General features: G+C 38.5%; 2 protein-coding genes across 3 annotated transcripts; one reads left to right on the top strand and one right to left on the bottom strand.

Moving 5' to 3' along the window:
- Positions 1 to 14,853: 14,853 nt before the first annotated feature.
- ENPP3 (ectonucleotide pyrophosphatase/phosphodiesterase 3) lies at positions 14,854 to 57,974 on the bottom strand. The gene is made up of 25 exons (XM_009964327.3): positions 57,824 to 57,974; positions 54,258 to 54,336; positions 51,032 to 51,154; positions 49,870 to 49,995; positions 48,399 to 48,459; positions 45,944 to 46,041; positions 43,239 to 43,318; positions 42,545 to 42,664; positions 40,970 to 41,079; positions 39,640 to 39,705; positions 38,677 to 38,749; positions 37,288 to 37,396; positions 36,996 to 37,124; positions 35,599 to 35,630; positions 32,524 to 32,651; positions 30,673 to 30,739; positions 28,899 to 28,986; positions 27,955 to 28,124; positions 27,798 to 27,849; positions 26,889 to 27,043; positions 22,294 to 22,429; positions 21,709 to 21,786; positions 20,128 to 20,260; positions 18,312 to 18,468; positions 14,854 to 16,758 (listed from the first exon to the last, which is right to left on the bottom strand). The coding sequence occupies exons 1-25, from the start codon at positions 57,938 to 57,940 to the stop codon at positions 16,585 to 16,587; spliced, it is 2,661 nt and encodes an 886-aa protein (XP_009962629.3). The 5' UTR covers positions 57,941 to 57,974; the 3' UTR covers positions 14,854 to 16,584.
- Positions 57,975 to 64,613: 6,639 nt separating this feature from the next.
- Positions 64,614 to 103,958, top strand: MED23 (mediator complex subunit 23). Of its 2 annotated transcripts, XM_042795874.1 has the most exons (30): positions 64,614 to 64,754; positions 68,515 to 68,546; positions 68,656 to 68,743; positions 69,499 to 69,623; positions 69,759 to 69,870; positions 70,653 to 70,751; positions 71,307 to 71,408; positions 72,357 to 72,426; positions 74,044 to 74,156; positions 75,340 to 75,435; positions 76,021 to 76,038; positions 82,623 to 82,823; positions 84,138 to 84,281; positions 85,532 to 85,677; positions 86,261 to 86,506; positions 86,690 to 86,832; positions 87,395 to 87,569; positions 88,631 to 88,794; positions 89,910 to 90,034; positions 90,521 to 90,726; positions 91,806 to 91,986; positions 92,933 to 93,103; positions 94,347 to 94,563; positions 95,394 to 95,630; positions 97,028 to 97,193; positions 98,160 to 98,232; positions 99,319 to 99,533; positions 100,391 to 100,511; positions 102,000 to 102,131; positions 102,839 to 103,958. In XM_042795874.1, exons 1-30 carry the CDS (start codon positions 64,695 to 64,697, stop codon positions 103,010 to 103,012), a joined length of 4,152 nt encoding a protein of 1,383 aa, XP_042651808.1. In that variant the 5' UTR covers positions 64,614 to 64,694; the 3' UTR covers positions 103,013 to 103,958. The 2 variants fall into 2 exon arrangements, with proteins under 2 accessions (XP_042651808.1, XP_042651809.1); XM_042795875.1 differs by lacking the exon at positions 76,021 to 76,038.
- The last annotated feature ends 40,221 nt before the right edge of the window (positions 103,959 to 144,179 follow it).

Genomic DNA, 144,179 nt, shown 5'->3' on the forward strand with positions numbered 1-144,179 from the left:
TGCTGCTTCTTCCCACAGGACCACAGCTGTCTTTGGGTACAACCACCTGAGTTGTCCATGCGAAGCCCCTCACAGGCCATAAATCAGTGTCTGCTCCACCGTAGATCTTCATGGGTGGCAGGGGGTTCTGCCCTTCCGTCTCACCACAGGATACAGGGGGGTCTCTGCACCAGCACACCTCCCCCCTCCTTTCTTCCTCCATTCCTCCACTGACCTTGGTGTTCACGCAGCTGCCACAACTCCTCAGAAGTCCAACTCCTCCTCCCAGGTCCCTTCTTAAATACATTATTGCAGAGGTGCAGCTGATTGGCTCAGTTTTGGTGCAGAGGTGGAGCTGACTTGGAGCCAGGGCAGCTTCAAGAAGCTTCTCACAGGAGACCACGGCTCTAGCCCCCTCCCCTGCTACCAAAAACCCCACCACTCACTCAAACCCAGGACAAACTAAGTTTGGCATATATTATTGCAGCTTTAATAACTGATAATCTAACAGTTGTTAGGTTGCAGGCAACAATACAAGCACGCTTAAAAGCCTTTATTTTAGCAACAGAAAATACTTGCTTGACAGTGATTGCCTATCTCTCTAAGCTATATAGAAGTGCCTTTATTTGATTTCAGAAAAATATAAAATCCTGATATGATGACAATGTACTGGCAATATTTGGTGGGAAGTACACTGTAAAATATTTTAATACTTTAATGCTACCCAGTCAGACATTCATTAAGCTGTTATCAGTGTAATTTCTCTGGAAAAGTTTTAATACCTAATCTGACAACCATATCTAAGTGGTCTTCACAAGCAAGACTATTACCATGAAGAACAGTTTGTACCTACGGTGGAAAAATTGTAGGATGTTCACCAGCAAGAAGGAAAAAAAAGGAAAAATACTGTATTAGAGTAACTAGTCCTGTGGGTTCCTGAAGACCTGAAGGGTTAATACAGTGCTGCTTCCAGTGAGATTAAAAGCAGTCTTTATAAATCTGAGAGGAATCCAGAACAAAGCAATAGTGTGGGCACTGTAACATCCACTGCAGCTAGCTAGTGATTTAAAGAAGATAAAACATTATTTCGCAAGTTAAATGTTGTATTACAATTTAAGCTACATAAATAAATAGAAGGCATACTTGTGTTGTCATCCATGTTGGTCTCTGCATGATATAGGCATGCTACAATTAACTCTTCTTTCAGTTCCTGCCTTAAAACCCATTTCTTCTAAGACATCTATAACAACTTGATGATCCAAAAGGTAATGTATAGAAAGGCTGCTGTGAAATTACATAGACTAACTCCTCTTAATCTGTTAGAAGTATTCCTAAGGCCCAGCCTCACCACTTCAAATCATGTTGAGAAATCTCCTTACATCTCACTGATTTTTGACAACTCGAAGTGAAAAAGATGCAATACAAACAAGGATGAGGAAAAAAAAAAAAAAAAAGGGCTTTCAAAATAAATGGTCAGCTGGGGGCAGAGATTTGAAAAAATGCCCAAGGAATTTAAGAATGCACATCCTCCATCTCCAGACAGATTTATATTCCTAAATCATATAAACAGTTTTGAAATCCACCTTTATTTCATGCCTAAGAGTACAACAAGTGCTGTATTAAATCAGGTTAAACAGTGGTCAAAGATCTGCAGCTGAGAAGATTTTTGAGCCAGAGGGAAGGTCTCCTGTTAAATACTGTTTGAGATAAGTTTTCATCACGTCTAACCACCTTTTGAAAACATGCACTTTTATCGTCTACCCCATCCTGCAGTAGCAGGTTTGCAGTTTAATTCTTGATGCCTGACGAAATACCTCTTTAAATTTTAACATATATTGTCATCATGTAAAATATGTAGGTCAGTGTATTTTGAGAAAGTCCTATGCCCTTTATAGTAGCATTATCATTCAGATGCTTCATGTCTCCTTTTAAAAAGCTGCAGACACTGGCATTCACTACTTTTTTACTGGAAGCAAGTTCATGGAATGCCAAGTTTGTATTTCACTGCTGGAACAACATCTATTTCGTATGAACATTCTAAAATGTCATCAAAACAAGATTCTGGAAAATACCTTTATTTTTCAAAAGTATCCAGAATGAGGCTGCCTGCATTGAATTATCATGAAAAAAAAAAAGAAAAAAAGTTTGTGATTTTCATAATGCAAGTTGTTTCTTCAGTGTTTTAACAGACCACAAATGATCCAGGAACTTGTTGCACTTTTAAGGAAACATCTGGTATTGTAAAATATGCTATTACTCAATAAAATCCACACAAAATTAAAATAGTATTTTCAGGGATAATGAGAGCAGTACCATTTGTTATTCCTTTCAGAAAAAAAAATAATGAAGGCATAAGTTAGGAGTTTAAGCATTATTAACATTAATATTAACATTATTAACATTAACATTATACTTGACAAGTATAATGTTAAGGCCAACTAGAAAACTCAAGACAAAAAGCTCAAAGATCTCCAGAAGGGAGGGAGAGATGCACCTGGGAGGAAAGAGAGGGAAGCTGTATCTTTGTTTTTTAATGATGTAGATGCTGTTACTCATTTATCTGAATTTCAGTGCTGTATATGCTAGAATTGTAAGTTTAGGAGATGATCAGATTCAACAGAACAAAACACTTAATGAAAACATTTTGTTGTTTGGATCAAATTTCCCCTCTGAAAAAGGACATCCATAAAGCCTCCAAGTAATTTGAATAGCTGTGGTATTTCTGTGCTTCAGAGTAACGATAACAACAAATACTACATGTTTCTGGAGTCCTGACCATCATGGCCTTCACTGGACATCTGGTTTTGCAATCCTGACGGGTCTGTGTACAAACACTTTTGAAAGTTTAAACACTGTTTAAGAAAAACATCTGTATATAAATTTTAATCAACCATGAATCATATAGCTCTTTAATAATCTCTGAGTAAGATGACTAGAATCATGTTTCCTCAGAGAGACTATAACTCTTTTCTGTTGGAAACAACTATCTAATGTTAGGGTCTAACATGTTTCTACTGTCACGAACAAATGCCTGACCTTGCACGGCCACGTCAGCCTATTCCGAAGTTCCTCACTGGTGCACATCTCCTGCTCACCCGTTCTGGTTCTGTGCTGCTTCTGGCTTGATGCGAGCATGCTACACATGGAAAAATTCATCAAGCAGGGAAACTCTGTCTCCTGGTAGGAAATACTACACTCTTGCCTCCAAACCGTGTGAGTGGATGTGACCAACATTTGAGTTCACCTCAATCCTCCTTCAACTCTAGGGTCTTCAACTCTGCCCTGTCACTGAGCTAACCCGTGATGTTTCCTCTTAGCCTCCCACAACAAAAATCTACCCAGGGAAATTCCTGGAGAATAATTTAGTATTATTCTTCTGGTCACTATAGTTCGCCTCCTCTGCATTTATGAAAACAGATCTTTAGAAATATAAAAATACAAGAGGATGCACAACATTGCTTCTGGTAAAACTGCTTCAGACTGATAAAATTAAACCAGTTTCTGGGACATGGCCCAGTCAAGAAGCCCGCCAGAAAAGGGAAACAATGCATGTTTAAATTATTGTTAAAAAAAAAAAGCCTTCAGGATGCCATCTCAAGGATGCAGCAGGTGTTCTGCAGTAAGCAGGGCACTGCACCTACCCCTTTTTTTGAGAACCAGCATGAAGTCTCTAGCAGGGTGCCTACCACAGAATCCCTGATACTTTACGGCCTGGGCATATTGTGCCTGACCTGGGCATCATCAAAAGACTGTCCAGAGATTCACCAAAGCTAGCTGTCAGGAACAATAGCTAATTCAGGCTTCAGTGAATGCCAGGAAGCATATTCTTCCAAGTTTGATTCAAGGTCTATACAGTGTGGTCTAGGCATGATCTTCAGGAGCCCAGAAGATCACAAGGGATATTTTCATCCAAACTCAACCCATTGCCCTACTTTCAGAGCAGAGTTTGAGTATGTTGATACGAGTCATCATTTTGTTGGTGGACAAAGAGAACTGGTGTCTGCTGGTGTGGCTGATAGACTGGGGAACATGTGCTAAACCAGCCTTAAAGGGACACACAACAAATTAGTCAACACTGGCTCCACAATCAGGATAAAGGAATAGTAAAAACATTAGTCTTCCGGTCTCTACTATTCTCCTTTCATACCTTCTTGTAGCCCATAAGAAGAGTGGAAGGCAGTACTCCTGAATCTATTAATGAAGTAGAATAACAAAAATCAGGCCTTTTACAAACAGAGCAGCCACTTCTGGGCTGACTCCAAGATTCCACTGAGTATTTCAGGCAGCAGACTCTCACCCCGTTCACTACTCAATCCACTCTTTGTTCCAGCTTAATTTGAAAATGAATCTTCTGAGGAGTAGAGTTAAGTATACTTTATAAAACTCCCAAATCATTTATGTCATTTGTTAAGAAAATATTTTTTTGCAGATGTCTACATTAAATTAATTCAACAATTCCCTTGTACGGACATGGCACAACCACATTATCTTCAGATGCCAGAGACAGATTTGCTCATTCCATATTTGTTTCCTTTGCCTAAACTTGTTTGTCCTCAGTTTCTCAGTAGTCCATCACTTATGAGAAAGTCTGTATTACTCAGCACATCTTGGCTAAGCATCACTCGCTGTAGGTAGGATATGTAATACAGAGACTGTGCAAGTGTTGTTGTCTTGTATGAGCTCTTCCTGCCAGGACAAATCTAGAAAAAGGGAAAATATCTCAGAAGACAGGTGTATTAAATTTACCTGACAAAGAACTCCTCCAGAGAAAAGCTCATTTTAATAGCTCATTTTTTCTATTAATTTTTCTATACATTTGTCTTTTTGTAAGAAATAGGAAATAAAAACCCCCTGCTTTTATTGTCATCTCTTGTAAGGATGTTTCTTTAGACTGTCACCATTAAAAAACTAATATGTTCAACCAAACCCAACTATGTATTTTAAGGGACGTTGAATTGACTCAGCCAGGATGTTAGTGGTATCTAAAAGTCATTTTACCCTCACCCCAGAAAGAAACATGGTGTATTTTAGGGAATGTTTATTTTTGTCTGGGGTTCCTTTTTCATGGAAAGTTCCAAGACCTCTGTGTACCAGATACCTCAGCCACATAGTGGCCACATAGTTTACAAATTATTGGTAGATCACTTTGTCTCAGACTAGCCATTTTGGCTTCTGAAAAATTGCTTGTCTTTGGAAGGGACCTTCCTGTAACACTTTCAGGATGTCAACTCACCACAGGATCATTGCGCTTAGTCATTCTGGTACTTACCCTCATCTCCTGAACTGCAGCATAATTCACAGAGAAAGCATCTGAACAGTAGCAATAGCTGATGTTTTAAACACGGCAAAGCATTTGAGCTAAGGTGCTTCTTTGTTAGCTACCCTTTTAGACTTGTTAAGTGTCAATAATTGTGATAGCATTCACTGACAGCAAGTTGGGACATAGTGATGCTCTGTGACACATGGTTAGAACTGTTAATCAAACAGCTAGACAAGATTTTACATTTTTAATCTCAGATCATGTTTTTAATCTAGCCTATTTAGAAAAAGGTCCAGAGTTTACTTTTAATTACTCTCCACGGAGGAGAGGGGTTGGGTAAGCAATTCATTAAGATGAAGTAATTATGTGATTTAACTGACAGCCAGAAATCATTGCCCATGTTCTTCTCGTTTAGCAGTCCACCCTGCCCCATGGGCTTTTGGAGCATGTACAAAAAATTATGAAACAAGGAAAAATTTGGGAATAGCTCCATGTTCTTGTCATTCTTAGAGAGCAATGTGAGTGTCTGAAAGGATTCTGTAAATGCAGAATAGCTTTTCCACAGAAACAATACAAACTATTTCCCGATGTAGACAAGCAATAGTTTCTGCGACTGATGCCTCACAGACACATTTCGTCTGGCTTTTGCCACAACCCTCTTTACTAGCACAATATATAGTATAGGAATGCCAAGCCTGTCTCTTTTCATGTCTCGCATCTCTCTAACAAGAGGAAATCCAATTCAACAACTCTGAGATCAATGAGGAAACCCAACCTGACAAGGAGGTCTACTTACACAGGATCAACACCAGGGGCCCCCATCATGACCCAGTCTTATACCACCAGTCTCAGAAATGAATTAGTCAGCTGGCACCAGGTAATAAAGTGGGATGAACCCCAAGCCCTGATGGCCAGTCCCAGCAGTGCCATTGCCGTTGGACTTCATTTAGTGTGTACTTTGTTTACAAACAGAAGCCTACATGTTAGCAGATATTATTATTGTTTAGCTTCTCCACTAATTATTGGAAGATAGATATTACTGGAATGCATTCTGAGGATGCAAGGAAAATATTACTATACTCCTTTCCATGTGTGAGCTTAAAGTCTCAAAGTACCTGCCAAACTTCTATCTCTTTAGAAGTTTTATATGAAGAGCAGAGGTAAGTAAGCATTAGTTGTACTCTATAAACTGTGTAAATACTGAATCCTTGCAAGGCTTGCATGATAAGTATTTGAAATAACCTTTTTATAAAAGCTACAAGGCAGTAAAACTGCTCATTCTTCCCCTTAATGGTATAAAAATCCAAAGCTCCAGCATATGAGTTTTAGCTCATGCATCAGCTCAAGCATATAAACAAATTTCCCTCTGATCTTCTTTCTGAGGTTATTTCTCAGTCATTGGTGTTTATTGTATATATTGTGTGTCCCCTAAATAATTGAAAGGTGGACAGAAAGATAGTTTTTTTTTTTTCCAACTAATTTGGAAGACTGCAAATAACAAAACAGGCAGGTCTTTCCATTGTCCACCATCCTAGAATAACATCTGAGTAGTCTTCTGTCACTAACAAAATAATGATACTGATGAATAGTGCTCAACAGCTGCACCCTGTATCCAAAACAATAAAGAGGCAGGGACTCAGCTATTAGGACAGTCATGTAATAGTAACTCAGTCAATCAACTCTCATATCTAGCTAATGTAATACATTTAATTGCCTTTGACCTCCTATGTTTCTTCTCCATCTTCTGACTGACTGCTCTAGTGGTTATAAATGGGAATGACCTGCAAGGCAGTTTCTCTGCAATGAAATCTTCTGAGCAGATCCAGTAACTACCCCATCCTCCATCACATGTCTGGGCTCTTTTCAGCCAGGCTGCCTTGCCAGTCTCTGTATATAGTCCAACTAAAATTCATGTATATTTTTCTTATGAGGATTTGGAATAGAATTTTAGCAAAGAAAGCAAGGACAACAGCTTGAGTTTTGGATGTGCTGAAGAGGAGAGTCATGGCAGAAATGCTGAGCTGGAAAAAATTTCCTGTCCTCGGAGAATTTTTAGGACTTCAGAACCTCTCACATTCTGCACCAGGACAGAGCCATCTCTCAGATGAGGAGAGCAGTCAGACAGAAAAGCAACAAAACAAGTAGCAGGTTGGTTGTTAAGACATTCACTCAAGTTGTACAAAATACAGCTTCAAGCTTGTGTCTGCAAGCTGCTCCAGCTGCAGATTTTGTCAGCTCAGCCGGCCATAGAGCAATAAGGCTGTCAGCCAGGGCTCAATGAGTTCAGGTTGTTTGTCAGCTCAGAAGAAGCCTGAAAAAAAAGTCATGGAGATGATATGCTGGCATCTAACCTTGTTCTGAAAATTGTTTAGCTGACAAAGTTGTGTTGGGACACCACTGAAAGAAAATTGACTCTGCAAAATTATTTCACTTCAGTGAGCTGACTAATTAATGCCAAAAACAAAAAACAAAAAACAAAAAACCAACAACAACATCAAAAAAGCAAAACCAAAACAAACCCCAACTAAATTTTATTAATTTCTTTCTGGCCAACTCTATGCATTCGCTTTTTTCCCTAACAAGTCACAGGCACTTTATACTTTCTGGCTGAGCATGACAACTCCTGTCGTTACATTTCAGAGACATTCTCTCACACATGGTCTTGCAGATGCTGTGCAAGACAGTCGATAAAATCAGTACAGGAAGGAGTTATTGATGAGTTGCATTACAACTCCACCCTTGGAATAAAGGACCCCTCACCTCCCATCGCGTTTTCCTTCAGTCATCCACAAACATACTTCCCAACCTCATAAACATGACTGGAAGTAAGGCAAGTAGGAAAGAGTTTTCCTATCCAAGTGGAAGATGATTCACAAGCAGTGAAAGCAGAGTGGGAGCTAGGACTGCTGAAATGGCAGCATGAGCAGTGCTCATACAAATTCTGGCACCACAGATAGTTTTCATTTAAATTGTAATACAAAGTGAGTCAGGACTGGTTTTCTCTGCAGTTGCTCTGCATTAATCACAGTATAGAAACATATCATAGAAAATAAAAAATCAATTCATATGAAGAAATACAGTCTTTCTTACAGTGGGTTTCATAAAGTTCCTGAGATATTCCAGCAATCAGTTAGAAAACTTCCTTTTTGACTTTATATCATTCATCAGTTGTGTTTTACCAGGACCCATCTTTTACAGCAGTCAATCAACAAATTTGTCAAGCAACATAACAGCAATCTGTCCATGGTTGTATTAGGTTGATCATGACTGGAAAAGAAGGAGCTTTCTATAACTGCACTAACAGCAGGTATCAATTTCTGCCTGCTTCTTCAAAATATACACTGCATGTCATTGTGCAAGATAAAAAAAAAAATCTTCTCTTTTTATTTCTATTTCTATAAAGCTTTCACATTGCTTTTATGCATGTCTTTTAACATTATGTAGCTTTTAGTAACTAGAATGTTTGGTAGTACCACTGACATTTCCACTGTGTTATTTCTCTTAATCACTTTGTATGTGAGGAAGATATTGAAAGAAAGACTATATATGTTTCTGTAACCCATGCAGTTTTACAGCATTTCTCATACAATGGTGTTTATTAGAAGTTCAGACCCACAAATCATTCAGATCAACAGAAACTTTCTATGTGGGGTTCTTTACATCAGTACATTAAATGAAATCAGTACCTCAGAAAACAATTGTTATGACATACGTGTTATCATAAAATGTTAAAACCTTTTATTATTGAAAATGCTTATTTCTGGACTTCTCATAGCTCATCCTATTCCTTTGGCAGAAGCCATGTATTTTGAATGACTAAATTCGTCACTTTTACACTAAGCTTTCTGAAAGTCCTGAGTTACAGAAGCATCATGATTTCTGGTCTGAGAAAGCACAGGTGGCAGTGATCAGTCCCAAAGACCAAGCAGGGAGCTAGTTTACATACTGTTTTTATTCCAAATTATATGTTTAGGGAGTACAGTTGGCACATGAACAGTTGGGCCAAATGCTAAGGGCCAAGTTGGAGAAAGGAATGGGGACTCCTTTCATTGCAAGTGTCAACAGCTGGAGAAGCCAAAGATTGCATTGAGCCATGGGTGCTAGGGAGGAACATGAGTGGGGCTGGGAAGAGAAAAAGACACACATTGGAGTAAGAGAAATGGTAAGTAGAAACCATGGGAAAAGGAAGATGCTGGACAGCAGATACAGCCAGTGACACAGTGCACAAAAAAAGGAATCTGATGTGGTTGCTTCTTATACCCAATGCTGTGGGTCAGCTACAAAGAGGGGTCACTGGCCAGTCTTTGTGCCCTGCACAGCCCACAGTCTCCTAGGGAAATGTTGCCAGTCTTTTTTGAAACATGCTTCATTACTATCTCCTTCTCTTTTCTTATTCCTCTGTTTTCCCACCAGATAGAGTCCTGTTTGCTGTCACTCCATCTGACTGTGCCTTTAGGAGCCAGGGTTATAAGGAATTATTTGCTGTCATATCACCAGAAACGTGTTTGATACACCGAACAGAGCCTGAGAGTTGTTGGAAATGTTCATAAATAAAAATTTACTAAAATAAATATGAGATAATATCATGTGCATTTCCTAAGCCTATGCAGCTAAACTGTTTCCAAAACTATGTACTATTCATAAGATTAAGTTGCATACCACATAAAATGTGATCTAACTCATAACTGAGGAAAGGAAATGAGGCAAGATTTCTCATTCTGTGGAAAGAATTAGAGTAAGCAACAGTTTGAACTCACCTTTCCCATGGGTCTGCAGTTAAGCTTTTAAAAATGCCAAGGAACAAAAACTTCGATATTTATTTTCTGCATTCAGACAGTGCTTTTTTTCTGCCCTTCTTCTTCATTGTAACTGAAGACTGATCTGAAATGTTTAACAGTGCTAGGGAGATATCCAGCATCTGTAACCTGAAAAAAAAATTAGAAGAATATAAACTGGTGACATGAAAAGATGTGGACAATGCCCCTTAGGGAAGACTGGAAAGGAGGGCTGCAAAGTAATCTCTTTGGAATCTGCTGCTGTGCTCTCAGATACAGAAAAGGCATCCATTTGCCTAAAATGGAGGAGAAATTCAGAAGGAGAAATTAAAACCAACTATCATTTCTGAGGCATGTTTTGCATTCTTGACTGATGGGAATATCCTTCAAGTGTTCTAGAGATGATAGAAATGGTATTCACAGCTGTAGTTTTGGTAGCTAGACACAAATCTATCAGCTTTTCTCCTGAAAACAAATATCAAGGGAAAAAAAAAAATCCAACCAGATGGAAATTACATTCACTAGTTTATTTGCAAAGCAAAAGCTACATTCCTTTCCAAAATGCTTTTTCTCAGCCATTCCCCATCAGTCCTCTTTCTTCCCCTGAAGACCTGGTTACTCTTGAGATTTGAGAAAGAATTCTGTGACATATCCTGCATACAATAATAAGAGAAGGACAAAAAGATTGTTACTTCCCATAGTTATTATGAAAATTTTTTTGGTTGATCGAATTGAGTGTTTTATATTTACAGCTGACTGATACAGCTTCCATCTGTGCTGATGAGTGTTAAACTCCTCATATAAAAAAGTCTGGCATATCTGAAATGCAGGACTTTAAGAAAACTCTTTTATCCTACCTACAGGATAACAGGTTTGTATTCGGCCACTAAGAAAATGTCATAACAATAAATAAAACCACTGGCTTCAAAAAGCATTCCAGAAAAAGCACAATGATTAGCCTTGCAACCTTTGAGACATTCCCATTTTTGAGTAGTCACTAGCAGTCTATACTGGTTCCCATTGTGTTCAACATCTTTATCAATCATCTGGATGATGAGGGAGAGTGTACCCTCAGCAGGTTTGATGGTGAAACCAAACTGGAAAGCATGGCTGATACACCTGAGGGTCGTGGTGCCATTCAGAGGGACCTCAAGGGCTGGAGAAATGGGCTGACAGGAACCTCATGATGTTCCACAAGGGGAAGTACAAAATTCTGCACCTGAGTAGGACCAAGCCCAAGCACCACCATATGCTGGGGGCCACCCAGCTGGAAAGCAGCTTGGCAGAAAAGGACCTCAGAGTCCTGGTGGACACCAAGTTGGCCAGGAGCCATCAAAGTGCCTTTGTGACAAAGAAGGCCAATGGTATCCTGGGTTGCATTAGGAGAAGTGTTGTCAGCAGGTCAAGGAAGGTGATCCTTCCCCTCTACACAGCACTTGTGAGGCCACACCTGGAGTTCTGGGTCCAGTTCTAGGTTCCTCAGTACAGGAAAGATATGGACATACTGGAGAAATTCCAGAGAAGTGCTACTGTAGTGATTAAGGGACTGGAGCATCTCTTCTACAAGGAAAGGCAGAGAGACCCAAGACTGTTCAGCCTGATGAAAAGAGGTCTCAGGGGGATCTTATCAATATGTACTAAAAGCTGAAGGGAGGGTACAAAGAGGACTGATCTAGGCTCTTTTCAGTGGTGTCCAGTTACAGGACAAGATGCAGTGAGCACAAACTGAAACACAGGAAAATCAGTTTAAACATAAGAAAAATATTCTTTAGTATACTATGTTTGCAATGTTCTAGAAAATGCATCTAGACTAACCTTCAAGTTACAGATCCTTTCAGGTTCTTCCTCCATCTCACCATATAAGTGGTCCTTATAGGCACTCAGAGATCCTCCTGAATTACTGTGGATATCCTGCCTGGAGCCTGCTTAGAAGAACACGTGTTGCTAACGGGCAGAATTATGGAAAAAAATCTGGGAGTTTTATTTTTAAGGAAATGAAAGAACTTAACTTTGGCTTATTATGCCCCCATCAAAGTGAGGAGCCTAACCAATAGCTCATTTCTCTTTCAGCTACACAGCACTACAGGCAGTTATGCAAATGATTAAAAAGCACACTGTTGCCTTTTTTGTATGCCTTGCAAGCTCAGCTGGAGTTTGTAGGTTGGCATATCTGTGAGCTGTTGATCTTGGTGAAGTCACAATGTGGTCAATATTCACTTATTCAGCTCTCCTAGGAGAGTGGTTTCTAGGTCATGTCCTGCTGTCATTGTAACGGAGAAAAACATCTGTTACTGAGGTACAACCAGCCAGAAAAATTACTTCCTTACTGCAAAATAGCAGATTAGTTGAGCCTCTTCTTTGGTAGGAAGGAAAGACTGTGCCCTCCATTGAGACCACCCTGCCTCTTAGCTTGTAACATCACCCTCTGCAGTCCCTAATCTTGTGCAAAACCACACATGCCTTTGGTGAGTTGTTCTGTCCGTTAGGCAGCAATCTGATTCAGTGGTAAGAGTCAAGCCAGACAGCAAATGAAACTCTGCAAGTTTGCTTTTCCTCAGAGAGCCTCTGGAAAACTGGAGTCGTCCCCAGTCATGTTTCTCTCACATGGAGTAAGACCTGGGGATCTGCACTTCCTTGCAACTAGTCTTGGGAAGCACTTGCTCTTCTTCCGACTTCCAACCATTACAGGTAAAGCAGGCTGTGGCTGAGCTTCCTGGACAGTGGGCAGTTTGGTTTATGTGCCACATCACTTTCCAGGTCTCCTTAATATACTTTCATATGTAGTTTGGGTCCTTGACAAAAGACTCCTCCCACTTCATGTCTGGTTGATCTCAAACACAAAACTGTCCTAAGCCCTGACCCTGGCTGATACCAAATCATGTTCCACGCACCACTTTTCGTCCTTCTGAGGACACTCCTGTTCTTTGGTTCCTGCTCCAGGGACTGAGAAGGATTCAAATTTTCTGCTACTTCAAAACTATGGGAAGGAAAGTCATTGCAGTAGTTTTCACTTCCCTCTTCTCAGGGTAAATGTGATGGGGCAAGAAAGTGCTGCTTGATGAAGAGGACACTTCTGAACCTCCACATTCGCCAAGACATTAGGTCCAGAAGCATGACAGATTTGGCTGCCCACTTATTGACATCTCTTCACCCAGAGGCAGGAACTCCCTTCACTGCATAGGAACTGCACAGTTAGGGTAGAAAAATTCTGTGCTTATAAATACAGTTGCACATTTTCATATGAAAAATCCCCTCATCCTATGTACAGACATTGCAAGACAAGTGTGAGAGGTAACTTGAAAAAACAGCCCTTTCTATATACACTAATAATATTTTCCTCAGGAATATCCAAGGTAGGAGTCAAGGGTATTCTGTGCCATTTAAATGTCTGCACTCAGCTTTGAAGGTAGCCTTCAGTGAGGTACAGACAAAAAGCCAGTGGTTTCCATAATAAATATTAAGGAAAAAAAAAATTTGTTTTATATGGTGACAGTCTCACAGAATCAGGGTGTGGTGTTAGAGAAGCAGTAGCACCTGCTGAAAAAAAAAAAAAAAATCTGTTAAGCTTTTCCTTGCTCTGCCTGTAGGATTTTCTGGAGCAAGGTAGGCTGCTTCCCTTGCCTGCCCCCTTACATTATTTCTCTCCCTTGCTACAGAGACAAGACTAGCTATAGGTATTGCCAAATTTCTATATTTGCTTACAGGTTTGGTTCTAATACTCTAAAACTCAAAAAAAACCCCAAGTGTAAGAGAGGGAAGCAGCCAGACCCTCCTCAGTTCAGATTTTCAATGGTTACAGGAGTACTCCATTTCTCAGCTTGAATAGTGGTCTATGGAAAATCACGTTTTACAGAATTTACATTTTTAATTCTCACACATAAGGTGGCTATGAGAGCTGGGACTTGGTAATGTCTGCTTTTACAGTCAGCAGATTGATTTATGCCTATTCCACTCCAGCTTCATACTTAGTGGTCTCAAAACTGGCTAAAAGCTGTAGAAACAAAGGGCTTGCCATTTTGGGGAAATTATACCCAGATCCCCTAGGAAACATGAGAAGTCTGAAACTTTCAGAAACAGCATTATTTCCTAGTTCCCTGGACAAAGCAGAGTGGTTATCAAAGGAGAAGTATGTTTTTAAATTAAATATTTGCCACATGCTGGTTTTACTATGTGTTGTTGTCTATTTGTTGTTACTTTTACTGTTTCTTTATTTTAACTTCTGAATTTCTCAGAACTTCTGAGTAAAAAAATTGTATACATTGTTAATTGTTCTTTTGTCCTGCTTTTCTATAGTAAGGAATGTGCATCAAGTGGACTTCTTACAACATCACATGCAGTTTCACTACCTTTGAACTGTAGGATAGAACTTACTTCCCTCCTACTGTCCTCTACATACCAGAACTTTTGTATATTTGATAACTTTAATGAAGAATAAGTATTGTTTTCTTTTGAAATGCAAACCAGGATCAACTGAGATTCTTGAAACGTAAGAGGCTGAAATGTTCCAGGTCAATGTTATTTGAATAAAATAATTTTTTCAGGTTCTCAGAATGACTACATTGTAATTTGTAGTTTTGGTGGCATGTGAATTCTATTTGAGACAGCTGTTAATTTCCATCTCCTTGCAAATTGCAGAAGTTATTCTATTTCAAAAAGGAAAAGATCCATAGGAACCATAGGAGTCTTAGGGAACTGCAAAAGTTTCAGGCAATATCTCTACTGGTAATGTAACCATATGTATGCAGTATTGACTGTTTTCTTATGAACTGGCGAGACAAACGTCTGGACAAACCTCAAAGATATTATTTCATCATGCAGGTACTCACAGATATACATAATTCAAACATGAGTATAACTGTTCACAAAGGCATATCTAAACTAGAAATTTGTTTTCACAGTTGAACTAGAGTATTGGTCTGAAGCTTGTATTGTTGTTATGGTTGGTGATACAGGGCTAATTCAAATTTAAATATATCAAGTCACAACAATGTCACATCAGTCAAGCTAGTTCTACTTTAAATTGCTAATGTAGACATACCAAAGATTCTACTCTGAAGAAACTGTTTGCTACTTCTTATCACTGAAATTAATTTTATTATTTTAGACTAGTTAATTTACATGTCTAAATTAGTAAGTGTTGTGTATTATGTAGATTCATTGACTAATGTTAGGGTATGGTTTACTATGCAGTGAAAAATCAGTTGTATTCTTAGTTGAGGCAGTTCAGCAGTAGTTTTGGATTTAGATGGACAGACTTAGATGCCACAATGTTGCAGGGTGAAATACAATTCCACGTTCAAGGAGATGGTGTAATGTTTTGACCAAAGATACAAATCTTGACATTCAGTTTGGTCCCACATCTTGATGTAGGATAAATATTGCTAAGCTACATTTGGAGTGTATGTCCATACACTGATCCTCTAAGTTGTGGGGAAAAAAATGTCCTTCAGTCCACATTTAGTTACAGATAGAAACACTCTTTGACATGTTTCTTTAGAACTCTCCCACTGTGCCTATAAATCAGACAAATGGTCAATTGTGCACTGATATTCATACCCGCGCTTAGCAGCATTTTCAGTGGAGAAAATCAGCACAACACTCAATTAACACGTGACATTTCTGTAATAGCAGGATTTGGGAATTTCCACTGCCTTGGCCCACTTAACCTGCTCTCAGCAGTAAGTTGTGTACAGCACAGTGTGAGTTTGAGAGTCTCTGTGTATAAAGTCACTACGAAAAGAAACACTGACTATTTTTTGGATGTCGCCACTAATTTTGTGCTCTAATCTCAGGTTTAACTATTTAAAAATAGACACAAACATTTAGGTATTGCCAGGCATTTGGAAGTCATTGCAAATACAGGTAAATACCCAGACAAAATTTGTCTAGCTAGAGCATTTCTTTTACGTCTTCATATTCAGAATGCTTTAAGATTTCTGAAGGGTACAGAATATAGCTCATTTACTCTAACTTCATTTCACTTGTTACTAGCATAACGAATTAACCCAAGTAGAAAACACAGGGGATGATCATAGAAGAGTCCTCCAGTATATACAAACTTTTTGCGAGTCTGAATATGTTTTTAAATGCATAGCAGTTTCCATGTGAATTAATAGGTAAGAAAGAAATTCAGAACATTGCAAGACATACTGGTATTAGATAACCAAAATCTCTCTGATAAACACAAGGAAAAAATCACTCCTCTCAAACTGTTTCACTTTCCAACTCCATTATAGAAATATTTTCTATACAGTTTACAGTTCTGGGGTCTATGAAACTATGAAACATGTTCCTTTTGGAGGTTTTTTTCAAACCATTACTCATAAAATGTTATCTGTTTTGAAAGCCTGGCTCAGCAAAGATGATTTAATTTACTTTAGGTAATTTTTATTCAGTTGGCACAAAACACTTGACTGAAGAACACAAATTTGAAAAACGAAATTAGCTCCTCTAAGTGTGTTTTCCTGTAGAAGAGCTGTAGTCATGTTTCCTACATACTTTGTAGGAAAAAAAGGTTAAATCATTTAAATTTGCTTTCTTCCAAGCACTGACACTTTTTTTAACAGATACTCAGTTAATTTCAGTCTCAAATATTGGCAAAAATGTCTTTAACTGTAAGATCTCAGAGATGGGTTCCTCTCTTTCTTGGTAAAAGTCAAGCCCAGTTAGCAGCTCCACATCCCGAACACGTGCAGAATGAGCCTGAACTCTTTCTTCAACCCATTCGGAAAGTGTCTTATTTTCCTGCCAAAACAAACAAGAACAATGCTCAGACACATAAAAGGCACTTTGTTGTTTGGTGGTGGTGTTAGACAGTAACTGGTGTTTGAACTGGTTTTGACATACTGAAGGCCTCCACTTGGGAAAACTTCTTTCAGGTTTTCCTAGACATCTTTACAGCCCTGCATTTAAGGATCTCATTCAGACAGAATCAAATGGATGTCCCTGCTCCCCACCTCCAAAGTAACAGAGAAACAACATTATGCTGAAATGGCAAGTATAACTTTTAACTACAAAGTGCAGTTGAGTCATGTTTTAAACACACGAGTAAGGATATTTTTAGTTACAGTATAAATTGGCTGCAGTGCTCAGGCGAGACAAACAGGTGCCTGACAACCTGAACAAAGTCTTTACAGCAGCTCAGTCTTGATTGTTGGATGGCCATAATAACTGTTACATAGACAGGGAAAACAATTGAAATGTAAGCACTAATCAATCAAAAATGTTGTTCTTCGATTCTTTTACTACAAAGGTTTTTTTGCATACTGATGGCAATTTGCTTTTCTGTTAACAATATCTGCTTCTGACACAAATGGTTCACTGAATTTACGTCACTGCAAGACACAATGAATATGAACTGAAACGTTACTTGAGGTTTGCTGCTAAGCTTCAGAAATAACAGATGTTAATTTCTGAAGTATAAAGACTAACTCTTTTTTTTTTTTTTTTTTTTTTTTTTTTTGTATATTTAGTCAGCTCTCAAATATCAAAAAGATCACTGGGCAGTTGTGGATTAGACACACCACAAATGAGAAGACACCCAGGTTGCTTCTAAGCAGCACAAGCTTGCACCTGTCTGGAGTTATGAGTTCAAAGTTATAAATAAGCTAAATAAATATCACTGCATTGCTTGAGGGCCAGTTCAAGTCTGTGCAGCTGTATTTGTGTGTTGGGAGACTGTAATACACACACTTAGCTAAGGAACCTTCAGCATGCCACAGTTTATGGAATAGAAACTCAGCTGACTCAACAATACATACTACACTCAGCTAAATTATTTCATTTGCTACAAGACATGAGATTTACACTGTTAGTGGTAGGTATAGATTTGATTTAATTCAAGTATGAATTCAACTGCGGAACCATCCATCTAAATTCCTACTGTATAATTTCTGATAAAGGTGGAACAAAGAATTGAAAGAATTCTTCTAATTACACTGAAGGGAGTAACACTCAAAGTTTTCTGATACCTCTGGTGTAAGTTTATCCTTCACCCATCCATAAAGATCTCATCACCCTGTTGGCTGTGCTTCTGTTCTCAGACCTTCTCAGGTGACAGCATTACCAAGTCCTCTTATCAAACCCTCCTTTCTTCTTCCTTGCTTTCTATCAGCTCATAAGGTTCCAGCTACCTCTTCTGGAGCTTCTTGCTCTCATATTCATTGCTTCAGCTCTCAACTCATGGGGAATGAATTAGTTAAACACTTAGACTTGTGAAGATTCTCCAGATGACTGGATCCCACTGGGAATCAGTTCACAAAGCTCATTGACACACAGGAGCATAGAACTATACTTACAGTACAGCTTTCAGTGTTGTCAGGTCGATGAGGAATGATAAAAGACAAAGCATCCAAGGAGCCTGAACAGTTCAGTGGAGTATAGGACTTGTTCTTGCAGCTAGTCAGAACCACAAAGTAATGGGTAGGGACAGGGATTTCTGTATTGTTTACATGCCTACAAAACAAACATTAATTAGGGGATTTATCTAGATCTCAAGTATTTAAACTACTGATGCCATTAGTATTTTATAGAATTTAGCTCAGCATAGGTCTTTCACTACTATATGGTTTTTATTTATTTTATAATTGAAGCAAATACCTGATAGGATAGAGAGCCTCACTTTCTATTTCATGAACAGCCAAACACACATGGATTAGTCCTTTTGCTACAGGCAGTCCCACTGAAACCAACAGGATTGCTTATATGGTCAACACTCTATTTTGCTAGAGATCTCTACATCTGGAAGAGGCAGGATAGAACACCATATTTGCCCTTCATTACATTAAGAATTTCAGCCACATGAGACTGAATTGGAGAATAGTGATGAGAAAATTATCTTCTGGTTCCTTGCCAGCAAGAAATGCCAGAATGATGACTTGTGTTATAGAAACCAGTTTAGGATACCTGATTGAAAATTACTTTTTGTCCATTTTCTGGGTATTCCATGAACATGGTCACCTTTGTGCATAAATTCATGAGGAGCTGAATGCTTTTCAAATTTGCTGTACATCTTCAGTATTCAGCAAAACACCATTACTGTAATCATTATACTGCTTTGTATGACTGACGAACGATGCTGAATAAAACATGCTTATTCCAAACTGTAGACAACATTATGTGGTCAACTGGGCATTACAGCATTCTGCTTGGAAGGAAGTTCTAGTCTCTCCTCCCTTCCACCCTCCTACTTCGTGGCAGAGCTGGTTTTCCCATTCTCAGGCCATTTTTGACAGATGTGGTAATAAGTCTAGCCTTGAATAAAACATCTCCAGTGACAGATTCAGCTGTGCAGATTTCCCAGCACTTTTCTACTACGTAAGTGTTCTTACTGTCAGAAGTCATTTTTCCTATATTTGGAACAATCTAAGTTGTTTATTCTTATTCTGTTTTTTCCTCCATCTGTCTTCATTCACTGACATAAATATTTGGTCTTTATCTTTTATATTTCTCTTTTATAGTTTTTTCTTTCTTATGTAAGTCTATTCTTACTGCTGTTTCTACACACAGACAAATTTTTAAATGTTTTGTTATGCTACCAGAGCTCACTAAATTGTACCTAGAAATTGTCTGACCTTCAAGTGACCTGTGTAAGCCATAGGTATGCAAAGGTACCAATCAGGAACATTACATTTTACATTCTCAGTTACATGATTTGGTAAAGGCAAACACAGAAATCTGATCTTTGATAAAACACATCTGTTTGAGACAACAGGGAGAAATAACAAACAGGTGAGTGAGCACAACATGAAAGTGAGAAAATTATGCTTAAGCACATCTTCTGCATATTTAGATGTCATATATTCTCCGAGTATTTCTGTTGCAGAAGCCCAAAAATCTATGCATATGCTTGGGAAACAAACTATCTGTATATGTGCATGTGTACATATGTACACACATAACTGCAAAGCTTTTTTTCTACTGGAACTTCAACTTCTACAGTATCGTATCTGTTTTCAAGAGTACTTGCTGTTGTATGCGTAACGGTGGATATAAAGGGAATAAATACTCCATTCTCCTTGATATTTGCTGCTTGCTCTTGTTGAATAGAAGTTTGTGTACAAATACAGTGGGAAATAATCTAGAGTTTGACTTCTGGCTTTTCCATGTACTTACTGCTTAATTTCATGAAGAGTATCAAAATGGCCATCATAATTGTAATCAAACGCTGGTCCACTGATGACATTTACTCCATTCCTTTCTCTAGCATACTCCTGAAGAAGCACATTATGGAAATAGTCCCATATGTCTGTCATTAAAAGAAAATATAAGCATATTTAACAAATCAGAAGTAATTTCACCATTAAAGAAAAAGAACATGCTTCCTTTTTTGCTATAGATGAATAATAAAAAGTTCCTAACTAAACTGCCTCTGAAATCAACTCTTTGTTACACAAAATTTGGATTTCATGAGAAGGTAGATGCTCTCACTCACCATTGAAAGAGGCATGGTAAATGCTATTATAGCTCTGCAAGGCCCATTGCACTACTGGAGATAATGCATTTGATCTGAACACAAAGCTACAATTCTAGAGCTGAGAGGTCATTCATTTCAGGCCTATCTGCTAGCGCCTGCGACTGTGCCAATTAGTAGGAACTGAGATAATGGCTTTGTGAAAGGAATATTTACCATCTGAGAGTTAGTCTAACTCTACAGAACTCATCTCAAATATCACTAAACAATTTGGCTTAGTTCACGTATGTTATTTGAGAAAATACAATCTGTAAAATATAAGCTAGTGAGACTATTCAAATATTTACAGCTATCATGGGTGAAAAAAAACAACAGATGAGATTTGAGGTGTTGAGGGCAGCCCCTATTGATTTACCTCTTGTTTATGGTCTTCTTTTAAGTTTAAATCTCTTGTAGAGTTTTCCTTGAAAAATTGGATTTTTCATAATGTCTTTGATTTACTTGGAAGATTGAAGTCACTTAGGTTTTCTGCATCTCTGTTTTTTATGACATGAGTGAATGTACAAATGAGGTTTGAATGTATTAGAAAGGTAGCCACATTGCTGCTTTTCCTTCAGCTTTTTCCTTACACAATTCCTCTTTCTATCCTTTGCCTAAGAAAATGACCCTAGGCCCAAGAGCAAAACAGGATGATATGCAGTTGTAGAAAATTTCTTATTGGTGATTACAAACAAATGTGAGTCAGGCTGGATGGAAATAGTTAATGTAGCTTACTGCACTTGTATAATAGAAGCATTTTTCTAAAATAAATATTCCAAGATTAATATTGTCCGGTTTGAGTTTCTGCTTGATGAAACAGGTACTCTATCAGGGCATTGTTTACAAACTTTGTCCTGTCTTCTCTTGAGACCATGTAAAAGGAAAGAAAAAGTGCCATTTTGATTCACCTTGAACATTTCCCCAAGGGGATATTTTCATGTGAGTTTGATAGCTAGCATTTCATGTCTGGACAGCACACAAGAGATGAAGAGAACATTCAAAAGTGAACAGGTACAGCTAAGCAGAGTGTAGACAGGACTATACACAGAAAAAAAAAAATTACTTAAATAAGTGTGCTATAAAATTTAAACTATCTGCTTTTAAAAAGTTTTTAAAACATTTGCACAAGATCTGGATAGACTGCAAGTCATGCATTAATGGTTTTAACCTTGTCATAACTTTATCAAATGAAGAACCATAATTACAGAAAATCAGTCAAAATTAATCAAAACTTTGCAACCTACCTCTGAAAGCTCTATACATGGGAACAATATTGCTGATGAGTAAGGCATCATACTGTTCAAGAGCAGATGAATTGAAGTCTATATAAAAGAACAAAGCATAAATTAGTGAAATACTATACAAAGACAACTTTACTTCATATGTCACTATAAATTGCAGGTACATGTAATTTAACTACATTTTATATTTGAGCATGAGTGATCCTACTGCAAACATATCTCCAAATTTGTTTGTACAATCTATTCAATAAAGTAATAATAAAATTTGACAATAGGAAATTAATATTTATATAGAGGAAGAGGGACAGCCCTTCACTCCAACCCTTTACATCTTTCAAACCAGTTTTCACCACATTCAAGTTGTTCCATTTTTAAAAGAAAAACTTAAATGTTCTAAACTGAAAATATTTAGATACAAGTAGCAGTTGCCCTGCTTTTGGTCAGTTTGCAAACACTGGAATCCTTTTTCTGGCCAACATGCTGATCTGAATAAGTTTGTTTTGGTGTTTGGGTATATGTTTAAACATAAACCCACATCCAGCTGATTAAGACTTTCTAAGCTCTAGCTATAAAAAGAACCATGCTCACTGGGAGGATAGAGGAAACTGCGGATGAAGGTCAGCCCTTCTGGGTAGTTGGAACAATTTTGGCTCCAAGCAGCAGGGATTCTAACATCAGCCCGCAGACAGTCTGAAACAGTGGGAGGAAGAGGAGATGTGTCTTCCTGTGAAAAGAAGGGGAAAAAAAAAGTATTACACCCACGGCTGTGGCTAACCTGATGCTTTGTATGGTTTTAACTTTCTAGAATGGACTTCATTGAATCTTCTCCTATTTTCATAGTGAATCAGGTCAAAGCAAGTAATGGACATTGATGTTTTCTCCCTAGTGTTTTTCCTCTACTTCTGTTTTTAGATAATTCAGGGAAATCCTTATGCAGCATGTAAAATTGTTGCAGCAAATAAGGTTATACCTTAGGCAAAAAGTGGTGACAAGTTTGGCTCATTCGTCACTTTTACATATTTCTGGAAACACAAACTTGATGTCACATCCTCCTGGAAAGCAGCTGGTATATAAAGATGATGCTACCTCCACAATAATGTCTGTGCTGATGAAGTATTAAAGCTAAATAAATTCATAGTAAATTCAGTACATTTTAATGGTTAGGTTCAGTAACTTCACTCAGACATGTTAACTTGCACACTAGCTAAGATCTGGCCAAAAGTGATTCTGATGAGTATAATTGTTTCTACAACCTTTACTTTTTTTTTTTTTTTTTTTTTTTTAATATAAACTTTTCTATAATCTTTGTCAAAATTTTACATTAGCATTAACTAAAACATCAGAATATGATTTTCTGTGCTTAACTGTGTTTTCTTTTTCATACTCATTTACATGTAATTTATTTTAATTTGTAAAAATGGAACATATTTATTTGCTTTATACTCCTATAAATGGTAGTTAAACATCTGAATTGATTTTCAGTACATTATTTTGATCGGTTAAAACCACGCAGAAATAAAAAAGTGGAATGTTCTTCTTGTGCCTCTTTGTACCCCTTGATTTAATTTCTTTACTTTTATGAGAATTCCTTTGGATGCCTATATTATGGTCAGGTTGTATATTAATGGAAAATATATATACCACATGGAATTAAATATAAAAGACAGAAGACTGCCTTTGCCACCTGAGCAGATAAACTGTCATTGTCAAGCAAATGTAAATCCCAATACAAAACTGACATCCAGTTTGAGTAATTTGTCCTCTCTAGTGTCCAAATCAATAAGGCAGGGTTAATGGATCAGGGTCACTGAAGAAACCAATATTTTAAATTTAATAATTGAGCTGTGAAATTCTACAATGGCTTCAACTTCCTTATGGTCTCTGAAGCGAAACCTGAATCAAAGTAATAAATGTCTGGCTAAACATGCCAAGGACTGTTATGAAGACAGCTTCATTCTTCTTACTAAATATAGTGGTCACCCCTAGTGTTATCCAAATACAGCAGGAAAGCTACTTTTGACCTATAACATGAATCTGGGTTCAGATTCTAGCATTCATGTTTTCTCCAACTTTAAGTAATGAGGATACCACTCAACTCTCTTCTCATTATTTCATATTTCTTGAAGCTAACTATATGAGCTATGAGCTTTAATCCAAGTGACAAGATAGGAGGACGGTGGTTTAGAGATGTCTTCTGTCACATACGTAATACATCATATGACCTGTATAACACCCATACATTTAGGAAAGGAAGGCTTCTCATGACTATTTCCACTGGATATCACAGGAGAAAATTCTCCAACTGAAGAAATGAGAATTCATAATGAACTTACATACTCTCAAAATACTAAAAAAGCAACTACTCAAGAATATTTCAGCTTGTTTTTTCAAGGATCTACAAGTCAGCAAGTAAACAATATCAAAAGCTGTTGAGAGATGTGAATGGTTATGCCCGTGTCACCTTTTAGTACAATGAGATCAACAGTTCATCCAACCCCAGGTTGCAAGTCATAGTGCTAATGCTCTGTGAACTAATATACTCACCCTGATACAATCTCTCTTCAGATTTTTTCCTCAAAATAGAGGAATAAGCTGTTTTAAACAGGTTGTCTAACAATAAGCCATTGAAAGTGCTCATTTATTAAGAAATGGGATCTTGGCAGTGATAGCCACCACCTCAAAACTTCAGAATCAGAAAAAAATATTAATCAACAATTCAACAGCTTTAGTCCTTTGGATCCTTGTCTTTCAGGTCAAAGGACTATAATGTCTTCTGAAGAAAACAGTTACAACTAAAAAATTGCTTTGTCTATCACATCATGCATTACCTTTTCTGATGTAGTTCATTGTCTTTTGATGAGCTAGTAATTAATGTCAAGAAGTATGAGTTATTTGCTTTACATGACACACTTTAAACATCAGCTGTGGTCTGACATTTCAACTTCAGCCACCTCCAGGAAACTTCTTTTCAGTAGTCAAGGAGAAAAAATACTAAACCACAAAAACCAAAACTCCCATAATCACTGAGCTTTAGTTCCAAAAGTCCCAGTGATTTATACAAGTCTCATTGCTGTTTTCATCCCATTGCAGGATAGATTAGATTGTTATATACTTTAATATATTTTTATAGTAAACATCAGTGATTCTACATAGCAAAGCTATTTCAATTCCTTAGCTGTCTGCAGGCAGGTGGAGGGACTATCTTTTAGGAAATCTGCTTTCTTCCCCAGCAGATGAGTAAGAAATCTCAAGAAAATAAATGTCCTCCAGTATTAAATTTGCCTTTGACTGAGAATACTAAGTAACCAAAACTCTATCTGGCATCATTTATTTAAGATCTGTAACTACATACTATTTGTAATATCCCTGATTCTGATATCACATGCAGGGGCAATAATACTGTGCAGGATTGATCATCCAACCCAGTTTCCAAACTTCCAAATCACACAAAACCAGCAAGACTCCAGTGTGCATCATCTATTTTACTGTTTAATCCCTTCTTTATATCTACCTAATGTCAAAAAATGTCCCATGTTACAAATTGTGTAAATCACTGCAGAGGCTTTATCCACAACATAAATAACCTAGGATGTAATAAAAATTCTGTAGAAATTGCAGTTTTCTTTCGTTCTCAAGTATTGTAGCCAAAGCTTAAAGTCAAAGGCATAGCTCTATCCCTCTGTCCTTCCACTGCTGTTACCGTTTATAAAGCTTTTTATCTTAATTAGTACTAGTTGTAATCAAAAATCATGATGTCAGCCTACTGTGTAAGGTAAGTATTGATTTATCTTACACAGTGAGTGAGCTCTTACACCTACAGCCTTTCACTGTTGTGTCTCTGAGAGTATTACCGAGGAAATCTATTCTTTCCTGTTCTTTCTACAGAAAACATACATCATTGTATTACAGTCTGCTATGAACTATATCCTCCAATACTTCAGTCTCAGTCATTCACTGCTTCCCGCAGTGTTGCATCAACCACTATAAGAAACTCCCACAAATATGTATTTCTGTTGATCTGGATGTTATATCGGGCAAAAGCTTTCTTTGTATACTTCTCTTCCAACTGAGAATTTGGTTTTCAACACAAGAAAATGTTAAAAAAGTTATTTGAGGGGGTTTTTTTGAGCTTTTTGCTGCTGGTGCTGAAATATTAAAAAGACTCCAGTTCCAGTGGGACTTTTTAACATTTTTAAACCAAAATCAGAAAAAAATCTGCCCACAATTAACTGATTTTCACTAGGGTAATGCACTTTCATAGTAAGATGTAAGAGCAGATCTTCAAATATGATGAGGTAAACCCAGACTTTGTTAAAATGGACATTTGTTTCACTAGACTTTAAGCCATCTTAGAGTTGGATTTGTGATTCTTCAGCCAGATTGTGAAAAATCAGTAGAAAGTATGGAGCAAAACTTTCTGAATTACTATAATTCTAGCAGTATCTATGTGATTAAAATAATTTTCCTGTATTTTTACTGATAAATTAAGAAATCAAGTAGACATCAATAACAGTTCTCTTCAGGCAGAAAAATCAGTGTAAAAGTTATTTCCTCAGGGTAACTTAGAAAAAGGGTCAAATTATAGGGGAAATTAAGCCCATGAATGTCCTCCAGTTTACTGACCCTGAAAACTCAATTTATTCCAGAGCCACATACCATTGAACTCTCAGAGGTCCATTCAACAACAATTATATTTTTCAGTAATTATATAATGTAATAGAGAGCAAATAAACGGAACATTCAGAAATATGCATTAGTACAAACTGTCTTGCAGAGTTGTACAAAGGTTTGTTAATAGGAGAAAGATCATGATATTCATAGGAAAGCTTAAAAGATTTTTGGAAATCACAGCTTGCTTTTCCTCAGGCACTGACAGCAAGTTGGAGCAATGCCTTGACAGCTTACCTCTTTTACAGGACAGGCTTAATGGAACCAGCTTACCAACAGCTCTATTCCCCTATATCTTATGTGTACCCAACAGATGGCCATTCCCACTTTTAAACAATATTTTAAGATAGTTGACATTTAAAAGACATTAAAGACACTTTTACTTTTTCTTTTTCAGGCATAAGGGCCTTAGTTCCATGATATCCATCAGTCAGCCAGGATTCCTGGTGAACAAACTACATTTTCAAACCATTATATTACATATTTAAGAATAGTATGGATATTTGGTAACCTACAGGCTTATTCACAGTGTATGCAGTCCACAGTGGCATCCAGATATCATAGCTGTATCCACTCACGTACTGATGATGGGAAAGGAGGCAGTAGACATTTTTCTTCTGAAGAACTTTGGGTCTCCCGTATGGTAAATGATATGAGTTTGCCTTCTTTACTAGAATTTAAACAATAATTATTGATTCATTCTTCCATAACATTTTAGATGGCACAACAGTTTCCGAGAGCAGAGAAAAAATGTAAATTAATATATTAATAAATACAGATAAAAACATTAAACATGGGCATGTGCTTATTTAAGCTCTTACCTTATGAGAGGAATAAAAAATGTAGAAAATAGGAATAAAAAATGTAGAAAATGTTTAACATACAAAAGTCAATGTAATATATCAGACTTGAAAATTCTTATTTCTTTGCAGCTTCATACCAACATAAATCTTTTGAACTTACCTTGCCAGTGGAGTAAAATTTACACTGTTTTTGGCTAGGAAGCATTAAAATGCTTCCTAAAATTTCCAGAAACCCCATAGGAAAGGCACATAGAAATATCTATGGAATTTTTTGATCAAAGAAAGGCAAAGTTATGGTTACAAGGTAGGGAACAAGAGTTATGGCATATAGTCTGGAAGTGCTCAGGCTTTCTCCAAAGACCACTGAAGCCTGTATGTATTTTCCAAGATTTTAATAGGATTTAGATCTGATTCCTATGCATAAATGTTTCTATAACAGTATCAATCAGCACTTTTTAAAGAAATGCAAAGAAAAAATTTAAAAAGTTATGTTTCTGACTTGGTTTTCCAACTTCACTTTAAATTGCAATTAAAATTGCAAAAATTCTGGCTAAAGCCAATAATATAAAATCAGGCATAGATTTAAAAATATTGCTGTCTTTTTAATTTCTTGCTACTTACTTTCTTCTGTAGTGAGATTTAACCTCTCATTTAGTGCTGAAACATTTGATACCTGTAAAATATAGGAGAATCATTCAGAATGAATCCATAGTTTAAAAAAAAAAAAAAGAACACACTTGACAAAGATGATTGAAAGAGGCCAGAAGCCCCTACTTACATGTATGCATGTGCATCCCAGTTCATCTGTGGGTGTCAGGTGGGAAACTGGACATGAAGAAGGAGACGAGTCTTCTTTTGCATGTGAAGGATTGTAAAAAGGTTTTTTTAAGAGGTGATTCAAGCTGCCATGTGTTCCATTGTTTGGTGCTGGTGTGATACGCAGCAAATCTGTTGAAACATTTGAAATTTGTAAACATACTTTAAGACTAAAATGTCATTTTAAAAAGTCATTATCTTTCCAATTCTATGCATTTCCTATGCATTACAAATATAAAAGAAATAACTTATTCCGTTATCTAAACTATTATGGTAACTACTACCATCAACTTGCAGTTTTCTAGGTATGAAGGTTCATTTCTATCTTCCACTGCATCAAGATTTGGAAATTATATATTTGAGTACTAGTTGATACAGTTTTATACATTGCCATAACATTCATAAGATTAGATGATTTAATGCAGAGCAAAAAAGTGAATGCAAATATATCACATTATGAAGTGTACTAGCCTATTGCATTTTTGTGCAGTGCTTTAATCCATATTTTCTGAGGTACATACTTCCTAATTGCTCACTGCCAGAACTCCAATTGTCCATCTTAAATTATGAGCAAGAGCAGTAACTCTCTACAAGATTCTTATCCCACAATTATTCCACAAGCATCATTTCAACAGTAGGCCCACATGGCAGGAGTGCTTGTCTCTGATTCTTTAGTGGAATCCTTCTGTAATCAGAAATAACCTTCAAAGCAGAACAATTTTGGGCAGTTAATCTTTTAGCACTATACAGAAAGCAAAAGAAAATGGCTTCAGTGTTTTGTGTGAAAAAACTAACTTCTGAATGAATTAATTCAATTTTTAGTTATTCTTTTTTCAGCTCTTACAACACTGGTATTTGAAAACACTGTTGGTTTATCATTTAAAGTACTGGATTGTTTCTACTTACCACACATAAGGTTGTAAACCTCAATGTTTTCAAAAGCGTCCACTTCTGTTTTCTCTTTAAAGCTTGGGCCATATGCTAAGAATATAGCCTAGATAGTAATAAAACAAAATATATTATCTAAAAGAATCCAAATTCAAAAACAATTCAGTTGCATTTTATGGAAACAGGGACACTGGAACAAAATACAGTCTTTTCACAGTCATAAAAGTTAAAATACAGGATTGTTCTGGTAAAGAAGGAAAATTTTGCCTATTGCATATTGAAGAAATTTGAAGAAAAATTCAAAACATAAATTCATTTCTCAGGATGCTTTGAACTATATAATGAATTGGTGGTGAGGAAGGAGGGAGGGGGGCTGTTCTTTAATATTTTGATGCATACTTACAAAAATCTTTGCTACGTTTCAAACTCACACCTTTTTATGTTTTCATCACAACAGCCAGTAACAATGCCATTTCAACAAATGCAGTTATGACACTCACTGATGCTATCTAAAGGCTAATATTGATCCAGAAACAAAAGCGTTGGGGGTGGTGGGGGTGGGGTGTTTTTGACTGTTTGTTTGTTTGTTTGTTTGTTTGTTTTAATGCATGCTGCATTCTCAGAAGTGTCTGGGTCGCTTAGGAGCCTATAGTCACGGCTAAAGCAAGGAGCAGTGAACTGCCGAGCCCCATCCCAAGCTCAGCAGAGATCTGCATCCATGCCACCAATGGTACAATGTAGAGCTGGACAGCCCTTTTTGGGGTCTGCAAGTATGGTAGAACACTGATACTACTTTACATTAGTCTCACATTAGTTTCTACTACTTTATAAAACTCCTGAGCTGCCTGCCATAAGATACAGGAAACATGACTAAACAGGACAATGATCTGTTCAAATATAATATTCATATGTTCCCATAATATGAAAGAAAATTTTAATTTATTTTAAAAAGACAACATAAAGACACTTTGCTCCTTTATAAAGCAAAAAAAATATTCTTCAGTCACCAAGCCACCAGCATCAGGTTATCTATGATTAAGGCTTCCATGGTAACCAGAATTTACCTTTTCTTTCTATACAAATATTTAGCACCATTCTGATCGATATATTGATATATGGTTTTAACATACTTGTGAAGATCTGGAAGAATATGATTCTTAGGCACAGAATATGGAACTAGTAGTGGCATGCTTGACCTTACTTCAAGGTTCACATCACAGAAAGTACATGAAAAAGCAAAAGCATGAGACCTCAAAATATTTTTGCTGTAACCAGAAGAAAATTAGATGAAACTGCAATACAGGCTATATTAACATACCGGTTATACCAATGACCTCTTTGCTCTGATGATATAAGTCTTGTAAGATAAGCAGAGACAATGAGATTTAGTTTATTTGAGCACACAGGCTTTCACATGCTCAGATGAACTCCCAGAGCCTATGGAGACTTCTCGGTCATTGCTTCAGTAAAAGAATGAAAAAACTAAATAATTCAGTGTCCCATAGCTAAACATGGTATGCTTGGTTTGCTGTAGCCTATCTGACTCCATGGAGTTAAGGTGAGCCCATACAAGTTTTACTAGAGGATCCCAAGGAAGTAGGCCTCACACACATTGATGAAAGGCAATATGAATATGTAGACCCAGTACGTGTTCACAGTTTACATGTCTGGGTAACACTGAAGAAAAAGCACACTGCAAAAACTAACATATATTCTATATTCTGGTGGTTCACCTAGCACATTATGATTTTCTACATAAGGAGGTGCAAAACTTGAATAGAAATCATCTTACCTGCATACTTTTAAATTTGTTATTATAGCCATGGTTACCCCTATCACAATATGTGTAGCTTCCATCCCTAAGGAGAAACCATCATATAGTGTAAATAAAAGTGGCACAAATAGAAACAGTCATCCTGACTCACTGGACTCTGGGATCATGTCTTAAGAATTGACTCTGGCACTGTATTGTAGTACTTTTTGCTCATCCAGTGTTCACTTTCATGAAGATCTCTTTCTCCTTTTACAGATTCCTATGGGCAGAAATAAATTATCCTATGTAGCTACTGAGTGTACAGTAAATGAATGTTTTCAAAATAAATTTTAAAAATGGCTATTTTTGAACTGAGGCCTTCACCTAGCTACAAGTCTCAGACCAAGTGTAATCTGCTTAGAAAGAATTTCTCAGTTACATTCTGGGCTATCTGCATTTTAATAGAAAATTTATAATGCAAGAACTTTGCTGGTAGCCTCTGTTGAACAATATAAATAAGACTGCAAGGGATTTTGCCTCACAAGACAGTGCATCTTCACCATGGATTCTAAAGGCTGGAAGAGAGATGTGGATGTGTGTGGGAGTGTTATAGAATTAATAACATGTCAGAATAGTCTGACTTATAATGAATAACACTTGTTTTAATTTACCCGTTGCTGAGATACACGGAAAGGTAAAGAGGTAGTCATCCCATACTGATTCAATGCATACTTGTCAAGCACATGCATCCTGTTTTCAGAGGTACAAGAACATTTAGGAACAGTTTAAAAAAGGGTGAATATAAGATTTTTCAGTAAGCATTTTTATATGTCCAGGGCAATTATTTGGTTGCATCAAAACAAAGAATTGAGCATTCTCTACTATTTGAAGAGTCTTGAAATTCCAAGTCTGCTCATGCTTCTCCTACTGCAACACTGTAGCTCAGTAAATACAGTATTGCTACTAACAACACAGGCTTTGTATTGAGTTTTCAAAGCCTCAGGACTAAGGATTGTCTGAACTGCTCTTGACTTGTTCAGAGCTATTTTTTTATTGTTTAGCTCTTACAGTTTTTTGAAATGACAAGATGGCCATGTCTAATTTGTTATGAGCTTATCTTTGCATGACAAAGACATCGTTTTTATACAGATAGCAGTAGCAATTAGCTATTATGTGTAGAATGGAGACCCCAAGAATAGAAACAACTCACTGCTAGTCAATTAAGGAAATGCAGATCTGGAACTGTGCAAAACCAGACTTAGAGGTAAGAAAGAGAATAACAAACAAATATCTAACACTTGTAGAATACACCATACCTAGTGAACTGAGATGTGATGTTAACTTGCAGGCCAGTGAAGAATGAGCAAGCTGTAGCATTAGCATACATATAGGAAGGACCCCATTCGTATCACAGAATGGGGAAGAAGAAACATCAACATCGTATTCCTCCTGATGAAGGACTCATAATACTGATTACTAGCTGTATCCACATATGCACCATACTGAAGTCATCAACCTTTGGACCCAGAAGGCAGTGGAGCAGTGACTGTGATGCCAAGAAAAGGGCTAGATACTAGGAAGGCTTTATATAACGCTTTAAATTGCATTATTTTTGAGACTTTTTCTGTGTAGTAGTATTAATTTTTTTTTTTTTTCCTCTAAAAATTTGACCTGGTGTACTGATTCTTCTATTAGACTGTTAAGTTTTGAATCATATAAATAATACCTTCTTAGCTTTATTAGAAGGTGCTATTCCTTTTTACACAATGTAACAAACACATAAATGTAACAAGTCTAAAGAAAAACAGGAAATGAGACATCTGTGAAGGCAGTTAAAAATTTGAGAATGGGATGAAAAAAACAAAGCAACAATCACACAGATTATGTTACCTCACAGCCAGCCACTGTCGATCCACCAAAAGATGAACTTTATCAATACGGATGTTGTTAGCATAGTGGAATCGTTTTGGCAAGTCAGGCGTCAGATAAGGCTTGAAGTGCTGAGGGAATCTTTTGCACTGCACAAGAGGAAAGAGCCCAGACCTGAGTTTGGCTCAGTATCAAAAATAAACCCACCATCCAAAATTATCACAAATATCTTAGTGACAGGACTGTAAGCACAAAGCACATTATTCACAGATAGCTTCTTGGATAACCTGCAGATCTCATTTTTGGCCCAAGAAGCAATGGAAGGAAAAGCAGCTTTTTCTGGAACTGTTTGAAAATATACTGCTATAATATGTGTAACAAGTTCACAAACACTGTGGTAAAAGTACTCCTAAGGCTGAAATACTTTTAGTAGTAATGTTTAGTCTATATGTCCACACTAATGTCACTGGCATCTAGTAAAATTACAAGAGAAAGCTCCCTGGCAGTTTATTTCTGCCACCTTCTATTACTTTACTATCAACAAATAACAAAGAAAACCAAGTATACATAATGTAGCACAGTCTAGGGTTTTAGTTGCAAGACTGAACATGTACTCTTATGCCATGTAAATGTCCAGTGCTCAGCTGTTAGCTAAAGGCCTTAGCTTTTACATCCACATTTGATGTGTTAATATAACTGTTGTGCTAGCAGGCATGCCATGAATGAGTTTGGCATTAAGAGCCAAAGGACAACCATATGACATACTGCAAAGATTTAACTACATGTGGCCATCAGGAGCCACTCCAGCTGGCTGCAAGCATCATGGCAATGTTTCAGAAGTGTTGCTCCTGATCAGGAATCCAGCACCGGGACAACACAGAACATCTAAAAGGATGAGGAAGCTGGGTAAGCCAGAGAAGTGGACCTGTTTTTCTACACAGGCAGTACAAACTATAGCATGCTTGGAGTCTGATCTCACATCTTCACCTAGAACTGTATACTCTGCACAAAATGATATTAATGTATGAAATGAGAGTAAGTGTGCCTGGATAGTCATCAAAGCAGCATAGTGGAATGCAGGAATATGAAAAATAAGGATTCAGTGGGTTTGTTAGCTCAGGAAAGGAGGTCATTCTAGAGAGGATAGTCTAATTAAAAGGACAAATAGAAGAAATCAACATATAATATGACTTTATGTCTATTGATTAGCAATTAATATACAACACACAACTTCCTTATCTGCCCAAACCTCTCATTCTAAAAACTTGAAAAGGACAAAATGCACTGACTATTTATGAGCAGAAAATGAAAGAGGAAGTGTCCTGATACCAGACTGTTCCTGTAAGGCAGAGGTGTCACATGCCTGTAACTATTAGCAGTTACAGTTTCAACTGGGGTTGAGAACATGCAAATTGTGCTATTCCCCTCACACTAATGCTCTTTGATATAACAGGCTCCACATCATACAATGGGGTAGGGGATGTAGCATTGATAAAGCTCCTGCTATTCCCAACCATTGATATCCTATTCCCACATCTGCTTTGGGTGCCAGGGAATGAAGGATGTGGCTTTAGGTATTCAGAATAAAAAAAGAAAAAACAAAACAAAACAAACAAAAAACAACAAAAAACTCAAACAAACAAACAAAACAAAACAAAACAACAAAACAAAACAGGAACTTTCACTGCCCTTTGGACTTCAGTGGCAGGTAAAAGCTGCGTGCAAGATTGCAGAACTGTGTTCTTCAACAGGTTAAAGGAAGACCTCTAGTGGTGATTTATCAGAAAAATACTCAGCCAAGACACCCCAGAATTTTTTCTAGCTGAGAGCATTTGTTGTAAAAGTGTCAGCACATCTATCTACTGCTTGGACTAGGACTAGTCACAGAATAGAAAACAAACTGGTAATGATGGAAAGAAGGGAAAATTCTGACAATACATAGAGAGCAAACAGTTTAAATATTTAACTCACTGTAAATTATAAATGCCAAGAAATACAAAAAGTCAACTTTCCTACAAGCATTTTAGTTTGTATTAATGTACATCTTGAACACTAAAAAAAAAAAAAAAAAGGAACTACTTAAGGAAAAACACGCACCGTCACACCTTATCACCTATCAGTGAAAGAAATAGTTTTGGTCTTCCTTTGGTTTGCACTCTGTTCTTTGTTTGTACCCTTCAGAGCTCAGCTGTCATAGAGTGTACCCACAAGGAGCACTGGGCTACATGGGGCACAGAGACAAGCTTGGGCCTGACCTTAAGTGCTACATCCACACGGTATGGCAGAGACCCAAGCAGAACTATGAGTATGGAGTCCAGTGGCAGTGCAGCATAGCTAAAAGAACTGCAAGTACCTAAGTGATACGTCATAAAAGATCCTAAAAGAGCCATACTGCCTCATGCCAAAGGTCCATCTTGCCTAGTACTTTCTTTCCAATCAGATCTCCAGAACTTCCAGAATCAGAGATTTAGAGAAAGTTTGTAAGAACAAGTCAAGAATTGAATGAACCTTCTTTCTTGTACCCACTCAGTTTCCTCTAGGCCTCAGGGATTTCTTAAGTCAAAAGTTGCTTGTGGATCATGTTTAATAGACCTTGCAGGCCTGTCTTCCATTAATTTGTCTAAAATCCCTCCTTCCTACTTTTATTTCCAGCCTCTACAACACCCTGTGGCAATGTGCTCTGCAATGTCATCATCTGTTGTGTGGAAAAGTCGCTTTAACTTAGCCTGGGTGTAGCACTTTTGGTCCAGAACTAACAGATGCCCACTATCTAAAGCATCTCTGTGTTACATTCTGTTCTATAATAAAGATACTAGTGTAAGATAATAAAAATACTCTACTTTCTATACATGAAGTCAGACACTTCTTGTATTTTAACATGAAGTACAGAAAACTCTTTTCCTCCGAATAGAGATCCCCCATGGCAAACCTTTGTGCACCATCTTGAACAACTTCCAGAACTGCCTCCTATGGTACACTGGAGTCAGTACACTATTTAAACTGGCACTGTAGTCTCAGTTTTTCATAAGCTCCTTTTTTTGACCAGATTGCTATTAGGAGGAATTATGCAGAAAAATTATGAAAATAGTTACTCACTGTGAGGTTTTTAACAATTCCTTCTGAGTCAACTGTTAAAAAGAAAAGATGAATTAATATACATTCAAACAGCTGAAGGTCAAAAGCCTCATGAGAAAAATTTCAACATACTTCTTCTGTGTAAAATTGAATTTCTTTATTAGTCCATAAAGATTATAGTAACCATAATCTTCCAAGGGTAGGAATGTTATGTTTTCAAGGGTAGCTGCCTAAGTGCGGTAGCCTGTGGAAGTACCTAGCACTTTGGGTACATCAAGACAGACTAGAAAACTGCCATGGTGATGACTTCCTACAGTTAAAGCTGACACATCATCAGAACCAAATTTTCTTCTCTCACCTAACCTCTGAAGTATAAACTTTTTTACATTGACTTGGACCTGCAGCACTTGTATTCCACTTCCAGTGTCAGTCACAGAGAAAAATCCAGTCTGTCTTAATACTTTCATCTTCTACATTTTCAAAGAGTGACTTTAACCTTTCGACATGATCTTTCTAAAAAACAAATCTGAGCACTTTGCAGAAGGAAAATTCCTTCAGAAAAAGGAAGACCATTAGAGGAAATAAATCAACAATTATATTGAGATTAAGACACATACAAAATATCATTATTCTCTCCTCTGCTTATTACTTTTCTCCTATCACTTAGACTGTCTTCTTAAACCAAGCAAGATCTGCTTTATGTTGCATAAATATTGTGCCTACAAATATAAATACAATTAGAAAAGATAAATAAGAAGTACAATGGGATCCCAGCTTTTATCTGAGATCTGCAAGAATTATGCCTTTTAGAATACTTCATGAATTCTATAAACTCACTAAATAGAGCGCTTCTACAGTTTTACCTCTCTCCAGTCTTTTCCCTGATACAGGAGTTTTGGGATTTTTTTTTTTTTCAGTCTGGTAGCATGGTATCCCAAGTCAGAGTCAGCTCACATGGTTTCAATTTTGTGTTCTTTTGTGATACTAGCTAAAGTGCTCAACAAAAACTTAGTTCCCACTGTGCTAAGATTCAGATTCCATAACTTCATACACAGTTCAAAATAGTCACTGCTTCAAAAAGACTGACTCTGCCAATGTTGCACAAGAAATCTGAGGAGAGGAATGCACTTACGAAAAGTCTGAAGTTCCAGTTCAAAACAATAAAACTATCTTTACTTCATCTTTCCATATGCCAAGAGAATGCAAATCAGAGCCTTCAACAAGCTTTTCTAACCTTCAATTTCATCTAAGGGGGCTGTTCTTGCAAAAAACCCCAAACAACTTCTGTGGATGCTTAAGCCAGGTTACATGAAACAGAAAGCTGTTCACTCTGCTGACTACTACTGATTATTAATTTTCCTTATTTATTTATTTACGATTATATTGATTGTGCAATCCCAGGATTGGTCCACACTTACAGGTAAAATAGTCTTTTGGAACATTTCTTGCTCGAATGCGAGCTGCAGGCCCAGCATATATGTAGAAATCAATCTGTTTGAAGTAATTAGTCATATATTCTAACTGTCTGCAGTAGGTCATCTCCATCCCTAAAGAACAATATAGAAACAAGGGGTTTTTATATACAATATATGGCAAGGAAGATAAAGCGAATTACAAAACAGATAAAAACTAGTAAGCACACATATTGCACAGAGGAAGAGAACAATGACTCAGTAAAATTTAGCTTAAGAAAATAACTCTATACATTACCATGATCAGCTAAAACAATGAGGTTTACACATTTGTGCAGGTTTCTTTGTTTAAGTCCATCCATTAGCATTCCCAGTGCTTGATCTGCTAGCTGCAAGGCTTTGATTACCTGTGAGATAAACCAGTTTCATTAGAATTTTTCTTTGTTTTCAAGTTCTCACTTAAGTATAATCATCAAAGTTTGAAAAAAGTGAGTTTTTCTGTCAGTTTTCAGGTTCTTAATATCGCTGCTTCATTTCTTTTCATACATCACCACTAGATTGTATGTGTGCAGAATCTGCTGCTTAAAAAACCTCGTAATTAATTTTTTTATATTACCTTAGAAAAAAATGAGCTTTAAAATATGTTTATTGAAAGAAAAATATTAACACATTCAGATCAAATTTGTTCCTCACTCCCAAATCTATATAAAATACCAGATTTATAACATTAAATACACTTTTTGTTGTAGTATGAAAATGTCATTGTATTAATGACAAGCAATGTTTCAAAAATATTTACACACATGTATTATCTATCAGACCGGTGTAGAACCCAAGACAGCATGGCACCCTCCTCTCGTATATACAGTCCCTTTAATCTTCCACAGAAAAACACTGACCACCATGGAAGTAATATGGGAGAGATTCAGCACGATCCACCCTGCAGCCATTCACAAAGGCTGGCGCTTCCGTAGCTGGTGCAGCTGACTTACAGCCTTCCTGTAAGTCCTACAGTAAGGACAACGCCTGATGGAATCTGAGGACTCCACATCTGAGCCCTGGCACACTTCTTGCTCCCCTAACTCTGCTGCACTCTCTTGAATGTCTTGTGTGCATGAACAACATACATATATGCAATTACACATACAGTGATGGGGGTTTAAGCTCTTTATGTACAAAGAAAAAAATTATATTTTCAAAGATATTAAACAAGACCGTGCCAGGAAGGAGCTGATATGATAAGTCCTAAGCTCCTTAAAGACTGAACTTCTTGTCTGCATGCAAATAAAAATGTGATATTTTTGGGTTACAAATTAATAAACATTGAAGTACACTGTTAGGAATAAATAAAATAAAGTTTTGAGGATTTGCCGGGCCACGTGCTTCCAAATACCACTGGGCAATAAAATTAAAGTTCAGTCTAAATACAACCATTAATATTATTTCAAATAGTATGACCTGAAGTTATTTTCTGCCAGTCTGTTTGGTTTACAGCTCTTTTGATTCACACACAGTGTTGGAATTAAAACAATGGATTTATCCGCAAGCAGGAGTTCTTAATGAGAACTCATAAAACAGTCACGGTAATTTTTGATCTACTATCCTTTCCAAGTTTACAAGTTGGTTAAGGTCAACAGAACCATTTTTAGTGCCATTTAGTCTAAGAAAAAACATGAAAACTACTTACACCACCACTAACTGGTCCAAATGAATGTCCAGAAGAATCTGGTTCTTCAATATATAAAGTGTAGAAATCAGGCCTTGAGTTAGAAATAAATAAGAATGGAATATTATGAGAATTTGGAGATAACATTTCAAAAGAAAACTTAAAATAAAACCAAACAAACAAACAAAAAAATCAACTTAAACCAGAATTATAAATAACTTCTTTAAACTTTAATAAAAGTTCATGTAGCAAATGTAATCATTCAACTTCTTCTGAGTTTTGTAATTAATCAACATGGACTATTTGAAGCGACAATTTCAGATACAGTATCCAGTGTCTGTAATTGGTATCCAGAAATCACTCTGAAAAATTTCAATATCTCAGACAGCAAAGCGAGCTGTTCCTTTCTGAGATGTAAGTGGAACTGCCACCTAAATGATCTCTTCCTGATTAAGCAGTCAGGCTCTAGAGAACATCTCCTAACTGCAGATATATTAGGAATCTGTTAACAAATTATCATATAAAAGATATCACTTGTTTGCATGTCACAAAGTTGAGCACCACAATCAGTACTGACCTCTACCTTTCATCCTGAATTACTGCCTGCAATTACATTCAGGTATTTAACCTTTCTTGTGCAGTATGTTTCATATAAAATTTTTCATCCATACACTTAGACTAGAAACTGAATGTTCCATGTTTCTTCTAGGCCATGCACCAAGAAAAAAGACACAGTAATAAAACAAAATTTATACAACAGTACACCCCATTCAGCTATGTGTTCACTTTTTCATCTTTTATATCTACAATCTTATCCTGAAAATTATTAGCTATACCTATAGAACAGGATTAAGTTCAACAAATTATCATTTGAGCTGGTTAGGAAGATTCCATATTTCACAAACACCAATAGAAATTTCAATTGCTAAGCACTAAAACTTTTCTAAGATATAGTCTCAAAAAACAGCTAGATATTACTGTTACCTCTCAGATTTGGTATAATCAAGCCATTTCAATATTCCTGAAATTCTCTGTTCATATGTAACTGAACTGAAAAAACAAACAAACAAAGAAACAATCAAAAGATATGATGTTAACAAGGCTTTTCTGATAAGTCCTTCTAATTCCAAGATACAGAGAAATTGTCCACCCTCCAGTCATGTAGTAAAGACAGATTTGGATTTTGAGAATGGCGCATCTTAACAAGGTACCAGCAGTCAGTTTTATTATTCTCATCTTTGATTGATTGTAACTGACTTTTAGTGGTAAATTAGACAGATCCTGATTTTGCAAACACAAACATGACGTTGATGGGAGTAGTAATATATTTATAAATAAACATATGCATGTGATGTTGGTGGGAGTACTCATATATTTATAACTAAATACATGCAAAAAAGAGATTTCAAGTTCAGAACATAGACCTGCAGTACAAGTCAGAATAATTTTGATTCTTTCCAGAACATATAAACATTTGACTTTCATATTTTAAGACCAAGTAATATCCCCAGCAAAGTCTTTGTGAGGTCATGCTTTCGCTCTTATGAAGGAATTCATCCATTAATAGCTTTGCTTTCCCCTAAAGCCATGCACAAGCTTTATTTTAGGTACCTACAGTACTCGGGCGTTTTCTGAGTATCAATCCTACACATCACTGCAAAACCTTTTTTATCTATATAGATTTACAGTTACATGTTTGTTTTAGATTATCTTTGTAAATGTGAAGAATCACGGGAGATTTACTGAAATCATAATGAAAATTTAGAAATAATTTACTAATATCAATATCTTCCGTAAGAAAAAAAAATACTATGAAGGTAGTTGCTATAATTTCACATGTGTAACCTGTAAATTAACTAGACAAAACATACAGAACTATGATTCAGCAGCAGTGTGCACATTATCACACACAAGTATTCTCACATACAAGTATTTTTAAAGGGCTATATAGTATGTGTAGATTTTGTGTGTGAAAACATGGTAATCATTGGTTTAGCTTAGCAGTGTGTACTAACCAGTCATAGGATGCTTTCCCAGTGGGAGATCAGTGGTTTGCAGTTGGCTGAAACTTTCAAAACTATCTAGGAGAGCAGAATATACAGTACCCTTTGACTTTCTCATTGTGAATCCCCTAAATTGTTTTAAAAATTTCAACAACTACTGGTAGTTCCATGGCAAAACCAGGATGATGTGACACAGCACTTATCTTAGACTGTTTAAAAATCTTTTATTTCATTTCCTTCAACTGTCATATGGCAATTTGGATTTTTGCAGTAATTTACAGAAACTTACTACAAGCCCTAAAAAAACTTACCTGTTGAATACATTGTACAATGTGGGGTATGTTCCATTAATTGCAACATCAGAGCCTGGCCAAAAGAATGTGCCTGCTTTCAAATTTTGATACATTGCTGTCAGCCAGACCTATGAGTAAAGATACAAACAAATGATTTTACAGCATTTATACCACTGGAGGACCTCAGATGACCAAAGTAAAAACTGATAATTGGATCAGAAATATTGACCACAAGCATGCATTTCTCTTCCTTCTTTCACACATCACGCAGTTGCCTAAAAACCATATCAGATTTAAAGCTTGTCTTCTACATACACATTCTGAAGAAAAATTAGTAGCATGGAAGCCAGGATGTTGCCATTTCTTAGGTATTTTCAGCATAGAAAAAAATCATATAGGTATTTCCATAATTGGCAACAGGTAGTGATCTTTTTTCCTATGGCAAATGCCTGTCAAATGGATCAGGAAGGTGGGAGAATGGTTCAAAGATGTGTCAGGGGAGGTTCCAATCAGAAACATTTCTTTACACAGAGGGTGGTCAGACAGTGGAATAGGCTTCCTAGAGAGGTGGCCAATGCCCCAGGCCTGTCAGTGCTTGAGAGGTATTTGGACAATGCCCTTAATAACATGCTTATGTTTGGTCAGTCTTGAATTGGTCAGGCAGTTGGACTAGATGATCATTGTAGGTCCCTTCCAACTGAAACAGTTCTATTCTATTCTATTCTATTCTATTCTATTCTATTCTATTCTATTCTATTCTATTCTATTCTAGTATATGGATTTTAGTTATATGACTTTATTATAAGAGGGCATATTTCTATTCATCTTAAAAAGTGCAGCTGTGGTTCTGTTACAAACCTGAAAAAAATCCTTCATGAAACAATAGCACCAAAATCTGAGTACTTGAGTATACTATAAGCATGACTACACAGACATGTAAATAAATATAGAAATGTATATTAAGTATATATACTATATACTACATGTGTATAATTTTTTTTACTGTTATTACAGCTTGATATTTCTAGTAAATTAATACTATTAATCATAACCAGAGGTACAATCAGGGTGAGGTTTTTTTATGAAATGTGTCATACGTTATATGTAAGTGTTCATTTTGCTGGAAATTAAGCTCTTTGCTATTCTCTTACTTCCTTTATATGCCTGGTCTTTGTAAGTGTTTTTGTAAATGGATATAATTAGGAAGTAGATTTTCAGATTTCATTTTGCAGCTGGCTGTCAAAAGACAAACAAAAAAATACCCCACAATAAAACCATAAACAAAATTTACTGTGGCTTCCTGTGGCAAGAGATCCATTCCAATACTAGCAAAATTATTTAAGTCTTTTTTAATAACTGCCACATGAAGTGAAGTTTTTAAGTCTCAGAATTGACATTTTAAGAGTCCTTTTACTTTCATAAAAAGCAAACTGTTTTGTAGACAGCCTATAATAAGAAGCCTACAGGAAAATTAGCAGGTACTGAAAATACATTACACAACTTTGCATTTTATTCTCTTTTTGTTTTGTTTTATAATATGGCACATAAGCCACTCTAGACATAAAGGAATACCATGATGAGAAATAAACATACTGGTTGCCCCTTCCACCATGAAGGTTTGAATTTTTCCGTCCCCGAAAGTGAGAAATGTTCGTTCAACTGTACGTCATACATGCTATTATCAATAATACCATGAGATTCAGGATACAATCCCTGCAAAATGAAAAGAAACAAAAAAAACTCGTTGCATCTTGAAATCAAATGGAGCCTAAACTATGTTGCAATCCACATTGTTTCAGTGTTGTAATTATTTTTAGGGCTGTTTTATCGTAGAAACAGAATGGGCTTTCCGAACTCACACAGATGATCAGATTACTGACAATGAATTCAGCATGCCTGTCAAGTTCCCTTGAATTTCCCTATTTTCTCCACAGCCCAGGTAAAACCTGATGTTCTATAGATTAAGTACCAGGTATGTCAGGTGGCTGTATATCAGCTGCCAAACCCATCCTAATACATACTCTTATCAAATGGCTGTGTCCTCACCCATACCCACCCATATACCATTAGACTGACAAAGATCAGGAATAACTGGTTCACAGGCCAGAATCAGATAGCACACACATACATCCACATAGATCCTGTCTGCACGTACTATCTCAGCATCTCTCTCTCTCTTCAACTCCTATAGCTTGAGTTCCCATGTACCATAAAGAGATTGGCACCACAAAAGAATTTCTATGCCTTCCAGATAATGAAAAGGTAAAAATAGCAAACTCTCACTTACTGTGACAATAGTGTAGTGGTTTGGAAAGGTTTTTGTGGGGTAAACAGCTCTCATGTATTTTGAATGTGTACCACATGTTCCTGTAACAGATCATGGAATTAATATAAATTTGCTTATAATTCTTTTTAGTTGAAAACTAACAGTCTTAAAAAAAAAAAAAAAAACAAAAAAAAAAACAGAAAAAATCACCACAGTCAGTTGCTGTGGTATTAGAGGGGAAATGTGATTCCAAATTAAGACGCATACATTCTGGTGTCTCCTCCTGAGCTAGGCCTACCATTCCCTTGCAGTCAATGGACCCTGGACACTCAATTCAGCTGCCTAGGGCCATTTAAGACATCTTTAATGATCGTGCCTGGCCTTCAAATGCTGCTCCTATATCCTGGCTGCCAACCCAAGTGACTGGCTCAGATACTTCTTAGATCCAAAAGGGCACTAGGCATACATGTTTATGCAATGAGACTGAAGCCTCAGGTCAGCCCAGGCAAGATATTCTGCAGCACTGGAAGCATATTAAGCATTGGAGTCCAGTGCCATTTGAGATACCCTCAGGTATCCACATCTGCATGAAAGTTGGCAGTTTTGATGCCAGATCATGGGGAGATGTATATCCTCCTGGCACAGCTGCTGAAGGCCACCTAGGATATGCCACAGCACACTAAAGAATACTAGAAATATAGCTTACAGCAATAATTTGTCCTGTGGCACCCTCTGTCTGTTGGCTGAGCTGACTTGCTCTCTGGGCTCTTGCACAGCACTGTACAGACTGTATTAACCATAAACGCACTGACTACAATAAGCGTGTAGACATCTCACATGCAGACACCTCCAAGAACATACCTAAATATAGGTGTCCTGCTCTGGAGTGAATCCCACCCATACCTTTATCTCCAAACATTGCAACAGCTTTCAGCAATCAAGGCACTTACCACTCCTGAACATCTATAATATCCAAATCCACTGTAGTATCCAACTTGTTTTCCCACAAAATAAACATGTGAAGACTGTAAGATGCCTTAATGCCATTTTTAAATCTAAATCATGTGTGGAAACAGTTCTGTATTAAGCTGTATTCAGATGATTATTTGATTCACACTCAAACACACTTTATTCTTTCGTGTACGGAGTTTGTCAAAGAACAGAAACTGACTTTAACTAAACAACATCAACTAAACAATGAAAGCCTGAAATTATTCTACAAAACTGTTCCAGTGTGGTACAGGAAAAAAGGTTTAAAGAGTATTTAAAGAAGGGCTGAGTAATTGACAAATAATTGAGAAAATCAGCATAAATTTTTATGGATTTCTCTTGAACAGAAAAGGCACTATATTCATAGTGTATATATTCTATAACAACTAGCTTGAATAGCTCCACTGAAAATCCTAGGTTAACAAAGTTAATAGAAAGGAAATATTTTATGCTACAAATCAGCATTACATTTTTTCTTTGCAAAGAAAGAATTTCCCTTTCCTTTCCATTGTAAATTTCTGGGAAGTATAAGCCTGAATGTTCATAAGCAATTGTTAAAACTGACCACAAATAAGAGCAACGCTGAGTTAGGTCTGTTCTTGTTTGAAAGGGATTCTTGGAAACATATACGTAGCATGGTTTTCATGCCTTTTGTCAATTTGGCATTCATTTTCCCGTGTTGCAAAAGACTGGAAGAGAACACTGACTTATGCATGCATGATTTCTTCACTGATTCAAGTTCCTTTCAAAGTCAGAATGACATCAAAGAATAAAATATTTGCACAACAAGTCAGGTTTGAACACTGCTTCAAGTTCAGGATTCCAGATACACTCATCATCTACAAACAAGATTGTTAACTATTCAGTAAAATATAGTATTTTGTAACATTCTTGTGAGGTTTTCAGATGACCACAATAGAAACATATAATATATTAATCACAGATACAGATATAAAAACTGTCAATTTAGACTACTACTGTTGAGAAGAAAGTAATAAATAAGCAGACATTTCATCCAGGTTCAAAGTATCTTGAGAGCTGTGCTCTAAAATAATCAAGAAATTTTAACTAAGTATGCACAAATGGGTCTCACATTTTAGAGCCCTCTACAGCACAAGTGAAAGATCTTCAATTTACTCTTTCTCCCAATATTCAGAAATACTGGGAAACAGTTACTCGAACCTTACTTTTATTGTATTAATATATTACATTATACCAATTTGTAAATTACATTGCATTTAAGTCTAATACTAAAATTCACTGACATACTTTTAAATATGCAGCTTCTCTTTAATATCTTAAAATACTGACTTGCAAAAATGCATCTTTGAGGAAAATTTCCCAATAATCTAATGCACTTTCTCTTTGTATTATATTTTAATGATGATCTCCTTATCAGGTAACATTTTTCAATGGAGTACAGAGAATGTAGGAAATCCTTCTCTGGAACTTTTTTTCAGTCTTAAACTGTATTTGAATGGATATTTCAAATTATTTCTTTCATAAAAAGCTACTGACCAGTATTAGAGGACTTGTTAAAAGAAATTATGTTTGCTGTGCACTCAAATACAAGAATTAATGTAGAACATATAATAATGAAAATATACAACTGATGAGGGACCTGATTTGTGATTTTGTTACTGATGAGCAACACATGCATGACAGCAGCAAAAGGGACTGGAGAGGTTGCATGCAGACTTTTAAAGAAAATAGTCAAAGCATTCTTGGTAACTTACTGAGTTTTTCAATATTTGGCAGCAAAGAATTCCAAGTTTGCAAGTATTCTGCTCTAAACCCATCCATTGAAAAAAGGATAAGTGGTGGCAGATCGAACCTACAAGAAAATATGAGTTTGCAATTTTAAAGAAGTTTGGAGAGTTGGTGACTTGTTAAGATCTTTAACAATATAAATTATACTTTTAAAAGCAGGATCCAGAATTTCCATTTAATTTCCAGAATTAATATCACAGTGTGAAATAATAGTTCAATTCTGAGAGCAAATACACAATTCTCCTAAAAAAAAAAAAAAAAAAAAAACAACAGTGGAAGAATAAAATACAAGCTACTCAGCATATTTAGAACCTAGGAAATAAACCTGAATTTTGTTAATATCTTAATTACCAATATTTAATTACAAATGCAAATAAATACAAACGTTGCAGACTAGCATCCAAATATAAACCCAGAGTATAGAACAGCCAAAGTACCTTCGTACATAGTAATGGGTTGAATTTTCTCTTGTCTCTTAATGCATCTTCAAAAATCTTTCAGGGCAGCTGCACAAGGACTGTCAAAGTACAGCAATCACCCAGCAAGCAGTTAGGGTCAACGGGCCTCAGTGCTGAGAGACGTACTATCTTTGCACTGCCAGGTTTGTGCTAACCCCCTTACCTTACAACATTTCTTCTGTGAAGACATCACTAAACAGACCATGTTCTTTGTGGATAACATCTTTCAAGTTTCCCAGCTGTCACGGAGCTGGAGGACACTTTTTGCCTCAAGGCCCCTGACAAACTGAACTCACTGCTACAAAAGGAATGCAGCATCTGCTAATGTGCTTAGGGTAAGACTTTATGTAAAGAAACAAGGATAAAAGTCTCAGATCTGAGTTCAGACAGTAGGTATGATAAAGTGGGCACAACTGCAGCTGATCTCTCTAACAGTGTTTAAATTTGTGTCATAAAAATTCTATCTAGGAGGTGACAGCTGTGAAAATAAACTTCTAAGTTAATAAACATGCTTTCTCTTAACAACGTAAAAGGACTCCTAAAGAAAAATACATTAGCAGTTTTAAAGTGCTGGTGCTATGGTACTTTTTTTCATAAGTCCAATTGACAAAATCAGTAGGATCAAGTCATCTAGTTTTGCAGATTCAGTCTTTTTGTTAACCATCACTATACATTCCACAGTCTCCTTAGAAACATATAAAGAAACATAAAAATTGTAAACATACAATTGAATTAGAAATGTAGTTTGAAGTAGACTTCACTACATGTAGTATCTAAAAAAACCCAACTATTTATAATTTATAGGAATGGTTCCCTGTATAAGCCTGGAAAATATTGGGGGAGAAAATAATTGATAAATGCAGTTTCTGATAACTGACTCCAAGCCATTTTTTGGAGTAATACTTTGAGTGATAACTGTTTAAAAAAGTTACATATTCACATCAGGCAGTAATCACTATCCCAGTTTGTTCCTCATTCACAATGGTCTTTCCAAAACACAAAAGTACACTGACATCAACAGTTTATATAAAAATAGTTTGTATAAAACAGCTTCCTGATTTGAATCTGAAATTAAATGGAGCTTCATACAGCAACGCTATTTACAGAACTTAAAGAAGCCCTCCTCCACTAGTTTCCAAGCTTTAGCCTATGAAACTATGTTAACTCAGCAAGTTATTTGTTAAGCTAAAAAGTATGTTTTCACACCTGTATTGGGAGGTGCAGGCAGGAACTCATGAAGAGGCTACAGTACTAAAGATATTATTGTTATAATTAAACTAATTGGGATTAAAATAGAATAATAAATAATATCACAAATACCATAACTGAAGCAGAAAATAATCCATTTTTCTTTGAAAACAACTTTTTAAACTGTGCTTCTGCCTAACCTCTACCTATGATTCTGCAATACTGCACAAGTAGCAAAATACAGGTGGACATCAGGATTACCATGTATCAGTGTTTGTAGGTAACAGCTACTTTCATAGCTTCCTTTTTAACACACTTTTCTTCCCACAGATAACTCAAGTAAAACAAAAACTGTTACTTAGCTAAAGAAATGCTGTCACAGATTCTAACAGTTACTACAGCTTGCATAAAGTGATTTATCTGAATCACAGATACAACATAGTAACATAAAATGGACTATGAACAATTAATGACACATGTACCTTGAGATAACTCTAACAATTTTTTCAAGTCTTAGCAATCTTTCAGTACAGATTTAAGCTCCTGTTCTCTGCTCTAAACTGTAAATGATGAATGAATGTACAACAAAATGCTAAAGCTTTTAGAAAGAAAAAACTTTTCTAGCCACAAACTGCTTCTATAGAATATTCCTCAGGGCAGGAACCTTATCTTCAGTAAATATAAAACCTCATGAAGACCTGCTTCAGGCTACTGGAGTATTTCTGACCATCACAATGATTTTATTTGCTAAGAAGACAAAATTATTTTATCCTACCCAGCTGGACACTGAGGAGTTTCAAGTGATATACATGGTTCTTCTACCCAAGGTATTTCACCTAAAAGGAGAAAAGAAAATACTGAATCAGCATTAAAAAACCCCACACAAATAACAAAGAATTTTCCTGGTTGATCTTTTTAGAGCTCTTCTTGGTACTTTTTCTGCTTCAGTACAGAATTACAGAAATGTAGGGGTAAAGATACTTGCAGAAATAATTTATTGCAACCTATTAAACCCTGAGAGGGCTTACAATTCTAAGTTAAAAACAAAACACATATAGTACACAGCGAAGCAAACAAACAAAATGAAGAAGAAATCACTATGAAAGATTAGACTAAGTTTTATCTGCTTTTATATAGAACACATTTAAACTGTATCGTGTCCACACTGGATTACTGCCTTCTTTGTTTGCAGATATCACTTACACATTTAGAGATGATTGGCAGGGTTTCCTTTAGCCTTTTTTTTTTTTATGTAAAGAGCCCAAACTCCTTCAATCTTCCCTTGTTAATCATGGTTTCCAAATTTCAAGTAATTCTTGTTCTTCTGCTTTAAATATTCTCCCCCTGCTTCACAGCTATACTCATTTACAATGTTTGCCCATCTCTTTGGGAGAAATAAGGGAGACCAATAAGAGAAGAAAGAAGGAAAGCATCCAAAAAGGAAAAAATATAAAGAAAAGAGAAGAAGCAGTCACTGTTGAAGTTCTCAGATCACCACAGAAAGTTTCTTTCCCAGCAAGCAGCCAAAGGCAGGTATGTACAGTGACCTTAGCTACAACAGCTCAATAAATTTAGCACCTAGTCAAACTCCTGACTGCTTTTAGTTTTAATTTACATTTAGGTGACAAATATAATTTTGCAGAAATTGCCTTAAATCTCTGTCATCTCACAATATAAAGGAATGCTGATAACAGATACCATGGTTTATGCTGCTGGTATACTCCTTAGGTATCATTCCTGTAATCTGATTTTACCAATACTATTCTTTATGTGTTTAGCCAGAGTCTGTTTGAAACAATCAGCCATGACCAAAGATATTCAGAAATACATAAAAGATAAGGAACCAAATCTGAAAATGAATTTCTAATGAAAAGGATGGGAAATTTTAAATTAGTGATTATTACTACAGTATATACTTTGGAATGCATGAAGTTTGAAGGAGAAAACACGTCTCCATCTATTTTTGAAAAAAAAAAAAAAAGAAACAAGCCAACCCCCCTACATTTGGTATACTGCTGCAATATCCAAAACATTCTGTCTTTCTTATGAATGGCACACATTCACATTGTTCTCCAGAAACTGTCTTTTCCCCAGTCAAAAATACCAAAAGCTTCACCTCAAAACATCTTCATTTTTCAAAATGTCACTGCAAGACTCTAATCTTGAGGAACATATTTGCCATGTTTGCCCACCTTTTTTTTTTTCACAGGATCACTTTATATAAATCTTTTTGACTTCTGATTTACCTTTGCAAACACTGTTGTAGTTTACACAACAGTCTTTTTTCTGCAAGCAGTCATCAGAACAAGAACAGTAACTTCCAGGTATCCGTGTCTCACCACAACGGAAATTAGTGCACTTCCAAGATCGGGCTGAAAATTGGAAGAAAAAAAATGTGATTCAGTCCACAGAACCTTATGTGTCAAAATACCCCAAACAGAAAAAAATAAAATAAAATTAAAAAGTAAAGGAAAAAAAAAAAAAGTTTTTGTTAAGCTATAGTTTACATGTCCTGCTGGAGTTGCTTTACAACCTTTACCTGAAAGGAAAATTCATGATTTCGTTTAACACACAAAGCCTATTTCTGCAGTTATTGAACGGTAACACAGAGTCATAGAATAGTTTATTTCACAAGGGTGTCCCCAAAGTCACCATGTTCAATGCCTTCCATTCTTCCAGAAAGATCTAAAAAAAAATAATCAAACCCAAATTTCTCCTACAGAAGAGAAAGAGGAGGAAACGGATCTTTTTCCTGCTTTTGTACGTGATTCCCAGCAGAGAGCAAAAAAAAGACGTGTAAGGGCTGAAACAGGCAGAAAAAGCGATAAGGATGAAGAAATATCCAAGCAGCTGCAAGGAGAGCAGAGAGAGTAGTTGGAAAGGAGTCTGGCCTTGATGCAGAGCCAGGCTGGTCCCCTGGAAGATGAGTGCACTCCCCCAACGCCAGGCCCTACAAAGCACTGCATGAGGCTGGAGAGTGCACCTGGCCAGGAAACACCCTTTCATTTTCGAAAGTCAAGAGGTGCTGACTCAGCAGCTTTGTTTCAGGGCCCCTGCTGAAGATAAACTATGATTTCCGCTCACACTCACCCACAGCTTTATCTGGGCCAGGAAATATGCACTGCAAATGACTTGGTTACCCATGGGGGATAAAAATACAGGGATCTAGTTTGAGAAAGACACTGGAAGATTTTGTGTCCTGCCAGGTCACCAAGTTACGGCTCTCTAACCATCTGAGTGTAGAAGCAACTAGACACCACCATGTCCTTCCCTCCCCAAGGGAGTGTGACCTAATTTTCAGATATCTGTGTAAATACAAGAATTTCTCATTTTCCTATTACTATCACATGAAAAAACAAACCCAAAATAAAATGGAAACCAATGAGCAGTGCTTATGGGGGAACATACTCGGCTCCACGCAGGTGTCCTCGTAGTCCCAGCAGCAGTCCCGGCGCTCCCTGCAGCCGCTGTCACACTGGCAGCCAGGCACCTCTTTCCTCCGCAGCTCGTTGCACTTGTGTCTGCAGCTGACTGTAAGGAGAAAGCAACGAATCTGAGAGCACGGATAACCCTGCCCCAGACGGGTCAGTTAAATGGATCGTGGGCACAGGCTGCAGGAAGAAATGTGCTGAATAATTTCCCAAATCTGTTTCCTGAGTACCTTTCCAATGCGGTCACTAGCACATGGGTCAGCAAGGCGAAATGAAAGCTGTAGGAAGTCCTCTGGACGTTTGAAGGTCCTGGTGGCTGTTTGGGCCGTGCTTGCCCAGAGCCTGTGGCAGGGCTGTTTCTGCAGCAGGTCTTTCCAGGATGGGTGCCATGGGCGGCAACACCCGGGTGTCCCACCCTCCCCGCATGAGGAGAGGGAAACTGGCATCTCCCCTGCTCATTCCTTGGCGCGGGATGCCCAGCCAGGAGCGGGGCAGCCGGGGGGGGCATCAGGGAAGCCCCACTCCAGGCACTGGGCACCTCCCTGGGGACAGGGACAGACCAAGGCCAGGCTGTTGGCCTGTGAGTGGCCCTGGCTGTGTGGGACCCATGGCTGGGCAGGGCAGGGCTGTGGGGACTCGGCCCCACAAAAAATAATTTTATTTTATTTTTTTCTGTTTGGGGTATTTCGACACATAAGACCGGCCCTGCTGCAGCACTGCTGGGGCAGGGGCTGATGGCCCCGAGGGGGCTGAAATGGGGTCCCGGGCTGTGGGCAGGGTGGGAGCAGCCCTGGGGGACTGGGCAGGGCCCATCATGCTTATTAGTGCACTCGGGACTCAGACCATACCTCTCCCACTTAATCGTTAGAACGTCCCTTAAAAATGTGCAAGTTTGCTTGTTTTGATTGAAAGAAAGAAAAGAGTCCAAATGAGGGGCCTCGTGTTGGAAACGGAAATATGTATTTCCTCACCACAGCTCTAACATCTTTGTGCAGGGTGAAGGGAGAGCTCTGGCTCTTCTGAGGACACCTGAGAACAACCCCGAATCGTCAGACATCACCCACAGCTCCACACTAGCCTCCACAAGGACAAGCCTTGTGTCCGCGTTCTCTGTACTGCAGAAATACTGTTTGAACCACTCTGAGTACCTGCACTTCCAGCTTGCTTGTCTACTCACACCATTAGACAGAGATAGGTATAACTACTCAGATTTGTTGGTGCAATTCTATTATAGTCGCCAAAAGGTTCATGCTTTTTCAGGGTGCACTGCCTACAAAATTAGGGCTTTAATATCCACTGCATAGAAACAGCCTAGAGCTAAAATTATTTTTTTTCAATCTAGACAGCTTGTTTCACATAGGAGGTTCTTATGCTATCCCTTGTGCTTTAAGTGCTCACAGCAACAACTATTGTTCAATGCAAGAAAGCTTTTCAAATAATTAGAATAACAAATAATATATGTAATGAGCATAAATGGATCTGTCAAAAGTAGAGATGGAAAGAAGTAATTGAGAGTTAAGTGTTTTATGACTGCAGTCTGTTCTGTCAAGAAAGAGCTATGATTTTTCACAAATGTACATAAACAAATGCAAATAGTTTTTCTGTGCTTTTTTTTGGCTGAAGTTCAGAGTAATTATTTTAATGGCTTTTGAAGAACTCAAAGCTGTTCAGATGGTCTACCTGATCTAAAATGATATAGAATGGTGAGTCTAAGCCAGAAAAAATATAAAAATGTAAACCTTTTCCTCTGTCTGTACTGGAACTGTTCATACCCCTTACAATTTGCAACTCGTTCTTCTGATTTCTTTACAATATTTACATAACTGTTCAAGGTCAGGAATTTAGTATTTCATTAACTTTTATTTGGAGTAGTCAGTACAATTACAGGAGCTATAAGGAAATTTATCTTGAGTATATAAACAGAATCAATTGTACTATCACCAAATGCAAACTCTGTGCTAATTTTTAAACATACAGAATGCCAGGTCCTCCCAACTCCTTTCCAGGACTGTTTTCCCAAGATCACAAGCCCCCAGCACTCATTCTGACCATGACTCCTTTTGCTCCTGCACAGCAACAATCTTTTCCACTGCCCTCATAGCAAATGCAACTGCACAAAGGCGCACGCCACTCAGGGCTGAGGCTTCACCTCCCACTCTGCAGTGTAATACCATGTTTCCCAAGTAGGTCTGGCTATGCAAGGAGCAAATAAGGTTAGTCAGTCCCTATTTAGGGTTGCTCCATAACACCTGCAGTCAGAGGCACCAAAATGCTAACGTGCTGATTTGGTGATGTCTTTCAGATACTACAACTATGACCAAGTTCCTCATGTAAAGTTCAGTGAAGACTCAGGCTGTGGGTATCTACATATTTTACATAGAAAGTTGTAATACAACATACGCATCATCAGAAAGTGTTTCACCTCATCCTATTTGCTAGGCTCATAGTATTAAAAGATTTCAGGAGCTAAGACTTGATGAATAAGCAGGTTAACAAGGTCAATATGTGTTGATTAGTAATGATAAAGAGACTGTGCTTCCTTGAATTCCTCCAGTACGAGATTACAATTGTTTTGATTCTAAAGGAAGTGCTTTATTTAATTCACCGTGCGGTGTCTTTGTCTGTTCTCATCCAGCTTGATCCCCTGACATCAAAATCCTACTTTGTTTTTCTAACTAAAAACCAGTATTCTACCAAATCAAAGCATTATCCTCTTTTTACTATAGCTTTACAGAAACTAAAGTTTTCAGAGAAAATTCTTAATCAGTTTTAACGTTAGCCACCTGAACTATGCCAAATGTACCCAAAGCATGGGTCCTGAAGATGGTCCAATGGTATCTCTTCTATAAAACATATTGCTTAAATAATTGCAAGGTATTTTTATATGTAATAAGGTAACTCTTATCTCAAATTTCCTAAAAGTATTATTAGGATAAAATTTCCATAAAATTTCCTGTTGTGAACTAGGTTTAACACTTCTGGAAAGAGAAGCAAGGTACTCAGTGTTTTAGGATCATTTTTTCAAGTACAGATTGTGAGTGTCCAGTTTTTATACTGTCCAACTTGAAAAATGCAAGAACTTTATTTTCATATGTTGTAAGTTTTCACAGAGCATTTACATTATGCTATAAAAGAGCCTCTGACGAAGGCCTTTACCAGCTCTAGCATCATTGGTAATTATGTTGAAAGTATCATAAACATACCTTGCTCCTGGTCTCCACGGTTCAGTCCTAGTCCTAAACCTAGTCCCAGGGATACAACCACCAAAGCACATAGCAGAACCTGTCACACAGACACAGGAAAATTAAAGTTCACAACTGTGATAAACTATTATGTTTATTATAAAGTAACTGGGTGATTTTCATTTCTATGAGTATATGATTTCTGATGAACTAACCATTTCTCTGAACTTGTTCATAAAAAATTGGAGACATTCTGAGCTTCTGACATTGCGAACTGCTTACAAGCCAACACCTTAATGCCGCACTTTTAACCTATGGCCAGTCACATGCTGTAATCAGGAAAGTCTTTGCTGTGGAAAAGATAGCAGGAAGTAATCAATATATTTACCTGTTTTGCAAAGTCTAAACCTTCATAAAGAGAAGGAAATTGCATCTATTTAGCTTCTGTGTTTTCCTGAAGTGCTCACAGGGATTTTTTAAGAGACTCACATTATTGATTGAGGCTCCAAGTGTCAAATTTTCATCCACATGCCAGTTTCTCATAACAAATCATCCTGTTATTGAGGTTAGAAGAAACTGGAAAGAGACAAACAGCCCAAGAAAACCCTACCACAGAAAGAAGCATAACATTTGGGAGACTGGGGAAGAGTTGAAGAGGCCTCTATCAGTTTAACAGGCACTTAAGATGAATGGTGATGTATACTGGCTGAAAGGCAGAGTGAAAAGTGACAACCTTCTCAGTATTTCAGTGTCTGTACTTTCCTCTTCACTAAAGCAACGAGGAAAGAAAATGCATATCACAGAAAAGCACCATAGATCAGCCCAGTTTACTTTCTATTTTTGCCTCAGAGCCTTCTTTTGTCTCCTGCCATTTCCAGGAACCATCAGGCACTAGCAAATACTAAGATTCAAAATAGAGTAGAAATAAGGGCAGCTTACCCTCATACTTGGTTGTACTGTAATGGAGCCTCTTAACTGAGTCTACAGCAATTATAAGGAGCTGAGAAAAAACAAGTATGGGTAGGATATAACGAAGTGCACATACACCATCCTATTACTTTTTGCCCATCTTTGATCACAAAAACACCCTATGCTCTTTGTTACTGCCTGTCCTGCCTTGCAGGTGCCAGGCAGAAGCATGACAGCAGGAAAGGCTGTGCAATTCTCAGGTGTGGGTGTACAGTTTGGCCATGGAGCAGCCCCACACCGGGACAGTCTAAGAGCACATTACTCTTTCCCATAGACCAGGAAAATCCAGGCACACCATCCAGAAAGTCAGAAGTGTGGCACACTCCCAACTAGCCTTCTCACAGGGACAACCTGGAGACCTAACTGTGGGTCTGGCACGGCACATACCTCTTCCTCTGGACAGGTACATTTGGAGGGGCTCCTTCCAGAACCCACACTTTCCCCTCCCACTGCTATGCTCCCTGAGAACGTGCTCAAGGATTTCCTGTTTCTCCCTTGCTGCCCACACTCTCTAGCCTCATGTCACTGATTTTTTCCCAAGCAACAACAAACACCAGCAAAACGAAAGTTACTTCCTTCACACCTTCTCTCTCCCACCTTTACTTTCTTCCTGCTGCTCACTCCCTGTTTTTTGTACAGGAGAAATACTCCAAAAGTAGGAATGGAAATGGAATTGGTGAGAGAACTGGGTAAGACAGACAGATAGGATAATCATGTTTGGAAAGAGTGCCCAAAGTGGCAGAAATGCTGAAGTCCCTCGAAGAGAGACCCCAGGTGCAAAGGTAGCAGTTTAATCCTACATCTAGTCAGCAAGGACTGAGAATCAGGGGAACATTTGCACTAGAACAGCAGCCACTCTTTCTGGGCAGGAATGATAACACTGCCAGGGAAACCTGACACGTCTTGTTTCACAGAATACAGATAAGCCCAATCACCAGGGCATGCACTCTTCACCTTAAGGTTCACTACGGTTTTACCCTCCATTTTCATTAAAACTTACGTTTTTCATTGAAATAAAAAGATTATACTAAATTGAAAGTACAGCTGTTACAGCAGCAAACATTCCCACTGATGCAAGCAATGAGAGAGCTGAAGTGAAAAAAAAAAAAACTAATAGCAGATATGCAGATGAGATGCTGCATTCACTACAGCATTTACACAAAAGCCCATGATTTTGGGACATTCATCCTTCAGGTGAAATAACATCAGTAGCACCTATTCAAATCCTCAAACTTTCCACAGCTAACTTCTATGTCTAAATTCAGGACTACAGCTACTTATTCATAAAAAAGTTGTTCTTAATGCATATGCTTTGTTACCTGGAGGACTTACTGGACAGTGTGTGACTACTGTTTGTGAGTACACAATTCTTTGCCTAAGCTTTCAGGAAGAAGTTGCCAAGGAAGTACTTCATGCATAAAGTTTATCAAAAATATATATAAATGGTGTAGAATATTAACAGTTTACACCTTCAATATTTAGATTTTGGGTTTTTTTTCATATAGTCAGGCATTTGAAAACTAATGCATCTGAAATAATTAATTTGTTTTAGGATACTTAAATTTCTCACTTTACTCTTCCAAGTACCTCTTGAAAGTATAATTTACTTTCCTTCACAGTTAGGCATTTTCCCCACATCGTTTCTCATGATTCATCTGTTTGTACTAAACACTTAAGGAAAAAAAGTCTGCTACTTTATCTTATATTTTTTCCTCAATTTTCAACATTCACCTCATATTTTATGCAGTCCTTGCACAATGCAGCATTAAATAGTGAGTTGTACTATGTGAAATTGTTTTGATGACACAGAGCTGAAGAGTTTCATAACTTGACTCTCTTCTTCATAGGGCTGTATTCAAAATTAAATTTTGAGTCTTTCTAAAATCAGTGCCTCTTATTTTTTCCAAATTCTAATTTACAGATGAAAGAGCTTGTGCAAACATATACACATACATATATATATGTTATTAATGTTTTTTTCTTTTGTGGTCACAAACAGAAGCTTACAACTGTGTATTGGCTACAACAAAAGATTTTTAAAACATAACAAAAAACCCTACACATTATTATTTACAAGGCAGCTTCATGACTCTTAAAGCCCTGGGGTAGAGGGAAAGAGTTGACACGATGTTTGATATGTGAGACTGACAATACTGTACGAAATGGTTCATTAGTCTTTTCCCATGCCTTGCTTCCTGAGTGTTTTTCACCGACGCCTTGCCTACATGTTCTGTTTTGTTAATAACAAATCCAAAGATAAAAAAGTAAGCAAAAAGGAACCGTGGCTGCTTTGGGCACAAACACAACTGTTATAAACAAATGTATAAAATAAATTATTGAAGCAATGTCTTTGCTGTGCAAAAGAACTGTCAGGTTATTGTAGCAAAACAAAAAGTACAGTTAACTGCAAGAAAAAAAAAAAAAAAACAAATTTGTTTCATAAGTACTATAACAACTTTAGAAACCTGCCCATGAAATTAGTGAATTCATGCAGTAAAACTTTAAGCACTGATTACCGAGCTACCCTAAATGATTATATTAATACAATGAAACTCCTAAAAATTCTGCAGATTTGAGAAAGGTTAAACTAGCAGCCCTCAAGAACAGCACCTACTTACAGCACAGATGGCTTTGTATTTCAGGAGGGTTTTTTTCTTCACGTACTGTGTTGGTGTTATAGACACCTCATCCAAATATCTGCTTTGATTCTTGGTGATATCATCCCGAAGCTCCATTTTGTTGCGATCTGCCTCTCAGCTGCATGTATGCTGTGTTCCTCAGCCTCCCAGCTGGGTGAGCTGCAACTATGATACTACTTCTGCTTCAAGTATATACGTACTTTGTTCGTAGTTTTTTTATGAGATCATAGCTTTTGCATCAGTGGTAAGTTTGCAGGAAGCCAAAGTAAGCAGGAAAATGACTTAGAAAGGTCAAAGGCTGAAAAGCATTATCTGTGTACAGAGAACCTGTCTGTCACATTTCAAGATAAGGACAGCATTAGGTAAACTCTTAACTGGAGATTAGGAGTAATAAATTGCTAAGCAATAAAATGCAAAAATTACACAAACTCAAGTACTCAACTATTTGGTTAAAAGCTTGTCATCCATAGTATTTGTTATCTTCAAAGAAAGTGTTAAGTACATCAAACAAAACCAATATGAAAGTAGACAGTTTCTTAACTCCTGATCGGTGTCACACCTACGTTTTCAGGTCCCTTCCCTTATTTATCACCAGAGGATTCCTCCTGTTTAATTTCAATCCATCTTTGTCACATACTTCTTTCAGCTTGTTACATTTTTTTCAGTAATGATAGATGTACTCATTAAAAATCAGTGGTATACAGCCAAATCAAATTCAACAAAAAAAAAAAAAAGGTTTTCTTTAAGTAAAATTTGAAATCTATTTTTTTTTCCAATTTGGTGGTTAATGGAAGGATTGTTTGTTATGAAAATGTACGTTCATAGTCTAGTAGGGCTCTGCAACTGCAGTTTTTCAAATGTTGATCTGATTCTAAAGCTGAGCACCACATGAACTGTAATGTATAATATATAAATTTATAATGTTTATAATTACAAAACCAAATCCAAAACATAGTACTATACAAGCTGGTATGAAGAAAATTAATTCCATCCCAGCCCAAACCAGTACCATCTCTAGTCCTTATTCTACAGAATTTATGTCATGCTCAGGTCCCACATTATCCAATACATCCCCATTAATCACCCCCCTTCACCCTGCCCATCCTTTGATATATAGACAGATATCATTCTCTTAGTCTATGGGTCACTCCTGTAAAATGTCCATAAAATGTCCATTCTTTTCCTCCAGGACCTGGGTTCCATCTGTTATGGTGGTTGCTCAGGACAGGAGAAGCACTGTGTTGTGTGGTTACTGGCTGCCAAAGCCTATTCAGGCTGGGTGACCCTTTCAGGGCTTCCTGTGATGCTTTTCCTCTCTTCAGGTGGTTTGTGCTGTAGTACTTCCTATAACATGCAACTCAAACAAGGGGTTACAGCAATTTAAAGCTATAGCCATTACAATCTCCATGCCTGGTCCCTTTGAACCAGGCTATAAGGCTTAATATTACAATTAACTCCTCCCCTTGCCCATGCTCCAGGGGCTGCAGTCCCTTCCCTTGCCTGGAAAGCTGCCTGGCGGAAAAGAATCTGGGGGTGTTGTTGACAGCCGGCTGAATATGAGCCGGCAGTGTGCCCAGGTGGCCAAGGTGGCCAAGAATATCCTGGCTTGTATGAGAAATAGTGTGGCCAGCAGGACCAGGGAAGTGATCGTCCCCCTGTACTCAGGACTGGTGAGGCTGCACCTCGAATACCATGTTCATTTTGGGCCCCTCACTACAGGAAAGACATTGAGGTGATGAGGCGTGTCCAAAGAAGGGCAATGAAACTAGTGAAGTATCTGAAGAACAAGCCTTAGGAAGAGTGGCTGAGGGAACTGGGGTTGTTTAGTCTGGAGACAAGGAGGCTCGGAGGAGACCCCATTGCTCTCTACAAATACCTGAAAGGAGGCTGTAGCAAGGTGGGTGCTGGCCTCTTCTCTCAAGTAACAAGAGATAGAACAAGAGGAAATGGCTTCAAATTGCACAAGGGGAAGTTTAGATTGGATAGCAGGAAAAATTTCTTCACCAAAAGGGTTATGAAGCATTGGAGCAGGCTGCCAAGGGAAGTGGTTGAGCCACCATGTCTGGAGGTATTTAAAAGATGTGTAGAAGTGGTGCTTAGGGACATGGTTTAGTGGTGGACTTGGCAGTGTTAGGTTTAGGCTTGGACTCAATGATCTTGAAGGACTTTTCCAATCTAAACAATTCAATGACTATGATTCAGGAGTGTACCTGCTCCACTGTGGACCAATCCACAGCCACAGATGCTTTGGGGTGTATCTACTCCAGCATGGAGTTACTCACAGGTCACAGTCCCTTCAACTAGAGTTCAGATGGTAGTTACAATATGCCTACTACAACATGACAGGAACAGCAGCGATGCCCTGGCCATATGCCAGACCGGGCACGTGGCCAGTTATCAAAATGTTCCCAGGCGCAGCAAAGTAAGATGATAAGCACTACAGCAAATAGCAGCCACCAACAATCACTAGACTGTAATATACAGCAAAGCAAGCAAGTCCCGTGGCAAGCGTAGGAGCCTGTCATTTAATAGCTAAACAGCTGTACCAGCTATAAATACAGTCTAGCACATTCCGATCAAATTGATTATTATCTTGAACCCCTCTGGCCCTGCACTGGGTACCAAAAAGCACTCTGTGGGTTAACCCCAGCAGGCAGCTCAGTCCCACCCAGCCTCTCTCTCACTCCCCCGCAGTGGGAAGGGGGGGAGAATCAGAAGGGTAAAAGTCAAAAAACTTCTGAGTTGAGATAAAAATAGTTTTATACGTAAAGCAAAGCTGCGCACACAAGCAAAGCAAAATCAGGAATTCATCACCACTCCCCATGGGCAGGCAGGTGCTGAGCCATCTCCAGGAAAGCAGGGCTCCACCATGCATAATGGTTACTTGGGAAGATAAACTCCGTAACTCAGACTGTCCCTCTGTCTCCTCCTTTTTTTCCCAAAGGTTTTAATGCTGAGCAAGGTGTGACATGGTGTGGGGTATCCCTTTGGTCAGCTGGGGTCAGCTGTCACAGCTGTTCCCCTCCCAACCTCTTGTGCACTCCCAGCCTACTCGCAGAGAAGGCCTTAAGGCTGTGTAAGCACTGCTCAGAATTAGTTAAAACATGGAGAGTTATTAACACAGATTTCATCACAAATCCAAAACATAGCACCATACAAGCTATTATGAAGAAAACTAACTCCATCTCAGCCAAAACCAATACATAAATTTACAGATGTAGCAAATTTGACCTTTGAGAGTGTGAATCATCAGTGTAGGCACCCAGGGTGAATTTCTATTCCTACTGATATAAAAGAAAACAATTTAGCAAATGGAACAGGATGAGATCTCATTGTACTGGGTTTGAATGGCAAAGTTTTGGTGGCGGGGGGGCTACAGGGATGGATTCTGTGAGAAGCTGTTTGAAGCTTCTTATGTCCAACAGAGCCAATGCAGCTGGCTCCAAGATGGACCTGCTGCTGGCCAAGGCCAAGCCCATCAGTGACGGTGGTAGTGCATCTGTGATAATGTATTTAAGAGGGGCAAAAAGAAAATTGCACAACTGCAGCCAGAGAGACATGAAAATACGTGAGAGAAACAGCTCTGCAGACACCAAGGTCAGTGAAGAAGGGGGGGGAGGAGGTGCTCCAGGCACCGGAGCAGAGATTCCCCTGCAGTCCGTGATGAAGACCATGGTGAGGCAGGCTGTGCCCCTGCAGCCCATGGAGGCCCACGGTGGAGCAGGTGGATGTGCCTGAAGGAGGCTGTGACCCTGTGGGGAGCCCACGCTGGAGCAGGCTCCTCTCAGGACCTGTGGACCCGTGGAGGGAGAAGCCCACGCTGGAGCAGGTTTGCTGTCAGGACTTGTGACCCCGTGGGGGGCCCACCCTGGAGCACTCTGTTCCTGAAGGACTGCACCCCGTGGGAGGGACCCATGTTGGAGCAGTTTGTGAAGAACGGCAGCCTGTGGGAAGGACTCACATTGGAGAAGTTTGTGGAGGACTGTCTCCCGTGGGAGGGACCCCATGCTGGTGCAGGGGAAGAGTGTGAGGAGTCCTCCTCCTGGGGAGGAAGGAGCAGCAGAGACAACGTGTGATGAACTGACAGCAACTCCCATTCCCAGTCCCCCTGCGCTGCTGGGGTGGGGCGATAGAGAAATCAGGAGTAAAGTCAAGACTGGGAAGAAGGGAGGGGTGGGGAGAAAGTGTTTTAAGATTTGTTTTATTTCTCATTACCCTACTCTTACTATTTGATGGACACTGAATTAAGTTACTTTTCCCAAGCTGAGTCTCTTTTGCCTGTGACGGTAACTGGAGATCTCTCCCTGTCCTCATCTCCACCCAAGCCTGTTGTTATATTCTCTCTCCCCTAACCAGTTGAGGAAGAAGAGTGACAGAGCAGCTTTGGTGGTTACCTGGCATCCAGCCAAGGTCAACCCACCATACTCATATATTTGCTTTTCTTTCTCATGCAAATGCTGCTTTTCTTCCTTGTTTGGTGAGGCTTGTGGTTCTGTGTTACGTAATACATAGAGTCTGACAGGGCTTCATGCCTTGGCAGAGGCACCTGGGTGCAATCCCTGCACATAAATTCTGTACTGTTTCTCCTCTTGGACATTCAGTTCCCTTAGGCAAAGCAGGATGAAGATGTCTTAAGCCTGACCTGCTGTGGCACCCCTGGCCCTCAGCTCCACCCCAATAACCAGATTCTCTGCCAAAGGTGGGATCATAGGTAGTTTAGTTTTGTTAAAATGAGATCTGCTTAGGCAAGGGGTTAATTTGGGAGGTAAATCACTGTTGGGACCTCTTAGGGTGTCGAAGGATATCATGCAGTCCAGTTTTAAAACTCAAAATCAGGTATAGTATTTGGGCCAAGTTGTATGCCATGACTCTACTTAAGGTTAGATTAAGCCCATCTAATAAAGGTAAACAGTTAGATTTGGGCTGGCATGGTAAGTACAGCTTAGAATGAATGCTGGTTAATAACTTAAAATCAAGATAAAGCTGCATTAGGCACAAAGCTGTGGATAGATTGTGGCTTGGTCCATATTAAGGTTGGATCAAGATGTGGAGCCCAAGGCATGGTTAGGAAAGGTTGTTAGCCTGTGACTGAGCAGGAAGGCAGATAAAAGTAGGAATAGTAGACTGGTCATCAAATTAAGGATAAGGCAATGATGAGTAAAACCACCTCTTTCAGGCTCCATTTCCAGTTCCATTTTGAGTCACTATGGGAATGGATTAGGAGCTTGTCATAGAATTAGAGTAGACACCTATCATAGCGTTGCCATTTTCATAAAATACAAGCCGGTCTGTGCAGCATGGGCAAGCACTGACACTAGGTGTTGACGGAACATCCAAGGGCATGTCAGATTGTACTGCAATACGCTTTAAATAAGCACACAGTGAAAAGTATCATGAACATTTCTTACAGAATAAATAGTTTCGTGTTAAGACTGAGGGCAACCCAAATATAAAGGCAACACAAGCAAGTAGAAACAGCACTTCAATCGGTAATCATTCATTACATGCATATGGAGGTAAATAATACACAGGTAAGAATTGTTTGTTTCCTGACCAGGTATTTCCCATTACTGACAGGAATGCACCAACTTCCATCATGCGCATGACTGCCTGGTGGCTGCAGCACGTATCTCCACCAGCTGCACAAGTGCTGGTACCCCACCTACCACAACTTCCTGGGGTATTTTTAAAATTTATTTATAACATTTCTCACTGCTTATGTTATGTATTCTTCTAGGCCTCTTTACACAAAAGCTGTTTACATTTACAATAAATAATCTTCTATCCAATTCCACATGTGCTTTTCCCCTGTGGGGGAATAATATCCTCTTATTTTCCACTCAGCTCCAAGCCTGGAAATGTTTATTTCTTGCTGCTCTGAGGTCTTCATCTGTCAGCCAGAATTTGGGATAATTAGCCTTTTCTGTAGTAGACTTAAGTTTCTGTTGAGTTACCAGCACTAGATGAACTTGGGTTCATGGCTGAACAGCCACAGACAGCTCAGAAAATACAGTTTCAGTGTCAACGACGCACAAAATTTTAAATCTGACTTGATTTGGCATTTTGCACTTATTTTTAATCTAAAACCCACTGCACATGTATAACGCATCCTCAGCTATTTTCAGATAAATGCATTTTCAGTTTATTCTATCTTTATGACTTTTTATGGGAATAAAGAATTTTAATTTTAGAGTAATATATTAATAACATAAGGAAACGTTACTTTAAGAACCAGAGTATGTACTTTGTTAAATCATTCTAAGAACAGCTTATTCAAAAAAGAAAGCAGCCTAATTAAGTACTTTTGTAAAAAAAAAAAAAAAAAAATCCCACAAAAACAAAACCACACAAAAAAGCCTAACACAGAAAAAAACAAAACAAAACAACAAACAAAAAAAAAAAAACCAAACAAACAAAAAAACAAAACCAAACCAAAACAAAACAAACAAAAAAAAAAAAAAAACAAAAACAAAAAAAACAACAACAACAAAAAAAAAAAACAACAAAACGAAACGGAAAAAAACTCTGAAATTTTATAAGGCTGTTGCTTTCCCCAGTTCGTCTTCGGTTCCCGCTTTCCCCCCCCGTAGGAAGCGCTCCCGGGCCGTCAGGGGTGGGGGCCGGGGCCGGGGCCGGGGCCGGGGCCGCCGAGCCCCGCAGCCGCAGGCAGAGGCGGGCGGCACCAGCCGGCCCGCGGCGGCCCCCGGAACGTCCGGGCCGAGCAGTCGGTTCCTGGGGGGGGCGGGATCCGGAACGGAGCTTCCGGCGGGGGAGGCGCGGCGCCGCCGTCTCCGGCTGAGCCAGGGCCCGGCGGGGGCCACCGCTCGGCCGCGGGGCCCGGCCTGGCGCCATGGCGATCCCCATGGTGCCTATGGAGACGCAGCTGCAGAGCATATTCGAGGAGGTGGTGGTGAGTCGGGACCCGGAGCGCCGCCGCGGGGGAGCGTTGTGGGCGGGCCGGCCTGGGCCCGGTGTCCGGGGCCCAGCGGCCCGCTGAGCTCCCCCTGCGGGGTCGGGGGGCATCCCGGAGGAGGTAAAGGGCAGGGGAGAAGGGTTTGTGATGCTCCCGTGCGCTGAAACCCCGGGGGTGTGGAACACCACCGGCCTCCTGGGCGGCAGCGGGCGCGGCGGTTTCCCAGAGCTGGGATCCTCTCTCTGCTGAGGCTTTATAGGGGCGCTGACACGGAGTAGGACTGGGCATGCAACGGGGGGAGTCATATTGCTTACCCAAAATCAAGTTACAGTGTGCTGAGTTTTCTGTAGAATAAGCAGTGGAAGGAGATTTCGAAGTAGACTGTGAATGTCTTGAGGAGACGTTTTTCTCTCCAGTAAACATAATGGCGTGAGTGAATTGTGCAAATATGCTCGCACGATGGTACCTGCAAAACGAAGCATAGTTCAGTACATCATTAGACTATAATAGACTATTTCAGTTGGATGGGATCTACAACAACAATCTGGTCCAACTGCCCGACCACTTCAGGGCTGACCAAATTAAAGCATATTGTTAAGGGCACTGTCCAAATGCCTCTTAAGCACTGACAGGGTTGGGGCATCGACCACCCCTCTAGGAAGCTTGTTCCAGTGTTTGACCACCCTCTCAGGAAAGAAATGCTTCCCAGTGAACACTCCAAACCTCCCCTGGTGCAGCTCTGAACCATTCCCACGCATCCCATCACTGGGTCCCAGGGAGAAGAGATCAGCACCTCCCTCTCCTCATCCCCTCCTCAGGAAGCTGCAGAGAGCAATGAGGTCGCCCCTCAGCCTCCTCCTCTCCAAACTAGAGAAGCCCAAAGTCCTCAGCTGCTCCTCACAGGACATGCCTTCCAGCCCCCTCACCAGCTTTACTGTCCTCCTGGAGGCATTCAAGGACCATCACATCCTTCTTAAATTGTGAGGCCCAGAACTGCTCACAGTACTCAAGCTGAGACTGCACCAACACTGAATACAGTGGGGTAATCACCTCTTGTGACCGGCTGGTTATGCTGTGTTTGAGGCAGCCCAGGATTTGGTTTGCTTTCTGGGCTGCCAGGGCTCACTGCTGACTCCCACTGCCAACCAGGACCCCCAGATCCCTTTCTGCAGGGCTGCTCTCTAGCCAACTCCTCTCCCAATTTATACTTGTGCCCGGCCTTACTCCATCCCAGGTGCAGGGTGCAGCACTTACTAATTTCATCCCATTAATTGTAGCCCAGTGCTCCAGTCTATCTACATCCCTCTGCCAGGCCTCTTGTCCTTCAAGAGAGAAAACAGCACCTCCCAGTTTCATATCATCAGCAAACTTGCTAATGGTGGATTCAAATCCTGCATCCAGATTGTTGATAAATACATTGAACAGAACTGGCCCTAGAACTGAGCCCTGAGGAACACCTCTGGTGACCAGTTGCAAGCCAGATGAAGCCCCGTTCTCACTACAGCCCTTTGAGCTCAGCCCTTCAGCCAGTTCTTCACCCAGCACACCATGAACCCACTCCTCGCACAGCTGGACAGCTTGCCCAGAAGGATGCTGTGAGGGACAATATCAAAAGCCTTACTAAAATCCAGACAAACTACATCCACTGCCTTCCCTTCGTCTACTAGGCAGGTGACTTTATCGTAGAAGGATATAAAATTTGTTAAACCGGACTTTCCCTTTATGAACCCAAGTCATTGGGTCATAGTTTTGTAGAGCATAAATGAACGAGCTTCTTGGTAGATGTGAGCACTTAATGGTCGGAGACACTGGGATGAGAGTAGCTGGTAAGGTCCTGAACAGGTGCCCGACTCGTGTTTTGGACAGAAGAGGCTGGACAAATTGTCTGAACTAGAAAGAATATGTAGATCTCATAAAGAAGTTTAATTGAAAATTATGTCTATCTGATGAATTTCAGTAGGAAGGTTGGGTTTTCTTTGCTTTAATTTTACATTATAAAATGCACAATGTACTTTTATTTGAATGGTGTTCAGCTGCTTGTAGCGTATTAATTGCTCATACACGAATGGTTTCTTATTTTGGCACTGTCATTCAGATTATGTTTTCAAATGTTTTACATTGTGCTTTGACTGTGTTGTCACATTGCCTGTTTTTAAGCAATGTTAATTGCCTAAAATTTTTAGGGAACAAAAAAAAAGGCCCTTACAACATTTCATTGCATTTTTGAAGTTGTAACTGAGAAAATAGCAAGTTGTTACTCTCACTGCTGCTGTTACTGACTTGGTGGACAGCAGTGACACTTACCTAAGTTTCTGTGTAGAACAGATGAGTATGGATGTCTCTTTTGCTTCTTGAGAAAGCCATGGTGTTATGGTTTAAACCCATCTGGCAGCCAAGTACCATGCAGCTGCTTGCTCACCCTCGCCCACCCAGGGGCTGGGGGAGAGAATTGGAGGGGTAAAGGTGAGGAGACTTATAGGTTGAGTTAAAAACAGTTTAACAACTGAAGTAAAATAGACTAATAATAATAGAAAATACAAAGGGGTAATGCACAATATGATTGCTTGTCACCTGCCTACTGATGCCCAGCCTGGTCCCAGCTACTGATCCCAGAGAAGAGAAGATCCCAAAAACCGCAATTCTGGAAGCAAGAGCTCCACTTTCTGGCCAACTCCCATCTATATAAGCATGACATTATATGATATGGAATATTTCATTGGCCAGTTTGGGTCTGTTGCTCTGGCCGTGCTCCTTCCTAGCCACAACTGTACACCTGCACTCTAGCAGGATGTGGGAAGTTGAAAAGTACTTGATTTCTTAGCAACAGCTAAAAACACTGGTGTATTATTATCATTCTTCTCATACCAAATCCCATACTGAATCCAAAATACAGCACTATTCTAGCTACTAAGAAGCAAAATTAGCACTATCTCAGCTGAAACCAGGGCATATGAGTAGCAGTGACAGGAAGTTCTAGGCTGTATGATTTAAAAGGATCACCAGAAAGATTATTTTGTTACATGCTTTTATTTCTGCAATATAAGAATGAAAATACATAGTGGTCAGTTACAGATCACATCTGAGTATAATATGAAATTCTTGCAGAAAAAGTTGTAGTATAGTATTTTCCAGAAACAATTTGCTGATGCATTAGAAAAATGATGTAGAAGCCTTTGAGCAAAATTGAGTTAAAAAAAAAAAAAAAAAAAAAAAAAAAAAGGAAGGAAAAAAGAAAAAAAGAGGAATATTTTAGGGGAGATAAATTGGATATTCATATATAGTCTTTCACCTAGTACAAGACCATATAATAATTCAATGGAATATAAAAGGCAATGCATCTAAACTCAGATGAGAAAGTAATTGTATATAATTGATTTGAGTAACTTAATGTCACGGAACATAAGTGGGACAGAAACTTGCTGAGATTCAAAACTATTAATTTTTTCAATGTATGAAAAAAGAGCCACAATAACAGAATCAATTTCTCCAGCTTTGGGAAGTAAATTAATCTCTAGGTGTTTAGAAGAAAAACAAAACCAAAGAGCCTTAATCAGGATCCACAAGGTATGTCGTTTATATATTTATATGAAAACAGAGCAGTCTGGACTTCGAAAGAGTCTAGTGCAGCAGAATAAATTAGTCTTTCTCTGATACAGTCCCATAACAATACAACTTATTCTTTTGTGCTTCATCCTGGTGGCATGATACTCATAGAAAACCTCTTGACAGTAACTCACTTGGGGTTTTTCTCTTACAGAAAACAGAAGTAATTGAAGAAGCTTTTCCTGGGTGAGTGTAATGCTAGTTTGTTTGTGCAAAACTTTCTGTATAAATGTATTTTTCTACTTGTGCTCTTTCATTGGGTACTGCTAGTAACTAATGTTTTTGTTTGCATTAGTATGTTTATGGACACTCCTGAAGATGAGAGAACCAAACTGATCAGCTGCCTGGGTGCTTTTAGACAGTTCTGGAGCAGTCTTTCCCAGGTTAACATTTACTTTGTTGCTTACATGTAGTTTATATACTTTTTAAAATATAGTGATGCTCTGTCTAGTAGACAGACACTTACGCTATAAGGTCTGTGTCCAGTCATTCAGAATCTGGTTTCAGATATGACACAGTAAAGAACATGGGAAAACTTAGCAAGAAAAGAGATTAATTTTGACATTAATAAGATTATATAGTTGGTCAGCAGAGGTTGGTGTGCAGTGCCAATAAAGATAAGCAAATAGAAATATAACAGTAGAGAAATAAACAAAAAAAGGTAGTTTGTTACAGGATTTCTGGTAGAAGTGAATAGGGAAAGAGATGTTTACGTTCACAAATTACCTTCCAAAAATTAGATACCTCTAGACTCTCTTCTGTAATTGGAGACCTGGTCATTTTTGTTTTAACTGAATTTGATTATAACTGTGAAAAGGAAAGAATAATATAGAACAGTTCTATTTTATTATATTCTGTGCTAACTTATATGTGAAAACCAAAGTTGACTATAGAAATCAATGTTTAGGTTAGGAGGTGTTTCCACAACTGAACAACTTCTGATGGATGACTGGACTTCTTCAAAATAGATCGGAAATCTTGTAGGAAAAACTGTATGTTGGACAACTAGACAACTTCTACCATTTATAATCTTGTTCTTCTGTTAGTTTAATTTCTTTGTGGGAGGATACTATATGAATTTTACAGTTTGTTTCACTACCTATAAATACATTCTTTCTCCTCTCTACTGCTTTTTCAGGAATCTCATGAACAGTGTGTCCAGTGGATTGTAAGATTCATTCATAGCCAGCATAGTCCTAAAAGAATTTCTTTTCTTTATGACTGTTTAGCAATGGCAGTGGAAACTGGACTTTTACCACCCAGGTAAGCTATGTCGGAATGAATCAATAAGTAGGATACATGGAAGTTGTAATATTGGAGGGTATTTTATGATGATGACATAAAATTATTGCTTGAGAACATGTGCTTATTCATTCTTGCATTGTCTCCTTTGGCTAGGATGGTTTGTGAATCTCTGATAAACTCTGATACGCTTGAATGGGAAAGGACACAGTTGTGGGCATTAACATTTAAATTGGTCCGGAAAATTATTGGAGGTGTAGACTACAAGGTACTTTCCATCCATTCCTTTCTTTGTGCTAAGAGACGTTACTTTCTGGCTTTGGTTTTATGTCAGAGACATTCAGTGTTTCAAAGTCTGCTTTCATTATGAAAGAGAAAAAAAATTCAGTGAGATTACTTTTAATGTTTTTCATAGTTGAGCTTTGAATAGATAATTCTGTATGGACAATGTAACTCTTCCTACTCTTTTCTCTACTGCACAGTCATCTTTCATTCCTCTTTCAGTTACAAGCTAAATAATCATAATGCAGTTGTAGAAGTGGTACACATGGGAAAGTAACACTCTCATTGGCTGATGATCTCATAAGGCTGATGTTCTGTCATCTGCTCTGACCCCTGTTGCTATGTAGGGAAAAGGTCCTGAAAGCTGAGTCTTCAGCCAGGTACAGCTCTAACAGAAGGGATAGGAAACCATGCATCTCTTGCAGAGAATCACCTCACCAGTGTTGCTTAGGGTTTTAGAGCAAAAACCACAAAATACGACACTGTACTTTGGTCAGCCTGCACAAGCCATTGTAGGTTGGATGTCTCTGGATGCACATCAAAATTCCAACAGTTACTTTCTCGTCTGGGATATCCTAAGATTGAGAAGTTCCGTAAGGAGTTTTGTGTCATTAACATTCACATTCTCAGTTGCAGTCTGTCTTCTCACACTTAGCAACACATAACTAATTTGTCTGTCAAAATATTGTCTGATCGTATTGATTGTCTAATCTTTCTGCCAGAAATAAAGAATATCTGGGAATGTTAATTTTGCATACTTTCTTTTAGGGTGTGCGCGATCTATTGAAAGTGATCCTAGAGAAAATCTTAACAATTCCAAATACTGTGAGCTCAGCTGTTGTACAGCAGCTTTTAGCAGCAAGAGAGGTAACTAACTGAGTTTTATATGTTATCGCTATAAAGGAAGATACACCTCATTCTTTCGTTGTTACTGAGTTTCTAATAGCTGGGATGGCTCTCTTTGAGAATTGGTACAGTTCAACAGCAAAGAGTTACTCTTCGTGTTCTTTTCTGTAATTGTATTTTATACAGTAAACAGCTTTTGAGGGATATTGTAGATAAGCACTAAAATCCCTAACGGGAGAGTCAAGCCCAGTGTTTAACTTGCCTAGGGTAAGATGTATGAGATATACTGAGATTAATTTCTTTATTTTTTTCTTAGCGAATAAAAATAGTAATTGTTTTCAATACTTTGTAAGCAGACACAGAGGCACAGTTTTCCTTAGGCTTAAACAGTCTACCTTAGGCTTGTACAACTAAAACCAGGTTTTAAGCTAATATAATACTGTTAGAATACAACTTAAGAAGAAGTATTTTAATTCTTATATCTGTTTTCGTGGGCTATCTGAGATTAGTAGACAGACTACACCTTTGTTTTCCTTATCCAAAGTCTTTTACATCGATGTATTTTTTTAATTATAGGTGGTAGCCTACATTTTGGAAAGAAATGCATGTTTGTTACCTGCCTACTTTGCAGTCACAGAAATCAGAAAACTGTATCCTGAAGGAAAACTTCCCCACTGGGTAATGATATGATATCAAATTGTGTAATCTGGAGGTTTGTTCCACACAAAAGAAAATTACTTTTATTTTTCTAAAATGGAGTTTTTAAATGAAGATTTGAAAACTTCTATTCTAAGCTCTGTGTTTAGGCATGTAAATTAATATACAGGTTTGATGTGATTGCAGCAGCAGCTCCCTGAGCTCTTGCATGAAATTGATGACGTAGTTTTGACCAGTGGTCTGATGTTCGAAACCCTTGAAGCAATGAGCAGGTTTTGTTGAATACATTTGGAAATGCAGGTCATACTTAACCTACCAGTTTGTGCTTTCTCTATGGCTTCAAGATAAGAAAAATCACTTTAACTAGTGTTTTCCTTTTGTTTAAATTCAGTTATACAAAAATATTTGGGGCTCTGGTGCAATGAAAATGGTCATTGCTTCCAGAAAGAATGTAATGCTGATCCAGTTTTTAATTTTGTATTCTGTTAAAATAACTACGTGTCGGGACAAGAATAAAATCCCAACTCCCTTGAATTAATGGGAAAGCTGTTACTGAATCTTTTGAGCCCAGATTTAATCCAGAGTGTACTAATCTAGGTCCTTTGTCTTTGTAGAATTGTTATTCAAAGGCAAACAGAGATTTGTTATGAAACAAAATTCTAAAGCTTGTCTTAAATCATCTGTTACTAAATAGCGTACATTGAAATGATACAGTATGCACAGGAGAAACAGTTATTTGAGTGTAAACTGAGAAGAGTGCTTCCTGCCCCTTCTTTATAAGATCACATTTTTCCTTTTGTGGTTTTAGGTTCCAGATGATTTTTCCAACTTGTTGAAATGTGTAGTAAGCTGGTTATTTTAGTAGACTACTGTATATTTTATTGAAGTGTATTTTTAATTCTCAAATATTCCTTACCAGTATCTGGAACTTAAACCCTTAATTTATTTTCTTCTCCTCTTCTCACCCAGTTACTAGGTAATTTAGTGTCGGATTTTGTGGATACCTTCAGACCTACAGCAAGAATAAATTCCATTTGTGGTAAGAGAATGACTTCATGAATGACTTCAAAATAAATTAATTTATTTCGAACTATTTTGTTTCTTATAACCTTTTGGGACATTTATTCATCTAAGCAAAATGATTTGCAGCTAATGTTTCATGTTTACTCTTGTCAATTTGTTCTCAGACTTGCTTCTTTTCAGTTTTTGCTTTGAAGGGGAAAATTTGTATTGATGACATCAAAATATTTTTTTGCTACAGGCTGATGGTGGAAGTATACTACTTGTTACATGGCCATATAGTTTCTAACTACAGTAGACGTTAAGAAAATTGTAGGTTTTCTGTGCTCAAGGATTTTGAGTTAATACAGACCCACTGGTATGTTAGTCACAGAGTTTTCTGACTTCAATTTCCATTGGAGCTTTTGTAGCAGCTCAGCCTTATCCTTGTTGTTGCAGGCTTTTGTGTGAACATTTTCTAGCTCAAATGAGTACTAACTCTTTTCTGTGAAAGAAAAACTCACCTTCATTTATCGCTAGAAATCTGAAGAGTTAAATTTGGCTGTTTTAATTGTGATGCCTGTTGCATTTTTCTTCAGAGGTACAGATGTCTTTGGATTGCTTTGAGAATTAAGTAGCTTAATAACAGCTGCATTATTTCTTAGGTCTGAGCAAGGTTTATTGGAACTGAGCTTCTTCACTGAAGAGATTAAGAATGTAACTTTATAATACTCTAAAGCATTTTGTGTTTCAGAAACATGCAGTTATTTTTCTATTGAAAGGGTGGCATAACTTTAGTGCATATGACTGACACGGTTAACAGACAAATTTTTACAAGTCTTGTATGTATAAATGACCGGTATAGTTATGATTGAAGGGAAGAAATAAATATTTATTTACTACTTGTTTTATCTGATAGTCAGATGGCTAGTCTGGACAATAGAACTCATGGAATTTGAATTGACAGTGAGATTTAGGCCATAGTTGAGGTACCTAAATTTAGATGCTGATATACAGGTGCACTAGGGGCTTAATTCAGATGCCCATGTTTAAGCAACTGAAATAAATCCCAGGCGTCTAACCTACACTGACTAACAAGTCTTAAATTTACACTACAAAAAACCCTTCATGTGTGATCAGATGAATCACTATACTGACTGAATTGACTAGATGTCCATCAACTGTAATTGGAGTACAGATGCTTGTATTTGACTAATTTACTGAACAGAATCCTGCCCACTGTTTGTCTTACGGGGTGAATGAAGGAAAACTGAAAGACAGATTATATGCTTCAATTAGTAATACCATTTTCTTTGTGGAAAGAGTCAGTGTACCAAAATTAAATCCCTAGGTCAAGCAATGTCAATGTTTCTGGTCTTCTGGTAACCTATAAGGGTACTTTTAAATTAATATTTGTAAATATTTTTATATATGGGGTACCCAATCTGAATAAATGGGGATTTTACTACTTAGATGTTTTATTAGTTGAAAATTAATTAGAAAAAATGAGATCAGCCTGAAGCAATCCTATGGTAAAAAGCTTTAAACAGTGGAAGTTTAAGGAGAGCGTAAAAGTGGCCAAGGCCAGATTTGCCTCAGAATGATTAAACAATAGTCCAGTTTCACCGTTTTAGAATTTATGTTTTGTTGCACATAGGTCGCTGTAGTCTTCTTCCTGTGGTAAATAACTCGGGTGCCATGTGTAATTCATGGAAGCTGGATCCAACAACCCTTCGTTTTCCTTTGAAAGGTCTCTTACCATATGATAAGGTATGTCTTATTAAGCTTCTTAAACATGTTATATTCAATAAATATGAATCTTTTATATCATTAAGGGGGAAAAAATAATTTCAACTGTGAATATCCGATTGTTCCAGCTAGGCTAACATTGAAGACGTAGATGTTTTCACTGTGATATTTCAGTGATTTCAAGGTATGTGTGGAGAACCTTTAAAGTAGTGTGTGGTATAACTGCTGCCCAGGATGCTGAAGAACATGAGATATCTAATGTGCTTTGTGGGTGTATGCATGTGAGAGAGCAAGTGAGAGCAGAGTATTGATTGTAAAATTAGTTTAGCAGTGGGGAGATGAAAGAGAGTAGGAAGGTAGTATCTTCTTTTCTTTGCCCTTTGTTATTCCATAGGAAAGATAACTTAAATATAAGTTATATACAGTGGTGTACTGAAATAATTTGAAAACTGTAAAGGATCAGGAAAAAAATCATGTTGTCCAGCATCCTATTCCCCATATCCTAGGTGTCTAAGGAAGGATATAAAGATACTATAGCTAATGACATATATAGTGTTCACACTCTACAGCCATTATCATTTTGGGTGCTTTCTGAGTCAGACTGGGTTTCTGTATATTTTATAAGCCTTCCTCCAGCAAATATTTGTTCAGTCTCCTCTTGAGCCCATGTTAGCTTTGAAGCATCCTCAACATTCCTTTGACAAGGAGTTCCACATTTCAGCTTCATCTTGTGTGAGGAATCAGCTCCTGCTGTTTGTTTTGAACCTAGCTTCAGATAACATTTTTCTTTAAAGTGATTCAGCTATTGGAAGATGCAGAGAGGAGGTGTGCATGTCTGCTTTCTTTACCCTACTCATTATTTTTATGCATCTTGGTCATGTGTTTCCTCAGTTGTCTTACCTGGCTTCCTTTGAGTTCTGGACAGTCTTCCAGTATTTCAAGGCTGTTTCAAAAAATGTGCCATCCTTTTGTTGAATGAAGAATGTTCTTCTACTTGGTCCCCCATAAAATCTGTCACTTCTTAAGGACTGTAATTATTTTCTCCTTTCTTTTGGTTATCAGCAGCAAGATTTGCCATATAATAAATATATACATAAATGAACCATTCTTGCATAGTTTAACTAAGTATTAAATATAATCTTGAGATGATATATGTTTGTATGTGATTGCTTTTTCTTTTGTTTTTTTTTTTTTGTCTTTCAAGGATCTGTTTGAGCCACAGACTGCTTTGTTGAGATACGTGCTGGAACAACCGTATTCCAGGGATATGGTCTGCAATATGCTAGGTCTGAATAAGCAGGTACTGTACGATGCTGTAACATGTGATTTAATTCTGCATAGAATCTGCACTATTCTTTTTCTCTTTTCTTTGCTATAGCTAACTAAGCAAAACAGTTTAGGTCCAGAGAGTGAATTTTTTATTTTTATTATTTTTATTTTTATTTTTTTATGAGATCATATTAGGTTAATTGGACACTGTTGTTCCTATCATTTGTATATTGCTTTACGAATGTTAAATTGAAAAGTAGAGATTTAAAATATGATTTTTTTTTTGCATTGCTTTTTTTTCCTATAAGGCCAGCCTCAAGTACACCTGTGACAGACAGTAGGAGACTGCTAGCTCAAACAATAAAAATGATTGTTGTTCATTAGTTTTTAAAGCACTGTTGTACTGTGTTATATTGGCATGTTATAGTACTAGAATAGTGAAAAGCTGTGGTTTGTTTTGTTACACTTTTTTCTTTTTGTACCTTAGAATGGGAGGGCTTAGTCTGACTTGGGGATCCTTGAGGCTGGCCTCATAGTCACTGTTTTGTCTTTTCTTTTTTTCTTCCTTTATTTTTGTTCTGTCCTGTCTTGTCCTGCCCATCCTCCAATGCTCTAGACCTTGAACATTGCTCAGGTATGTTCACAACCTTACTGTTGTATTGTGACTAACGATACGCTGGCCGCTTTGTAGCCACTGATTCCAGTTAGAGAATACATGTACAGTCAGGGCTTGAAATTGGCAGGACCATTAGTCAAGGGCAAATTCTTACTACAGATCTCTAGAGATATGAGAGATGTAGCATAAAGCTGGCAGTCAGTGGTCCTTTGGTCATAAAATTTTAGTTGGAATGGACTGCTCCCATTTCCCTTACTAGTCATAAGAACTTTGCTGGAATTTTCAGACGAGGAAATAATATTAGTTCAAAATTTCTTTCCTCGTGCAGGTGGAAAAACATCCACTGAACTTGATTGTAAAATTACAAAGCTGTAAATACATCATTTTTTACAAAAATAAATAATTTTAAAAAAAGCTTCCTAGTGGAATTTTCTTATCATTAGTAAGCCTCTGTAACAAACTTCCCAACAGGCAATTGTAATATTCTCCAAGCTAGGTGAAAGAAAGGTAGTACAGAATACCACGTGAAAAGTAGTTCCTTAAAATTTGACTACTTGTTTACATAAACAAATAATCGTCTAAGCAAATCAACCAAGTGGACTTCTGTTGGAAATTTGAAATTATGGGTATTATATTTAAAGTTGATCCCTTGTTACAATAATCAATTCCACACCTACTTTAAAAGACGTTGTTTAAGATTTATAAAATAGCGTTGCTGTTTGCAATACTATAGTGAAGGTTGTGTCAGTGTTTCCATTTAAGAAACTTTTTTCGGATTTGTGACTTGACTATAAAATTTACATGATCCTGAAACCTTGTGTATATTTCCCATTGTAAGTAAAATACACCAGTGCTCTTTCTGGATTGGGACAATGTTTTTGAATGCGCAGATTCCTACCTCTTGACAAACAGTACTCTGTGTTGTATATGACAATATTTTGTATTTGAGACTTAAAGCAGCTGAAATGTTAAACCCTGGAAATGAGCTGCTAGGTTTAGTGTTGAAACGAGTAGTATTTGTATTCTGTGTCTATTTCTGTGTCTATATTTAGTTAATAAATTAAACTATTCCTCTATGCATCTTGTAGCTGGTAAATAATACAAGATCTAGACAAAAAAATATATTGAACCCATTTTATTCTTCTAACTATGGATGGTCTGTGCCTTCAGGTCAAAAAAACATAGATGTTGAAAATGCTGGGTTTTTTAACTCCTACTTTACTGTCCTCTAAAAGTAATTGAAGAAAATTTAAATGAAGTAATGAAATATATTGAACTATACTTCTTAAAATTTCTTTACTAGTATAGGAATTCCTACACAAAGTTTCAACCTGGCGTGAATTTTTATGGCCAAGAAACAAACTTGAAGAACGTAGCTTATAAAGGAAATGCTGACAGAACATGAACTATAGCTGTGCTACTGCAATTACACCAGCATAAAGATGCTTGGACCGTTGAAAAATTGTGAGTTAGAAACATAAATATAGAGTAGGGTGATTTAGTGGTACAGAACAGGAAATAATGTTCCATTTAAACATTAATATACTCTGTTTAAAACTGTGGAAAATACTAAAATTTTACATACTTTTAGGTACAAATTAACTTCATTATATAGTTCAATTTGTTAATGTAGCCACCTGACAAAAAATAGTAGCATGCTTTTCAGAAGTTGTGTAATTATATCAGTGCTTTCAGTAAAATGCCTGATAATTTTGTATTTTTATTATTAGAACTGAACTAACTTGCACAAATGAATTAACAGTATAATAGAAGACACTTAAAAATGCAAATAGTGCCAAGTTTGTTTAAAAATAAATACAGAAACACCCCAAAGCAATGATCATTATTTATTTATGATCATTAATTGCTTTTGTGAAGCTGCTTGTATACCCTGTCAACTATTTACACAGATCCAGTTGCAGGATTGGAGCCTTCATTTGAATCTTTTGGCATCACAAACTAGGTATGATTCAGCCAAATTTGTCCTAGCTCTCAAATATTCTTGAAGATGAACAATGACATTTTCTGGTTCAATCTTAACTAAGTAGATCTATGTTAGAAAACTGTTCACTCAAGACATCTCTGATTTGTGCTGAAAAAGTACAAATCCAGCTGTCCTGTTAGTCTCTCAGAGAAAAAAAATGAAGGTGAAGTCTGATACATTTATAGAGTCAAATGTTCCTTCCAGGATTCTAAATTTTTCTGTGGGATTTTGTTGTGGAATGAGGTTTTCTAATACCTTTATCAAGTATATGGGTTTAAGTCCAGATGTAATAATACAAAGTTCAAAATGCTCCTGTCGGAGTCTGGGGACTTTTATTTTTTGCTGTTGTGTACTTCTGTGTGGGATGGTACCTTCTCTTGTATACCTGTTTGAATTAGTCTGTAGGAAGTAGAGATTTGAATTGTATTTTGTTGTGTATGTTACGATGGTTTACAGTTGGACTTGATGATTTTAAGGGTCTTTTCCAACCAAAATGATTCTGTGATTTGATGTCAATTCTGCTGTTAGCTGGGGTGATACTCCCAATACTTAATTATTTTTTAAATAATTTGTTGCGATATGTAACGATTTGGTTTTTGGAAAGTCATTGACAGTTCGAAGTGTCTTAATACACTGACACCAAATTAAGATTCAGTTTAGGGATCCTACAGTTGGTTCTTAAAAGGAAGCTTTAGTAATGTCTGTAGGACACAAAGTCTCTTTGAACGTTTTGGTTTATATTTTTACCTTCTCTGCATGTACAGACTTGCATGAAGAATAAAATGCCATTTTTCTTGCGTAATTGCAGACAGGATTGTACTGCAGTCCTCCAAACAATGAAAAAATTTGTTAAAATTTGATTTCTCTGGGTTGGGGAATATTTGAAAGAGGAGGTAATTTTCAGGTGTCTTGTTTCTGTAATGTTATACAAACTTTTAATTAGCAACTATTGTATTAATGATTTTGCTCTTTAAATAGCTTATTTGCCTGGTCACCTTTTAAACTAGCAGCGGTGATCTGCAGCTTTGAGTAGGAAATTATCTATGCCATACTGTTCAGGTGAATGTGTAGTTGTTTTCTAGCTACAAACCAGGATAGTTTGCTTGGGGAAGATGTTTATTTCATGTGCATTGTGTAAGCAGAATTAAGTGAAAGGAATGACATAATGCAATATTCAAAACCTGACTTTCCTTTTCCTTTTTAAAATATTGTAAGTTGATGCTGGGAAGTTACTATCCAATATTACTAGTGTTAACATGACGAAGTACCTAAGGGGTGTGATTAATTTTTTATATATTTCTCATTGCAAGAGCATGCGTTGAGAACACTTGAGTGCAACTTCCTTGTTGAAACTTACTCTACTTTTTAATGAGGAAAACTTGAGAATGCTCACCAAACTTGGTAGAAATAGAATCAGGCCTAATAAAAACAACAAGCTTTAAGGTTTTGTGTTTTGATAGCATACAGTTTTAGAAGATGAAAGTGAGAGGTGGGGCTATAGTTCTGTCTTGTATTAACTACTTCAGGCATTTAACTTACACATTTTGAATTGGACTTTTGGAGACACCATTTACGCTTGCAGGGGTCTTGGTCTCTGCAATTTGGTCTTCTGAATCCGTTTCTTAAGTGTAGATATTTATTAAATATTTTTGAGCTAAGTGTTGTTTGCTTAAAATATTCAAAAACTGTAATAGCTTGCAGCTAGCTTTACTGACTTCTTAAAACATTTTTCTTTTAGGGAACACTTCTAATGCTACCCATCCACTTCCATCCCCCCACTCCTCTCCATCCCACTGCCCAAAAAAACTCGCCAACCAACCCAAAAGAAAAAAACCCTAAACCAAACTGAAGCTCTGATCCACTTAAAGTACCACTAGGCTGTCAGAGGGCTGGTCTCAAGAAATTTTAATATCAAGTTATCATGGTAGTGCTTTTTCCCCCCCGTATTTCTTTATGTTTTAATAATGTTTTCAATGAGATTATGTATTTGTCAGATCTTTAAATATTATTTTCAGGGCAAAATTAAGAATATGTATTTATGCAACCAAATTACAAAAATCTGAATAACGTTCTCTCAATGAAAAAAAAATAGTGATTTTGAATGCTGTATTTTTCCATACATATGCCAAAACAGTATTTGAGGGTTTTTTTGTTGTTTGAGTTTGTTTTGTTTAAGCCATACCAAAACATGGAATTCCCACTTATTTGTGAGGGGAATCAGCTCTCACCTATATTTTAATTCGTCTCAGTATATACTGAGATGTTCTTTCAGTTACAAGCAATTAATAAAACAAGGCCCCAATCCTGCAAATTCTTATGCAGCACAATATTTTATTCTGAGTGCTCCAAAACTATAAATATAAAATTTGTGCAAAAATGTACATTCACTGAAAATACAGGAAAAAAAAATGCCAGAAAATTGATTAAGAAAGAATGTGAAGTACTGCTATATTTCTTATTGAAAATTGTTCTTAAAGCAACAAAAGCATGATTTTCAGAATAAAAGTGTAAATTTATTTTTTTAATTTCCTGGCTCATAAACTTTTCCCAATCACAGAATAATTCAGAATAGTGAAAATTCCTACTGGAAATTCTGGCTTTCTTTTTAACAGTAATGTTTTCTTGTTGTATTCTTTGAATAACTTTATTCTAAATTAATACAGCCTAACATGATTAGGCTTTTGGACATTAACCCAGTGCTTAGCAAACTATTAAATTTCAAGCCCTGTACGTGATAGTTTTGCATGCTGGATTATAAATTAGTCTGTAGTGTTGCCTGTTGCACCCTGCTCTGCTTCATAATTAGTTGCTTTGGGAGGGGGAAAAGAACGAACCACAAAAAGCCCAAAGTATTCTCAGCTGGTGGTGTTAATACTGCTCATTGTAAACCTGTAACGTGGTTGATCCGTGATAATGACATTATGTACTGGGAGAGAAGGTGAAACTGTAATCGATGCTTTCTGTTTTAGTTAGAGGTTTGTGTTAAGCATGCTGCAAGAAAGCACAGCTGGAATTGTAGCTTTCTGCAGTTTTGAGCTGGTGAAGAGCATGCAACAGGGGATGCTGTTCACTATATTTTGTCAACTTTTCCCATTCTTGCATTTTATTTTTAATTGAAGAGAATCTCTTTTTTCTTTTTTTTCTTTTTTTTTTTTTTCATGGCAAAAAGACTACCAACGATGAAGGTAGAACAAGCATCTCCTTTCAGCATTTCTCTTTCCTTTTATTATTTATTTCTTTATTAATTAAAAGGGGTTTTTTAGGCTGCCTGGCTAGTAAGTCAAAGAACTCATCTAAGGTATCCCTAAAATGTTTTATGAGTATTTGGGCAATCTTTTTAAACTTTTTTACATACACCTTTTTGTCTCTAGAAAGGGATACTGCTTTTTCATTAGCGTTTGAGCAGCTCAGTTCCTTTTCTTTTGTATCATTAAAGTAACAATGTTTTCTTTAAGGCTGCATTATGTTACAGGCATCAGGTATAAGAAAAAAAATTTAAAAAGTGACCATCTGTGAATAGAGATTGTAGTGAAACAAACAGAGGTTAGATTATTTTCATATTGCTAGCACTGTCTGAAATAAATTCCACATAGCTTTTTGACCTTAGCAATAGTACTTTGTATGAGTGCAACTGTATGAATGCAGTGTAATAAAAGGTTGCTGTACTGAAGAACTTGCTGGTCTTAAATTGAAAATTTATAATCTAAGTTGTAAATCACTGCTAGTGGGCCTGCTTTGCATACATCTGTGCTAACAGATCTATCTGAATATATAATGCATTCCTTACTTGATCATTATTAAAAGCCATCAGGGAAGGTGTGTATTTTAAAGTGATTTTCGTGTTTCCATAGCTCACTGTGGATATTGTGGCAGTCTAAATCTAACATCTAAAGAGCTCATCATTATGATATGTAATTTCTATTCTATTTGCAGTATGTAGAACATACCACTTCTATCAGATTAATTTTCAAGTCTTTTTCAGCTTGTCTTGTACCAGGTGGTGCTGTGTCAGCAGGACAGTGTTAATTCTGCTGCTAGTTGTAGGTGAGCCCAAAATGAGCGACAAACAGAATAGTCATTAAACACCTATATCGTGTATTGGGATGTTTCCTCTGGGTTTGGTGGTATAATTGATACATCTTTTTCTTTATGGTGATTCGTACTTTTGAAATAGAGTTAAAGGAGAAAAGCAGGAAGGGGAAAAACAAAACAAAAACAAAACCACAAAATCAACAAAACCTCCCAAAACAAACAAAAGAACCCCCACCAGTGTGTTAAAAGAATGGACTTTGTTTTCCGTGAATGCAAGATCAGAAAAATAACATTCTGCATGAATTCATTAAAAACACAGTCAAAACCCCCAGATGTTATTTGTGCATTAATGATCTGTGTTTTGGAACTGAGTAGGGAATTAGGTAACGTGTGATAAAATGTAAAAATCATTGTGACCTGTAACATAGTGCAGCTTTAATACACTGGCTTATTGTTAACTTAAGTTCAGACTTCATTTCATGCTTCCCAGCCTTCTGTCAAAATACTTTACTGTAACTGCAACTGTACAAGTTCTGAAGTTAATGGCAAGGCTTTTGGAATACTGTATCTGATCTCTGCCTTACAGCACAAGCAGCGCTGCCCTGTGCTGGAGGACCAGCTGGTGGATCTTGTGGTGTATGCCATGGAACGGTCTGAGACTGAAGAGAAGTTTGATGACGGTGGAACCAGTCAGCTTCTGTGGCAGCATCTCTCCAGCCAGCTCATTTTCTTTGTGCTCTTTCAGTTTGCAAGTTTTCCTCATATGGTCCTGTCACTCCATCAAAAGGTAAATTGTTTGTATCACTCCCACATAGTAAGAGATTTTAAAAAGAAACCAAAACAAGTTTAAGAAAAAAAAGTCACTCAGCCCTGCAAGACGTACCTTCTGTGTAAGAATTAAATCTTAGATCGTTATGTTCTGTAGAAGTAAGTAAAATTCTCAAATTACGTCGCTGTGAGCTAGGTCTGTTTCTAATGTACTCAGTTACAGGATGTTACATTATATTTGGATTCAAAATGTGCTGATAACTAGAATAAGGAGATAAACTAGCATAATTCAGAAGATCCAAGTACTGTGCTGTTGCATCCAATTTACAACCAAGCTTCAAACAGAGAGAACACCCTCAGTTTGTGAGCTAAAGAAACATGCTGTGTAGATGGATGCAAGAACTTACAGTTTGTTTGTCTAATCAAAGCAAAGATCATTTGTCCAGTTACAGTGACACTGGCAACCCCAGTCCAAAGTTATGATTACTTCCTAATAATATTTCAGTTAAAATTGATATACTTTCTAGTATTTACCCTTTTTTCTGGTGCTCAGTGTCTCTCTGAATTCTGGTGGTGCCAGTACTCCATAAGAAAGGAGGGGTGGGGTTACAGTGGGTCAGCAGCATCCTGAGCTCTTTGTTGAGAGAAAGTATGGTGTTTATGGTAGAGAAAGGAGTGTTCTTTCTTCTCAATATAGGATTAGCTTGTGGCTATTTAGATACGGTTTCTCATGTGCACTACACATTGCTCCATCTTCATTTGTTTACAGCTCCATGTTACAACACAACTGCACAAATCTAACCAAAAACTAAAGCAAGCTAGATAAGAGTAGAGGTTAATACTAGAGTACTGGTTATTAGAGAATTGTTGTTACAGATAAAGAAGTTAAATAACAAAAAAATAAATTGACATGGGTCCAGGTAAAGCAAGCCCAAGTTGTTCTGATTCAGAGAATTTCTTTATAGATAGAGTTAATAGAAAACCTGTGGCCTGCTTCTAGCAGTTGTAATACTTGTACTTGCCTACAGGACTACAAGGTGACAATTTGGGTCCAATATTTGAGAGCTGCTAATTTTTAAAACAGTGATCCTCAAGAACTAAGTACATTTTAAATCTTACCATTAATTGTTGCGGCACTCCAAGAGTCTGTGTTACAACTAATGTACCTTTTTGCCATCTTTCTGAAAACATGATGTACATTTCTGCTGAAGTCCTGTTATAAAATTCCCAGTAATCTCTACTGGAACTGTTTTAGTCTGCCCTTTTATAGGAATCTTTGCAGTTATTTTTCTTCTGCATATAGTATTTGTCTGTTACTGAGTGTTTTTGACAGTTGGCAGGCCGTGGTCTCATTAAAGGAAGAGACCATCTGATGTGGGTGCTACTCCAGTTCATCTCTGGCAGCATCCAGAAGAATGCACTGGCTGACTTCCTCCCAGTTATGAAGCTTTTTGACCTCCTGTATCCTGAGAAGGAAGTAAGTCTTTTCTCTGAAACTAAAAGTTTTATTTTTAATTCAGTTTAAGACTTCTATATCAGTATTACTGTTATCCTTAAGTCATGGTTACAGCAGTGTGCTGCATAGTTGGAGAGAGATGTTTCATAATTAAAGGAAAGTTTTCAGGATTTCCTATGTTTTCCAGTAACCACGTTTGTGCAATGTTTTTAGGGACAAAAAAGATTTCTGTTAACTCCTCTCCTCCTTGACTTTGGATTGACTAAGGTTTTGAGGAGTTTGTTAAAGCACTGAGGATACTATTAAGGAATAATGTGGAATTTTATTATTACATCTGGGCTGTAGCAGAATAATACATCTAGAGACACTTTCAGGTGCAAAGAACTGAACAAGACACTTGAAATTTGTTTTGTATTACTGGTTACTTAACATTCATTCTGTCATAGCAAATCAAACCCTAGTCATGCTTTGCACGTTCCTCTAGAATGAACATTCCTGAGGAATAGGGGGTTGGGGGAAGTTCTTCAAACTTCCATCGTGACGGCATTGCCATCATGAAGTCCTGATTGCTTGCTCTTATTATAGTGCCTTCTATTTTGGGTCAGTAGATTTGTTAACACAAATATGTTGTTTACCAAACTGATACATAGCACTTTTTCCCCCTCTCAATTTAGTTTTGACCCACGGAAATTCTTCAGTATGTTTTGTTTAATGCACTTGCAGTTGCTTTTGTCAGCAGAAGATATGGGAAGAGTGACAGGACTATTTACTTCAGCTATAGTGATGGGCTCTGAGTTACACTTGTTTGAAGTGTTTTGGGGACTAGGGCATTTCTGAGGATTCAATTTCATAGAATCATAGAATGGTTTGGGAAGGGAAAATATTGGTGAACCACTGAGTACCTATTATGGAAGCACATACCATAATTGATTTCTGAATAATATGTGACGCTGACAGTCAAAGTCTGTGCTTTGTAACTAAGTATGTCTTGAATTTGTATATTCTAAGCATGAACTTCTGTTTTCTGAGGTCTTCTATTATTTCTTTGTTTTGGGTTTTTTTCAGAATAATTACTGAGATCCAGGTTTCTTCCAGAGCTCTTGATTTAAAATTTCATACACAGATTAGGGTAGAGTCTGTTCTTTAAAAATGTTGCTTATTGTGTTGTAAGTCAGAAAAAGAAAAACTTGACCTTGTGAATACTGGCTATCTGAGTTATTTTCTGTACATGAATACTTGCAATATGTCATGTTCATGTGTTCTTTCTTTAGTGTATTCCTGTACCTGATATCAACAAACCCCAGTCAACTCATGCTTTTGCAATGACCTGTATTTGGATTCATCTGAATCGGAAGGCCCATAGTGACAACTCCAAGTTACAGATCCCCATTCCTCATTCTCTTAAACTTCACCATGAGTGAGTTTTGGGGGTTTTGTTATGTTTTGATTTGTCTTTAGACATAATGGAATAGGAAGCTCCAAGTTTGTATTCAGAATGTATTGTGTGATGGGATGCTGTATAAGCTTTATCAAATGAATGAGCTCAAAGCCATTCAAAAAGGAAGAGCTCAAAGTCAAAATATTTAATAAAAAGTGAAATGCTATTATCATATAGCTAATGGAAATAATATATTGCATCTCAGATTAATATATCTTTTTTACTGATGAAGAATCTGAAAGTGAATTGACAATTTTGTTTCATTATGCTGAGGTTTGGAAAGTGTGGGTAAGCAGTACATTGGGTTAAGTTTTGTCCAGAAAGGTGGTTTTTAAAGTGTGTTTTTCTCCTGAGGTGTTTCTCTGTTACAGGAAAATCGTATCACAGTGAAACTGTGGCATAAGCTGTAGTCATTTTGTTGTGTTGCAATTAATAAATACTTCGTTTTTTCTACTATTTTACAATAGATTTTTGACTGAGGTTATTGTGGCTGTAATCCTGGAACACATGTATTCTTCGGCTTGTTTCTTTCTACTTAATATTTAATCTCTTTGGCACGCAGGTTTTTGCAACAGAGTTTAAGAAATAAAAGCTTACAGATGAATGACTACAAGATCGCCTTGTTGTGCAATGCTTATTCAACCAATTCAGAGTGTTTCACTTTGCCAATGGGTGTACTGGTAGAGACTATTTATGGAAATGGCAACATGAGGATACCTCTTCCAGGGACTAATTGCATGGCATCAGGGTCTATTACCCCACTGCCAATGAACCTCTTGGACTCACTCACAGTTCATGCCAAAATGAGGTACAGTATGCAGCTATCTTTTTTTTCAATTTTAAGCTTGTAAATCTGTGTGTAACTTAATATCATCAGGAAAGCTTTCCTGTGTCGGGATGTGTTATGTATAGATCTGTTGATATACTTAATAATCTTCTTAACTTTCAAGTCCTTGTTTTTGATTGAAAAATATTTTCTCTCTTTCCTCAGTCTGATTCATAGCATAGCTACAAGGGTAATTAAGTTGGCTCATGCAAAATCTAGTGTGGCCTTGGCTCCTGCTCTTGTGGAAACCTATAGTCGCCTGTTGGTTTATATGGAAATAGAGTCCTTGGGCATCAAAGGCTTTATCAGTAAGAAAAAAAAAATTCTTTTTTTTTTTTTTTCTCTTCCTTTTGTTCAGTGTCATTTTCTTTTAATGGCAACTAGAGACCATAGTAAAAATGAAAATCTAATGATGTAGCATGTTGAATACATGTATAAATTATTTTAATAGAAAAGAAATGATAATAGTTATCCTAGTGCTGCACTAAATTTCAGATTAATTTGCTACTGTCCCTTTATGCCATCACTTATATGGTCAGGACCTTCCTACTCATGTTGCATTGTACAAAAATACGATTAATGGAAAATCATAAGCAAAGTTACTTAATTAGATGCACATGATATTTAATTGCACTCTTTAAAATAATTTACATGCCTGCTGTATATGTTCATTCAAAAGATTATTGAGCTCTACACATTTACAGCATCTTCAGACAGCACTTGCACATGCACTCTTTGAAGGTAATACAATTTTCAAATCAAATATCTGACTTGCATCTAAATATAATCATCTATCCACAATGTATTCTGTAGTTGTATTTTAAAGTGTAATCACTTGGAAAACTTACTTTACAAACTCTTTTTCATAAGGTCAGCTCCTGCCAACAGTGTTCAAATCTCACGCATGGGGAATTTTGCACACTCTGCTAGAAATGTTTAGCTATCGGATGCATCACATCCAGCCTCATTACAGAGTCCAGCTGCTCAGCCATCTTCATTCCTTGGCTGCTGTGCCACAGACTAATCAAAACCAGCTTCATCTGTGGTGAGTGATGGTTACCATGTTTAACCACAACCTCAGATTCCTCCTTCATCATATGTTGAAAGCTGTGTGAGAACTATGTTTTAAATGGGACATAAGAACTTCCCAGTCTCGGTTCTGTGGCTAAATTGTTTTGTGGTATCTCAGCAGGTCATGTTTCAGAAATACAGTTAGATGTTAATAGTAGTACTGTGCAGAGTTGCACACAGCAGCTTCTTGTGCAGGCATGGCAGCGGGGTCATGGGTGAAAACGCAGGCGTGTGCACCAGAACTGTCGTGTCAGGAAGTGATGGATGGCTGTTGGGCTGCTTGTGTTGGAGATAAAGAGCAATGCCTGCTGCTTGGGGTCACAGCGATTGGGTTGTCTACCAGTGTCACGGACCTTACCTACTCTTGTAGAGGATGTTTAATTCCATTGCAAGAGTTAAGTTGGTTCCACTTAATTCTTTAGTGGAGTTAACTTTCAGCCAGATCAGGGAAATACTCTGACTGCAAAGCAGTTGGCACAAAGCTATGGGGGCTATGTGTGAACCTCAGTAGAGAAGAAAGTGTCACTTCCATTGTATGTTGTGTGTAATATATCAGCATAAACCACTCATAAAACAATGGCTAATTTGCATACAAGAAAGAGGGAAAGGCTGGTTAAAAAAGCTCTAGAGTTGATATGCAGATAAATCTAGGGAAAAGCTTTGCGTGATGGTTGGCTTTGAAACTTCTGTGCATGATTCATGCCTTTTTATTCCTTTTCTGCATATATTTATTTATCTGTATATCTTTGTTTAGACAAAGATTTTAAAAAGACTTGATGCTCTTTTTCAGGGGCTCTGCACCTGGAATTTTCACTAAATCAACTTTTGAGAGATTTATTTGAAAATAAAGTACTTAAATTGTTGATAACAAGTTTATTAAACAGTGGAAAAAGCAAACTTTTCCAAAAGGTTAAGAATGCCACTTTCAAAACAAAAGCTTTTGTATTATTTGAAGCAGAAAAAATATGTATTTTTGGAATCTTAGAAGCAGCAGTATAAACATTATTTGCTAACTGAACTGTTTCCCTCTTTTAGTGTTGAGAGTACTGCTCTAAGGCTAATCACAGCTTTGGGCAGCTCAGAAGTCCAACCGCAATTTACACGATTCCTCAGTGATCCCAAAACAGTTCTTTCAGCAGAATCAGAAGAGCTCAACAGGGCTTTGATCTTAACTCTAGCAAGGGCAACACATGTAACAGGTAATAATAGTACTGTGAGATAACATGTAAGTGAAAGCTGTAATCAAGCCATTTCTCTAAAATACTGTTCAATAGAATGTCCTGGAAATGACCCAGTCATAAGACATATCCCATACACTTCTGGTTTTGAAAAAAATAGAATTTTAATTTCCAACTACTTGTATTTAGGCAAAGCAATAATGAAATCAGACATTATTTAAAAGTTTGTTTTATACAGAGATATAGCATGACTAGTTTTGTCTACTCTCTTAGTTTCATTATTTTAAATTTTAATGTTTGGATTGATTACTGATACATGCCACTCAAAAAAAAAGTGGAATGTTCACAGCAAGTATGTTGCTCATGTGGAAGCCATCCCCCTTTACAGCTTACCTTTAAGAAAAAGTAGTGTGTGTTTTGGGTTAGCTTTCCTGGGGAAGGGAGAGAGGGAAGCTTTTATTGTGTATTTTAATATTTTAACAATGTGCAGTGACATGGGTCAGGTCTTTGTTAGCTTTGAGGGGGATACTTTCTCAGTCTCCTTTTTTATGGTTCTAGTCTGGAGACTCACTGGAGAGTTAGAACAACTGATTTCACAAAAACTGGTGGAGGTGATTTGAAAGGGAAAGGGCTTCTTTGTGTTAGGTTTTTTATTTTTTAACCTTTGCTTGACCTTTAATGTTAAATCAACACTGGGGTTGGGGGGATGAGGCTTGTGTTTTCTGCAGTTTAATTGGGAAAGGTACTGCTGATCAGCCTTTTTAAAGCAATATAAAATATAATCTGGCAATTTCATCATTATTATCTTCCTGAGAATATTTTTTAAGTCTAATCAGTTAATCAGCAAAAGCTTATCTTACTGTCATTACAGGAAATTAAACATAAACTCTTAAAATCATGATTGCTTTATTTCTAGCTCAGAATCTAAAAATAATGTTGTTATAATTAATAGAATAAAAAAAAGATAATATCCAGATTGTTCTATAGATAAGATTCAAAGAGAGGGGATGGGAGAGGTTGGCCAGAAAGGAAACCCTGCTGAACTAGCAAAGCCTTGATGCATGTGACTACAAAAGGAATACCAATAAGAAATGGGTTTTGGTGCGAATTTCTAACATCATCAATCATTTTTCTAGACTTTTTCACAGGCTCTGACTCAATTCAGGGAACTTGGTGCAAGGATATACTGCAGACTATCATGAGTTTCACTCCACATAACTGGGCATCACACACACTAAGTTGTTTTCCAGCTCCTTTGCAGGTAATATTTTCAAACTGATGATTTTATAATTAGAAATACAGAGAATTTACTCTCTTAACAAGATCATGTGCCTTTTGCTAGTTAGTGAGGTTCTTCTCCTGTCCAGACTGCATTAATCTCAAGTCCCCAAAGAACACAGTGTGATTGTAACATTGCTATTTCTTCAGAAATGCATAAGCTTCTACTGGAGTATTCTAAGGCCAAGTTTGGCCAACTGGTACTTCCAGTGGAAGGTAAATGAGATCTTGTAAAAATGAATAAATAAATAAAATGTGGAGAAGCCTTTGTTTCTTGTGGCAATTTGTTCTGTAGCTTTGTTAGTGACAAAACAGTCACTGTGGTGTCATGGTGAAGCAACAACCCTTCCTAGTAGTTTGTATTGTACAAGAAAGTAGGAACTCATAAGGTGCTAAGTCAGGCAAAAGTTTGCTTGTTCAGATGTTTTGTTCAAGGTTCTCAGTCACAGCAAAGCCTGCTTTATTTCAGGTATTCTTCAAGCAGAATAACGTACCTCAGGAAAGCCGCTTTAACTTGAAGAAGAATGTGGAAGAAGAGTACCGAAAGTGGAAGTCGATGAGCAAGGAGAATGATATAATCACACACTTCTCTACGCAACGTTCACCCCCACTTTTCCTTTGTCTCCTATGGAAGATGTTGTTAGACACTGATCACATTAATCAAATTGGCTACAGGTGAGCTTAAAAGATGTGCTATATCAGCGTTCTTACAGCAATATTCTCATTTCTGAGGACACAGGCCTTGTGCATTAGCAGCTTAATTGTACTTGTTTTATTAATTGAGAACATGGAAAAAAGGAATGGAGCTAGGTATTAGCAAGCATATCATAATAGTTGTGCAGTGTTTAAGACTAATTACACCACATGGTGGTCTGCAATGCATGTGCTTCCTGCTAGGAGACAAGCATATGAAGTGTTTGAATTAAGCAGTTTACTTATAAAGGCAGTATTATAAAGCTTATAAAGCAATCTGAAATAGTAAACTGAAAATATAAAGCATTTATTTACTTAGCCTTTATACATGAATAAAGGTCAAATATTTTTTTTAACAAATAAATGTTGGTTCACGATTAAAATTATTATAGAAGTAGTAGTTCTGCAATGTTTTTACATGTTCTCAGTAGTAACAACATCAGCTCCAGCCATGAAAAAATAGATTATTTCTTTTCAGTCCTTTTTACGTCTGTTGAAAAAATTAATATTTATGATAGCATGTGTTACTCTTCTGTGAAGTGAGGACATACCAGTAGTCTAATGCTATGGTTATATTAAAATTCATACTGCAGGAAAATTAGCGTTGTGTTGCAGAAGATTGTCCTAACAGGTGTATAACTAAAAATGCTTAACTAAAGCATGGGTTCTGGACAGAATGCATAAGAATACAGAATGCAAAAGAATTGATGAACTTGAAGCATTTCTTCTGATTACTGTTCAGGCTTTGGAATTCCACTGCTCTAAAGGTCTTATTGCTCTGGTTTGGGTTTTTTTTTTTCAGTTCATTTAATAAAGGGAGGGTAGTTGTATTAAAACCCACTAACTCTTATAATAAAACAGACCAGTTAAAAATGTATTAAGAACAGTAACAATTGTTGCTTACTTAATTTGTGTGAGCATTCTTATAACAGAGGGGTTTTTTGTTTTTTGTTTGGTTGGTTGGTTGGTTGGGTTTTTTTTTGTTTTTTGGGTTTTTGTTGTTGTTGTCGGTGGTTTGGGTCTTTTATTTATTTGTGTGTTGTTTTTTTCTTCTCTGCTAGGGTGTTAGAAAGAATTGGGGCCAGAGCTCTGGTGGCACATGTCAGGACATTTGCAGATTTCCTGGTATATGAATTCTCTACCTCTGCAGGAGGCCAGCAGCTCAATAAATGTATCGAGATTCTTAATGACATGGTATGGAAATACAACATTGTAACGCTGGATAGGTTGATACTGTGTTTGGTAAGTATTGCCTTAGAGGATAAGATGCCAGTTCTTCACTCAGTCTGCTTTCTGAGTCACTTTTATAGGAACAATCTTTTTAAAAATGCATTGGTTTTAAGTTGTGATTAGTTGCTAATACAGCAGTCAAGTAAAATAATAGATTACTTCTGTAAGCAACATAAAACTCAAAGTCTTACAGTTCTCTGAATCTTTAGGGGAAGCTTTTCCTGGTTATTTAATAGCAACCATTGAAGTGGTATTATTAAACGTTGTTATTAGTGCTTGGGGTCTTTGAGCTCAAAGCTGTGCATTTCTGCAACCTGAAAAGGTAGAAGGGGTATGGCATGCTGTGATTCAGAAGCAAGCAGAAAATTTTGTATCCATTAGAGTATGCGCTCTTTGCTTAGAATTCAGCCTATTTCATCAGAGAAGGGGAGAAATGGCATTCTCTGTCTTTCCAGGTTGTCCTACAAAATAAAGCAGAACTTCCCTAGTGAGAATTAAATTTTCCTTCACTAATTATTCTTTACTTATATTTTAAGATCTCATCTTAATGTAAAACTGGTTGTTTGAATTTTAGTTTGGTTTTCAAACTGAAGTTCAAACGTGTCAGAGTGGCCAGAGGTTTGAAGGAATTTTAACTTGATTATTTTCAAGAAGAGAACTGACAGAAGAAGGAGAGATAGTATTCTTGGAGAACGTGTTGTCACTGACTGGGGAGTTTGTAAGGCTTTCTGCCTATGGAATAAAAAATGTGATAGGTACTTTTCACAGGAAGTGACTGAACCTGCCTCTGTTCTGTGTCTTCACTTGAAAAATACAGTTGAGAGACCATATGTTCAGTGTGAATTTGTGTGCAGATATACCTGATGTGCATCCAAAGGTGCTAGCCAATGTTTAGGGGTTATAAAGCAGAGAGCAGCATCAGCTGTAGTTTCATATTTTCTGATCCTTTTTGTTTAAGGCTATGCGTAGTCATGAAGGAAATGAAGCTCAAGTCTGTTACTTCATAATTCAGTTACTCTTACTGAAGCCTAATGATTTCAGAAACAGAGTGAGTGACTTTGTGAAGGAGAATTCTCCGGAGCACTGGCTGCAGAATGACTGGCATACTAAGCATATGAGTTATCACAAGGTATCAAAGCTAATAAAAGTTTTTTGTTGTTGTACTTTATGTGGAGTTGTGATCAGCCAAAGAGTCTTTTGTCCTGTAAATGACAGGACAGCTCTGTCAATTTTTGGAGTTACTTAGTAAGTAGTAATTTATTTGGGCTAGTATTAAAAAAAATAAAAATCACTATGTTAATGTAGTAACATGTAAATTGTAATGCAGTGATATTCAAAGGTAGAAGCAGCTGAAGAGTTAGTTGGAGATTCATTCTTGCTCATATAAGTACAATTTTTAAATCTTGGTTTTACAGAGTTTTTGTGCATCAGGGATAAGGTATTTCCTTTTAGTGTTTTGTGACTGTAACAATAGATAAACATGCATTTTCTTCTAATTATTAAAGCTTTTTCTATCTCCTCCATGGCAAGAACATGATATCCTGTTACATTAGGGAGGGGGATTGCCAAGATTTTAATGCTGCTGTAAACATAGTGGCTTTTGCTGGCTAGAAAAGGATGTACCAGTGGAGTGTTCTGTCAAAGGACAAATCAACACTGAGGTGAAATAGATACAAGCAAATTCGCATGTAGCTAAACACAGTCTAGTTCAGATCCAGAATTTATTTGTTCTGTATTAGCCTTCTGCATTATCTGTACAGTGTGTTAACAGTGCCTAAAAGTGTAAGGGTAGCAGGGAAGCAAATTGTATGAGCCTGGGAAGTGCCCTGATATGGCTGCACAGTTACTAAACCAAATCTGGCATATAGAAATTTCAGTTAGAGGTAAAACACTATAAGCTCAGCCTTCAGCTGTACTCATTTGGTATCTGAGTACACTTCAGTTCTTTCCCAGGGAGTGATTACATGCATCTTATTTCTAGTGTTCTGATTTAGTAGATGATGCAGAAACTTTCAGTAGTGCTGCTGATTTCCTGTAGGTTTTCTCTTAAAATACTTGACAAGGGACACGTAAGTGCTGGCTGCTTTCAGCTTTGCCTTGGCATGCTTAAAGCTCTTATGCCCACTTTGAGCAAACTTTGTTTTGTTTTGTTTTTTTCTGAAGAAGTTGTTATCTACTAGTCATAATAACTAAACAATCTCACTCGGAGTTGAATTTTCTTTAGTAACCCCTAAGGTGAAATCATCTCACTGCATTCATGTGTGATAATGAGGGTTATGAAGTGTCTTTTTAAAGAAATATAGATGCTGAATGTTCAAGGCACTGCTTTTAAGGAAAGAAATTTTGATTTTGTTGGATTTCTTTCCCTCCAGAAATACCCTGAAAAGCTGTATTTTGAAGGCTTGGCAGAACAAGTCAATCCCCCAGTTCAGATCCAGCCCCAGTACCTGCCAATTTATTTTGGAAATGTCTGCCTGCGCTTTCTGCCAGTGTTTGACATTGTAATCCATAGATTTCTGGAATTGCTTCCAGTGTCCAAATCACTAGAAACTTTATTGGATCATCTGGGAGGTTTATACAAATTCCATGGTAAGTTTTCTGTGAACACAGACTTTTATTCCTGTTGCGATCATTCTGTTCTCCTTCGTCTCCTTCATTCATAATTTTCATCTACTAGCACAGCAGTGTTTAATTGTTTCCTATTCTATAAGCCCTGTGTACATTTCCACAGTGAAGTACAATCCCTATTTAGTGAAACTGAGCCTACTAACAGTGAACTTGCTTTTATTCAGGTAGCTCTTGCTCATTCATGCTTCCTTCACACCTTTCCCTTTTGCTTCCTTCTGGTAGTAAGTACTGGGAGCTGGGTCTTAACAAACTTTCTGTTACCAAGACTGCCACAGCTAAAAAGCAGTTCCTCCATTTATCCTTGTTTAAGATTCAAATAATTTAACCTGATTTTTTTCACACTTTTATAACTGCACTTTTGTAATAAGTTTTTGTATAGATGTCATTGCCATGTTATGCCCAGACATTTTACAATATTCTTTCTTTACTGTGACCATACCTGGATTCTTCCTATTTAATATCTTTTATATGAAGAGATGATTTTGATGGTTTACCTACACGTATATTAGTATTATCATTAAGATATGAACTGTTAGTTATACAGACTGTCTTTGCTCAGCTTCTACCCTTCTGCATACACGTTAAAGTATACATACAAAACAAAGGGAAATCAGTGTTGTAGAGTGTAGTGAAATAAAAAACGTGAATCAATTGGATATGCGCTGTTTTTAAATACATACAGCCTAGTCTTGTAGAGGTCTTGATTTTAATTTTATGATTGCCACAGTAAACATAACAGTGATGCTAGAAGTTATTTCTGTGTTTTGTTGTTTTCCTTTTCTTCCTGGCAGACCGTCCAGTGACTTACCTGTACAACACTCTTCACTATTACGAGAGGCATCTCAGAGAGCGCACAAACCTCAAGAGAAAACTTGTTCATGCCATAATTGGCTCTCTCAAAGATAATCGCCCACTAGGCTGGTGTCTAAGTGATACTTATCTCAAATGTGCTATGAATCCCCGAGAAGACAATCCATGGATTCCTGATGACACTTACTATTGCAAGCTCATTGGAAGACTAGTAGAAAATATCCTTAAAGTTTGCATTAAGTAAGCTGTGCCAATGCTTTATAGCTTCGTTTCATCCAAATATAAAGTTCAATTTCCATCTATTCAGATATAAAATAAAGCTTGGAGTTTTTATTTAGCTGCATATATCAGTCTAAATTCATACTAGTTTACGTCAATGTACTTGTTTATTATTCTACACAAGGACTGAGCTGCCCTAGTAAAAATTTCTTGAAAGATACAGTGAAAACTAAGTACAGTGCAGATACATAAATATTTCACTGTTTAATGCATCACTTATAAATAGAAATACTGATGTTTATGGATTCCAAATTAAATTCTAATTGCCACATAAAAGCTTGATGCAAAGCATGAGTATTTAAAAAAAAAAGTAGAAAATTAGATTATTCTTAGTAATATTGATAATGGCATTAGAAAAAAATAAAATGTTGTAAGCAGTGCCACATTTAAGCTGGTCCATAGCTGGCTGTGTCTAGTTGAAGATCAGTATATACGCTGTTAGCAGCTGCTGAGAATCTGGTTTTTAAGGTGGAAAAACTAAAGAAGTTATGTTTTTAACACAAACCTATATTTTCTTTGTTGCTGCCTTTTATCAGTGTTTACAATTATGACTACAGCTGACTTAAATTTCTGTGAAAATAGCTGGCAAACCCATGCAGCTATGTTCTAGAAAATAGTGCTAGTAGAATCTCCCTGGACGTTGTCTTCTTTCAGCTCTTTGGGAGTTGGCCAAACTTCTGGATGTTATGTGTCGTCCTTCACTCCTCTTTCTGAACTTGCCTTTCTTTTACGTGTAGCTTGAAAGAAGTTTTCCAGATATCTCTAAAGAAAGCTAAAATTATATAAAACCCTGATTTTATGCAAATGTGAACAGTATGTTCAGAGATCTTTTCTATATGTAGCTCAAATGAGTTAGTCTTGGTTGGGAAAGTGGAATATTTTCAGAGACTAAGCAGGTGCTCACTTTGCATAAACTGTCACCCTGGAAGTCTGCTAGAAGATCTTATACTGAAGCAAATCAATGGTTTAGGATTATGCGCAGTAGAAAATTCTTGTTCTTTTCATCTCCTTGCCTTGTAAGCAGATGGTGAATGAGGTGGTTGATGTTTTGTTCTACCTTGTAGTTGGGGAAATTTATCCTCTCTGTGACCTTGTGTGTAGTATATTTATAGCTATGTATTCATGCAGTCCTTCAGTGATAGAGTATCATGGCCTTATATTCATACTTTTGTCCATATGTCCTATTTTCATGAAATGTGGTTGTTTTATTTGTTCTCAGTAACTTATCTTTCACTTCAGTGCAACTTAGTGTGTGATGTATATACATGAATTTTAAGCAGTGTGCTGCTTACACTAGGCCTTGTTGGGGCAGCTTGTTTTCCTTAATCATTGTCACCTATGGCAGGCAAATCACCCGGCCCATTTCCAAATTGTGACTGGAGATTCAATGAGTTTCCTAACCCAGCCGCCCATGCTCTCCATGTCACCTGTGTTGAGCTCATGGCTCTGGCTGTTTCAGGGAAGGATGTGGGCAATGCGCTACTGAATGTTGTGCTGAAGAGGTATGTTGGCTCTTTGAAACTGTTTTCTGCAATATATAATACATAAATAGAGGTTGCAAAGGTAGTCTGTGGTACTCATTTTCCTAAGGTTTTACAAATTTTTAATAGAGTATAAATACTTCAAGTTTTATATATAAACTATTTTTGGAGGATCAACAAGGCATTAGGAATCAAGCAGAAAATCACATGTTGGATTTCTGTGCTTTAGTGGAATGTGTGTGCTTCAGGAACAGCTGATTCAGCTGATTCTGATTAAAAGACAGAGGGATGACCTCGTGTAGGCAAAGAACTTGTCCAGTGGGTTCAGTGGCACAGAGGCTGGAAAAGATCTGCTCTCCTTTGAGCTACGCCAGGAGAAGGACATTGTACCAGTTAATACCACAGCATCTTTGAACACAAAGAAAGGAGCAGGACAAATTGGTGGGGCTCTCAATCCTACCGATGCTAATGTAAAATCAAAGGTACTTTGAAACAGAGTGGTGGGCCAAGGTGAGCCCTTTGTCACAGTGCATTAAGTTTGACCCACAGCTCTATTTCTTGCTCAGCCACCGTGAAAAGAACCTAAGTGAAAGAAAGGACATAATATTCTTGAAGTGATTCAGATGCCATCTTTGATCAATGACAAACTGAAATGATTGGTTTTCAGCCTCATTCAGCTTAGTAGTATATTTGTTAGCTCTATTTGGAGCACATGGAGGAGTCAATAAAACCTATTCGGTAGGAAGGACAGCGTGATAACAGCCTTTGAAGCTATTAACGCAAAATCATGACTAAAGAAAGTTTTGCAAGCAACATCACAATGGCACTGATACTGTCTATTGGCTCTCCTAAATACCTGTACGTGTGTAGTTCTCTCAACTTGAGAAATATTCTTTACATAAGTATACCTTGTCTTTAGGTGCACTGGAAGCACAAATTGCAGTTGTGAATTTCAGAGCTTCAGTTTTCTGTTTTCTCTGTCTCTAGTCAGCCCCTGGTGCCAAGGGAGAATATCACAGCTTGGATGAATGCAATTGGACTAATTATCACAGCCTTACCAGTGAGTCAATCTGTTGTATTTTAAAATTAAAAAAATATCTTTTCTTCCATGTAAGGCTTATCATCTTATAGAGTATATTGTAAAAACTTCTGCATTTTGCAATGTGATAGCCAACATCTGTAGATTACACAGAGAGCTGTTCAGGAGGCTATTTCATGTTTGAGAAACATCTACTCCTCCAGCATGGAAAAATGGATGAGGGTTTTTGGTTTTCTGTTATGTTTTGAGGCTAGGGTGAAAAGTAATAAATCACTGCTATTTAAAAACATAGTCAAATGTCACATGTGTAGTATTAATTGAGAATTGAAACTATGAAATAAGAAGCTCTATACGGGCTCTGATGCACAGCTTATTTTCTATTGATGCTTGCACTTGCCCATCCCGTATCTCTTAAATCATGTAAATGAGATGTGTCTACAACTGAAAAAGCAAATGTGTGCAGTATTAGAGTTCATGTATCAGCAGAAGCTTTGATCTTCTGAATATAATGACTCTTTTTACTGGCCTGAATAATTTTGATCTTACTTTCCTGTTGCTTGTATGTGCAACAGTTATCCTTTCCTTGTGACTTTTCTTCCCGAACAAAATGGTTCCTTTTCTTGGAAGAAAGCCAACATGGACTTAATCCTTATTACTTCTTTTAATGCTGCTTCTTATTCTTCCTGTTCCCTCTCCTTGCATCATTATCTATGTTCTTTGACTTCTGTATGTTTTTTTGTTTCCTTTTTCCTTGTATTTTTAGTTAGTTTGTGCCTGTACTCAGAAAACTTGGAAAATTCTCAGTCTCATTCCATTAAGGCTTTTTGTCTCTGCTCTGTTTCTTTTGGAGACCCTATATATTAGCTAACTAAATAATTAAATTCATTAAATATGTCTTGATAATACCACACCCACACGCACTAACATGGATGCTTTCTATATTGTGCATCTTAGTTTTTATGTTTGTCAGACAGGGTTATAAGCTACCATGTAGTTGAAAACATTTTAGAAATGCAGTAATGGTAGAAAGAGTTGAGGAAGCATTGTCTTAGACAGTGTTCTTTTCAGAAGCAATTCCAACTGTTTTTTGTTTTGTTTTTTTTCCAGGAGCCGTACTGGATTGTTCTCCATGATCGCATTGTGAGCGTTATCAACAGTCCCAGCTTGACGTCAGAGACAGAGTGGGTTGGTTACCCATTCCAGCTGTTTGACTTCACAGCATGTCACCAGTCTTATTCTGAGATGAGCTGTAGCTACACTTTGGCTTTGGCACATGCTGTCTGGCATCATTCTAGCATTGGACAACTTTCTCTTATTCCTAAGTAAGTGTAATGGTATTTGGTGATTTAATTCGTCTTTTCAATTCCACACCTGTTGTAGATAACAAAACTGTACATGTAACACTTATACCAGCAAATATGTACAGGGGAGCTCCAAAACTCACCAGATAGATCACAAGTTTTTTTCCAGCTCCCTCTTCCACTGACATAACCCTTGTTGTCTGTAAGCTTCAGGCTTTCATCTAGAATGTGACTGGCTTTAATGAGCCTTTTTTATCTTGATTAGCTTTTATGCTTTTATTAATTTCAGTTATTCTTAAACCATTGACTGTTGAATGTTCCTAAAGCATCAGCTGTAATCAGTAAATGTATCCTTAAATCTAGCAAGTACCCTCTACTCCAAGTTGAGATGCTTTGCTTGACTGAAGGATATGGTAGTGATCCACTTAATCATTAAAGCAAGTAAAAAATACCACTGCATTAAAAAGTTGATTAGACTTTCCCCAGTGCCGTGTTAATGAGAGAACTAACAGACTTCACTTACTAAGACTTAAAATACTGAACAAAAATGAAAGTGGTTCCTCTCAGTTAATCCTGAGCCTTGATTTAAGGCTAGTGTTAAAAAATCAGATGACAGCTTTTTGACTGTGTGTAGCATTCTGCTGAGTTTAGAATTGTTGCCTATTCTAGTCCAGTAGTAATGCCTGGAAATGTTTTCGAGCTTCACTGAAATGTCTAATATTTGAAATAATTAGTATTTGCAGAGCTACACTGTATTTTCTAAAATAAAGGCCCAAATCTGTGTGAGAGAATATGTTTTGGCTAGAATTTGGGGTGGGGGAAAGAAGGAGAAAAAGTATAATTCCAGTTGAAGTAGTAAGTGTCTTGAAATACTACAGGTTCCTCACAGAAGTATTGATACCCATAGTGAAAACAGAGTTCCAGTTACTCTATGTTTACCACCTTGTTGGTCCTTTTCTACAACGGTTCCAGCAGGAGAGGACACGATGCATGATAGAGGTAAAGTGTAGCTCTTGGTCTGCTTTATATGGTATATATTATTTTAGTTTTGCAGTTATATTACAAAGCAGAATCTGATAGAGATATTTGATAAACATTCAGAATTAAATTCTACACAAGTCAAATGGTATTTTCAAGGATCTGAATTGCTGAGCTGGTATTCAGTTACCCAGTTAACTGCAATCTTGTCAGCTTGGTTCAGCATAAAACACCTAGCACTTTTTTTTTTTTTTTTTTTTTAACAAAAAGGGAAATACCACCTCAAAAATAGCAAGCAATACATGCTTTCTTTGGCTCTCGAACTGCATGCAAAATATGCATCAGTCTTACTGTCTGTTTTAAAATCTTCTATGCAGGGGAAGGAAGTATGCAAGAGCTGAATTGTGAGGATGGAGAGCACAAGCTGTTTCTTACATTCATACCAATGTGAATGAGGGCAGGGGAGGAGAAAAGAGTTGGATCTGGCTAGTAGGCAGATGAGCTGAAAAATGGCAGATAGCAGAGACCCTTCTAGAAAGAAGAGCTTAACTTGGGAATCCCAAGTCTTTAAATATCTGTACTGTTGGTAAATACACACAAAGCCTATATGTCAAGTATGCATCTTGTCTCCCTCTAGAGTCTGACCAACATAACACATAGGTCCACCACTACTACTTATTACTTTTTCATCCCCAGTTACCAATATCTTTGCTGGGGACTTCACTCTTAACCTTCTTAGGTCCCCACTAGTTCCTGAGCTGCAACTCTCCCCACCCCCCATGCCCTCAGTTCTTTCTAAAATACTTAGCTCGCATACATTGTTTTGTGAAGAAGTCAAAAAGTGTAGGGGTGCATACAAAGTGAGAGAAGCGTTTTGTAACTTTTGCTCCCATGTTTTTGATATATCTTGAACACAGCATACTGTAAGAAACTGTATCAGATAGGTTTCACATCACCATCTTTAAATGCTTGTAGGTACACGTATGTTTGCACACAACACTTCCATAATAAGTATATTCAAATGCTGTAGTTGTAAACTCTTTGTAGAGAATGCTTGAAGCATTAAAATGCACTGTGTTCATTTGCTGAAAACCTTGCTGGAGTCTAGATAAAAGCTGAATGCAGTACACTGTAATGTCTTATCTCTAGAAGACTACAATCTTGTGCAAAACTTTTGCTGGTTATTTACTGAGGTCTGCTTTTCCAAATTTTGTAGGCACTTACTGAAACCATATTGCAGTCAATGATGTTTAAGCACTAATTATTCTAGCGTGTACCAAAATACCATCATTGCATTCACTGGAAGTTAACTTGGGAGCATGGAATCATTTAGTTAAGCATAATAGGATGAGTTAGACCTGCCCATTTGTCCTTGTAAGAAAGTAAATATGAATCACAGGTACTTAAAAAGCAGTACATATATTTATTACACTATTTACCTGTATTTCTACTCCAAAGCATTTTAAACCCTGTTTTCATTTGGGGTGCTTTTTGTGTCTGTGGAAACAGATTGGAGTGGCATTTTATGAAATGCTCCTGAATGCAGACCGGTACAGCTCACACCTGAACTACATGGATCCTATATGTGACTTCTTGTATCATATGAAGTATATGTTTACAGGTGACAGTGTGAAAGACCAAGTAAGTAAACAGTAGATATTGATACTTTAATTATCTTTCTTACCATATAGCAATTTAATCTTTTTATGAATTATTTTCATAGGTAGCAGAATGACAAAATGCTTAACAGTTGACTAGTCCCTATATGCAATTAGGAAGTTGGTGCACTTCTACACATTTAGAAGCTTCAGATGCAGTAGACTAGGTATCTCAGATTTCAAGATTAGTATCTAGTCCGATGTTTAAGATACAGCTTGAGTGTGCTTTAAGTATTATTATTAAATAAATCACTAGGAACAAAGCTATTGGATGTTTTGTAACTTTTTTGCTTATTTCAGTCTGTATCTTTTAAGTTTTTACCTAATCTCTGGTTCATTAATATAACTTCACATGTGACAAAAGCAAGAATTCATCCATGCTCAGTAAAAAATCATTCACTCAATTTAAATTCAGTATATAACAGTATGCACATTTAAAAGTGTCAGTTGTATGAATTGTTTTGCAAAGCTTTGGTGTACAGCTGTTACACCAGGGAGGTTAGTTATCAGAAGAGGTCCAAGAGTCAACATGGTAAATAAAATAGTAACATAAATACCTCTATTTACTATAACATTTTCCTTCTTTTCATTGTGCTAATATGATGTTTATGTACAGTAGTGACATATGTCAAAATACTCCTGTTTAACCAAACGTATTTCTGTCTTTTTTTCATTCATTTATTTTAACAGGTTGAGAAAATAATTTGTAATTTAAGGCCAGCTTTGAAACTTCGGTTACGCTTCATAACACACATCAGCAAAATGGAACCAGCTGCTGTTCCACAGCAGCCTCTCAATAATGGGTCACCAGCACAACAGCCTAGCCAAGTGCCTGTTAATGTTGCTTTGCCAGTAACGCAGTGAAATGAGGTGTTCAGCTGGCCTTGATGTGAAGGCTTCCTCCTGTTACTGATCAAGGTGAAACATAATCTGATCTGAAATCTGGTGTGCTGTATAAAAGGCAAGAGAGCCACGTACAGATTTCTGCTTCATTTTCCTTTGCATAATGAAGCTGTCTAACTCTATGCATGCCAGTCTTCTTAGCTATTTATATCAGACACTAGATGAAGTATAGGCTGCCTTTCCCTGAAAGCACTGAGTAAAGATTCTCTGCAAGCATATACACAGATTTCTGAAGAGTTTATAATACCCTGCTCCTTGTCCTGGTTTGAGTCATTTGGACTTTTCCTTTCTTTCTGTCTGTGATATGAAAGGACACTCAGTGTATGTAGCCTGGTAGAAAATGGCCTTTTTAAATTTGGGTTTTGCCTTATTAAAAATGCCTATTTTTATTTGTCCAGAAGAATTGACATTCTCTCTGTCTTTTGGGCAGACAAGCTTTATACAGAAATGTCCCTAGGCAGAGAGATTACAACAATTTTATTGAGTTAATCATAACATCCTTCCAAAGACTGAGAATGAGCCTTTGAAAATATTTGTAAGTTTTTTATGTATAGTTTACATTCAACAGTTGAGCAGTGGGGTTGATCTAGCATCAATTACTGGACTGTTAGATTACTACTCAGAGGCAGCTGTCTCTAATGAATCTATTGGAAGTCTGCATATTCAGTTCACGCAGTGTTGTTTCGTATTCTATCTTTCCTCTTTGGGAAATGGTATAGGTTTTTATTAAGTCAATCACATTAATTTTATTGATATCTTGTTATATTTTAGATTTGTATGATATTTAAGTTTTATGTGTACTGTGTTCAGCAGGATTTGATAACAATTGAAAGGCTCAATGTTTTGTAAATACTCATCTTGTTTGACAAGCTTTTTTAATTAAAAAAAAATACTTTAAAGAACTGTATTAATATTGTTAAGTTTATTTTTTTTTCCATACTCATTACCTTAAAAATAAGGATTGGCCATAGCAAGTATATTCCATATCCCAAATTCTCTATCAGCTTTATAATAATGCCAGTTTTAACCTGTTACAAATAAGAGTCCAGATTAGTAAGGTCAGGTGTGATTTATATCTCTCTGTAAAAGTTTAACAATTATGAAAATTTGTTGTTGATTCAATGGGCAGAATTATTGTTATTTGTTAGGTTTTGAAGGACAGCAATGATGTATTGCTGGAAACTGCTGTCATTTGTATTATACTTGAGTGCTAAATTCTGCCAAGTGTAATTTGAGTAACAGAGAACTGTTAGTGCTCTTCAATGCATCTGTGGTCTGATAGAAAAACACATTTGCCTATCGTATGTTGTATGTTTGGTTTAAAAGGTCTTGTATTCCATTCAAGTGACTCTTAATACCATTGGGCTCAATTTTGATAACAGGATGAACTTAGTTGGTCTCCAGAAATCCAGTGGACCATTCTGTACAGGCCTTCTTGTAGGCTTTCGGTGGCAGGCCCAAGAAGCAAAATTCTGGTCATGGGTTTGCAAACTTCTGACAACAGTGAAACTGTGTTAAGACTTCTCTTTCTAAACAGTTTTTGGAGCACATGAATTGAAAAGCCTGTAGAAACAGCATGTTTCATGGCTATTCTGCATGCATGTTCTAACTGAGCTAATGCTAACGCCACAGGCATCTTTCTGAATCGTCTTACTTCATATTGAAATAATTTTTGTGCTTGATGTGGGACCGAGTGTCCATTTTAATATTAAACTAGCACGTTTTAGGTCACTGGGATTTCAGAGAGTATCAAGGACATTGGATAATTGTTTTCAGTAGCAAATCACGAGAGCTGTTGGAACTCTTTAAAGTTTTGAGCGTTTTTAGTTTGGGGTTTTTTCATTTCTCTTGTAGGTCTGAAAAAATAAATTCTTCAGTGCTATGGCAGGCAACAGTGGCATACAGAAACAGCTCCTTCATTCAGCTTTGTGTCTTTACGACACATGCAGTGATAAGAAGTCTTGAACTCTGTGGAGGTGATTTGCCACAGCTGAGCTGGCACTAGCAGATCATTGAAAAACTTGTGGTTCATCAATACTGGACTACATTTGAAATTTTGACTTAGAGCTTAAAGTCTGTATATCACACTAACAGTGCTACGAATCAGGACCCTGAGCCTTTGCTTACCTAGTAGAATTAGTGATTTACATGGTTTATGTATTACAAAATGCAAAGGGAAGACTCTCTTCCTGTGAACATGCACACTCATTCTCTGCAAAGCTCACCAGGTTTCTGAAGGCACTAAACCCTCACTAGTTGTAATAAGTTATCTCTTCTGCTAAAATCTACACTTGCATCTTCAGCAATACTGGTCTAAAAATTTAATTCGTAATGATGCTTTCTTTGAGTTAAATAACCTACCCTTTAAAGCCCAGCTAACCAAATGCACTTTTTGAAGTACTAGCACAGCAAGACAAAATTCCAGTGTAATTTCAGATGTATGTTTGTAATTGATTATGACTGTCATATAGCTGGTTTTTTAAATTCAAAATAGCTGCATTTGGCCCTCTGCTGGACCTCACAGCAGCTGTGAGTAGTACGGGGAAACAAGTCTGAGGTTTTGTTCGGGGAATTTTTTTTTGTATTCCAAACTACAGGTAGCCAGTATGGAATGAACACAGTAGTACCAGGCTTCCCCCACCTCGTCTGACTTTTATAGAGAATATTTATTTAGAAAGACTTGAACAGCCTATTATAATATGCCTGGCCAAGTCAACAGAGGGTTAGAAAAAACTTTGAATTCCCTCTTTAACCACCAGAGGGAGATTTCTTCAAAAAATTTATTTTGATCTTCAGCTCATCATGTGTATAATGTAACAGATCTTCCTTGGATCTACTAACATTTTGATTCAAGATTTAACAGCTTAGAAGCCATATTACAACGTTGTCCTTGATGTTTAAAATATGCTTTGTTATTTCTCTTCTTCATAAACAAGTTTGCTGGAGGACTCCCTAGAGATATGGGATTTGCAAAATCTTTCAAACAGATACAGCAATTTTTGATCTTTCAAAATTGTCACAAACTTTTTTTTTTTTTTTAAATCCAATCATGATGAACGCAACAGTTACCAGTTGATGAGAGATTTTTCTATCTCAAAAAATAAGCAAAATAAGCAATAGATAGCATTGCATTTGACTTTGACTTTTTTTTTTTTTTTTTTTTTTTTAAGGACACAAATGAGTAGTTGTGGCTTGGCAGACTATACCTGAAATCATGCAGCCTTTTCTGAAGGTACACCAAATGAGGTTAATATCATTGTAAATGGTTGCTTTGACTGCTGAGTTCACTTATTCTCATGACTCCCCACCAGGTGGGCTTACCCCCACCACGCCTACTGCTGAAAGTAATGGTGAATAAATATTTGAATAAATTCATTTTGCCATATTTAACTTGCAGTACCCTCCGCAACTCCAAAAGATGGAGAATGTTTTTGGTTTTCACTGTGCCTTTGTTCCTTTAGCAAATATGATCACTGTAAGGCACAATGTTCTTTTTTCTGATTTAGGATCCCGAAACACCACCCGGAGAGGTTCCTGTCCAACCCCCTTATTTCATCACTTTGCATCTGCTATTAGCAGTGACCAGAGAGGCACCACTCTATTTCTGCATCCTTTTTTATAATAATTTGAATCAAATAAAAGGCCTTTTGTAGGGTGGGTTTGGGTTTTTTTTTGTTTTTTTTTTGTTTGTTTGTTTTGGTTTTTTTTTGTTTTGGTTTGGGGTTTTTTTTGTTTTTTTTTGTTTTTTTTTTCCTTTTTCCTTCCCTCCCCACTATGTCTGTTCTGTGTAAGTTCTTGTGAATTGTAGTGCTGTTCAGGTTTGGTCCTTCACCTCATTAGTGTTTCACACAGAGACTGCTCTTTGGCTTGGTGGTGTGCATCTGATGTCAGATTTAACAGGAATGAGTTGTTTTAAAGATAAATGGACACCTTCTAATAGTTTTCTCCTGAAACGTGAGGGAATCCTGTCCTGGTGAGAGGAATGCAGTGGGTTCCTGTCAGCCATCAATGGCAGAGGATTTGTAGTTCTGCCCTAACCCTGTTTCAGCCCTGAGTGGGCCAAGGCTGCTTTATAGTTAATTAAAAAGTGGAAATGTCCCCACACCTAATTGCTCCCATGTCAGTGCTGCATGGGAAATTTTTGAAGCAACACAGATGCCTTTGAAGCAAAAAGCTGAGCTACATGAAGGAGGAGAGACTGAGGGAGGCCATGCAGGCACAGGGCAAAAAGCCAGCATTATTAAATAGTTCCTAGGTATATAATTTCATCCACATTGTGCAAGGCTCTGATTCTGTCATATCTTTGTTCTATAAATAAATTGGAAGTTTGACATTCCATATTTATGGAGGGACTCAATTATTTTTGTTCATGAGGAGAGCTACATAGACTTACGTAAAGCTTTGTTTGAGTCTGAATTATTTATTGTGGTGAATACGACAGGATGAGATTTATGATTGGAAAGCGAAAGTAGAAAATATCGATGCAGTAGGAAATTGTAGTTGGGTGACATTAAGATTCAAGAAACAAATTTGAAAAAATCATTTCACTGTAGTAAAGCTTTTTTATTAGAGTTGCATTTGGAAGCCCTACCTGGGGACCTAAACACAGCTGTGGTGCTGTAAGCCCACAAATGCAAAGTGATTCTCTTTCATTGTAGGCTGAGCTGAGTCAAATCAGCCTGCATGCACATCAACGAGAGCCATTCTCATAGCTGCTGCCTCTCGGATGCAATTTCTTCATCACATGCATGAAGCAAGGTCCATATGCTTTATATTTTCATGGTCCCCATGCGTATGGATATTGGAAACCTCTGCCTCTTTAATGCATGTCTCTCTAATGGAGGGGTGCTGGGAGAGAATATTGTTCTATCTGTGGCTCTGGGAGGGGATAGGCCAAGGCTTGCATTGCATTCCCTGGAAAATACGTGATAAAACATGGCTGCAGATGACCTCACTCTTGGACTAGCCATTAGAGCATCCATTCATCCTCTCCAGGACTGGACATAAGGTGCAAGGCAGATGAATGGGAGTGAATTGGTTAGTTGGTTGGCGTTGTATTAACGAGGCAATGATTAAGGTGAGTGATGTTGGGGTCCCTCTGGAGCTGGAGGAGAGATGGTTGAAAGCCTCTTGCTCTGAACTGGCCTCTGGGAAGCAGCCTGCCACTTTCCACTGACTGCTGGTCAAGTCAAGGGCTAGACTGGCTGGCCAAGCTAGGTACTGGTTGCTGGACTCTATGAATGCCATCCAGTCTGGTGCTGATAGGATATAATACCTAGTGATCTCTAGGATGTGTTAAATACAGCAAAACAAGCAAGGAGAGGACAGAATGTACAAGCGTCAGTGAGTTCCTTGATTCATATCATTACAAATAGATAACTGATGGCTACATACAGTGAAAAATGAGCAGGGAACAGTCCAACAGTCCTTCTGTATAACACTTCTACTGAAATACAAGACTTGCAGGGGTCTGTTCCACACTAATGTGAAGAATATATCTGTCATGACGTTTCTTTTTTTTTTTTGGATTAAGCACATTTTCCCCAATGCTGCTCTTGAAAGCAACAGCGGGTACATTTAAAATTAGTAAAGTTCTACTGAGAGTTGTATGAAATACAATTAGCATGTTCAGTGTGAAATGACAGCATAACATTATGCATGATTGTGCTGGAGTTGAGAAATCCAGTGTCAATTCCCACTGCAGCTGTAACTCAGGCATGCCGTTATTTATTAAATACTGTCAAAGTAAAGAGCACAAAACACTGCACTGAAGAACTTAAAACATAAATGAAGGTATGCAGAAAGAGAACAGTGGTGTAGTAGAAAAAAAAATAAACTTATTAGGTTTTCTTATTTACATATCAATTTTCCTATGAGTGCTGCAAAAGCAGGATGCATATGTAATACCTTTGAATGACTTTATGGAGGTATTTGGCAAATGGAGAAGGGCTGTAAGAGGTGAGGGTGAGATAAACAGGTGGGAATGGGAACTGTTGATATTCTCAGAAGGGTTGTGAGGTTGAATTCTCTAAGAAAATCCCCATAGGCTCCTTCCTACATTGATGCTCCTTCTGCTAAGACGTAATTTAGGAGAAAGGAGACCTGGCCGTGGCTTATCAGATCAGCATCTTTTCTGTTGTGGGGTGGTTTTATTATTATTATTATTAAGCCCGAGCTGAACCAGCATTTAAGGGCCCTTACAGGAGTAAATCCCCTCTTTTTTTGTGTGCTTTCTTTAAAAAGGTAGATGAAATGGTTAAAGGAGTGTAGACTGACTCCGTGCACAGCAGTGGAGACAGATTGTCATCTGCCTTCAGCTGGTGCATAAGCCTCTCTTAATCAACAGCAGTGTTCTGACTGGATAAAAAGGGGAAAGAGAGAATGTATCCCTTCTACCACTGCAGCATTAGCATTGCTCCAGGAACAAAAGCCATGTTAAAATACATGATAAAAATTGTTCAGCAGCACTGCTGGCTTCCACTTCTCCCCACCTATCCTACTTGTTCCTGCCCCCACTGACTCCCCTCCTCCTAAGTGGTAGAACTGCCTCATGAAAATAAAAATTATTTTTTCTTTAGAGGAGCGGATCCTGGGTGGGAGCTGATGTAGGAGAGGCTGGGTGAGCAGCAGGGCCTGAGGGAAGTTTGACATTTTGCAGCCTCCATGCTGCACATAGCTGATGCAACTTGTGGCGAACGTGCTAATGGAGGGCTATAGGCATGAAATGAAGTCATAAGTGTGGAATGGGTATGTTTGGGCTGCTTAATGGCTTTAGAAGTAGATTAGTGGTGGGGGAAACTGGGCGGTCAGGAAGAAAGGTTTGGGGTGCAGTTCTCATCGGGTCGCTAGGCCTGGATGCATCCACGCTTTAAAGGTGCAGGTCACACAGCAGCTGCGTCACCTCCTCTTCTTTGGTGGCTTGGTGCCCACTTTCCTCATGAGAGCTTGGCTGGAGAATCAGAGTTTTTCAGAGAAATGCCTTTTTCAGAGATGCTGAGTACAAATGCTTAAAGCAGCTGAAAACAGGACCCTTTAGTCTCTTTCCTACCCGTGATCTCAGATCAAGGCCTGTGATGCTTTGGGAGTATCCTGACCCTCCTGAGGACTAGGATTTCACCTCCTCTGCTACCTCTGGGCTGTTGGCCCATCCTCTGCTTATCCCGTGGAGCGCTTTCACTGTGGGTGCGGGGAGGAGGATGCTGAGGGCTCACACGTTGCAGGTCAAGCTGAATTTTGACAGTGTGCAAATCAGCACACACAATAAAGGCTTTCTGAGTCTTCCATGTCTATAATCAAAGGAACAACTGAGAGCAGTCTGAACAGTACCCAGACGTTGGCATTATGGTTTGGAGTCCTGTGGGCCTCAAATTTAACATGTCAGAAGCACTGTATGTGCTGTACCTAGTGGAAGAAGTAGCCTCAAATATGTTTATTTTACTATGTTAAGGCAGCCGTGTGCCAGTCTCCACTCTTCAAAATAGCACTAGGTCAAGTAAAGCTCCCACGCTACAGATGCAAGAGAACAACCACCATAGTAATTCCATTTTAACTCCCTCCTTTTTCGTAATAAAAAGCCACCTTCTTATATTTAGGCTCAGTTTTACACATTTTAATAGCTAGTTTTGAGCTCTGCAAAGTTCGGGGTTTGGAGAAATAGGCTGAAAGAGGGTGGTGAGATGAGACACTGCTGAGGGGCCCCAGTTGCTCCGAACACTGGACAAAATTAACTTCTGATTTTCCCCAAAGACAACTGCTGTGTTAAGTTCAAAACAAAGATGACAAATGTCAATCCTGAAAGTAGCATTTACGAGAAATCCTTTTCCTTCCCAGTACAAATAAATGTGGCTAAGGGTTTTCCGTATTTTCCACGAAGCTCCTTTTTTTCACACAAAAAGAATGAACAGCCTTAAAGAAAGGTCAGTCAGTGGCAACTTCATCATTTGCAGCCTCGCACACTGCAAGCAAAAGCTTGGTCTGACAAAAGCCAGAGATGCTATTTACCTGTCCCTTTGAAAGAGCAATTCCAATTATTCCAGCTCACAGCTTCAACTTGACACTCATTATGACACCTGCAACAGAGGTGAAGTTACTGTAAAGCTTTGTTTTCCTTTCCATCAACAGAAAAAAAACAAATGCACAAATCCCACAGCAGCAGTTACTTCTTCCTTGTCCTTGAGCCTCTTGCAAGGCAGTAATTGTTTTACTGTTTTCTTACACTGTTAATTTTCAGTCTTTCATATGACCAAAATTCCACTTTAGCAGTTTTTAAGAAATACGTGTTTCCATGACATACAATGCTAGGCAGCACTTCCTGAGTATCTTTGACGGACAAAGCTTTCACAGCATACGTCCTATCTCATGTTGCTATTAATAATCTAGGTCAATTCTTTTTTGCTTTTTCTTTTTCCTACAGCTTCATTTTACTGTAGACAAAGGCTGACCAGTAATAACTCTGTCACCTCTGCACTCTGGCAACTATTTTGAATTCCCTTTGAGATTTCCTTGGGATTTTTTCTATCATCTTTTTTTTTATTCAGCATTTTCTGAAGGAAAAGACAGATACATCAAGGCCAGAGGATTTTCATGATTCCCCACAGTGCATTGACACATTTCAGAGAAAAATCCCTGTGCTTCAGTGTTTGTGAGAAACTACCCCAGATGTAGGGCACAACTGGGCAAGCACATATGGGGAGAGCTGTGCAGAGTGGGGACATGCAGTATCTTTCCATGCCCGCCTTCCCAGCCTCCACCTTGTTTTGCTCCTGCACCCCTGAGCTTTCTCTTCCCTCACCCACTGAGCAAATGGAGAGATTTCAAACCAGCCCATGAAGGGTGGCCCCATCATGAACCACTGCAGTGCTGTTTCTTGGTTTTCCGCAGTCTTCATGCTGGCATTATCCCACTTCTGTCACTTTTCTATGCTCCCACTCTCACTGCTGTCATCACAGCTTTCCTCTGCAGAACTCAGTGGCCACCAGCCATGACTTCTACTGGATTCAGTTTCCTTCGGTTCTGAGATCCTCACCCCTGCGAGCACATGAAGCAGCCAAGAGCTGAGCGTGCATATTACAAATAGAAGTAACCATTTGGTGAAGACACGGGACTTTTTGTCCTTAAAAGAGAACAAGAAAAAATATAATAATCAAGAAAATAATAAACACATTCACTATAATTTCTCATTATTATTTTCAGAGGAAATCTAAAAATGCCTTTGAGAGTTCTGGAAAATGCAGTGAACTATATTTGCCATGCAGCTTTGATAGGAAATTATTTATTTAGGTTTTTTTTTTCTCTCAGTCACCCTAACAAACACGTGACAGTGACTAGGATATTTGCCACTTGCAAAGGAATGTCGCTATGTAATTTTATTTTCCATAGCTTTGTGAGAGATGGGCTATCACATCATCTGTGGCAAGAGTCCAACCTCCCACTCTGCAACGAGTTTTATTGAGCTTGTTGATAGTGCTTTCACCTCTCTCAGAGGCAGTTTGGGCCACCACTTTCTTCTCTTCAAAATGAGTGCTCTAGCCAAAATGCAAATAACAGGGTGCTATAATTATATTCTCTTTTTCTCTTGGTGCATGAAATCAACACTCAAGAAGATGTTGGCTTGATAACACTTCCAGCCAGTGTGCAAGCAGAACCTGTAGTACTGCAAGCTGTGAAAGAGATTTTTATATACACATTTCTTGTCTGGGTCTTATTTACATTAGAAACTGTATGTAGTGTATTCAAGCTGTCACACACAGGAGGCTTTTCTAGTGTTGTATCCCAAAATACCAGTACAGCCCTTAGGATAGTCCCTGCTCTAGGCACCTTCCCAATGTTTTGGCTCATGTAAGAAAGCCTTAAAATGGAGAGATTGCTCAGACATGTTCCTTCAGGTCCTCTGTCAAACCTCAGTGAAGCCCAGGGGAACCTTGTCAACACTTCACTGGGATTTGGCTGCCTTCTGGGATAGCACATGCATCCCAGCCACCAAGTCTCCCTGGTGGGGTTGTTCAGCAGCCCGCTGCAAGCGAGCGATGGCCCAAAGCTGGTTACGTGACATGAATGCTCCATTTAATCTTTTCAAATGTGTATCGCATCAGCCCTAAACATTTAACTTGTGTGTGTCTATACCTATTTTTTCAGATTAAGACACTGGAACATATGGTGTTCGGCTAACTTGAGGAAAATGCAGGATGGAAAGTTGTATGAATTAAAAATAGGGATGGTCCTATGGAGTGTGTGCAATACTTCTGAAGTAGCATCCTATGTCAACCCTGTCAGAGAAAAGAAAGCCCTTTGAAATGGATGGGACACCATAAAAATCCAATTTCTGTGATCCATCAGCAAACTACTTCTTCTGCTCCAGTATATGACAAGCTGACAAAGCTTATTTTAAAGAACATTTTCAACTTGCTTAATAAATTATAAAAGGCATCTTGCAAATGGCATATTTCATTTGTAGTGACATAAATCCGAAACAGATTTTTCAGTAGTGCTACGAATTATATAAAATGATTTATAGGTTTCCTTGGCATCAGTTGTCTGTCTTTCTCCCTCAAATTAGACAAGCTAAAAGACCGGAAAGTAGGACAGAATTAAAAAAACATTAGGGTGAAATATTACAGAGTGGGAGTATTTGAGAATTCAAAATATAAAATGCTGACAAAGTACCAAGGAATGATGGACTCATGGCTGAGCTACAAGAATGGACTGCAAGAACCTAGATTATTCTTCTTCTCTGACAGGGTCTTGGGAGTGACCTTAGTCAAAGCTCTGAGATTCACTGTGCCTTTGTTGTCCATCAGTAAAACATGGCAAGTAAGGCTTCCCTACCTTCTGTTTGGGCAATGGAGTCTGTAAAGTACTCATATATACATAGTGACAATCAGGGCCATGTGACGGCCATAGGGAAACAACAGGAAAATGATGAACTAAACTGCTAAAACCATCCTTTCCCTTGAGCCTGGTACTGTCCACTTGGTCTTCTGCAGAGGTTCCCAAACTTGTTGTGCTCCTATGTTGTCAACATTGTCACTGTTGTCAGCTGCTGCCTGGTTTCTGTGTCTTACAGAAACATTTCAGTCATTTGGTCAGCATCTGTAGGATCTGAAATAATAGCTTGTGCACCCCATGCCAAGTCTACCACAGTTTGGGAATCCCAGGTGAAAAAATATAGAATGATCATTAAGATGAAGGTAGATTTTGTTTTCCCCAGAGAAAGGAGGGTAGAAAGGGAAGTTTCAGATAGAGACAAGCATTCAAGGGGAAGGATCATACTTATCCTATAGATTACTTTTTTTAAGAGTTGTTCTACACACCTCTTGTTTATCTGAGTGGGTGATATTTCCTGCTGAAATCACTGTCCACAATCCTAGTTATCACTCAAGGACATGAACCATCCTCCCTGGACTCAGGCCATGACAAGGAGCCTCCCTCAGCAAGAGGAGCAGCACGATGGATCTTTTACTCTGGTGTTCTTCATCCTGCAGGCAGGTGACGGAGGAAAAAAAAACCAAAACACATTAACAAAGGTATGGAAAGACTGTTGACACCCCTCCCACAGCCAAACAATTAAATTAATCCCTGCAGTAACTTAGTCAAGCCCCTGAATTTGAAACTGTCAGAAAATATTAATCCAGAAGAGAACTAAGAGCTTGTTTACAGCAGAGCTTGTATCCTTCAGCCAGGCTTGTGTGTTAGAGTACTGCAACTCCACAGCATATACAGTGGCCAATACGTGGTGCCCCTCATTAAGCCCTTCCACCTCGCAGTGAGGTTTCTCTTCTTATCCTGCCATGTGTTGTGCCAAGGCGTTTTTAAGCTTCTTTCACCTCCTTGTTTACCAAGTGCTGAAGCAACACCACATCTATAACTGAGGAAAAATTGGACTCTCATCATTTGCCTGGCTGTATATTAAGCTGTTTTTCCTGTAAATAGCACCCCTGTGGTACTACCAGGAGTCCAGTGAATAGGATAGACAAGTGAGCAGATATGAGCTGTGAACAAGGGCAGGCTGTGACTTAACACAACTCTGTAATCCCTGCCTGGCATCAGGCGTGGGGCCAGTATGGCAGCTCCTGCTGCCACCGAACCAGGCACAAGCGGGCAACATGGACAGCTAGTTTTCTTTTGACAGGAAAATGCACTTTTATGGATAATAATTGTCCTTCTTGTTTTAATACATGATGTGGAAAAAGCTATTACGGGGAAGGATTTCTCCACCTTAACCTAAGTGGTAGCAGAGATCACTCCAGGTTGCACTGTCCCCGAACCAGGGTTTTTTCTGGGCAAGTATTTGCCAGATGAGCCCTGGCAAAAGGGAAGGCAGACTTAGGCACTTAGTTATTCCTTCAAGTGAAAGATGGGATGGGGGCTCTTCCCTTTCCCCTTCTATTTCTCCTTCCCCTTCTCCTCCCCTTTTCCCTTCCCCACTGCCCCATACGGTGTGTCAGGCCCTGGGCCGAAATCTGATGGCACCGTCCTGGTCCCCAGGCAGCCAAGGATGCCCGTGGCAGTTCTGCCAGCACTCGATGCACTGAATTTTGGGACACACCTCCACGTTACCATCGTGGCCCTTGACAGACTGTCAGCCCTCATGTGGGGCCAGCAAGGGTGTGAAGAGGGCAGGGCAGGGGAGCCCATGCCTGCCACCCACCCAAAATGCCAGCACCCTGGACTCTTCTCTCAGGAGCCTGATGCTCTGAGAACAAGGCAATCCAGACGAATAGGTGACAGCAAGAACACAGCCCTGACTTTTGTGGTCACAAGGAGGTTTTTGGAAAATCAGAAGTGTACATAAATCTAGTCACCACAGGTTTATGCACACAGATCCTAAACTTGAAATACTGTGTCTGAATTAGTGCACTGCAGCTAACCTCATTGCCCTCAGCACTTCAGATTAATATATTGAGTTTATGCAGCCATAACCAAGAACCAGAAGCAACAGTCATATCAGTGATGGCAAAATTCAAACCCTTCAGGCAGATACAGCCTGTGTTTTTCCCACACGCAAATATGCAAGACCACAGTGACCTGAAAGACTTCTCTTCTGATTGCATGAAGAGGTGGGACTTGATTTCCCTGGTGTTTACAAATTTCCTTCTCATCTCACCTTCACCAGTTGTTCAGAAACAGGTGTAGATGGGAGTTTGTTGTGTCAGAAACTCTGGTGCAGAGAAACTTTCTCTTTTATAGTGTTAGTTCTCCTCCTTCTCCTTTCCTTCTCTCCTTTTCATTACAAAGACATTTCCATTATTTTTCTGAATGTTCGTAAGTATACATTCACTGAGTGCAGCTGAGCCTTGCCAAAGTCACCACTTCCAAACCAGCAGCTGCCTATATCAGCAGGCAGTGAAGGGAAAAAAGGTGTCATGCAACCTTTGTGTGGAGGTTTGGGAGTATGTGTAAGAAGACAGATAACATACCAATGCTTTAGAAGTCCCAGTAGTCACACAGAAAACTTACATTCAGATTTGCTATTCCCCTTTCTTTTCAAGTGAGATATTAAACTATCTTTCAACTTCAACTAATGCTCAGACTAAGTGTGATGTTTTTACTTTGGCCAAATTCCCTACATATTTAGCATTTGTCTAGCGTGTCTCACCACACATAAAGTCTGAATTTCCCTGGGGCAGAAACTCTCTTTCTTATTCTATCTGTTCTCAGCAACTTATAAAACAGAGCTTTAATTCCCCTCAGCAGGGCTTTTAGGCACATCTATTCTGCAGCTCTGGTGCTCTGAAGCCCCAGACCTTCAAAGGTGTAGAAATTGCAGATTCTGACATTTGCTTTTACTTGAGATGACTACACAGCGCCTCTCAAGAGCTTGTCCTGCTGGGAATGCTGTGAAATAGTCCTCTGCTGTTCATATTTTTGGCTAAGATCCTTGAAAACAAATCAGTAAATCACAATTTAGATGAATCTTTTATAATTTCTGAGGAGGGGGGACTAAATGCATGCATTTAACTAGTATTAGAACCTTCATCATAACTATAATGCTACTACTTCAATAAAAATTCCCAACTTCCAAGGGAACTGGATGTTGCTTCACTAAGAATATTTTAAAAAAATGAAACTGGTTACATGCTCCATTTCAGAATTCATACTCTTCCAAAGTGTTACACCCTTGTCATATAAACTCCCAGCAGAGTGTAGATGGCAATTTAGCCATGGGGTTTTTTATATATTTCAAAGATCACTCATCCAGGTTTGGGTGTTCACCTTTACACTGCTTAGTGCTGTAGCCATAATAAACTCTGATGTGATAGTTCTCCATAACCATGTGGAATTGATTTTAGCAAAGCAGAAGTGTTGCAAATTATTTAGTAATATGCAGAATTGTAATTTTGTGCATTAGAATAAGTGAGAAAATAAAAAAAAAAAAACACAAAAGTAACAAATGCAAACCTGGAGTTTCCTCAAACAACCCAGTTACAAAAGAGGAAAGTCAGATGTGTGTATTGAACACCAGTCAAATTGTGACACAAATGCAAATCCTGCATTAAAGATAAGAAAGTGTAGGATTTTATATTCATCAGTTGTTTAGCAATTTTGTTGTTTTATTTTAGCAATAAAGATCAGTGATGTTCCTTCAAAATTTGTCAGTTAGGGAAAGACTATTATAAGTTTTCCAACTCCTAAAATGCTGTGATAGCACAGTGGGGGATTCACAAGTGCTTTGATTAGGACATAAAAACACAAGGATATTTAAAAAAAAAAAATAAAAATAAAAGCAGAAGGCATCTCTTTGTGAGCGTGGTATTAAATGGAACAGAAAGGAAGGTAAGATGCACTCCAGTGTTTTCTCACTGTGCAGAGACGTTCTCTGAGGTGGCTGGTGGTCGGGAGAGCGAGGTGAGAGGAGCAAACCTTGCAGTGCGCTGGAGATGCCGTGGGTTTGTCTGCAGCCCACCTGAACAATATCTGGTCTGCATGGCCTAAACGGGCTGTTAGTAGGCAGAAACACGCCTTCGCGTGACACAGGCAGAGGGATAAGCAGGGCCTACCAGTCTCCCCAACCTAAGCACAGCACGGTGACATGGCACATGGGGACCTGGGGTGAGGGGCAACCCCAGGGAGGCTTAAAAAGAGCAGAGTTTGGTGCCGGCTGCCCCCTCTGTGGCTCCTGGCAGATCTAAGGTGTCCCTGAGAGGCAGGCTGAAGCACGGCGCCGGGCACGGCAGCGCGGGGCAGGCAAACGTGCACCCCAGCAAATGCAGAGGCGGTGGCTGATCACACCCGTGGGGCCAGGCCACGACCCGACGGCACGTTGTGAGTCCTGCCGAGCAGCCTGGCCGTAGCGCCGCGCTCAGCCCGCACCGAGGGCGCGTAACCCAGGACACTTTCCCTGCAATATCCCCCGGGTGAACCAGGAACTTTTACCTTTCGCTCCGGCAGATGCGATATGGCTTTACCGGGAGCCTCCTCTGCTGCAGTGCCACTGCTGCATTTCCCATTTCTGCAAACGCTTCAATTCCCTGTCAGTAGAAAAGCTGTGGAAGGCAGATCACAGAAAAGCTTTTGGAGGACAAGAGAAGTTTCTGGATTTTGAAGATCTTGTGGTGATATAGCAGGCCACAAGAGAGTGCCAGAATAACAGAAGCCATCTCTGGAAGGGTTGTTCTTCCCCACCAACAGATGGACCAAAGTCAGAGCTTTTAATATAGGCTTCTATCGGGGGGGAAAAAGTCATAATCTTAGCTGAACTGGAATCCTATATAAATATTTTATACTTATATTGAAATAATGTAATAATTACATAATCAATATGCAATATTTAATAACTCAATGCATGCCAATAATAAATATAAAATAATTTAAAAATATATAGTCTACAGTGTAGCTTTGCAGAACGGCAGTATGAACAGATAAACACATGTTTAGGTTTTATTTATATTTTCGAATACATTAATACTGGACTTGTGGAGGCAAAATATTTCTTTGTGTCCCCTTATCCAGGACTGCTTCTGGCTTGTCACAGAAACAGAGACTTAGAGCCAGGCTCTAAGAAACAGTAAGCCAAATCATGGTCCTTTCCTTAGCATATCCTCCCAGCATTTATAATCTACAGTTTAAGATTTTGCTGTTGAAAGTTGTATTCATAGGGTCCTGTATAGTAAATATTGATGAATTGTGTCCAGTTCCACTCTAAATCTGTTTGTACATCATATATACACATTTATATATCTCTCAGTGATTCAGCATACTAGCACCTCAAAAACAGCCCCAGATGCACCTCAGAAAACTCATATACAAATGGGTCAGTTCTGCTCTTACTCTTTCCATGTGCAACACAGATCTGTAAAATGCCTCAACAGTAAAAAAAAAAAAAAAAAAAAGGATATGGAAATAAAATCTTGGTGTTTTGAAAATGTCAAAATGCCACATGTTAATGTTGTTGGGCTAGAAAGGTTTGATGTTTCCTTCAAAACAACAGGTTTTGGTATAGAAAGGAAGCAAAATTAGAAAACAAAATTGAAAGGAGTTTAATTACTCACAACATATTTTGTTTTAGTAGAATGAATCATCAAATTGTTTAGATTGTTTTCATCTGAGAGGATAATATTTGTTTTGGTTTAATTAAAGCTGTTTGTTTCCAAAAGTGGGCGAGGACAGAGTTAGTTCCCACTGTTCACCTGTGGACCTAAACCCCCACATTTATACACCTGGTCCACTCTTCCTCTGTGCCCTTTCTGAAACCCTTCAAAAAAGCCTAGTTTTGGCCTCCTGGTCCCCTGGATCCCAATACCTCCCCGTGGTCTGTCCCTTTGCTTTTCCTCTGCCATGCTTCCCATGAGTCTTGCATCTCACCAGCCTGTTCCCACAGCCCTCGCCTTTGGCTAATGGGCAATTTCAACCATGGCAAATGTCCCTGGACTAACCAGTGGTCACTATCTATGCATCTTGAGAGCATACTGAAGAGTTTACTTTAGCAAGTTTATTTGCACAAAACTAATTATTTAACAATGGCTTCCATGCATTTCCCTCATCTGAGCAAGGCCAACCCCTCTTAAACCTGCCTGGTGAGGTCATTTTACCATGCAACGTTCTCTGTGATACAAGATTTTTTCAGTAGGGACTTTTGTTTGGCTTTTGGCAAGGAGCAGTAGGACAACAAAAACACTGGTACCAATTCAGCTTTACAAAAACGTGAGTAGGAAACTGCCTTATTTTTTCCTTGAATAATTTAGATCACAAACAGAGCAAATTATGTCAACAAGTAGCTACCTAGTGAGTAAATTAACTGTGAATTGTCTAGTTTGAATTCATCAGCAGTCATACCAACATAAGCCAAAGATGGGAATGAATCTTTTATGTTACTGTCCTAATATTCACAGCTTTTGACTTAAATAAGAGACACAGTCTGGTGGTGAAGAAAAGCTATGAGGCTTTTATTGCTGCTTGGGAGTTGACACCAAATGTTGAGGGTGTCATTCCTGTTTGGGCTGGAAAACCCAAGCACTTCATGCACACAGGTGCAGAGGGACAGAATTTCACCTATTTGTTCATAAGATCTAACAAAGGCAGATGACACTGGAGCTGTGAGTGTGAAAACTTATAACATGCTAGGGAAATAAAGCTTTAGTGACGCAAATGCTCCTATAAATACTGCATCTAAATAAAGAAAAGAGGAATTGATGATGAATGTGTCCCACACGATCCTCATAATGGCTCTTCTTTCTAAACAGCCTGGGGTTTTAACTATTCTAAAGAGACCCAATAATGTATAAGACTTGCTCTGTTGCAGGGAGCATATATATGTATTTTTAAAGATTGTTCAAAAGGCTCTGCTTGCTCAAGAGGTCAACAAGACCCTCAGTGTTGTTTCTTTTGATTTTGCAAGATTTAATAAGACTGAAGACTAGTTGTGAAAAAGATTTTCTATGGAAGTTCAGGCAGAATTGAGTGATACAAAGTGATTTACACTTTCATACAAACAATAGCTATATATGTATTTGTTTACTCAGTACCCTTGAGACTGGTGAGATCAGTTGTAAATTGCCTTCTTTCCTGAAAAACTTTAATTCTTTAATGTCTTCTCTTGAAAATATTTCAGAAGTTGGGAAATTTCATTGCATTAATATTGCTTGCATAAAATGCTAAGGATCTCCCTCAATATCTGGGTGGTAAGACTATTTCATGCCTTGTCAGTGGTGTGCATCTAAATGGCATCAAGTCTGATAGGAAGATGATAGTTTCACTGTGAAAGCTTTTGTGCTGCAGATTGCAGGAAGTGGATCATCTTGCATTAAGGCTCTAAATCAAAACTCAGATGAGATAGCTTACATTGTTTACTCTTTCTCTGAAGCTGTGATCTTGTCTCATATACCTTTGTTTTACAAGGATGTTGTCAGAAGGGATGCTTTGCATGTTTGATCAGATACTGTATGAGAACTATAAATTAAACTGACTGAAAATTGTAACTTCAGATAATTGTCCTAGCAAATTCAAGGAGATCTTCCTATAGTCTTTCCTTGCACCTTCTACTCCAGGCCAACAAAAATAATGAAAACAGAGGAATTCTAGTTGATGTGGTAATATTCTTCCTAAGCTGAGAGGCTAAACTACCTTTTTTGTTCCTTGCAGGAGAAGCATTCAATAGTGTAGAACTTGATCTATTTCCACTACATTTCCTTTACCCTTACATCGGTTCAAGAGCTTTTGTCTTCATCATTGTCAAGGCTGGTGTTCAGTAAAGACCCAGTCTGATAACTAATGAAGCTCATGGGAGTCTTTCCACTGACTCTGATATGAGATAGTGATTGAAATGAAAAACATCCTCAAAAGTTTCTGTATCCTCCAGCCCAATGTCCTTACTCATGGGCAATCTGTCTTGCTGCTCAGCTTGGGGTCAAAAGAGGAAAATTTCAATGGGAGAAGATAGGTATGAGAAGTCCAGCAGAAAGTGACCAAAACACATCAGGAGAGTGTAAAACCAAAAATCAAATCTAAGCAACCAGTAATGAGCAGTACTCAGAATGGCAAATTTATGGAGGCAAAGTAAACAGAGTCTGAAATTAATCCAGACTGTTATAAAATCTAGGATTTACTTTTCAAGCTAGATTTACTTTTCTTACTTCAGAGTTTGATATTAAATGACTCATGAAACACAATAAAAGGAAAGCACCAGAGCAGTCAGCATTTATACCTCATGTGCTTTGTGAGTACACTGGAAATGCACTTGTGCTTATTCCCTCTTTCCAGAAGAACAGCAACTTGCAGCCCTTCCTCCTAGACCCATCTCAGATCTGTGGTTCCAATTGCAATGATTCCTTCTCCGAACCACCTGAGTATTCCCCTTCCTTCCCCTCCAGTTACTCTGTGCTTTCCCTTGAAGGGAGCAGCACAGATCTTGGAGAACACCAGAGCAGTGCTATGGCTAGAACATATTTTCATTTTCTGCTTGATGCTGGGTGCCTCTGTACTTTCAGTGTTCAATGTGAGTCCCCTTTTGCTCTCTGGTACCAATGATTTCTTGCTAGTCTACCTATAGAAATAATAGCGAGCAAACCAAATGATAAAAGTTCAGTCAGCCCTTCACTGATTTGTGTTTTTGTTTCACATCCTCTGTCTATCTAGACAGTAAGACAAGGTGTCGGTACCTGCCAATTGTCCCCACCACATTCTGCCAGAGGAAGAAAACTTAAAAATTGACAGGAGGGTTATCTGGGCCTCTTGCAATCTGAAACCAATATTCTTCTCATCTTTACAAAAGATAAATTATTGTAAAAATGGATACCTAAACAGTAGTAAAAAACTTAGAGTATCAAGATCAGGATCCCTAGTGCCAGCTGTCAAAGTTTGATAGTTTTGATATGTAAATGGATAATTCAAAAAAGTTTCTACTGTAGCCTATTTCCTTGCATGCCCTATATAATCTTTAGATAAATTATTCAACTGACAACCTTCTCTTTCCATTCTATAGAGGGTTAGACTCCTTTCCAATTGTGTAACTGTTCCCCCCTGTAGATTAGAAGAAAATGCAGAGCAATTTATTATTTATGGAGAACAAATATTAATAGTTCATGATGAATTTGGTATGATGGTTTCAACAGAAAGGTATCTGGGTAAAATCTACCTTAAAACACATCTTTTGTTGTGAATGCTTTCACTGCTTAACATTCACTATGTGAATTATACTCGATGGGAGACAAGGAGGTTGGTTTCATTTTGACACCAGCAGTGACTGCTAACGCACTGATTAGCTAAAAGCAATGGCATCATTACTGAATGAGTCATTAGCATCCTCAGAGCAAAGCATTAATGAGGAGGGAAAAAACCCAATGGCTTAGAAAAAACACAAAGCACATGATGGATTATTTTAATTTGTTCAAAAATAATTACTACTCCCCTGTTCTTATAATTAAGGTTTTATTAATATAGGATGGGAACAGGTGAGAGCACGAAGCTTCGTGTGTCTGCATCAGCTTGGGCGCGGCCCATCATCCTGAAGAGAGACCCCAGTGAATTACAAGCGTCACGGCAACTTTCAGGGACAGATGTTCCTTCATGGTACAGGCTGTGGGAGAAATGAGTACCAGCCTTCTCTGTATTGATGTCTAGTTCTATACCAGCTTTTTGCAGCAAGATCATATGGACAATGAGCAGACCTAAAATGTCTAACAGTTTAATCATGTTCATTATAATTTATTTTCTGTAAGCTCCTCACAACAACCTACAACAGGCAAAAGAGGCAAAATCCTATGTCTCTGCATGTAAATGGGATTGGGCATTGGAGTATAACCAGGATTTCACCCACAATGTAATGATCTCCCAACACCATTCTGAGCACACCTGTGTTGAAATTACCTCCAGAAAGTCCCCAGGCAAAAAGTCACTGAAATTAAGGATGAACACAATGTATTCCAATTAATGAGGTCTGTATCAGGCTTCAAGTCTGGTTCAGCAAAAGGAAATTTTTAATTTTATTTTTTTCCAAAATATCCAGATTGGTATACTGAGATTATCTGCAGAAGCACTGTACATTAGTTCAGAAATACAAATTTTCCTGGTTAATTCCACTGAGCATATTTGAAGGTAATAAAACATGATCTTGTCTAGATTGTCCACTTGTATGTGTGGACACTGAAAATCACTTGTGTATTCAGCATACCCAGAGAGGGATCATAACAGTGAGAAAGCAAAGACTGAAGATCCATCTCTGCCAGGTTCTGTGTGTCTTGAATCACAGATTCAGAAAATCACAGAATAATTTAAGTGGGAAGGGATCTCCCAAGGTCCCATCTACTTTGACCTCCTGCACTGAGCAGGTCTAGTCATATCATCTTTCTTGGGGCTGTGTCCCATCAGGTCTCCAAGGATGGAGGTTCCCCAGCCTCCCTGGACTTGTTCAAATATTGGACCACCCTCATGGCATAAAAGGCTTTACTAATATCTAAGAGGAATTTCTCATATCTTCCGCCTTCTCAGAGCCTCTAATCAGGCAGCTGCAGACAACCATAACATCTCTCTTGAGCCTTCTCTTCCTCATAGGCTTTTAAAGAAAAGTACAGTGCGTTTAACTCCTACAGATTCCAGCACTTCACTGTTGCCTAATATCAGGCAGAGATCTTTGCTGTGGGTGGCCAGACTGTGACATTACTTGTTTCAACCCACTTTTCTCCTCTGTTTGTACCAGGTATCCTGTCTCTTTCAGAAATAGTATTTTAAGGGAATCCATGACTTTTAATCTATTTGCTGGAATACCTCTCTCTACCCACAGGAAAGCATAGCAGCAACTAAGACAAGAACAGAAAAGCTGTGCCTATTATCCTATGTTCCCCTGTGTGATGGTCATCCACTCCTGCATGCATGGGGTTAACCTCTGCAGAAAGACTTCTGTGAACCAAGGTGGGATTTGAGTCCAGAACTTCAGGTCCAGATTTAAGAAGCCTAAAATCCATGTAAATTCCCAAGTCAACAACTTTCTACTGGCTCACTCTGTACTGTCAGGGCAAATACTAGGCATGGGAACTTGGCTAAAAATAGGAGTGATTTAGTATTTTGGTCTTTTTGTGGCTAGGGCTTTTTATGAGCTCTCCTGTTCTGCTCAGTGTAGGGCTGTACATTTTAGCAGCCAGAATTGGGAATGATTTGGGCAAAATCTCAAAACTCCTTCATATTAACTACCATGCTGTGATTCCACTTGTGTTGAAGTCTCAGCACTGAGGGTGTATTACAATATTTTTGGAGGGATGAAACACAGAACGAGAGAAAAATAGGAAGAACAAGGATGTGTGGAACCCACTTGTTATTTTGTATTCTCTTTACTAAGCAAGAGCTGGGGCCAAACAGTTGGATCGCCCAACTATTTCCTCATTGATCTTTAATAAAAATTCATTTTTGCTCATTATTATATTCCAGTTTAATACTTTAATACCAATTTCAAGGTGATTTGCAGATGCGACAAGGCAGAGTTCTTTCTTTTTAGGGCCCATGTAGCAAGTAGGATTCGTGGAGACGACCCAGGTGGGGCCTTAAAGCAGTATTGCTCATGTCAGAATGATACAGAATCCAAGTATCGATTCAGTGCTTTGGGTCTGGATCAACATAGCTGAATTGGATAGCTGGTCCACATGAGTACAGCAGTAACAGGGGGACCTCCAAGCTTCATTGTGTAGGATAGGTATGCTTTAGGATCTTCTTCTTGGTGTTAATATTGCAATTACATGACAAATAGCTAGGCTTTGTTCAGGAGATTGGACTAGATGACCTCTAATCTAATTTTTTCTGTGATTCTGTGAATTGCCAGACTAAATTTTGAGACTTTTCCCTGACCTCTAGCTGAGGTTTTCCATAATTCGGCATCTCAAGGGCTCATGGTTCAAAGATGTTGAAGGAATGTTTTAGTTTGAACCACTCCTGAAGCTCTCGAGGCTTTCATGTCTGATCCAACATCCAGATCCATGTGCCTCTCCTGAGCCTTTTGGAAAGCAGCAGTATCATACTTTCAAGAACAGCTCTGTGTAAGAACCCAGGTCAGTGGGAGTGGGCACCTGCAAGTATTCCTGGACAACAGGACATTTCAATGTCTAATTTTCAGTTATGTTTCTCTCTATGCCTTTACAATCTTCATTAAATTCACAGGGATAATGAAATATCTAAGAGCTAGTTCAATGACATACAACAAGTAGGAAGGGAGTTATGTAGAACAGGTGATGAGTCATACTTATCATTCCTTATCCCATGCAAAATAGTACGGTTCAAACTAGAAGGCCTGAGGAACCTTACCCCAGATTATTTTACAGATATGTTATCCACAAGTACATTGGAGATGCGGGTCTAACACCATGCAAACAGCAAAGATAATAACACTGGTCTTCCTGTTTCAGGTGAGACTTTTATTAAGTGTTAAGGCAGTAAATAGGTAGGATACCAGCTGTGCCATCATTTTTGTTCACCAGATGTGACAGGATAATGAGAACTTTATCAATCTCAGGAGGGCCCAGAGCAGAAGCAAGGAGGAAAGTGACCTCCCTGAGAAGGCAGATTTTTGGGGCTTCAGTGCCACAAGCAGGAACCCAAGGAGCTTGTTAGAGGAAGCGCCAAAACCCAGGAATGTGACGTACTTTGAAGGTTGCAGTGATGAAGGTTTTTAAGAGCATATATATATTTTGGGGACAAGTAGGTAGCTAAATCCATCTGTGAAGTCAGGCTCCTTGTTTGGAATGGGCCCTGTTTATTATATAAATCAACAGATAAGTAAACAGAATATTATTCTTAAATTACACCACATAACACAAAGGGGATTTCAGGGGAGAAAAGAATAATCTACCTTATAGTCTTTAAAACTTGCATAATTTTATTGGAATCATATTTAAAATCCATTAATCATTTAATTGCATGTTTGTCTTTTAAACTGATGGATATTTTCCAACATGTTGTCAAGTAGTGCTTTTTATATTTTTGATACAAGAAAAAAAACAGTTAAGTACTAAAAGCAATGATTTTAGAGACTGAAAGAGAAAGAAAGAGAAAGTAAAAACATCTCATCATGTCTTTCCCTGGACAGGAAAGTAGTTCAAACTGATTATCATATTTTCTGAAAGTGTTACAGACTTCTGGTTACCATGAACTCTGGAAACCCCGTGCATTTGCAGTTTAGTTTAGCAAACAGAAGCTTTGAGTTCTCTTTGTTCAGAAAGGTTTAGTTCAGAATTAACAAGCTGATAAAATACTTTGCTATAAATTTTTATAGGAATATACGATGGGTCACATTGCTACGTTGTCATGGTGATGAGAAGTGCAGATGTCAAATGCAAACTACAAAGTGGCATATATGATGGTTTGATTTTGCAAAAGATTTTATAAAAGCATCTTTCAGGGGACAGAGGTGTTCTTTCTTCCAACAGATTACTCAGACTTCAGTAGCTAGAGGCCCAATTCGGAGCCCACCACACCCAGTAACCCTCAGGCTATTGGTTTCAGTGGACTGTGGACATGGCCATTAGGAAGGTATTCATGCGAGACAAATGCATTAGTTTCCTCTTCACACAGAGACAAATCCCTCCTACAGACTGAGGCCCTACAGCTGCTTGAAGTACATGTAAATTTAATAAGGATTATTTTTAAATTATTGTGTTTGATATATGGTAAATGGGGTGTTACTCCTGGTAAATCTTGCTGGGACCTGAAGGATATTTTAGAATTAAATTAAAACTAAAATTCTAATTTACTTAACCCAAGTGTAGATTAAAAGCATAACTTCACATACAAATTGCCAACATATGATACAGAATATGATGAGTGGCAATTTAAAAAGCAGAATTGACTCTACTGAAAGCAAGGGAGCCCATCTGTGAGTAAGTAGCGACATTGACCAGGGATGGAGTCCTTAATGAGGATGACAATACTGAAGCCATTCCTCTCTTTCTGTTCTGCCTTTGTTCACATTTTTAAACTTCTTGTTATTTCCTTTGTGCTCACACTGCAGAGGGATGCTTTCATACATGCGTTTGATATATGTTCTTTGCTTCCTTTGTTGTGACCTAAAATTTGTTCTATTCATCTCTCAGGGCTATACCCCTTCCATGGCCTGCACTTATCTGATTGATATATATTTACATCCTGGAGTCTTCTGCTATGATGGCTCTCGGGCTTCTCAAGACCTCCACTAGCACCTTTTGCTTCTATCCTTGGGGGCCAAGGCCTACAGGTCTCTTGGTGTCATGAGTTCACAGAGTTGTAACTCCAGGGTCCTCTGAACACCCAAAGTTCTTGTTCCCAAGGTCATCCCTCTCAGCTCTGCTGGACCCGAGGAGAAGCTTGGTCTGTATCAGTGTCTTGTATGTCGACAGAGTCTTGCTGCCAGGTTGCCTTGACTCACCTTCTCAAGAAGTACATCAGCTGATGACTAGATGTGGAGGATTGCCAATCATGACTACTTCTGAAATCCAGATAGAGCATCACAGCCTTCAGTTATGTTTAAGGACTTTTTATATTTTAGGACATGCTCAGCTTCAGAGCAGAATCTGCAATATGCGAACAGTAGATGACCGCCTGATTTATCCTGGTTTCCACCAGGAGGTGACGTGCCTCTTCCATTTGAAACAATGAAGGAATAAAGGCAAAGCTGAATTATTTATTTATCTACTCTTTTTTTCTTATGAAAATGTAACAAGCAGATTATTGAGAAGATATCTTTCATGTTTTTCCATCAAGCATTTGACTAGCTGAACTTCTACATCTGCCTCACCCTTCTCCTGTGTGCAAACACACAAAAATGACTAGTATTGCACCCACCAATCCTATGTCAATTTTATGCAAGACTTCATCCTCCCACCACCTTTTTTTTGTCCACACACTGGGTCCTGGGTGGGATCCCAGTTCCCATGAAGCAAAGCAGACATGGCAACTAAGGTGAAGAGGAGAGATGCCCGGCTACTGCTCACCTTGTCCTGGCAGCCAAGGTGAAAAGCTTGGGTGGGAGCAGACACATACTGTGGGTTAGTACTTAGCTGAGCTCTTGCTGCCACAGGAGGTCTTTGCTGTCTGTGCCTGCTCTCTGATGGGTGAGAGCTCCTGAGAAGAGACAAGATCCATCTGACAAAGCATCTTTGCCAACAGCCTTGCTAGTGTAGCAAGAAGGGCTTTAAACAAGGTTCATGAGAGAATGGAGACCAAAGCCAGCAGATACAGGGGGAAAGTGAGTATGGGAGCAATGTGCTCGGGACAGGGCATTGGTCACTCCCCTTGAGAAAGCAGGGTGCCAAGACCCAGCTAGGTGTTTGTATCTGTACACATACAACACGGAAAACACAGAAAGCAGGAAGCTGAAGCCAAACAATAGTCTGCCCAGCCCCTATATGAGACTTCCTTCTGAAACTTAGATGAAGATATTATTAACCAGAGCCTAAGGAGCAAGCTGATGGAAATGATTAACTTACGTCTAAGTGACATTTGTGAGTCTGCATCCAGAGCACTGTGTTCAGCTTTGGACTCCCCTATTCCAGGAGAGATGTAGACACACTGGCCTCCAGAGAAGGACCACCAAGAAAGGTTTGGGACAGGGGCGTGAGCATGTGGTGTAGGAGGAAAATCTGAGGGAGATGGGTTTGTTCAACCAGGAGAAGGGATGGCTTTAGGGGGGAACTAACTATGACCTTCAATCACCTTAGGAGTAGTGTTAGAGAAGACAAAGCCATACTCTTCTTAGAGGTGCACACTGAAAGCACAGGAGACAACAAACACAAAATACAACAAGAAAAATTATGATTAGACATATGGAGAATAAAGTTTTACAGCAAGTTTGGTCAGACCGTGGGACAGGTGACAGACAAGCTGTGCATCCTTAGAGGTATTGAAACTCAGATGGAAACACTCCTGAGAAAACTTCTCTAATTTTGAAGATAGCCTTGTTGTAACTGGGAATTACGATCAAGTAACCTTCAGGATTCCCTTCCAACCTAATCTATTTTATGACACTGTGTTTTTCTGATTTAAACTGAAGATATAAAGCAATGTTGTGATAAGAGAACCCAGGATTCTCCTGTGCAATGTCATTGCCCAGTGAACTTCCTGCTTTGCTTTTCTGTTTAGATTTAGTGACATTTTTAGGCCTCTTTGTGTTGACTGGTCAGTAACTGTAAGACCACACTTCAAAAAAATGTCAGTGCATTTAGCTTTAAATATTTCAGGCAGTTGCCCTCTTTAGGTCTGTGAAATGCCTGTTGCTCTTCCAGAGACCACATCAATCATCAAGACAGACATTTCTGCTATAGATAAAGTCACAGCCATCTGCGTGGGACGACTAGCCTAAAGCTAAATTCATTTTCATGGCTCAAAACCAGCTGTGGGTCAATGGTGGAAAAGTTTGGGACCAGTTTCTACAAATACCCCACCAGGCTGTTGGCAGCTTTGTTTTCCCAATTGGAGCCACCCTGCCAAAAGGCTAAAACCTGGGGAGAGCTCCAAAACTAACAGTGGGTATATCTAAATGGTACACAGCTGCAATGATACTTCAAATGAGGGTGCCAGTCTTCCCCACCCTGCAGCCTATATCTCTCACCCAGACACATCACATTCACATCCCTTGGCATCAGCTGAAGCATTTCCTACCTGCAATATTGACTGCAGCCACCGCGAGCCTCTTCAGATTCTGCAGCGCTTTTTCTGACTCTTGGATGTTATTTTCTAGGTACAAAAAAAAATATAAATTCTTGGCAGCATCTGCCTCAACTGCAGTTGGGATTTTGGGCTACAGTCAGGGCAGCGTAGACACCACACACAGGCATTTTATAGGCAATGAGAGGGACATGCGGAGTCATTTTAGCATGAGCTGTGACATAAGTAATTCTACATGGTTGGTTGTGTGAACAGAGTGGGGGTTTTGACATCATCAGATCTTACATATTAATGGGCATCTGTGTAGTGATAAGAGAAAGAGTGGAGTCAAGACCAGAGGGATTTAGTTGAAGTACTAGTAGTAAATGCCTAAATAATTTTAAAAGAGCTACAGTCCTCAAGGTTTTCTAGAGTTCCCAGGTCCAGTGCTCTTTGGCTGACAATACAACTGATTAGAGAGTGGTTTAAAATGGCACATTTTGGCTGCAGACGTTTCTTTCTCCCAACAATGATACTGTTTTATGTGGGCTGTGTTTTCCTGCCACAGCACATACCACAGAGATCTGAGTTGCTTCTCCAGAGTTGTGTTTCTAAACAATGTGATGATCACTAAGAATGGAAGAGAGAGAATGTATTTCTTAGCAGAAATCTCATAGATAGAGTGTAGTTGAAAGGCTCTTACAACAGACTATATGAACCAGAGGCACATGTTTTGCATTAACCTGTGCTGCTGTGAAAATCAAGTGGTCTGAGCCTTCCCAGAAGCCCATGGAGATACCTGCAGGGGTAGCCCAGATCCATCCAGGCTGATGTTTGGATAAAAACCCCGTGACTGAAAATAATCGGATTAGGCAGGTGCACCAAAAGGAACTGAAAAGGGCTCTAGAAGTCAGAGTCAATAAGTGGAAATCTCATACATTAATTCAAGTATGTTGACCTCCACTATATTATTTCCAGATAACTAGAAATCTGACTCATTTCCAAGATATAAAATTCATTTGGTAGAATGGCAAAGGGAGTTTTCAAAAAGCAACTTGACTTTAAGTGCTCTGAGGACATTATTAAAAACGCAGTTAGCTGACAATCTGAGTGAACTTCTCTATACACACAATGACATACTGCTTCATCCAAATGCTACCTCTAGTAACGTGTTTTTTTGCCTAGCCCTTTCAGATGACATTTGGTCAAAAGCCTTAAATAAAACAACGATCACAGAGATTTCAGTTTAAATCATTTCACCATGTAGGGAATAGTAGTAAGGCTATAATTATTCTTTAGCAATTGGGTGGTGCTCAGCTTCCGAAATGAAGGGAAATCTTCAGCTGAGAGTACAGGCACTGCAGTGGAATTAGCAATGATGCAATATGACCTCCATTTTCTGTAACTGTAATTGTCACAGCTGCTACCACAATTATGATCATTATTCCATCAGGAGCTAATGCTCTTGATATAGAAGGAAAGCGAGAATGTTTGTCGAATCATTTGGTGATAGCTTAACTGTGGAGACTTGTTCAGAGGTCACAAGTTCAGCTGCAGCTCTGCTACTTCTGCTGCTGGGTGAAAATTGTTATTCAATCGCTCATGTCTGTTAGTGGTTTGTGTGAAAGAGTTGGTGTTCAAAATCTGTTCTGCAATGGATTTTTGCATCCATATTCTAGGATTCAATGTCTTCATTAGAGGGACTAGCAGAAAGGAAAATGAAGACCTGCCAAGGGGAATACTCTGGAAGGTGTAAGAAACTTTCACTGATGTCAGTGGAAATTTAAAGCAACAAATTTTCAACTTCTTGAAGACATTTGTTCTTAAGAAACAGCTTGAGTTTTGCACTCTATGCAAATACAAGAAGAAGAAATCAATACTTAAAACAAGTATTCTACATTGAATAATAACATCCAGATCACCCATAGTAATGTATCTCATGAATAATCAAAAATAGATCTGCTGTACACTGTAGTCACTACATTAGAAAACAGATTAAGTTCAGGTTCCTGGGTAACTGTGCTACCAACTTCAGCTGTAAACAATCTCATTTGGAAACACATAATTCAATAAATCATTTCAGATTTACAATAAAAGACTTTTAAAAAGGCATGTTAGTGAGAGCTATCTCAAATTGCAATTCTGTCACACACCTGTGTAATACAAAAGGCTTTTTGTCTGTAAAAAACACCTCAAAAACATTCATAGGGACTTATGCAGAGAGCAGGAGTAGAGTCACATGTTTATTTTTCTTGATATCTTCAGGGTTCAAGTGTGCTTCCCACTAGATTAACAGAGATCATTCCTACCTAACATGAGCTACAGAATCATAAAATCATAGAAGAGTTGAAGTTGGAAGGGACCTATGAAGGTTACCTGGTCCAACCCCCTGCTCATGTTGGGTCATCTAGAGCCAGTTACCCAGGGTGCAGTACAGATAGATTTTGAATATCTCTGATGATGGAGATTCCACAACCTCTCTGGATAACCTATGCTGGTGCTTGATCACCCTCACAGTAAAAATAGTACTTCCTGATATTCAGATGAAATCTGTTTTTCAATTTGTTCCCATTGTCTCTTGTCCTGTCACTGGACACCACTAAAAAGAGCCTGGCTCCATCCTTTTTGCACCCTCCATTCAGATATTTGCACACATTGATAAGATCCCCCTGAGACTTCTCCAGGCTGACCAGTCCCAGCTCCCTCAGCCTTTCCTTGTAGAAGAGATGCTCCGGTCCCTTAATCATCTCTGTGGCCTTTCACTGGACTGGCTCCAGTATGTCCATGTCTCTCTTGTACTGGGGTGCCCAGAACTGGACCCAGAACTTCAGGTGTGGCCTCACAAGTGCTGTGTAGAGGGGAAGGATCACCTTCCTTGACTCTCTGACAACACTCCTCCTAATGCAACCCAGGATACCATTGGTCTTCTTTGTCACAAAGGCACATTGATGGCTCATGGTCAACTTGGTGTCCACCAGGACTCTGAGGTCCTTTTCTGCTAAGCTGCTTTTCAGACGGTCTGCCCCTGTCATGTCCTGGTCCCCAGGTGCAGAACTTTGCGCTTCCCCTTGATGAATTTCATGAGGTTCCTGTCAGACCATTTCTCCAGCCTGTTGAGGTTCCTCTGGATGGTAGCACGACCCTCTGGCATGTCAGCCACTCCTCCCAGTTTCATGTCATCAGAAAACTTGCTGAGGGTACACTCTGCCCCATCATCCAGATCATTAATGAAGATGTCGAATAGGACTGGACCCAGTATTGACCCCTGGGATACGGATACGTTGCTAGTTACTGGCTGACAAGCAGACTTTGTGTCTTTGATCATCACTCTCTGGGCCTGGCTGTTTAGCCAGTATTCAATCTGCCTCTGTTAGGTCATCCAACCCACGCATCAACAGCTTCTCTGTGAGGATCTTATGGGAGACAGTGTCAAAAGCCTTACTGGAATCCAGGTAGACAATATCCACTGCTCTCCCCTTATGTACCAGGGCAGTCATTTCATCTGAGAAGTTTATCAAGTTGGTCAAGCACGACTTGCCCTTGGTGAATCCATGCTGACTACTCCTGATGATCTTCTTGTCCTTAATGTGCCTGGAAATTGTTTCCAGGATTAGCTGCTCCACCACCTTCCCAGAGATTGAGGTGAGGTTGACCAGCCTGCAGTTCCCTGGGTCATTCTTCTTGCCCTTCTTGAAGATATGCCTTTTATTTTTCTCCAGTCTATGGACACTTCTCCCTGTCGCCATGATCAATCAAAGATCATCAAGAGTGACCTTGCGATGACATCAGCCAGCTCCCTCATCAATCATGGGTGTATCCCATCAAGTCCTAGGGACTTTGTTCAGTTTGCTGAAGTATTCCCTGACCTGAGGCTCCACTGCCAAGGGTACATCTTTCTTGCTCCAGACCTTTTTCCTAGTCTTTGGCTCCTTAGATAACCAAAGGCCAGTCTTAATAGCAACAACTGAGGTGAAGGCAGCATTTAGTACATCAGCCTTTTCCATGTCCTTTGTCACCAGGGCCCCTGTCTCATTCAGCAATGGGCCCACATTTTTCCTCTGCTTCCTTTTACCACTTATATACCTAAAGAAGGTTTTCTTGTCGTCTTTGACATCGTTAACCAGATTCAATTCCAGCTGGTCTTTAGCTTTCCTAACCAGGGCTCTGCATGCTTGGACAGTGTCTCTGCATTCCTCCCAGGTTACTGTACCTGCTTCCAACTTCCACCTGCTTCCCCTTCTACCAGAAAAGGTTGTTTCCTCTCAGTTGCTGAATTAACAGCTCTCAAATTAGCCTGTACAGCAATTCAGAGGCACCTCCCAAGCCCTCTGAATATCTGGCAAAATAAGTGCAGGAGTGCTGGTTATTGTGAAAGAGTCAAGTACATAGTTTTTTAGGCTTTCCACCTCAACAGAAGGGGTGTGCTCTGGAATTAGACACATTCCAGACACATCAATAGGGAGGAGTTAAAGGTCAAGGGATCTACTTAAAGACAGAATTTTACAAATAGATCAAATGTTGAAGTGCATCATTATATTTTGCAAAAGTGATTTTCATCTGATGCCCAAGTGTCTGTAAGAGGGGTAACTAGCCTCAGCGCTAGCCTGCCTAGAGTGTTTTTTGACCTTCGACTTTCCTGTTCCTGTTGTTAAATGGAACAATCATAGCACTTGTACTATGAAAAGCGTCCTTCTGTCCTCCAAGACTGAAAGATTTTTCCTCTCTCTGCCAGTATGGATGAGACTAGATTCCATATGGTACTGCAGAGCAGCTTCATTTCATAATTTAATCCTTCATAAAGTTAGAAATTAACATTTATTATATATATCTCAGCTAATGTGTTTCAAACCTGGAATTTTATGCTAATTCCTCTTTCCTGATGTCCAGTAAAACATAGTGTACATCTGCAAATTATATGTCATAAAAAATAGTTACGGTTCAAGCTTCCTTTATTATTCATAATGCATAGTCTTGCGCAAGCTTTGCACAGGGCTTATACATAAGAGAACAAAAAAAAGAACAAAAGTTTGCTCTCAGGTTGGACACAATCTAGTCTTCCTGCTTAGCAATACTGCTGGGATGCATTCATGAAGAAGCCAGACTTTTTTACCAGCTGACGGCTACCCCTTTTGTACCTAATACCCTCCTTAAGATCTACATCTTTCAGAGAGTCCTCAAAACACAACAGGGTATTTAAGGATTCTTTCATCACAAAGAATAATTTTTCTTCCCTAGAAGGAAAACATAGTATTTCTGGGATCACTTGTGTTAACTGTTATCACTTTGGATTCAGCTCCCTGCTGTCTCATTAAGTCATGACTTCATCTCACTTGCAAGCTCTGCAGAACATGAGACAGGAATGGGCCCCAGCTGCCAGCACTGCCGGTGGCACGGCCCCGCTGGCTTCGCTGAGGCCAGCGGGCTGCTTCGGCAGCATAAGGTACATAAAAAGTCAGGCTCCAAAAGAATCTGGGCTAGCTGGGTATCCCTCATCACTGACCTCTGCTGCTGAGGCTTGTGTTCTGTGTCCTGGCTCTAGAGACAGCTCTGTTCTTTTTCTAGAGGGGAATGGCTTTGGTCAAGGCTGGTCACTCTTGCAAATGTGTCCACTTTCTAGCTCAGTCGGGTGCTGTGTGTTCAGCACATCACCCAGGATGGGGGTTTGTGCCCTGCTTCAATCCCCGGGGCTGTGAGTTGCTTGAGTGAGGGGCTGCGCTGCCTCTGCACCCTGGGTGATCTCAGGGAATATCATCCTGTAACATCTGTGCTGGGTCTGCCACATTTGTGTTACTTCAGGTCACTGTCAACTAAGGAAACCTTCATTATAACAGAGGGCTCCTGAATGTTTTAAGCCATAGTTTAATCATAAAAAGAAGCTGCAGCTAAGCTGAGGTTTAAAAACAAAGTGCAGCATGTCACAATGGGAGGGTGCTAAAGCAAAGTGGCTGTTGCACCTATCAATTACCACCCTTGGCCTATTCTGACCTAGTACACATACATTAATTGCAGTCTTTTTCACAAAGAGATATAACAGTGAAGGCATTTCCCTCATTTTCCAGACTCTGGCTTCAAAGGTGTTAATTCTCTTTACCCAGTAAGAAAATTACTCACTTCACTGAATTGTTCTTGGCAATCACCTTTGAGAACAGTGACAACATCAGCAGTGACATGCCATATGCATCTGCGTCTGCCTAGTCTGTGGATGCACATTTAACAAAATCAGCATGGTGGCAATGAACAGCAAGGAGAGCTTCTCACTGTAGGAATTTCATTGCGGTGATGTAGCTTTGCCTAGTTACATAGTGAAGGGCAGCACTAACTCCTCAGAAACAGATGACCATTTCCTTTGGCTGTATGATCAGTCTGTCAGTGCACCTGTCAGTGGAATGAATGGGAAGTAATCTTGCAGAAGAATTATCGAGAGACCTGCTGTGCCTGTAAATAAAAGCATGTACTACAGATATGAGTGAGGAATATTACCGTATCAATTTTAGAGCTTCACCATCCTCATTTGATGGTTTCCTGTTGATCTTTTGTCTCCTTGACACAATTTACTTCTTGCCTTCTCTGTAGTGAATGTTGTGAGCAAATTATTGCCTTTATCCCAGCAGCTACTCTTTCGAAATACAGCAGGAGTTGCTGGGTCTGTACTCCCAGAGCAGTTCATGGTGCTCCCACAGGCCTAGTCCATTCCAGAGCAAAATCTCATGAGCTGGAACTCATCATAGGTTGCAAAGGATAGGCTATACATTCTTATGTCTCCATATCTTGCTACTGAAGCAAACCAAACCCAGAACCCCTCTTTTCACTGTCACATTAAATATTTCTGTGGAGAACTGTTGCTCTTAATGGTGTTCATCAATATTACAGAAGGTCATGTCAGAAGGGATGCCTACATCTACATCGTGACCTGCAGATCACAACCCATAAAGATCACTCCGTTTCCCTCCAAGAAGCTTAGAGGCATGACCTGATACTTTAAGCTTTCAAAAACAAAATGGTATGTGCTAAGCTGAGAGCCAGAGAGACCAGATGGCACCAGTGCCCAAAGGCACCTACAGTTGCAGGGATTTGCTGTGTCCAGAGATCCCGCAGACAGTGTGCCATGCCATAGAGATTAATTGTGTCAATCTGATCTAGAGAAAAATGTGACACTAAAGCCAGCAGCAGCAGTCTGTGAGTAAGGACGGGGCTTATCTATCACCTCAGAGAGCTTGTCAGCAAAAGGACTTCCCTCGATGGTTGGTGCACATCTGCTGTCACCTTGATAGTGGAGTTGCTGTGTGTGAGATGGGCTGTACAAAAGCATGGTACCCAGCAGGACACGAGCAGGGACAACACAGCCAATTGCAGTGAGACAGCTCTGAAGAAGGTTGCTTTTCTGTCAGAAGTCGATAATTTCTCAAAAGTTTTTTGCACTGCATTGATTTGAACAAAAAGAATAGAAATAATTCAGCAATTTGTTTTTTCCCTCCAAAATGAGTTTTTGTTACAGCTTTTAAAATGTTGTGTGCTTGTTAGACAAAATAAAAATGGAATCTTTTGTTAGAAACAAAACAAAATCACTACTAACCTTAGGGTTTTTTAAATTCATTGATTGGGAAATTTTGACTGTTTGGAGTTTGTTCTGTCTCTAGTCAGATTTGTGTTCTGATTTTGTAGCAGTCATCATGAAATGGGAAATCCATTTACCATCCATCCTTGAACTGACCAGCTGGCAAGGCTTTATTCCTGGTTTGTCTATAAAGCCTGACCTGATGTGTTTCTGTACTTTTTAAAAATTGCATGAATTTTATTTCTTAAAGGTAGGACTTTGACATGATCCTACTGTTCATTCCTGGTATGTTTTATATTTGCAAAACTAACAAAACCATCTATTTGGGAATTATTTAGTATCACTTAAAAATTACTTCCAAGTAAAAAAAGATAAATAATGTTATCATGTCATGCATTGACTTCATTTGGATAACAGCACGAGTGAATCAGAACTCATGATGTAGTTTTGGTGAAATATTTAGTGAAGTACCAGAAGCTAAGGAAGCATGGAGCCTTTCAATGTGATTATGCTGTCTTTGGCAATGGTTGTGTTGTGGAGATTGGCACTTCCCACCATGCAAGTAATACAAGCAGGACAGATTTTTTAAATAAAATAACTACATCTCTGGTTCAAGACCTGTTATTGCTTTTCCCAGAGCTGATGAAGCTGTGCTTGGTGAGCTGGCGAGGGTTTAGAAGTGAATCTCCAAGAAGGCTAGGTCTTTCAAACATTGAATCAAAACAGTGAGATGACCTTGAGTTTCCTTGTAAAGAGGTAATTTTATCAGAAGTCATAGTGATGTGAACATGCAGTGTGTCCTGAGATCAGAAACAAGCTTTCAAAGTGTCTTCCCATTTTTCTTTGTAGCTCTTCTTTTCCCTTTGAATCTATTTTAGGAGCCTCAGTGCACAGTTCCCACCCCGTGACAGCAAAGGAGTCTTTATGTGGTGTAGGCTAGAACAGACTGCAGTGTAGGAGGACAGTGGATTACTGTAGCCTCATATTACAAGCAAATTTAGCAAGTGCTTTAAAAAGCCAATATAACAAAAAACATCAATAAGATCATGACCAAAAAAAGTCTAGAAATATAAATCTGAGGTTTATTTTGTTTCTAAGAGCATACCTTAGTGTAGATAAAGGGACTGGGGATGTGAGGAAGAGCACACTATTACAATAGTAGGAAAAAGGTCAACCCAAATCAGTGATTTCCTGGCTGACTCACGATCTATTACATTAATAGGATCACTGATTAATCTTTAAATCCTTTTTTGACTTTGTTTTTATTTTAAATTATTTTTAAAGTTTAATGAGTTAGGTTAGCTAGATAAACATGCAGTTAGTAGACAGAAAGGTGAAGAAAGGATTCAGATATCATTTATGGCTATTGTGAATATCAGAGTTCTAGACAGGGCTTAAAGGCTTCAGAGAGATATAATCCTTTCCTCTCCCTGATATGATCCAGTCAATTGTTAATGCAGGTTAAGTAACTTCCCCACTGACCCATAACTCCCCAGTAACTGCTGGTTTGTCTGTGAACGAGCAACCTCTACTGACAGTAAGAAAAGCAAAACCTGCCTTTGTCATTCAGTAGATGGTGCTCTTCCCTTCTCCTGGTTATGGCTCATGCTGCTGTTGCATTAGGTGCCATACTTCAGAAGTCATTGAAGTCTACAGTTCTTCTACCTCTTGTGCCACCACTGCTTGCTGTGTGGTTTGCCAAGAGTTGGATGTTAAACCCTGTGCCCAGGCCAAGTCAGATTTTATCTTGTTTACTTAATTTATCTAAAACATCTCACCTTCTCATCTGACAAGGACTAGTTAACAAATATGAGGCTTGAGTCTACCAATATTTTGCTGCCTATCCTCAGGAAAGAAACATTATATGCATTGTGCATGGACTTAACATCTCCTCGGAAGTAGAGCTACTGGTTTTCCATTGGGGTACAGCACTGTTATGAAATGTCTCTCCTACTCAGGCACTAGTACAGACTTTTCTCGGCTATCTGGCTTTACAGGACCTACACCTAAATTGCTGGACTCTAAAGCAACCAAAGGGTGAGTGCCCATGTCCTAACACCCAGTTTGACTAATCTAATTCCTGACCTGTGCTGGAGCAAGAATTGGACATGCTCCAGCTTCCACCGGCCATCCTGCACTTTGTTTCCCATCAGAAGAGAACCTGACAATAGCTGGTCCTGCCAAGACCTAGATTTGGATTTTGCAGAAATGCTGAAGGCATGCAAGAGCATGCATCTCCTGCTTAGTCTGGAGACAATCTGAGGGATGGGGTTTAAAGAGTCAGAAAAGTTGCAACCAAAACACCAAACTGGAGGATTAAGCTCAAGGATCAGGATGCAGCTAGAACGCTAACAGGGCTTCCCAATAACACCAGATGGACAGGGTGGATTCCTAGAAGGCTTTCTTGAAAAGACAGAGACATTTACTTGTGGAAGAGAGAGTTTCTTGGGATATTGTAAGTTTATATAGTTTTGGAACACATTTCTGGGCACATGAAGGAGAAGATGACAGGGAAAAACCTGAGGAAGAGATGGCTTTTGAGGGGGACCTAACAGCAGCCCTCCCAATACCTGTGGGGCATGGGTGAGAGGAGGGATCCAGGCTGTTCCTAGCAGTGCTTGGCAAGAGCTTGAGAGAAAATGGATATATGTTGAAAACAGCTTTCACCATGAGGACAGTCATGCAGGGGTGCAGGCTGCTCAGAGAGTCTGGAGGCTGGATCAGAGACCTCCTACGGTTCCCTCCAGACCTAATTATCCTGTGACCCTATGTTATCATAATTCCCTGCAATATTACAGTTTGATTTAAAAGCAGAAGCAATCCTGAAAGATCACTTCAGCTATTAGGGACCTAAGGTGGGATTTTATTTCAGTCTACTATAAAGAGTCAGATGCTCAGAGAAATGTGCACATGGGTGGCCTGCTTATTTGCTCTCCACTGGGGGAGGAAGAGCTTGGACACTTGCATTTGGTCTGGGGATGGGCCCCACATGGGGAAGAGTGAACTTGAGGGACCTCACTTGTTCACAGGTTATCCCTGGTTTCTTTTACTTTGTTGTATTACTCAGGGATGCAAGGATCCATCAGTGAATTTATTAGGAAGATGAAAGAGGGCTGCATCAGGGAAAGGAGAACGATCAGTCTGGGCTTATGTCAACGTCAGCAGTAGACCTTGGGTTTTCCATTGAGAAGCCACTAGGTAGCATGAGGCTGGAAGAAGATACCATCATAGAAATTGAAAATAGCTGTAAGTATATAAAATACTAATGGAACTCTTCAGCTGTGAGCAAATGCTGCTGGTTGTTCATTTTCCAAGCAAAAAAAATGACTGCACCTTGTACTAAGGAAGGCATTATGCACATTCAAATTATGAGAAAAGCTTCTAAAGTGTGGAGAATCAAGTCTGATAAAAGAAACCATACCCCCCCATCAGTTCATTATAGATTAATATAATTTCTGTTTTGGCAGACTAAACGATACTGCTCCATTACACATGATGATGTCACACCATAAAGAGATGAATGGTTTAATAAGTACTAAATGCGTGTTTCAGCAGTATTGTTAGCAAATTAAACTGCTGCTCATGCTAGTAAAAATTCAAAATATATTAGGCTAGCTTGATTTAAAGTTACTAAGAAAGAGTGGGTCTTTTTACTTTCCCACTGGATTCCCCAGCTTGCTGCTGATTTCTGCCACAGAGTTTCTGTTAGGGGCACCTACTCCCAGCTGGGCCTGCAGAAATGTTTCTGAGTAATTTCTGCAGAAATGCTTGTCTTCTGTCACAAGATGTTTGGGGTTTTCACAACAACCAAAGTGTGGTCCACACAGTCTTCACCGCAGAAAACAAGCCAGAAAGTCTATGACGATAATTTTGAAGTGATTGCCTTGCAAAAGTGATGATGGAGTGAGATATTTGAACACTTCTGTCTTCAGCTCACTGCACAACAATGCTGCAATAGTGAAAAATCATGCTGAAGGTATGATGCCTCCATCAGCACTACAGATGACACAATAGACACTGGAACTATCCCATCTCAATGTCTAAAGTCATACTGACACACTTATCACACTGTGTAGCACCAACTAGATTAAAGACAGTGAATCCACCATTATTGTAGCATATGTGGCATAGCACACAGTGAAAAGGTCACAATGCAAGAACAGACGTGGATCATCTCATGGATGCTGAAGTTCAGATTCTCAGGCTGGATGAAGTCTGGGTCTCATCCTATAAATGAGCAAGGATTCAGAGAATGCTTGGAGACACAAACACTTATTTTTCCAAGCTGGTTTGATCATCCCTATTCAGAGGTGAACATTGAATACAGTTCTTAGTCTATCAAAAATAGTAAAAATACTCATCAAAATCAATATTCATTATGAGCTATTTCATACTCAAAATGGAGAATTGATTTTCAAATGATTCCTTAAATTAATGACTTTTTATTTTGATTTTCTCTTTGTCTCTTCTTTGACATGTGCCGTACCATTCTTTACTAGTTGGATTTAACTGAACAGGATTTTTAAGAGCTCTGACTAATCTTTATAGTATGGGAAAAAATTCTTCTGTGAACAAGGGGAAAGCAGGCAGCACTAATTATCTCCAGCACGGAAGAACTCTATGTCAAAGAAATCCAAGCTTTGAAATATATTTTCCTGTCAAATCTTGGCTCATTAATATGCTTATCAGTCATGTACATATTCAAAGTATGTGTCATATAATACAAATCTGAATGCATCCGTTCAGTTTTATGTAGATGAAATATGCAACCCTCTTTTTTTTTTTTTTTTATTTTAATTAAAAGCCTTTTCAGAAATGTATTTATGCTGTTGTGTGGTTGTTGTTCTGTGCATCTCTCTTTCCTGCCAAGCCAGCAGGTGGGGGAGGGATTCCTGCGCACTATGATGTTCTGGTCTTTCCAGCAAGCAACCAAAAATTTTTTGATCCTGAGCTCAAAGCTCAGTAAGGGCTGATGTTCATCTCTGTGGACAAAAAGCCTTGACATTAAAATGTTTCCCTTTTTTTTTCTTTCCCCTCCCTTGCCTTTTTGTATAAATGTTCAAAAACCAAACATCATAAACCATCCTAGAAGACCAGCCATTTGAAATAAATATTTTCTGATACTTCTGCCAGCTGGGTGCACCTTCAGGCAGAGCCTTTGCTGCAGGCTGGGCCAGGACCACCTACGCAGTCCCTGCAGCAAAGCAAGAACATGTGTCTTGCCTGCAGGTCTCTGACTTCCATCTTCTATTCCTCTCCCTGTCCCACAGCAGCGAGGGCTAATGTAGCTGAAGGATGTGACTGCAGCTAGCAAGCTGTCCTGTCCCTGGGCTGGCAGATGTGCACAGGTCCAACACACTTCCCGTGTGGGCTGAAGGGGTTGATGCCCTGAAGACCTTGGCAATAGGAAGGGCTCTTGGACATCTGGAAGTAAGTGTCCCCCCCTTACTTCACATCTGCTATCAGGACCTCCACAGGTGCACATCGTATCAGCACATCCATAGGAAACCTTCTCCTCCACCACATAGAGAAGAGCAACCAGCCAGGCTCCTACCACCATCCGAAAGCTTTTGGGCAGGTAGAAGTGTCTGATTCCTCTTTGAGGGCTGAAGAAAATAAGCAACTCTGTTTGGTGTCTTTTTTAAAGGACTGTAACATGGTTAATAATTTTCTTCTTTATGGTTCCTCTTTGCCATCCCCAATACATAAAGGCTATCTAAATGTCATATGTTATGGCATCAGGTCAGTTTGTACAAAAAGGAGTGACATTTTGCCGGATGCCACCAAGATTCTCCTAGCTGGTCTTGCAGCAGTAGATCAGCAAACAGATCCAACAGAGGTGCCAAACAGTGAATGCAGGTGTGTGTAGCCTAAGTCACGTCTGTCCCAGAGGACAGAGGGTAAACCTAGCAGCACATTTTACCTGTAGCTTCCCACTCCTCTAGTGCTCCTTGTACTTGGCGAGTTAACATATTTCACGGAATAAAAAAGGCAAAATGTGTTTTTCCCCATGCATTTTCTCATGACATCATTGAAAACTAC

The sequence above is a fragment of the Tyto alba genome, unplaced genomic scaffold (assembly GCF_018691265.1).
Source record: "Tyto alba isolate M040663 unplaced genomic scaffold, T.alba_DEE_v4.0 Super-Scaffold_22, whole genome shotgun sequence".
NCBI classification, from domain to species: Eukaryota; Metazoa; Chordata; class Aves; order Strigiformes; family Tytonidae; genus Tyto; species Tyto alba.

Bases quoted from the DNA above. Each gene is read 5' to 3' on its own strand.
- ENPP3 (XM_009964327.3), bottom strand. From the start codon at position 57,940: ATGGAGCTTCGGGATGATATCACCAAGAATCAAAGCAGATATTTGGAT. The intron at 49,996-51,031 runs GTATGTTCCCCC...TCCAATTTTCAG, and splicing joins GGACACCTGCGTGGAGCCGA to CCCGATCTTGGAAGTGCACT. The intron at 30,740-32,523 runs GTAACATAATCT...GTTTCTCCTTAG, and splicing joins CGACAGTGGCTGGCTGTGAG to GGATGGAAGCTACACATATT.
- MED23 (XM_042795874.1), top strand. From the start codon at position 64,695: ATGGCGATCCCCATGGTGCCTATGGAGACGCAGCTGCAGAGCATATTC. The intron at 82,824-84,137 runs GTAAATTGTTTG...TGTTTTTGACAG, and splicing joins TCCTGTCACTCCATCAAAAG to TTGGCAGGCCGTGGTCTCAT. The intron at 95,631-97,027 runs ATATCCTTAAAG...AATCATTGTCAC, and splicing joins CATTGGAAGACTAGTAGAAA to CTATGGCAGGCAAATCACCC.